This window comes from Capricornis sumatraensis, chromosome 8 (genome assembly GCF_032405125.1).
Source record: "Capricornis sumatraensis isolate serow.1 chromosome 8, serow.2, whole genome shotgun sequence".
Lineage (NCBI taxonomy): Eukaryota > Metazoa > Chordata > Mammalia > Artiodactyla > Bovidae > Capricornis > Capricornis sumatraensis.
Genome location: NC_091076.1, coordinates 92,511,770 through 92,654,380, shown reverse-complemented (window position 1 = coordinate 92,654,380; position 142,611 = coordinate 92,511,770). Strand labels below are relative to the sequence as shown.

The following is a 142,611-nucleotide window of genomic DNA, read 5'->3' as shown; positions in this document are numbered from 1 at the left end:
CGCCAGGCCTCCCTGTCCATCACCATCTCCCAGAGTTTACCCAAACTCATGTTCATTGAGTTGGTGATGCCATCCAACCATCTCATCCTCTGTCCTCCCCTTCTCCTCCTGGCCTCAATCTTTCCCAGCAGCAGGGTCTCTTCAAATGAGTCAGCTCTTCGCATCAGGTGGCCAAAGTATTGGAATTTCAGCTTCAACATCAGTTCTTCCAATGAATACCCAGGACTGATTTCCTTTAGGATGGAGTGGTTGGATCTCCTTGCAGTCCAAGGGACTCTCAAGAGTCTTCTCCAAAACTACAGTTCAAAAGCATTAATTCTTTGGCACTCAGCTTTCTTTATAGTCCAACTCTCACATCCATACATGACTACTGGAAAAACCATAGCCTTGACTAGACGGACCTTTGTTGGCAAAGTAATGTCTCTGCTTTTTAATAGGTTGGTCATAACTTTTCTTCCAAGGAGTAAGCTTCTTTTTACTTCATGGCTGCAGTCACCATCTGCAGTGATTTTGGAGCCCAAGAAAATAAAGTCTGACACTGTTTCTCCATCTATTTGCCATGAAGTGATGGGACCAGATGCCATGATCTTCATTTTCTGAATGTTGAGCTTTAAGCCAACTTTTTCACTCTCCTCTTTCACTTTCATCAAGAGGGTCTTTAGTTCTTCTTCACTTTCTGCCATAAGGGTGGTGTCATCTGCATATCTGAGGTTATTGATATTTCTCCTGGCAATCTTGATTCCAGCTTGTGCTTCTTCCAGCCCAGCGTTTCTCATGATGTACTCTGCATATTAGTTAAATAAGCAGGGTGACAATATACAGCCTTGTCATACTCCTTTTCTTATTTGGAACCAACCTGTTGTTTCATGTCCAGTTCTAACTGCTGCTTCTTGACCTGCATATAGGTTTCTCAAGAGGCAGGTCAGGTGGTCTGGTATTCCCATCTCTTTCAGACTTTTCCACAGTTTATTGTGATCCACACAGTCAAAGGCTTTGGTATAGTCAATAAAGCAGAAATAGATGCTTTTCTGGAACTCTCTTGCTTTTTCCATGATCCAGCAGATGTTGGCAATTTGATCTCTGGTTCCTCTGCCTTTTCTAAAACCAGCGTGAACATCTGGAAGTTCATGGTTCATGTATTGTTGAAGCCTGGCTTGGAGAATTTTGAGCATTACTTTACTAACATCTGAGATGAATGCAATTGTGTGGTAGTTTGAGCATTCTTTGGCATTGCCTTTTTAGGGATTGGAATGAAAACTGACCTTTTCCAGTCCTGTGGCCACTGCTGAGTTTTCCAAATTTGCTAGCATATTGAATGCAGCACTTTCACAGCATCATCTTTTAGGATTTGAAATAGCTCCACTGGAATTCCATCACCTCCACTAGCTTTGTTCATAGTGATGCTTCCTAAGGCCCACTTGACTTCACATTCCAGGATGTCTGGCTCTAGGTGAGTGATCACACCATCGTGATTATCTGGGTGGTGAAGATCTTTTTTGTACAGTTCTTCTGTGTATTCTTGCCACCTCTTCTTAATATCTTCTGCTTCTGTTAGGTCCATACCATTTCTGTCCTTTATTGAGCCCATCTTTGCATGACATGTTCCCTTGGTATCTCTAATTTTCTTGAAGAGTTATCTAGTCTTTCCCATTGTATTGTTTTCCTCGATTTCTTTGCACTGATCACTGAGGAAGGCTTTCTTATCTATCCTTGCTATTTTTTGGAACACTGCATTCAAATGGGTATATCTTTTCTTTTCTCCTTTGCATTTTGCTTCTCTTCTTTTCACAGCTATTTGTAAGGCCTCCTCAGATAGCCATTTGGCTTTTTTGCATTTCTTTTTCTTGGGGATGGTCTTGATCCCTGTCTCCTGTACAGTGTCATGAACCCCCGTCCATAGTTCATCAGGCACTCTATCTATCAGATCCAGTCCCTTAAATCTATTTCTCACTTCCACTGTATAATCATAAGGGATTTGATTTAGGTCATACCTGAATGGTCTAGTGGTTTTCCCCACTTTCTTCAATTTAAGTCTGAATTTTAGCAATAAGGAGTCCATGATCTGAGCCACAGTCAGCTCCTGGTCTTATTTTTGTTGACTGTATAGAGCTTCTCCATCTTTGGCTGCAAAGAATATAATCAATCTGATTTTGGTGTTGACCATCTGGTGATGTCCATGTGTAGAGTCTTCTCTTGTGTTGTTGGAAGAGAGTGTTTGCTATGACCAGTGCATTCTCTTGGCAGAACTCTATTAGCCTTTGCCCTGCTTCATTCTGTACTCCAGGGCCAAATTTGCCTGTTACTCCAGGTGTTTCTTGACTTCCTACTTTTGCATTCCAGTCCCCTATAATGAAAAGGACATCTTTTTGGGGTATTAATTCTAGAGGGTCTTGTAGGTCTTCATAGAACCATTCAACTTCAGCTTCTTCAGCATTACTGGTTGGGGCATAGACTTGGATTATTGAGATATTGAATGGTTTGCCTTGGAAATGAACAGAGATCAAACAAATCATTCTATCGTTTTTGAGGCTGCATCCAAGTACTTCATTGCAGACTCTTTTGTTGACTATGATGGCCACTCCATTTCTTCTAAGGGATTCTTGCCCACAGTAGTAGATATAATGGTCATCTGAGTTAAATTCACCCATTCCAGTCCATTTTAGTTCGCTGGTTCCTAAAACACCAACGTTCATTCTTGCCACCTCCTGTTTAATCACTTCCAATTTGCCTTGATTCATGGACCTAACACTCCAGGTTCCTAGGCGATATTGCTACTTATAGCATCAGACCTTGCTTCCACCAGTCGCATCCACAACTGAGTGTTGTTTTTTCTTTGGCTCCATCTCTTCATTCTTTCTGGAGGTATTTCTCCACTGATCTTCAGTAGCATATTGGGCACCTACCAACCTGGGGAGTTCATCTTTCAGTGTTCTATCTTTTTGCCTTTTCATACTGTTCAAAATGTGGCCCACTGGAGAAGGGAATGGCAAACCACTTCAGTATTCCTGCCTTGAGAACCCCGTGAACAGTATGAACAATATACAACTATATTTCAGTTTAAAAATAAATGGATTTCCAGGGAATAGAATAGGATTAGTATATACATAATCCAATCTTCTATAGTTTATACATCTGTACTCTAAATAATGAAAATTGTAATATTTTAGACTCCTCCCTTCCCCTCATTTTCTCCATGCAATCAGACACTAAGCCCTACTGACTTTCTCTCCTACAGAGTTCTCCCATCAGCTCTCCTCTACGTACTGGTACTGCTTGAGTTCAAATGATCATCTCTTGCTGGGACTCTTACAGTCGCCTCCTGATAGATCTCTCTGCTATTAGCTTTAGGCTCTTCCACACTCTCAATTGTTGCTGTTCAGTTGCTCAGTTGTGTTGACTCTTTGGGACCCCATGGACTGCAGCATACTAGGCTTCCCTATCCTTCACTATCTCCTGGAGTTTGCTCAAACTCAAGTCCACTGAGTTGACGATGCCATCGAACCACCCAATCCTCTGTCGGTCCCTTCTCCTCCTGCCCTCAATCCTTCACAACATCAGGGTCTTTTCCAGTGAGTCAGCTCTTCCCATCAGGTGGCCAAAGTTGGAGCTTCAGCTTCAGCATCAGTCTTTCCAATGAATATTCAGGACTGATTTCCTTTAGGAATGACTGGTTTGATCTCCTTGCAGTTTAGGTGACTCTCAAAAGTCTTCTCCAGCACCACAGTTTGAAAGCATCAATTCTTCAGTGCTCAGCCTTTTTTATGGCCCAGCTCTCATATCCGTACATGATTACCAGAAAACCAGATGGATCTTTGACTAGACAGACCTTTGTCAGCAAAGGTAATGTCTTTGCTTTTTAATATGCTGTCTAGGTTTGTCATAGCTTTTCTTCTAAGGAGTAAGCATCTTTTCATTTCATGGCTGCAGTCACTGTCTGCAGTGATTTTGAAGCCCAGGAAAATAAAATCTGTCACTATTTCCATTTTTTTCCCCATATATTTGCCATGAAGTGATGGGCCCAGAACCCACGATCTTAGTTTTTCAAATGTTGAGTTTTAAGCCAGCTTTTTCACTCTCCTCTTTTACCTTCATCAAGAAGCTCTTTAGTTACCCTTCACTTTCTGCCATTAGGGTGGTGTCATCTGTGTACCTGAGGTTATTAATATTTCTCCTGAAAATCTTGATTCCAATCAGCTTGGAATTCATCCAGTCCAGCATTTTTCATGATGTACTCTGCATAGAAGTTAAATAAGTGGTGTGCCAATATCCTGACAATAGCCTTGACAAAGTCCTTTCCCAATTTTGAACCAGTCCATTGTTACATGTCTGGTTCTAACTGTTGCTTCTTGACTTGCATACAGGTCTCTCAGGAGGCAGGTTAGGTGGTCTGGTACTCCCATCTCTTTAAGAATTTCCCACAGTTTGTTGTGATCCACACAGTCAAAGTCAAACCTAGACAGTCAATGAAGCAGATGTTTTTCTGGAATTCTCTTGCTCTTTCTATGATCCAACAGATGTTGGCAATTTGATCTCTGGATCCTTTGTCTTTTCTAAATCCAGCTTGTACAACTGGAAGTTCTTGGTTCACATACTGTTGAAGCCTAGCTTGAAGGATTTTGAGCATTATCTTGCTAACATGTGAAATGAGTGCAGTCATGCAGTAGCTTGAATATTCTTTGGCATTGCCCTTGTTTGGGATTGGAATGAAAACTGACCTTTTTCAGTCCTATCAATTACATTTCCTCAAATCAATTTTCTTTCTAAAATGCAAATCAGTTCCTCTCCCTCTTTAGGTTAAAGTCCTTAAATAGTGTCTTTTAGGATAAAGTCCAAACATCTTAGCATGATTTCAGGATGCTCTGCAATTGAATAATGTTTCCTGCCTAGCCCACGTTTAGCCTTTCTGCCTCCGAATACCTTAGCCTTCAGCCTTAATAAGCTATTTTTCCATGCCTTTACCAAGATCTTTCCTCTGACTTAGAATCCCAACCCCCACCTACCTTTTTCTGCTTGGCAAATTTCTTCTTCAAGTCACAGCTCACCTCCTCTGAAACGTCTCCTGTGTCCCTCACATAAATGTTAGCACTTTTCCCCTGTGCTCTCATTACTCTTGCAATGCTGCCTTTTACCGTAATTAGTCCACTAAATTGTAATTGTTGGGGTACATATCTAGCTCCCACGTTGCACTGTAAACGCTGGATAGCAGGGACCATGTCTTTCCATCTTTGGTTCCCCAACTCCTAGCACTAGAAATAGCAGTTTATAGGCACTTGGTATTGCTAAATATTTGCCTGAATTAATGATGTTCAGGGGCTTCCCTGGTAGTCCAGTAGTTAAGACTGCTTCCACTGCAGGGCATGCAGGTTTGATCCCTGGTTGGTGAACTAATATCCTGAAACCCACCAGGAGTACCAAAAAAAAAAAAAAAAAATTATGTTCAAAATAAACTTTTTGTAAAGTACTATAAGATCCCAAAAGGTTGCCTGAGTTATCAGAGATTAGAATTTACAGTCATAAAATGTCAGAAATGGAAGGAATCTTAGAAATCATCTAATCCTATTTTTTCATTTTCAGATGAAAAAACCAGAACTAAAAGAAAGGTGAAGAGCTAAGAGAAGGAAAGTCATTCACTTGAAATCACACACCAATTTGGAAACAGAGTTGTGAATAAATATTCTGTTCATCAGATGTTTAGTGCAACATGGATTTCTCTTAGTCTAATAGATTATATGTAACTATTCTAATCAGATTAGAATTAACCAAATATCAAATTAACAGGAGTCCTACTCTATATTTTTTGGATAAGTGGACTGTATTATAATTCAGCTTGAACTGGGATAAGGTTTTGCTGTTACCTTGGTCAGGGTGCTTTATTTTCTTTAACTTGGTGGGAGCTCAGATTAAACTCATGTGTGTGTATGTGTGTGCATGCGCGCACGCACGCGCATGCTCAGTCATGTCCGACTATTTTTAACCCCATGGACTGTAGTGCACCAGGCTCCTCTGTTCATGGAATGTTCCAGGCAAGAATACTGGAGCGGGTTGCCATTTCCTACTCCAGAAGCTCTTCCCAACCCAGGGATTAAGCCTACATCTCTTGTGTTTCCTGCATTGGCAGGTGGGTTCATTACAACTAATGCCACCTGGGAGGCATTATGCTTCCAGAAAAATCAGAAGGAAAAGTATTCCAAGCAACAGTAGTAGCTTTTGGACTCAGCTCTCAAGGAAAGGGGGGAGAGATTCAATCAGTTAGAGAGAAAGTTCTCTCCCAGAATATGGAAGCACCAAAGTAGTTCTAGATGACCAGGATTATTTCTTATTTAGAGATGGTGACATTCTTGGGAAATATGTTGACTGAAATAAGTCACTATTGAAATGGCATCATGTGAAGCTGCCCATTCCACTGAAGTTCTGAAATCTTTCATCATGTAAATAATTTTCTCTTTAATAATAAGAGATGTTTCTCTTTAATAATAAAGTAATGATATGTGAACTGAAAAAAATTAAAAATAGAGCTACCATATGATCCAGCAATCCCACTGATGAGTATATACCTGGAGAAAAACCTAGTTTGAAAGAATACATGCACCCCGATGTTCATCACAGTGCTGTTTACAATACCTGAGACATGCAAGCAACCTAAACGTCCATTGACAGGAATGGATAAAGATGTATTACATCTACACAGGGCTTCCCAGGTGGTTCATGGGTAAATAATCCACCTGCCAATGCAGGAAACACAAGAGACTCAGTTCTGTCTCTGGGTTGGGAAGATTCCCTGGAGAAGGAAATGGCAACCCACTCCAGTATTCTTGCTTGGACAATCCCTTGGACACAGGAGCCTGGCAAGCTACAGTCCATAGGGTCACAAAGAGTTGGGGATGATAGATAATGAGAAGGACCGGAAAAGAGTTAATGGGAAAGGGACAAGCAGGATTTGGGATTTCGGTTGGCTTGGGAGGTGAAGGAGAGAGAGAAGTTAAACATAATTCCAAGGTCTTAAACTCTGGTGATTGAGAGGATGATGGTAACATGGACAGAAGTCAGAACATTGTGAGGGATTCTGATTTTTGAGGAAAGATACTAAACTATATAAGTGTTGAGTTGGGATGATGGTGGCATACCCAAACAGGGCTGTAAGCAGTGTAAGATGAGAGCCTGGCATTTAGGAGAGAGGTCAGAACCCAAGGACAACTGTTAAAATATTGAAATAGTTTTAGACATACTGGAAAATAACCACTGGTCTGCCTGGCCTCAAGGGATTCAGCAACACATTTAGGACCCCTGGTGATGCCTGGCATATCAGGGCCCACAACTGTTCTAACACAATAGATGACAGCATCCATCCTGATGAGCTGAGGTCTCTGCCACTGGCTTTAAATATTATTACTATCTCCCCATTTCAGGACCACTGATTTTAGAGTCGTAGAGGAAGATGAAAGGGAAAAAAGGGAAAGTGACTGGGATAGCACAGAGGGCTGGAGGCAGACTCCACATTAAACATCTACATTAAGGGACTTCCCTGATGGTCCAGTGGCTCAGACTCTGCCCTGCAAATGCAGGAGGGCCTGGGTTTAATCCCTGGTCAGGGAACTAGGTCCCACATGCTGCCACTAAGAGTCTGCATGCCACAAAACTAAGACCCAGTGCAGCCAAATAAATAAATATTTTAAAAAAGGAAAAAAGATCTACATTAAGAAAATAGCATAACAATAATGGACATGAGTTTGAGCAAACAGTGAAGGACAGGAAAGCCTGGCGTACTGCAGTCCATGGGGGTCACAAAAAATTGGACACGGCCTAGCAACTTAACAACAACGATAGAAATAGAAAAGAAAATAACAATAAAACAGAATAGAAAACAATAGAAATAGAATAACAATAAAAATAGAAAAGAAAATCGCATGAATTTCCATAGAATTATTCATAACAGCAAAAAAGAAAAAAAAAGGAAACAGTCCAAACATCCATACAAACATGTAGCATATCTATACAATAGGATTTAATTCAGCCATTGAAAGGAATGCAGTATTGGTACATGCTACGACAAGGGTCAAGCTTTGAAATGTTATAAAAGAAAGAAGCTGGACACAAAGGGCTGTGTATTCTATGATTCCATCTATATGTGTCCAGAATAGGCAAATCTTTAAATAGAAAATAGACTGTCAGGGACTGGGGAGCGACAGCTCGTGGGTCTGGGGTGACTATGTTTAATTTTACCCGAGTCCTGTGAGCCTGGAAAACACTGAGGCTTAAAGGAATCTGCCTCCCTTTTTGTGGTCTGCAAAGAGCCACCCTTCTCCCTCTGATTCACTGATGCCCCTCTTGTTTATTTGTGTCAAGAACAAGACCTTCTACGTTCCCATCTTTGCCTTATAAATAATTAAAATGAACCATTGGTGGGACTTCCCTGGTGGTCCAGTGCCTAAGATTCCGAGCTTCCAATGCAGGGAGCCGGAGTCTGATCCCTAGTCAGGGAACTGGATGCCACATGCTGCAACAAAGATCTGGTACAGCCAAATAAATATATTAAATAAATAAATAAAACGAACTACTTGTCCCCTTGGATCAGTTGGAACAAAATGCTTATTAACAGAACTTTGCTTAAGTCTCTCCTCCCAGGCCCTTGACTTTTGGCCCACTCTCAGCCTGAAAGTGAAGTCGCTCAGTCGTGTCTTACTCTTTGCAACCCCATGGACTGTAGCTACCAGGCTTCTCTGTCCATGGGATTTTCCAGGTGAGAGTACTGGAGTGGGGTGCCATAGCCTGAACCAACATACAACCTGGCCTGCGGAGAGGCTGGCAGGCTGGCTTCAGGAAAAAAGCATTCTTTGCTCGTTCTCTCATTATGCCACCCTTTCAGCCCATTCCCTGATTCTGCTTCTTTCCAGCCTTGTTGACTTCCCTCTCTACTTCTCAAGACACTTGCTGATCTTATAGTCATGGCATTCTCTTTATTACAATAGACTCCCTACCCCTGACTGCTATAGTCCCTTTCCTCGCCTGTAAAAAATCCTTCCTAATAAAGTCTGTCTTTACTAACTCTAGATTTTTAAAAAATTTTACTGGAGCATAGTTGTTTTTAGGAGACACGCTGGACTGGAAGAAACACAAGCTGGAATCAAGATTGCCGGGAGAAATATCAATAACCTCAGATATGCAGATGACACCACCCTTATGGCAGAAAGTGAAGAGGAACTAAAAAGCCTCTTGATGAAAGTGAAAGAGGAGAGTGAAAAAGTTGGCTTAAAGCTCAACATTCAGAAAACAAAGATCATAGCATCCGGTCCCATCACTTCATGGGAAGTAGATGGGGAAACAGTGGAAACAGTGTCAGACTTTATTTTCTTGGGCTCCAAAATCACTGCAGATGGTGACTGCAGCCATGAAATTAAAAGACGCTTACTCCTTGGAAAGAAAGTTATGACCAACCTAGATAGTATATTCAAAAGCAGAGACATTACTTTGCCGACTAAGGTCCGTCTAGTCAAGGCTATGGTTTTTCCTGTGGTCATGTATGGATGTGAGAGTTGGACTGTGAAGAAGGCTGAGCGCCGAAGAATTGATGCTTTTGAACTGTGGTGTTGGAGAAGACTCTTGAGAGTCCCTTGGACTGCAAGGAGATCCAACCAGTCCATTCTGAAGGAGATCAACCCTGGGATTTCTTTGGAAGGAATGATGCTAAAGCTGAAACTCCAGTACTTTGGCCACCTCATGGGAAGAGTTGACTGATTGGAAAAGACTCTGATGCTGGGAGGGATTGGGGGCAGGAGGAGAAGGGGACGACAGAGGATGAGATGGCTGGATGGCATCACTGACTCGATGGACATGAATCTGAGTGAACTCCGGGAGATGGTGATGGACAGGGAGGCCTGGCGTGTTGTGACTCATGGGGTCGAAAAGAGTCGGACCCGACTGAGCGACTGAACTGAACTGAACTGAACTGATGGTTTCTACTGTACAGCAAAATGAACCAGCCACACATAGACAAATGTCCCTCTCTTTTGGACTTCTTTCACATTCAGGTCACCACCGTGCATTAAGTAGAGTTCCTTGTGTTCTACAGTATAGTCTCGTTAGTTATCTAGTTTCTACATAGTATGGATTTGTTTTTTAAGTGACATATTTTAGTGGTGATGAAAATATTCTAAAATCGATTATGGTTACCACCTTTGTGAATGTACTAAAAACCATTGAAACTGTACACTTTCAGTAAGTGAATTGTATGGTCTGTGAGCTCTATCTCAATAAAGCTACTGGTTGTTGTTTTTTAATTTTTTAACTAGTTTTAAAAGCTTTTTTTTTTTTTTAAGACTATGAGAGAAAGAAAAAAAAAAAGCAAACAGGACAAGAAATACTGTGAATAAAAACAATAAGGACTTCCCTGGCGGTGCAGTGGTTAAGAATCCATCTGCCGATGCAGGGGACATAGGTTCGATCCTGGGGTCAGGAAGATTCCACGGGCTGCAGAGCAACTAAGCCCATTTGCCACAATTGTTGAAGCTCACACGCCCTAGAGCCCATGCTCCACAGCAAGAGAAGCCACTGCAATGAGAAGCCTGCTCGCTACAACTACAGTAGCCTCTACTCACCACAACTAGGGAAAGCCTGGGCAGCAATGAAGACCCAGCAGGGCCAAAAGATAAATAAATAAACATTTAAAATAAATGAATAAAATAGTATAATTATAAATATAATAATAATACAGCTTCACAAAGGTCAAGAGGGAGAGTCTTAATGGCAAATGGATCACTAGTGCTAAATGTTGTGGAAAGTTCAAGTAAAATTAGAAAAGAGATAATTGGTAGAATACGGAGTTTATTCGTGATTTTTAAGTGCTCTTTTAGTAGAAAGGAAGCCACCTTTTTGGATTAACTGAAGAAATTTAAGGACTGAATTGGGAGTAAGGGATATGCAGTTTTAAAAAATAATGAACCTGAACAGGAGAAAATGAACCGACCCAACCTTGGAAGGTCAGGGAGGGAAAACCAGTTAAGACTGCAGTGTTGGTTTGTCTGTGTGTTTTTTTATTTTTAAGTTAAGAGACCAGCGCATGCTGAAGGTAGAGGGGACAAAATAAACAATAATTAATTAATAAATGGAGAAGGCAATGGCACCCCACTCCAGTACTCTTCCCTGGAAAATCCCATGGATGGAGGAGCCTGGTGGGCTGCAGTCCATAGGGTCGCTAAGAGTCGGACACGACTGAGCGACTTCACTTTCACTTTTCACTTTCATGCATTGGAGAAGGAAATGGCGACCCATTCCAGTGTTCTTGCCTGGAGAATCCTAGGGACAGGGGAGCCTGGTGGGCTGCCATCTGTGGGGTCACACAGAGTCAGACATGACTGAAGTGACTTAGCAGTAATTAATAAACAATTTCATTGCTTTCTGGCTCGGCTCAGGAAACTTATCCTATACATTAAAGTTTGAAGGAAAGGAAAGAATGGATTTTTTAAAAGATATTTTTTATGTGGACCATTTTTAAAGTCATTGCATCTGTTACAATATTGCTCCTGTTTTATGTTCTTATTTTGGCCTCGAGGCATGTGGGATTTTAGCTCCCTAACTAGGGATCAAATCCACACCCCTTGCCTTGGAAGGGGAAGTCTTAACCACTGGACCACCAAGGAAGTCTCAGGCATTTCTGAAGAAGAGAAATATGTAAATATTACAGGCACTTTTCATATACGTCAGAGGGGCAAGAATTGTGCCTATGAGTCTAGGGAGAAAAACATTACTGCTGTCTGTGGCAGCTGTGAGCCAGCTGCTGAGGACTGGTTTTCCATTCGAGATGGTTTCTCCGATGTGAAGACACATCATTCATCATTCATCCCAATCATTTATAATTAACGAAGCACACTGTCTCCCTAGGATTCTCCAGCATGTATCCAAAACGGAAGGGAACACACTGCATATTGTACCCCTCACACCTCGTTGGTGCTCCCTCAATGTAAGCTGGTAAGATTTAAGGCAGAACCTTGATAAGAGAATGCCTGGTTACTCCCCCAGCCCCCACCTCATGTCCCTGCAGAAAGGGCGGGGGTGGAAAGGGACGGAAGGCTGTACCCTGTAAACCCTTCCCTACTCTCCCAGGAAGTGGGGACAACCTTCCCTGAGCTGCTGGAGCACCTTCCACTTTGTATCAGAAACTATTTATGCATCTGTCACCCCTGCTATGAGCTTCTGAACAGGAGGGACTGGGCTTTTTTGAAGTCCCCAGCCTGGTAGCTGGCTCCTGGCAAGTAGTCACACTTTGCTGAACAGATGGATGGATAGAGCAACACAAGAGAGAGCTGTGAGATTCCAGCTGCTGACAGGGTTGCATCCTGGTGTTCTTTTTCTGGGCCAAAGGGTTGTTTGTTTCCACCTCTCTATCCCTTTTCCAGACTGCCTCACCAGATGAAAGCACACAATGGAACAGTGTGCCTTTCAGCAAATAGAGTGAGCAATGGAAAATGCAAAGCATCAACCCTGAATGCAAGCTGTGGCAGTCCGGACACGATTCCAAATGAAGAGAAACTGCTTATTTTCACTGAAACGGAGTGAAGTTCCTCTGGGAAGGATTGTTTGGCTTCCATTCTGAGTGCCGGTGTTAATAGAGCTGGGGCACCCAGGCTCAGCACGCCCCCTGTTGGATTTAGCTGGCATTTAGTAACAAGAGGAACCGGAGAGCATCCTGTCTGATGCAAATCCAGGCGAGCAGCACGAGGGCTCTTTCTGCGAAATTCTCAAAGAGCCATCAGATGAGTCAGAGACATATTCACTAGACTATCCCTGGGATATAATTTGACTCATAAAAAAAATATGGACATTCTTTTTTGAAGACCAGAAATCCCTTCCTGATGGGAGAGTCAGAATGGCATGGACTTGATTCTTTTTATGCATGCAACCACAAAAACAAATCATCCCCAAAAACTTCTCTTCAGGATCCCCCAATGTAATCTGTATATGTCCATTGATAGACAACTGGTTAAATAAGTATAGTACACCCTTCCCAGGTGACTCAGTGGTAAAGAATCCACCTGCCAATGAGTTCCATCCCTGGGTCAGGAAGATCCCCTGGAGAAGGAAATGGCAACCCACTCCAGTATTCTGGCCTGGAAAATCCCATGGACAGAGGAGCCTGGTGGGCTACAATCCATGGGGTCACAAGGAATTGGACACAACTTACCGACTAACCACACCCATGCACATTGGAAAACAAGGCCTCTCTCGTACTGATCTGAACAGTCTCCAAGATATATATTTGTAACTGACAAAAAGCAAAGTGCTGATATATATATATATATGTGTGTGTGTGCAAAGACTTCCTAGAGAAGATTCCACAAGAAAATAATAATTGTTGTCCCCTGAACCAGAAATTAAGTTTGCTTCGGATAGGGATAGGAAGAAAACTTCTTTTCACTATATTTCTTTGTGTGCTTTTTGCAATTTGTATCTTATGTGTCACCTATGAAAGCTAATCAATATTTTAAAAATAAGAACCTTATGAAGGTCCACTTAGTCTCCTTACTGTCACTCTTCTTTCTCTCCAGAAGTCTTGTCAATTCTCAGTGGAGGGAACTTAAAGTGTTATAACACATTTTTTGTCAAATTCTAAAATCAATAGGTAATCTGTGTTCTAGTATATAAATACATGTGATTTTATATACCAGTTCATTCTATTTGAATTTCAGACAAAAAAAGCCACTTGTTTCTGTGGAAACAGCAACTGAAGTGTCAGGGGAAATATTCTATTCAATAGCTGTTGGGACTATTCCAGATGATTCCAGGCTATCCCAGACAGTGGGTTCCTCAGCTTCTTTCTAGGTTGGTGGCTTCTCTGACTGGATTAATAGGGCATGGCAATTTTTCATGCTTCCTAATGATAATGCATGCCAGATGAGAAGTGACCTTTTGCCAAGATTATCATTGATCCAGCTGGGGAAACCCAAGGTTGGTTTCCTAACCAGGGAAAAGGTTTGCAGCTTTTCTGGGGGAAAGAGGCTGGTACTGCTCCAGTGCTGTGCTAGAGAGTAAAACTGGGGAGAATGGGCATTGTCTCCTGGACTTCTTGATCCTGCTCAGAACTGCCTGCTCCTTCGTACCCATCATAGTGGGAAATATATTTGTAGGTTGACAGGCAGGTGGCACAAATGGGTGGCAGCATCTGCCCCTCCCTGTGCTGGTGAAAGATACAGCCTGCTAAGATGGAAAGTGCCAGAGAGGGGTCCTGACACCTGGTTTGAGCTCCAAGCTAAGGTGAACTTGCTGGCAAACCTCCTGGCAAGTCATTTGCCCTCTCCAGACCCTCTGTTTCCCGTTTGTCAAATGAGGAGGTGGGGTCTGATATTTCTGCAAAGCGCCATAGTCTCTGGGCTCCAGAGAGATGGGTGAACTCCCTGTCCTGCTCTCTGAGCTCAGTGTCAGCCAGGCCTCTGGGGCATGCAGAAACACAGAGACAGGTGGATTTTAGAGAGAGATGAGTAAAAAGCTCTAGTTTCTATTTTATTGTCCATCTTTATCCTCCTCTGTTAGGATAATTCTAAGAGGGACCTAGAGGAGCTTGGAGGCCCCTCAGCACCACGGTGGCTCTAACGTGTAAGTTCTTCCCTTCCTTCGCCAAGGACCCCTCCAGCTTTCTCGAACAGTGCTGGGTAACTTGATGGGGTGGGTAGTCGGAGGTCCCTTAGAAGAGGCTGTGGAAGCCATAGATCCTTTCCCTCTCTAAAACGGGACACCGGCAAACACAATAGTTTGCTCGTACTTTCAGGATATCCTGTCCCACCTGACGACCTGCTCTGTAACTTAAAAGGCGGAGGTGGGTTTGCGGGTGAGAGAAAACAAGCGGGAGGGAAAGGCAGAGCGACACTCCAGGACCTGCTTCCCTTCCCAAGCGCACATTCCTCCGCCCCAGGCCCGCTCCCGCCGCCTCCACTGCCAGCGGAGGCCCTGGTCTCCCGTTCCAACTATTCCAACCATCCTAGGAAGGGTGGGGCGCTCGGCTCTTGGGTCCCCCTGGGCTGCCCCTCCTTCTCCAGCGTCGGTCTCCCCTTCTGCCCCGGTCCCTCCCTTTCTGGGGTCGGGCCAGCCAATGGGCGGCGAGACTGCGGGGTTTGGCCTGGGATTCGGGGAACTCACCGATCCCCCGCCCCACAGTTCTGGCCACCATCCCGCGGCGCACGGACGTGGCTCGAGTTTCCTCCGCGCTCTCTCTCGCTCTTCCTCTTCTCCGGGTCTCCCGCTCCCGCTTCGGCTCCACCCGGCCGGCCCCGCACGGCTCCGGGCAGCCATGGAGGACACCCAGCTCCACATCATCGAGCAGCCGCTTTCCGGGTACCCCGACACCGGGGACCAGGGGTCCTCCACCATGGGGGCTCCGGCGGCCGAGGAGCCGTCGGGGGCCGGCTCTGAGGAGCTGATCAAATCAGACCAGGTGAACGGCGTGCTGGTACTCAGCCTTCTGGACAAAATCATCGGCGCCGTCGACCAGATCCAACTGACCCAAGCTCAGCTGGAGGAGCGGCAGGCGGAGATGGAGGGCGCCGTGCAGAGCATCCAAGGCGAGCTGAGCAAGCTGGGCAAGGCGCACGCCACCACGAGCAACACCGTGAGCAAGTTGCTGGAGAAGGTGCGCAAGGTCAGCGTCAACGTGAAGACCGTGCGCGGCAGCCTGGAGCGCCAGGCCGGCCAGATCAAGAAGCTGGAGGTCAACGAGGCCGAGCTGCTGAGGCGCCGCAACTTTAAAGTCATGATCTACCAGGTGAGCTGGCGGGCGGACCGCGCCCAGAGGCCCGGCGTCCCCCGCCCGGGGATCCGGGTAGGGAGATCTGCCCGCGGCGCGGCTCTTGCGGCAGCCTGACCCGGCTCGGGGGATCCACCCTCTTTCTACGAGCGCTGCTGGGGTGGGGTGGGGTGGGGTGGGGTGGCGTGGGTGGGCGGGCGGCTGGCTCCTGGAGCGCTCAGAGGGGAGCGCAGTGCACACCGCGGCTCCTCACCCAGCCACTACCTCTGGTGTCCAACGCATAGCGGAACCGAGTTAGGGGGCTGGACTCAGGGACACTGCGCCCCGCAGATCGCTCCCGACCTGGCTTGTCAAAAGTCTTCCTACTTGGAGGGAGTTTTGGGGAGAGCCGGGGTGCCTGGCGACCACTGGGGCCCGCTGTAAGCGGACACGGGCGGCGCGGCCCGGGTTTGGGGCCTCCGGCGCTGCCCGCCCGATATAGCGGGTGATTCAGGGCTCAGGCACGCACCGCGGGGGCTGCGCCAGGCGAGGGACGCGGCTGCCAGCACGCCCCCACAGACCCCGCATCGGCCCCGGCCGCCCACGCCGCCCCTCGCCGCGATCCTCTCCCGCCTCCCGGCACTTTCGGCCTTTAGGGACACCCTAACTCGCGGCGCGCCCCTACTCCTCCGCCTGTTGGAAGCAGCCGCGCGAGGGTGGTGGCCCGCGGCGTGAGGAGTCCTGAAGGGGCTGGTGGAGGGGAGGCGACAGCACCCCCCACCTCGGCCCCGCGGTCGGGGCGCGGTGAATCACCCCGCATGCCTGCGGGGGCGGCCGAGGGGCCGGAGGACAAGCGGCCGGAGGCTGGCGCGCCCCAGGCTCCGCCCAGTAAGCTTGTTGCTTCCTTTGCACCTCTCCCCGTTCTTCCCGCCTGGAAAAAAATGGGAGTTTTTGTATCCTAACCCCAGCTAAACCAGGGCATCTCAGGATCGCTGCTCTTCTCCACTCTGTCGCCCAAATTCCATTAGGGGCGGGTCTGAGCCGAGGGCTCGGTGATCTTGGGTGGGGTGGGAACGTGCCCAGCCTCGTATTTCTGCTTCCCTCGGGCCTGGTTGATGTTCCCACCCCAAGGAGGTGCGATCGTGGGGGCCGAGGGGTTAGTCTATGTCCCCTCGCTCCCCTCCCCGCACCGAAGGGAATGGGAAAAAAAGAAGGCCCGATTTCCCACATCCCCCCAGGGAGAGGCTCTCTGTCCGGGAGATGTGGTTTCACTGACAGCTCAGAGGCCCTCCTTAGCTGTGTTCTGAGTGACCATCAGGGATGCCGCGAGGTCTTTGGTTTGGTCAATGTGGTGGAGCTAAGAGAAATGCAGATTGAAACAAGCAAGTTCAGGGACAGTAGATATAAGTGAGCTGGCACTTGTATGAGAATAAGGTGGTGGGACAGAGGCTGCAAGGTTGCTCTCCCCTTTCTCTTCCCCCCAGGAACTCCTCCCACGAGGTACTCAACCTTTAAACAGTTTACAACACCCCCCCCACCACCACCACCAATATAGTATTAACTGATAGAAAACATTTGCCCAGAATTGTTTCTACTTAATTTAACTGCTCTGAGGAAGCAGAATGGGGTGAGTCTTACTTGGAGAATCCCAGGGACGGCGAAGCCTGGTGGGCTGCCATCTATGGGGTAGCACAGAGTCAGACACGGACATGACTGAAGCAACTTAGCAGCAGCAGGGGGGTGAGATTTTTTTAAGAGAACTGCCTAGCATTGGGGTTCATCTCACGAAGGAGAAGAGGGCAGGGCTCTGGGACAGCGGGCCCCCTCTATCTTCTCTCCCGAACCTAGTGTGGGAGAGGGGAGCCACGAAGGGCTTGTATGGTTGACCCTTCTCATTCAAAATGTCGCAGACCGCAGGACCTGGGAAAGTTCTCAGCCTGGAGGTAAACCTCCTTATGTCAAAGATGGAGATTCTGAGAGACTTCTGTGCAGAGGCCAACGGTGTGTCTGTTACTGTCTCTAGCCAGGTGGCACAGATTGTGTATCTGTATATTGTGTATCCACAGCGGCGAGGGCGTCTTAATCGCAGGGTGGCTTTGATTGCATCAAGGCCAGTGGGGGACAGAGGGTTGAGGTAGAAGGAATGACTCAAGCTGGAGACCCTGAGCCCCCAAACCACAGGGGAAATAACTAATACCTAAAGTGGTCCCAACCCACAGTGAAGCTCTGGGAAAAAAAATTCCAGCAACATGGGTGGGGCCCAAGGCCGCAGAACTTCCCTGAGTTACAGAGCAGATGTTCCAGGTGGGGGTGAGGGGGTGGGGTACTCAGCTGTTGGAGGAAAGCAGAGGCTGCTCCTCCCTGAGGCCTGCAGGCCTGGGAAGAGAATGAGGTAAAAATAGCCTCATGCCTTGGCAGACCTAATAGGGAAGGTTGGGGGCAGCAACATTTATGATAATGTTGGGCTGAGGGGGTAGGATGTTTGCGTGGCCAGGCAGAGAGATCTGGGAAAAGGCTGCCCTAGGATGATGTGAGTTTTCCAGTTGGGGAGGGGATGTGGTGTTCCCCACTGCAGAGGCGGGGGGTGATGATGTGGCAAAAGGGAGATGTGAAGGGGTGGGAAGGGGTGGGAAGGCCCCAGCTGTGGGATCAGGCCATTTGGTTTACCACACCTTTTTCCTGGGGGATAACAGAGGGAATCCCTTGTGTGGTCCCACCCAAATTCAGGGAACTGCTAGGCATAATGATTTCACAGGTTAAGTTTGTATTTGACAACCCTCCCCTTCACACACACACACACGCACATACACACATGAAATTCATCCCCTCCCATCACAGGATATCAGAGCCCTCACCTTGAACTCACTTCTGAGTCATTATTGTCCTTCTTTGGCATTTCCCTCCTTGTCTCCCAAACAAAAACAGCACTTTGGCGTCCCATCCTATCAGGCAACACCTCACTAGGCAACAACAGCCAGTGAGGGAGAGAAGTGAATCCTACTAGTAACTGAGGGGTCAGTGGACCACGAACTGCTAGGAAGACCAGGCCAACTACAGCCCCTTGCAAACAGGAGCGGCTGTGCTCAGTAAGGAGGGCTTCCCAGATGGCTCAGCAGTAAACAATCCACCTGCCAAGCAGGAGACTCCAAGTTCGATCCCTGGGTCAGGAAAGAAATGTCAACCCACTCCAGTATTCTTGCTTGGGAAATCCCATGGACGGAGGAGCCTGGCAGGCTACAGTTCATGGGGTTGCAAACAGTCGGACGTGACTGAGTGACTTCACTAGATAGCTAGTACTCTTGCCTGGAAATTTGCATGGACAGGGGAACCTAGTGGGCAATAGACCATAGGGTTGAAAACAGTTGGACACAGCTCAGTGACCAAACAGCAGCAGCAACAGTGCTCATTAAGGAGCCAATTCTCCTAATCCTAATACCCAATCCTAGTTTGGATGTTATTGGAGTTCTTTTAGAATCCAGAAAGGGAGGCTAAAATGGAAATAAATGTGTTCTGAAGTAGTTTTGATGAAGCAGTTAGTGACCTACATTTGGACCCATCAGACCTGCTCTAAGGGCTTGAGGGCAGGATGCATTTAAGGGCTTAGGTGGTGCATGGGCATTAAAGGGGTGGACACCAGGGCTGGCGTGAGGGCCTGCTGGCTTCTCCTCCTCAAATCCTAACCCAGACTATAGCTCCTCCCTGGACTCAAAGCAAATCGGGGCTACCTGGTTCCAGAAGAAGCCCACACTTTTCTCAAAAAAAATCATCCCAACTTGGGGCTCTGGTCCCTCTCACCCCTTGGTGGCCTAGTGGAGAGTGTTTACCATACGCTTCCTCCAAAAAGCTAAGTTTGGGTTGTTTTTCTTGGTCACTGGATACAAATGTTAGTTGCTCAGTTGTGTCTGACTCTTTGCAACCCCATGGACTGTAGCCCGCCAGGCTCCTCTGTCCACTGAATTCTCCAGGCAAGAATATTGGAGTTGGTTGCCATTCCCTTCTCCATGGGATCTTCCCGACCCAGGGATCGAATCCGAGTCTCCCTCATCGTGGGCAGATTCTTTACTGTCTGAACCAGAGAATCCAAAAATCTACCGCTGGAATACAGGGAGCGTATTCTTAGAGGTATTCCTAAGACCAAAGGAAACCATACTCTTCCCTCTGATTTTTTGAAAGTGAAGTCTGACTATTGTAAAGGTCAAAATCAGAAAAGGAGGAGATGGGCAATTGATAGGGAGAGGGAATATTGTTGCTAGGCAACCAACCACAAAGATGAGTGGTGGTTTGTTCCATTATTTTGAACTACCATTGTGAATAGCTCATTCTGTCACTATAGACTTTTTGAGCTGGAGGATGCTTTGGAGATAGTCAACTTCAGCTGTTTCATTTTGTAGTGGAGGAAGCTGAGGTCCCAAGAGGGGAAGTCACTTGCCTATTGCCACTCAAGCACTTGGGGGTCAAAGCTGAGGCAAGGGCCCAGGTGTACCCCCTTCTTCTGCTATACTCTCTGCTCCTTGCTTCCTCCTTCTTTTCTTGGGCTATGCAGCAGAAATCCGGGTCCTGGCTTCTTCATTCTCTGAGGGAGATAGCTGCACAGTTCTGGCACTGGGAGAAATTTGTGTGTGTGTGTGTGTGTGTGTGTGTGTGTGTGTGTGTGTATGAGGGCACATGTGTTTGTGAGGATGTGTATGCGTGAAGGTGTGTGTGTGAGGGTGTGTGAGTGAGGGTATGTGTGGAGGTGTGTGTGTAAGGGTGTGTGTGTGAGAGTGCTTGTGTGTGAGGGTGTGTGTTGAGGGTGTGTGTGAGGGAATGTGTGTGTGTGTGAGGGTGTGTGTGAGGGAATGTGTGTGTGTGTGAGGGTGCATGTGTGGGGGGTATGTGTGGAGGTGTGTAAGGGTGTGTGTGTGAGAGTGCTTGTGTGTGAGGGTGTGTGTGTTGAGGGTGTGTGAGAGAATGTGTGTGTGTGTGAGGGTGTGTGTGCAGTGTTAGCTGAGTGGCTAAGGTGGGTGGCCATAGCTGCTCAGCCTCATAGTGCTGAAGCTGAAGCAATGTGTGGTCACCTGGCCCAGTGGCCGTAGAGGGCAAGGGTGCAGGGTGTTTGGAGTGGAGCTCTCTAGCCAGCAGGGACCACATTGGCTCCTTTCTCCTCAGCCTCCTGGCCACTCCCCTCTCCTCCCTGTATCCTACAGGGAAGGTGGGCACTTGCTGTGTTGGGTTTTGTGGCTGCACACCTTAACACTGTTGTCACTGGAGTCTGGCAGTGCCCACAAATGTCCTCTCCCCTGACTTCTCATGACTCCAGAGCAAGAGCGGCAGCTCAGCCCCTCAGGAAGGAGAGTCGGGAGCTGCTGCTGGGTGCCTCAGGACCTAGGCTCATTGGTCATTAAAACAGCTTTTTTTTTTTTTCCCTTTTGGCCCTGCCACATGGCATGCAGGATCTTCATTGCCCAATCAGGGATTGAACCTGTGCCCCCTTCAGTGGAAGCAAGAAGCCCTAACTACTGGACCACTAGGGAATGCCCAAAATTAGCTTGGTTTTTGATCCTGATTTCTCTGTGCTCCTGGGTGTCTGATAGCCCATGAGTCGGGGTAGGGGGGGCAGATAGTAGGAAGGGAGGCAGGAGGTGGAGATTAGGCCAAAGGGAAATAGCCAGGACGTCCCTCGTCTGTGCCTCGCCCTCCTTATCCGGGGCGGCACCCGTGCCCACCCTGCCTGGGGGAATAACTGGGATCAGCTGCCTCTGACTCAAGACAGTAAAGTTGTTTACCTTCTCTTTTCCTCCTTGGAGACTCCTCAGATGGAGTCTAACAAGTGGCCTCTTAGAAAACTCCTTCCCCGCCCCCAGCAGCCTCTTGCCTCCACCACTCCAACCCCTCATAGCATCATTCCAGGACCATAGCTGGGTCGGGGTAGAAGGCAGGAGACCAAGGATGGGACTGGGGAAGATTCTAGAGGGACGATGGGACGGGGTTCTGATTAAATTGTGCTTATTAATTCACAGGCCTGGGTTTGTCCCCCTATTTCCACCCCAGGGCCCTCTTGATGAAGCCTTGAAAGTGTGGTGTCTTTCCATCCTAATATTTGTGTGCTCCCCTCCCCTCTACTCACCAGCCCCAGTTCTGCATGCCAACCAAGGCCTCCTCCTCCCACACCCATCTGCACCCACCCCAAGCCCCACTTAAACCCCTTTTCCTCATCTTAGCCCAAGAAGAAGCTGAATGCACCCTCAGACCGGGCCACACCCAAGATCGTGCCTTTTGATCTTCTGCCTGAGACTGAGCCTTTTGACCTGAAGCCTGAGACAGTGCCTGACCTCCCACCCTTTGACCAGACGCCTAGGACCCTGCCCTATTACCCAGAGCCCACTGGGCCTCTGCCCACCCCCGAGGAGCCGACAGCCGGTGGGGGTGCTTAGGGTCTCCTGGCTCACGTGGGGCCGTGGGCATGGCATGTCATGAATCCAGTCCACCACCAGCTCACTGCTTAGCAGCGGCCAGTCTGGAGTAGCCAGTCTCTTCTAAGCCACTGCCCCTTGTGAGTGGGTGACGGGTACTGTGCAAACACTTGCATTATGGAATGTTCAGGCAATCGGGTGGGAGGTCATGGGAAAGGGCGCTCCTCTACTTCTTGGCTTCCATGTTAATAGTAGATGCTCCAGACACCGTACCTGATTCGCACCCACTGCTGCCTGCATGAGATTGCCTGCAACTTCCATGCTTCTGTTTTTTTCTTATTTAATTGGAGGACAATTACTTTACAATATTGTGATGTTTTTGCCATACCTCAGCACGAATCGGCCATAGGTGTACTTGTGTCCGCTCCCTCCTGAGCCCTGCCCAGGCTTCTGATTGACCTTCCCCTGCCCCTTCCACCTCCTCCTCAGGGACAGGCCAGTTTGGCTCGAGGGCCAGTTTTACAGAGGGCACTCATGAGGCCCAGACTAGGGGTCTGTTCTGTGTCCTTTCCATGCCCCTCCCTGCAGCTGAGGAAAACTACACTTATTTTTTCCAGTTTCTTTTTTTTTTTTTCAGAAAATGTTTTGCAAAGAGATCCCTTATGTTTGCCAGATCCTGCCTTTGGCAGGGCACCCAAAAGCTGCCAACTCAGAGAGGCCAGGAGGGGGTACACTTTTGCTGGATCTGGCCTACCTATGGCACAGTGTTTCTCCATTTTTTTTTTTTTTCACATGATCATTCTCCTAAGGAGAATTAGACATTTAGACATTTTCTTCCTAATTGTCCTCTTCCCCATGAAGTTTTAACACTATAGATATACTATATATACCCGGACTCCCCCAACACCCTACCCAAGAACCAATTTCCACCCACTTTGGGGAAACATCCTCCCACATGCTATAGTGTCATGCTAGAGCAGAAAAGAAGGTCCCTTCTGCCTTCAGTGTTTCTCACCCCCTTGTCCTGACCACCTAAAGTAGAGGTCCTGAGTTTTTAAGACTTCCCTATCTCTCACCTCCCCCCTAGTCTCCACCCTCCTCTGACACACTCTCTGAGCAGACCCCAGGTCTCTGAATGACCTCTCCAGTATCTTCTCTGGTCATTCCAGGCAGTGGTTGGGAACAGAACTGGCTAGCTCTAAGTCAAGAAAGGCCCTACCCAGAGCCATATCATACATGTCCCTTCTCCCTGACAAATGTGAAGTGCCTGGCCAAGGACCAGGCACGAAGTAGGTGCTTGAGTAAATCACATAAAAATCTTCCTAAGGCAGAGGAGCCTAAGTTTATATAGTGAGGTTGGGGAGAGGAGAGGAAGGAGCTGGGAGCTGTCTTATGGCTCCTCTAAATTCATCCCAGACTGGTGCTTTCCTGGGTTGGGGAGCTGTGTGTGCTTGGTTGGGGGTCGGGGTAGGGGAGACAATGGAAGCTGTGCATGCTTTTGTTCAGATCTGGTCATTAAAGCTAACTCTGGAAACCAAGCCTGTGGTTTTGTTTAATAAAAATATAGAAACAGAACAAGCAGAGCTCTCCCTTCTTGCCACTCTGCCAGGGAAATAGGGGTGGGACAGGGGTGCCCGGCCTCTGTGCCCAGGGTTGGGGGAGGTGCTTTGGGATTCTGTTGCTGGTTGTTGTAGCAACAGGCCAAAAGGGTGGGCCCAAGACAGCACTCCAAAGCTGTGAGTCATAGGGGAAACCTGGCTTGGAAACAGGGAGAAAAGACAAAATCCATTAATGGAGGGAAAAAGCTAAAGTCATAGTGGTATACCCTCTCCAGGGCCAATTCACTGGATATTATCTCAGACTTAGGTCAGATGGTTTCTTCCCCTATCCCCTGACCTTCCACCAAGAAATCAGTTCCTCTGGTATAAGCTATCACTCTAGAGGAAGCCTCACAATGAAGGGCAATATATATATATATATACACACCATTCTAGTCTGGCAGAGACAACTCCAAATCCTCCCCTCACTGGGATTGCTCCCTGATGTTGTATTTGAGACCTCTCATCAGGCACTAGGAAGATGGGATTGGATATAAGAAGTCTGGAACTCTCTCTCCAGCCTTGTTCACAATTCAAGCTTTATCTAAGAAGCCAGAGGCCAGGAAAACCAGCCAGCTCAGGCTTTAGGGGTTGGATAGAGCAGAGGGGAGAATCAGGGATGCCGGGGTGGGGCACAGAGACAATGTGGATCTGTTTTCCAGCAGCAGGGACTGTTTCCTGGCTCTTCCCCACCCATCACACTTAATCCTTCCCTTAATTCATCCACATTGCCTGAGCTTTAGTGAAAGGAGGCGTTCTCCTCCTAACTGTGGTGGTGTGGGTGGATTTTTAGACTAGGAGGCTGTGAAGGAGAAATCAGAGCTGACATTTTTTGATGCTAGGGCTGCCAGTAAATTCTGGGTGGAGATGAATGAAGAAGTAACAGGGAGTTTAGATGATGGTCCTAAAATGTTGTGTAAGAGAGAGGACTCTGGTAGCAGGTGGAGAAGTGATTGCAAAAGGAGACCGAAAGTGTACAACTGGGAATCAGAGGGACTGCTAAGACTGGCTGGGAGCTTCCCACACTCAGAGTGAGGAAAATACCCTTTCAATGCCTTTGCGAGTGATAAGAAGCAGAGGGATGGATAGAATGCCTATGACAGTACCCAGCCAGCTGTGCCAGGTAGAGACTACAAGTCCCAGCATGCCCTGAGCCCAGGTCACCTTGCCTGCTGGGAGGTGTAGTTGAGTAATGAGAGCCTGAGATGGCTTGGTGCCCAGGAGAGCTGGTGCCCAGTTTGGGAGAAGAGGTGAAGCCAGCATTCCTTCTTTGTCCCTGCTAATGATATTGACAGGGAGGGAAGGAAGTTGGGAGGAGGTGTTCCTAGTTTTCAATGTAAACCAGGAAACTCTGTGGGGATGTAGATGGGAGGGAAGAGGAAAGAGGCTGGGGGCTGGGGAAGGAATTTCTATAGCAGGTGGTGCAGAGATACGAAGCAGCCAACACAAATATGTACATGTTTGTGTGTGTTTATAGGAGGGGTCGGTTTATGTTGCCTCATTTTTCTCAGATGGGGTTTTCTTACAATTCTGTGAAACGATCTTCAGAAAACCTATTCCCTATCATTCCTTTGTACGATGTATCTAAAGAAGTGACTCTGGGTCAAAGAGACTTTTGGATTTTGTCTTTTGGGCCAAAACCAAACCCATTCTGGGTTATGTCCTCTTTTCCTTTCTGGGCTCAATCTCCCCTACCTTCTGGTGAGAGGTGATCCTGAGATTCTGAAATGTAGGTCCAGAGTCAGGATCTTGGAAAATCTTCCCCGAGTGGAAAACAGTGCTGGTGCTGGGTCTTCCCAGAACTGGCTCTGAGATCTAGGATCTCGCCATTCTATTCCTGGCTCTTGAGCTCCTGTCTGGGGTGGGGGTGGGGGTGGGGGTGGGGGTGGGGGTGGGGGGGGCGGGTTGTGTGGTGAAGCAAGAATAGAAAAACAATCCCTCCTTTCCACTCCAAGGCAGGGATGTCAGAACCAGAAGAAACCTCCAGGTTGGGAAGAAAACATGTTCTCAGCTCCCAGACAGCTTCTTCCTCTTTCCTCAATTTCTACATAGGGATGGAGAATGACCATTGGTGCAGCCAAACCGTATGGGGAGAGTGGGGAAGTCATTAACTCCCCTTCCCTAATACTGGTTCTTCTGAAACTATACGGACTCTGGGAAACACGCTCCCTTGAACGTAAACCTACTTTCAAGTTACCCTACTTCGGGGTCGCCTGAGATCAGCTGTGAGCTCACCCCTCAACCCAAACAAACGGCCCAAAGCCTTTTGGGCCTAGCTCAGGCAGTGTGGGGCTCTGGGCACCAGAGGGCGCTCTGCCCATTTCCAAAGTTCGATTGTGAGCTCTGGGACGCAAAGGGTAAGAAGTGGTTTAACAAGGGTGGCTGCAGGGCTTGAGGAGCGGGTTGGAGAGCCGCCGAGATGCTTGACCGAAGTGCGAAAACAGAGGCCAGACTCTGATCCGAAGCTCGGTTCCCTCTTTGCTCTGTATGTGTGCTTAGTCGCTCAGTCGTGTCCAACTCTTTGCGACCCCAGGGACTGTAGCCCGACGGGCTCCTCTGTTCATGGTGATTCTCCAGGCTAGAATACTAGAGTGGGTTGCCTTGTCCTTCACCAGGTATACTTACTATTCATTCAACACATATTTGAGTGCTCACGAAGTGTTCAGCTCGGTGCCAGGCGCTGGAGGTACCAGCGCAGGAGTCCAGGCCGATTTCACAGGTACCACGCACTTGCCAGGATCACGGGTGCCAATGCCCGGCCCCGGGTTCGCCCAGTGTCCCCCCAAGTCTCCGCCCAACTCTCCCGCTCTGCCCCCACCCTCATCTGTTCCCTCTGATCTCCCTTTAGGATGAAGTGAAACTGCCGGCCAAAGTGAGCATAGGGAAGTCGCTGAAAGAGTCGGAGACGCTGCCCGAGAAGGAGGGCGACGAGCTGGCCGAGGGCGAGCGGCCAGAGGAGGACGCGGCGGCGCTCGAGCTGTCGTCGGACGAGGCGGTGGAGGTGGAGGAAGTCATCGAGGAGTCGCGCGCGGAGCGCATCAAGCGCAGCGGCCTGCGGCGCGTGGACGACTTCAAGAAGGCCTTCTCCAAGGAGAAGATGGAGAAGACCAAAGTGCGCACGCGCGAAAACCTGGAGAGGACCCGCCTGAAGACAAAGGAGAACCTGGAGAAGACGCGGCACACCCTGGAGAAGCGCATGAACAAGCTGGGCACGCGCCTGGTCCCGGCCGAGCGCCGCGAGAAGCTCAAGACCTCGCGAGACAAGCTGCGTAAGTCCTTCACGCCCGACCACGTGGTCTACGCGCGCTCCAAGACCGCGGTCTACAAGGTGCCGCCCTTCACGTTCCACGTCAAGAAGATCCGCGAGGGCCAGGTGGAGGTGCTGAAGGCCACGGAGATGGTGGAGGTGGGCGCCGAGGAGGAGGGCGGCGCGGAGCGCGGCGAGGCGGCAGACCTGCTGCGTGGGAGCAGCCCCGACGTGCACACGCTGCTGGAGATCACGGAGGAGTCGGACGCCGTGCTGGTGGACAAGAGCGACAGCGACTGAGCCGGGCGCGGGGCTGTGCCCGGAAGGCCGTGCCGCCTCGCCTCTCCCCGCCCCCGCCCCGATTCCTTTCCCTCTACGAACTTTCTCTTTCGCATTCTCTCTCTCTCTCTCTCTCTGCCCCAAATGGGCCGAGACGTTTCTACATTGAGAACACCTCCCCAAAACGAGCACCCCCTCCAAGTCTTACAGTTATTAAGACGAGGGGGAGGCAGCCTGCACCGTGGACATCCCCAGTGTAGGCGTAGGCTGGGTGGAAGTGCAGAGGGCGATGATTCGTGTCCTGGGGATCCAAGTCGGGAATCCTAGAGGAAATTGCTGTCGTTTCCGTGATGACCCAGGCTTGAGGCAGGCTGCCTTCTCCCCGCCGCCCGCCCCCCCCCCCCCCCCCCCGCGCACACACACACACACACACACACACACACACACTCTCTCTCTCTCTCTCTCTCTCTCTCTCTCTCTCTCTCTCTCTCTCTCTCTCTCTTTTTCTCTCTCTCTCTCTCACCCGGCTGCTGTCATTCCTGTTCACTGAGCTCTTCTTTCTCATTCTGATCTCTGGCGGCTTCAAAGCCAAAATTACCATGAAAGGGAAGAGTGCATCCTGAAGAGGCCCCTTGCCTACACGGGAGACCCCATACTGGAAGGATTTGAAAGCAGCTTTTGCGAGTATCTAGGGCAGTGTCAGAGAGAGGGCAGAGTAAGCCATGACCCTCCGTGAGGGCCTAGCACAGGCTGTATCTGCAGAGGGTCCCAGTAAGGAAGGCAGAAAATAGTAGAAGGTGGAAATGGGCGAAAAGAGAATGCTCATTAGTAGCAGGAGAAACCCAGGACAAGGATCCCATCTTATTGGGGTTCTCAGTAGTAGGGAGGGCAGTGCGAGAAATCCATCATCCAAGAAGAGAGAGGTAAGCCTTACCCCTTACCTCTACTAGTTATGGTGCCCCCAGGGGCAGCCCATTTCTCATAGCCCAGAAAATTAGGGTCCCAGAAGAGGGCAGCACCAGGGTCCAGAAAGCTGGTATTATAGTTAGGAGGGAGGCTGATGGGAAAGAGACCAGATGCTAAAGGCCAGGCCACCAAGTTGAGAGCAGGAGGGGAGGAGAGGAGAGTAAGGAATTCCTGTGTGTAGGGCAGCCCGGCCTTGGCTCACTCCTGGCAGTTTCTTCTCAAGATCCTTCCCTAGAGCTAGTATCATAAAGCTGTAGAACATCCCAAGACCTCTGTAGCCTTGTGGGTTCCTCTCCTGAATCTTTGGGGTGAGAGGGGTGCTGCTTCCAGTTCAAAGGCCTGACTTCTGATCAGGGTCTCCTCAGGACACTTCAGTCTCCCTGTTCTTCCCCCATAAAGGAGACTTGTCAGAAGCAAGGACACCCCCCTCACCCCCAAGTCACAGCCCAAAGAGGAGAGCTGAAGGCTCCCTCCTTCTCCCCTCACCCCCTCTGCCTTATCTTCCCTGCTCTGCATTTTAGAAAATTGCAGCTAATTGTTTTAAGGGCTGGAGGGAGGGAGTCTGGGGACACGCCTTTTATATAACACAAAGCTTTGCTCCCCGCCCCCCACCCTTGGTTCCCTTCTCTCTTCCAAATGGTTGGAGACACATCAGCTGAGGGAGGATGGGGATTGTGGGAGGATGGGGATTGTGGGACGAGGTTCCTTGGTGCTGATGGGCTGAAGGGGCCTGAGTTGTGGGCAGATAGAGTTTCCAGTGGGCTCTGGGGAGCCTCTCATGTTGCTGTGTCCTGGTGAGCAGCCCGACCAATAAACCTGCTTTTCTAAAAGGATCTGTGTTGGATTGTATTCTTTGAAGGCAGTTACATAGGATGAGTTCCAGAGAACAGGAGGGAACCAGGGAACGAAAGAGAGATGCTGCTAGTTTAAACGTGCAGCATTTGCCTGGATGGGACGTGGGACTGGGGCGTTGTTATTATCCCACTTAGAAATGGAAAGACATGCACACACAGTAACTTGTCTAACGTCCCATAGATGGTAAGTGGTGGAGCTGGGATTCTAAGTCAAGCACGCTGGCTCCAGTTTCACCATGTCTGTAATCCTGTAGTGTCTAGACCGCTTCTCTGCCTTCAGACCCTTAGCCCTCTAGACCCACCCAGTTACTCTACTCAGCCTGAGCTCTGCCCCCAGCAAATTCAGGCTGCCAAATCCATCTTATGGGAGGCAGCCTAGGGGAGGGGAAAAGTCAGGCCTGAATGTCAGAGAAAAAGATTCTGGTGCATGCTAGAGATGCCAGTCATAGCCACACAGCATATTTCATTCTCCCTACAGCCCTAGGATGGGCACCTCTCATTCTGTATGCCCACGTGTCTGTATACCCTCTCTTCCCCCTTGAACAGCCAGCCCTACCTGCTCACAAGTTATGGATTTCCTAGAGCAAAGAAAACAAGTTGTCATGTGAGTTCTGCCAGCATCAGAATCACCTGGGGAGGGGTGTCATTGTCAAAAATGACAGTGTCATTTTTGGGGCTGTGTCCTGGCCTCGTAGTACCACCCCAAACAAGCTGAGTCCTTCCTCAGGAACCATCCATTTCCTTTGGACTCCCCTGCTGCTGACCCCGGCAGCAAGCACGGCAGTCTTGGGTTCTAATTCCCCCAGAAAGGGTTGGCATTCCTCCAAAAGAAATGAAACTGAGGATGAAAATCCAGAGCCTGGGAGCCAGGAAACTTCCCCTCGGCCAGGAGAAGCACGCTCAGAATCCTCCTTCCTGAGGGATGCAGAAGTGCAGCTGTGAGAAGCAGGGAATGATGTCAGGACCCCAGCTGTGGAGTAATGGGCTTGAGGGAAACCAGGAAGGGCCCTGGGATACCAGGCCATTGTTTACTTCTCTCACTCAAAGCAGTAAGTTTCCTGGTCCTTTCCCCTTTGCTTCTGTAAGCCATCCTGCTCACTGGTCCACCACACTTTCACTACCAACCAAATTACTTTGCGGTAACTTCCCTACCCAGCTCTATTCTGGACACCATTTTGTTAGAAGTGGCCCTAATTCTCTGAAGAGCCACTTTTCTGCTGGCCCCTGTTCCATGACATTCCTCCTTTACATCACAGTGTGGGGCCACAACTCCAGAAGCTCTAAGTCAGAAATTATTCCTTTTCTTCTTTGCTTGCAGCCAAAGGGAGGAGGAGGCTTTCATGAAATAGCTTCCTACCAATAGGATTTGATGGACGTTCCAAAGTCCCATTCCCACAAAGCATCTTTTCCACCAACTGGTCATCAACTTGCCCACCCCTCATTAGCACTATTTCCATGGGTTAGAATCAGACGATAAACTAGTATTGTCTCTCGAAGGATCCCATCAAACATTATCTGTGTTGACCAAAAAAACAGCACAGCCTAAAAGTTGAGAGTTATGTTTTCTTTGGCAGACATTATGAGGGCTTCAAGCCTGGGACACAGCATCTCAGACAACACTGAGAAACTGTTCTGAAGAAGCAAGAGGGAGGAGCCAGGATGTTAAGCAGTTTTGCAACAAAGGCCAGGTAGTCGGAACATTGAAGATTATTGTTAAAGAAAACCAAACATTTCAAGTTAATGAAATTAGTGCTTCTTTATGCGTTGATTGTTAGTCATTCAGTCACATCCTACTCTGCAACCCCATGGACTGTGTATGCAGCCTGCCAGGCTCCTCTGTTACGGAATTCTGCAGGCAAGAATACTGGAGTGGGTAGTCTTTCCCTTCTCCAGGGGATCTTCCTGACCCAGGAATCAGACCCAGCTCTCTGGAGTTGCACGCAGATTCTTTATGTCTGAACGACCAGGGAAGCCCTTTTTATGCACTGACTAAATTCATTCCACTGATATGCACCTCAGCTGGGCCTGGTGTCCTGTGTTTTCTCCTTGTGAGTCTCCTCAGGTATAGGGCAGTGGGTATAGGGGGTGGGAGGGGAGGATCCAGCAGTTTACTGCAGAAGGTGGGCAATCTTAACTTCTATCCTGAGTTCCCTCAGCACTCACTGTCAGGGTGGCTGTAATATGGCACTTGGATTCAACATCTTTTGTTTACTGATAATTGTTGTTTCATTTAGTCGCTAAGTTGTGTCTACCTCTTTTGCGACCCCATGGACTACAGCCCACCAGGCTTCTCTGTCCATGGGATTTTCCAGGAAAATTCTCTAGGAAACCTTCCCCAGTTCAGTTTAGTTCAGTCACTCAGTCGTGTCTGACTCTGCGACCCCATGGGCTACAGCATGCCAGGCTTCCCTGCTCAGCACCACCCAGGGATCGAACCAGAATCTCTGCACAGGCACTGCAGGTGGGCTCTTTACCACTGAGCCACCAGGGAAGCCCTTATTGATAATGGCAGGCGGCAATCTTTTGTCCACACCTGGGATCTAAGGGAGTTCCTCTACAGATTGAGTTATCAGGTCTCTAAATAGTACTTCCAAAGTCCTTATCCCAAGAGGTAACTCTCTTCAGGGGCAGGAGAAGACAGCTGCAGTGTCTTACACTCGTCCAGACCTCATTTGCTCTCACCTGCAGTATTTGAACTGCCTTTAGAGTCTTTCTAATCTATTCCCCAGGTTAATGCCAGGTAGAGATAGAGATATAAACTTATTTATATGGTTTATTTTTATGTAGATATAGGTACATAGATTTTCTTTTTTAAAGAAAACATACTTTCCAGTTTAAATGTCTTCCTTTGACCAAAGGGTTAAAGTCTTTGGCATGGCTCACAAGATACCATAAGAGTCTGGCCCCATGGGACTTCCCTGGTGGTCCTGTGGCTGAGTCCACCTTGCAATGCAGGGGACATGGGTTTGATCCCTGGTCTGGAAACTAAGATCCCACATGCCTCAGAGCAACTAAGCACTTATGTGTGGCAGCTGCTGGGCTTACATGCCACAACTAGAGTCTGTCTGCCACAACTAAGACCTAACACAGCCAAATAAATAACTATATATTTTTAAAGAGTCTGGTCCCTGCCTCAGTTCTTACTGCTATTCAATATGCTCTATAGGAGTCTGCTGGTCAAAAACGGCCCACATACTTTCAGGCCTGTGGGCCTTACCTCTCTCTGGAATAGCCTCCCTCTTTCCATCTCCCCTCATGAACCAACCTCTTCCCCAGTCATACTGATCATTTCCTTCTCAGGGTTCCCATAGGACTCTATGTCAATATACATTTGCTGAATGAATTTTAAAACTTTATTGCAATGGTCATAAACTCACCTCAGACTGGCTTCAGCAGATAAAGCCAAAATGAAACAAAACAAACATACAAAGAAACCCACCAAAGCTGAAAATAAAACTCAAGAGAGTTAAGGTAATCGAAAAAGTTTCCAATGGTAGGTCCAGGAGTGTCTGATTGCAAGTTCTGATGTAGGAATCACTAGGAATTTCTCTTCATATCTCCTCTTCTCTGCTGTGTTTTTCATTAGCAATTAGATTTTCACCGTGTGTTGGCAAAGATGACCATCAGTAGCTGCAGGCTTATGGCTTGACAGCTCAACAACCCCAGTTAAGAGGATTTCTTTCCAAATCTTTCTAGAATTTCATTTACCCTCCTAAGATGTCACATATTCAAATCACTGTGCCTCTGACCAAATCTAGGCCATGGACCATTTCTAGAACTCACCTGCAGCATGGAGTTGAGCATGGAGGAAGACACTTCCATGGTGATCCAGTGGTTAAATTTTATTTATTTATTTATTTTCGGCTGTGATGGGTCTCCTTTGCTGCTCGCTGGCTTTCTCCAGTTGCAGCAAACGAGGGCTGTTCTTTGCTGTGGTGCTCAGGCTTTTCATTACAGTGGCTTCTCTTGTTGTGAAGCATGGGCTCTAGGTGTGCAGCCTTCAATAGGAACAGCATGTGGGCTCAGTGGTTGTGGCTTATGGGCTCCGGAGCAAGGGTTCAGTAGTTGGGGCGCACGGGCTTAGTTGCTCTGTGGTATGAGGGGTCTTCCCAGACCAGGGATGGAAATTGTGTCCCCTGCAGGCAGGGGACAGGCAGATTGACAGGCAGATTCTTACCTGCTGGACCACCAGGGAAATCCTGTCCGGTGGTTAAGACCCCAAGCTCCCAATTCAGGAGGCATGGGTTTGATCCCTGGTCTGAGAACTAAGATCTTGCATGCTGCTCAGCAAGGAAAGCTGATTTCCCAAAGGAAAAATGGGTCGCTGTTAGGGGAAGGAGAAAAGATGATGGGTGGACAAAGAATCAGGTGTTCCTTCCCATGGATCTATTTGTGATATTGTGCTAACAGCCATGATATAATATATCTAGCTCTTGATCTGAAACACTTTGCAATTAGTGGGAGAGGCAGATGTTCAAAATAACTCAAAGAGATATTGAGTAAGAGAAGTAAAGCAAAATGCAATGGCAATACACTGAAAACAGATTCACCCTGCTTGGGGAATATGGGGAAACTTATAGAGGAAGAGGGCTTTTAAGTTATAATCCTTCACAAAGGGTAGGATTTGAAATACATATTGCTGGAGGGCAGAGACAATATTTTACTTGATTTTTGTGTCACCTAACACCAAACTGTTAACACCTAACCTAACTGTTAGAGCCTAACAGTGTCTCATACATGATTTCATTGGTAAATGTTATTAGGTTGAAAGCATAACAAAAGAACACCGGCCAAAAGCAGAAAAAGGAACTTATGTTGGAAGGTTGCCAAGGTGTCCCATGGACACCAAGGAACTGCTGAGCGGTCAGGCTGGGAAGAGTAGGAATCAGGGGATCTCCAGGGACTTTTGAGAGGGAGATGATGGATGGCCCTCTTGAAAGCACTGACATTAATGGAACTCAGCTTGAAGGGCTCCCAGGCTCTGTGCCTCTCAATTTCAAATTCCAAATTCCTGGCAGAGAGACTCTGTTTAAGCCAGTAAACATGTGCTCACCCAGGGTTTAATCATCTATGACCGGGAGAATAGGACCATGAAATACAGACATGCCTGAAGGGATCTATTCCAGCATATGAACGGGGAGTAGAGGAAGCAGTTCCTAGGAAAGGAGGACTCGTTGTGAGCCAGACAGGACCCAACAGGTATCTCTTGACATAGTAGATACTCAGTACGTGTTAAATAAATGAAAGTAGTGATGTGGGACAGGCACAGTCCTCCAGGCAAAGGGAGCAGTGTGTGGAAAGGCAAAGAGGCAGTAACACTGAGGACATGATTGCTGCTGCTGCTGCTGCTAAGTCACTTCAACCGTGTCTGACTCTGTGCAAACCCATAGACAGCAGCCCACCAGGCTCCACGGTCCCTGGGATTCTCCAGGCAAGAACACTGGAGTGGGTTGCCATTTCCTTCTCCAATGCATGAAAGTGAAAAGTGAAAGTGAAGTCGTTCAGTCATGTCCGACTCTTTGCAACCCCATGGACTGCAGCCTTCCAGGCTCCTCCACCCATGGGATTTTCAAGGCAAGAGTACTGAAGTGGGGTGCCATTGCCTTCTCCAGGACATGATTGAAGAACAGTTAATAGAATGATGAGGGGACTTCCATGGAGGTTCAGTGGTTAAGACTCTGTGCTTCCACTGCAGGGAGCGTAGGTTTGATCCCTGGTTAGGGAAATAAGATCTCATATGCTGCATAGCCGGAGAAGGCAATGGCACCCCACTCCAGTACTCTTGCCTGGAAAATCCCATGGACGGAGGAGCCTGGAAGGCTGCAGTCCTTGGAGTCGCTGAGGGTCGGACACTACTGAGCGACTTCACTTTCACTTTTCACTTTCCTGCATTGGAGAAGGAAATGGCGACCCACTCCAGTGTTCTTGCCTGGAGAATCCCAGGGACGGGGGAGCCTGGTGGGCTGCCGTCTGTGGGGTCACGCAGAGCTGGACACGACTGAAGCAACTTAGCAGCAGCAGCATGCTGCACAGCCAAAAAAAGAAAAAAGAAAAAAGAAAAATTATGGAGTGTTGAAACCTATAGGAGTCTTGCTTCATTTATTTAATATTTTGACCACGTCGCTTTCAGGATCTTAGTTCCCCAACCAGGGATTGAACCCAGTGGAAATGTGGAGCCCTAACCACTAGACCACCAGAGAATTCCCAAAGGGTCTTGTTTTATAGATGAGAAAAGCAGGAGTCATTTTAGAGAAGAAGTTGCTGTGGATCTGGAAGAGAAGGTTGTTTGTTTGTACCTTATAAGACTCAGCATAAAATAGTTATCAGAAGAGAAGTGATCTTTGAAGTGCTAGGAACAGATGAGCTAGCCAAGGGAGGGGGGAGTTAGGGAGAGAAGAGGATGGATTGTAAAATTAAAGCAGGCATGCCACCCTTTAAGAAGTTGATGGGATTGGAGGGAACAGCGAAGTAGACTGTGGGATGGTTGGAGAGGGAGAAGAACACCTTACTGGGTGCAGGGCACTTTCATAGGTATTATCTTAGGTAATTCTGATGCTTATCTGATGTCCTTCTGCTTGGAAAACCCCTGCTCCCTCCCTCTGCTTTGTCTCTACTGGATAATCAGAACTTTCTTTTTTGGAAACTGCTTTTACTAGATAACCATGTCCAACCTGCTTTTTCAAAGATGCCTGTCTGGACCAATGAAATCCTCTCTGCCAGCAATTTAGAATTTTGAGCCTACAGCTGCCAGGAAATTGGAAATTTAATTCCAATCAGATGAACAACAACAAAAAAGTGAAAAAGAATGCTTGAGGACTTCCACGGTGGTCCAGTGGCTGGGAGTCCTCCTGCCAATGCAGGGGACACAGGTTTGATCCCCAGTCTGGGAAGATTCCACATGCTGAGAGGCAACTAAGCCTGTGAGCCACAACTACCGAGCCCACCAGCTGCAATTACTGACCCAAAAACTAACAGCCCGTGCTCTGCAGCGAGAGAAGCCACTGCAATAAGAAGCCTGCGCACCACAACTAGAGTAGCTCTCGCATGCCTCAACTGGAGAAAGTCTGTGCACAGCAACAAAGACCTAGCACAGCCTACATATATATATATATGTATATGAATGCTTAAAATGGTAGCATTAAAAAACACCAGCGATCAAAACATTTGGAACCTTCACATACCCTTCTTATTGCCATGGTTAGAGACTGAACATTTCAGTAGCAGCCTCAAGTCAAGTCATGACAAGTGAATGGCAGAGCTTAGTGGGACGTCCACTTGTGGTGAGGTTCCTGGAATTATAAGGTGTGGTTGTTCAACTCTTTATTGGAATCTGGGAGAGATCTCAGATTCTTTCCAATAAGTTTTCCCCACCCTACTCTTGTTTTTTTAGTGGGTTTTTTTTTTTTTGAGTAAGATTATAGCTAACACTGTATCCTCTTCCATCTTCACAACCTATGAGGTAGGTGCACTCATGTTCTCTGTTCTGTAGATGAGAAAACAGGCTCAGAGAGGTTAAGCAACTGACCCAGGCTCACACTGCTGTGTAGCTGGGGTGCCTGAGCCAGGCTCTTATCTGTCATGCTATACACCTAATTTGTATCTTCCAATCAAGAACCCTTTAACGCAAACTTCCTGAGGTCAGAATTAGGTTCTCCATTGAAGATAAGGGTGCTGACACTTACAGAGGTTAAGGAACTGGCCCAGGGTTGCACCATGTATTCTGTGTCAGAGCCAGTATTCAAACTCTGTGTCTCACTTCAGCTCACATCAGCCTTCTAGTTAATGCAACTGCTTCTGTTGACCATTGTGATGGTCAGGGGAGGAAAGACTATCTAGGAGGGTGGAAGGGGAATGATTGGCAGATTCTACAGTCAAGTTAAATAAAATGACCCAGAAGAAGAGATAAGATTTGGTGAGAAAAGGGTCCCTAATGACCTTCAAGAGGACTGTCCTATGGAGAGGAGAGTGCAGAAGCCACCTTGGTGGGGCAAGTGGGAGTGAGGACTTGGGGACCAAGATGGGAAAGGGGGGAGTTACTTGAGGGTCAAGATGGGAAAGACAGAGAATCTGCAGAGACAGAAGGGAAGGAATAAGTGGAAAAGTTCAAGAGAGAGAGGAGAACTGATAAAACCCACAGTGGCAGGGGTGGAACCAAGAGCACTTCCATGCGTTTATTGAGCACCTACTGTGTGTCCTGGAGAAGGAAATGGCAACCCACTCCAGTATTCTTGCCTGGAGAATCCCATGGATGGAGGAGCTTGGTGGGCTACAGTCCATGGGTTGCAAAAAGTCGGACATGACTGAGCGACTTCACTTTCACTTTCACTGTGTGTCCTGCAGGGAGAGACAAGGAAGAAGCGAACAGGCAAAATCCATTTTTCCAGAACTGATAGTGTAAAGAAGAAGACAGATAGGAAACTGTAACTAGATAAATAAAATGAGGATTATAAGAGTTTCAGAGGAAATAGCACATAGAGATAAGACTAAAGTTGCTGGGAGCAACCTTAGGTGGAGGTAGTTAGACAAGGTCTTTCTGAGCAGATGAGACCAGAAGGGTGAGAAGGAACTAGCCATATCAGAGCTACAGAAGGAAAAAGAAGGGCATATGCAAAGGCCCTGAGGTGGCAATGGACTGGCTGGAATTGAGGGGACAGGAGAGAATTTGGTGGGATAGGTGGGGCCTTGGAGGGAATGAGAAAGGAGAACTCCTTTTTTTCTAAGCCCCATGGGAATGACAGGGCTTCCTGGTGGCTCAGAACCTGCCTGCAATGCAGGAGACCTGGGTTTGATCCCTGGGTCAGGAAGATCCCCTGGAGGGGGCCATGGCAACCCACTCCAGTATTCTTGCCTGAAGAATCCCATGGTCAGAGGAGCCTGATGGGCTGCAGTCAGCAGGGTCACAAAAAGTCAGACTGAAGCAACTTAGCATGTACACGGGAATGACATGGTATGGATGATGTTTTAAGCAGCATAGGAAAAACATTTAGCCTTGAAAATATTGAGTAAGGAGGACTATTTTTCAGATAGGAGTGAAGAGAGCTGCTTGCATGAGGATGCCTGAGAAGCGTTTTTGCAGAAAGTAGAAGTCCAAGGAATTCATGTTGCATGGACCTGCCCTTCTCTGTGATTTTGTTTATCTACTTATTTATATTTATTGGCCATACCACTCAGCATGTGGGATCTTAATTTACCTAATATGAAGAGTAACAAACCATCCCAAAATGTACTGGCTCAACAATCTGGAGGGGAAAAATAACAAAGCTGGAGGTATCATCCTTCCTGATTTCAAACTATAAATTACAAAACCATAGTAATCCAAACAGCACAATACTGGCAGTACCTAGATAAATGAAACAGAATTTAGAGCCCAGAAATAAACCCACACAAAAATGGACAACTAATATTCAACAGAGGAATAAGGACACACAATGGAGAAATGATAGTCTCTTCAATAGATGTTGTTGGGAAAATTGTACAGCCACATGCAAAAGAATGAAGCTAAACCACTGTCTCACACCATACACAAAAATCAAGTTGAAATGGATTAAAGACTTGAATGTAAGACCAGGAACCATAAAACACCTAGAAGAAAACATAGGCAATATGCTCTGTGATGTAAGTCTTAGCGATATCTTTCCAGCTATAGCTCCTTAGACAAGGGAAGCAAAAGCAAAAATAAACAAATGAGGGAATTTCCTGGCTGTCCTTTGGTTAGGGCTCTTTCACTGCTGGGTGGGTTCAACCCCTGGTTGGGGAACTAAGATCCCGAAAGCTGTTATGGCATGGCCGAAAAAATAAAAATTTGGACTTCCCTGATAAACCAATGGTTAGGGATCTGTGCTTCCAATACAGGGGGCCTGAGTTTGATCCCTGGTCAAGGAACTAGATTTCACATGCCACAACTAAAGATCTTTCATGCTGCAACTAAGACCTGGCACAGCCAAATAAATAAATATGTATAAATTTAAAAAATAAATAAAAATTTAAAAAAGAAAAACAAATGAAACTGCAACAAACTAAAAACTTCCACACAGCAAAGAAAACCATCAACAAAATGAAAAGACAGCTGACAACCTACAGAATGGCAGACTACGTTTCCAAGTGATATATCCAAGGGGTTAATATCCAGAATACAGAAAGAACTCATATAGCTCAACAATAACAAAAACAAAACAATCCAGTCTAATTCCCTGGTAGTCCAAAGATTAGGACTCCGAACTTCCACGGCAGGGGGCCTGGATTCAATCCCTGGTCAGGAAATTAAGATCTCTTAAACTGAGTGGCATGACCAATAAATAAATTAATTAAGAGTAGAGAAGATGAACGGAGAAGGCACTGGCACCCCACTTCAGTACTCTTGCTTGGAAAATCCCATGGATGGAGGAGCCTGGTAGGCTGCAGTCCATGGGGTCACTAAGAGTCGGACACGACTGAGCGACCTCACTTTCACTTTTCACTTTGATGCATTGGAGAAGGAAATGGCAACCCACTCCAGTGTTCTTGCCTGGAGAATCCTGGGGACGGTGGAGTCTGGTGGGCTGCCATCTCTGGGGTCGCACAGAGTTGGACATGACTGAAGTGATGCATCAGCAGCGGCAGAGAAGATGAACAGACTTTTTTTTCCAAAGAAGATATACCTACTGATGACCAAACTGGCCATGGAAAGATGTTCAACATCACTAACTTTTCAGGAAGTGCAAATTGGAATCACAATGAAATATCACCTCATGCCTGTTAGAGTGGTTATATCAAAAAGGCAAAAAATAACAAGTGTTGGCAAGGATGTGGAGAAAAGGGAACCTTCATACACTGTTCAGAGAGGGCAATGGCACCCCACTCCAGTACTCTTGCCTGGAAAATCCCATGGATGGAGGAGCCTGGTAGGCTGCAGTCCATGGGGTCATGAAGAGTCGGACACGACTGAGCGACTCCACTTTCACTTTTCACTTTCATGCATTGGAAAAGGAAATGGCAACCCACTCCAGTGTTCTTGCCTGGAGAATCCCAGGGATGGCAGAGCCTGGTGGGCTGCAGTCTATGGGGTCACACAGAGTCGGACATGACTGAAGCGACTTAGCAGCAGCAGCAGCACACGCTGTTGGCAGGAATGTAAACTGGTGTAGGCAGGAAGGTAACTTTTCCACTATAGGAAAAGTTATGGTGTTGCTCAAAAAATTAAGAGCAGAACTAAAATAATAGTCCAGCAATCCTACTTCTGGGTATTTATCCAAAGAATACAAAAAAACTAATGAAAAAGATATGTGCTCCACTATTTTAATTGTGGCATTATGTACCATAGCTAGTATGTAGAAACAATCTAAGTGTCCATTAATAGATGAACGAAGTAGATATGGTACACATACTCACACATACACTGGAATACCACTCAGCCATAAAAAGATGAAATCTTGCCATGTGTAACATGGATGGACCTTGAGAGTATTATGCTAAGTGAAATAAATCAGATAGAGAAAGACAAATACTAAATGATTTCCCTCCTACGTAAAATATAAAAAACAAAAAAAGAAACAGAATAAATGAACCAATCAAACAAGAACAAACATGTAGATACAGAGAACAGAGGAGCGATTATCAGAGGGAAGGGCAAAATGGGTAAAGGGCATCAGCTGTATGATGAAAGATGGAAACTACATTTTTGGTGGTGAGTATGCTATAGGCTGGGGCTTCCCAGGTGGTGCTAGTGGCTGCCTGCCAATACAAGAGACGTAAGAGATCCTGGTTCAGTCCTTGGGTTGGGAAGATCCCCTGCAGGAGGGTACAACAACCCACTCCAGTATTCTTCCTGGAGAATCCCATGGACAGAGGAGCCTGGCGGGACGCAGTTCACAGGGTCGCAAAGAGTCAAACATGACTGAAGCAACTTCGCACACATGCGTGCTATAGGCTATAAAGAAATAGAAATAAAATGCACACATGAAACAGTTATACACCAATGTTACCTCAATTAAAGGAAAAACCAAACAAATAATCCAGTAGCTTAAAACAATGACAATATTTATGTTGCTTGTGAATGTGTAATTTGGGTAAGGCTCAGCAAAAACAGCTCATTTCTGCTCCATCTGGCCTCCATCTGGCCTCCATCCGGGTGGCTTGAAAGCTGGGAATGGAATCATATGGAGTCTGACTGACTCACAGTTGGTGGTTGCTGTCACCTAGGCCTTAGCCAGACTGTTAGCCAGAACACTTTCAGGTGGTTGCTGCATGTTGCGTGGGCTTCCTTATAACGTGGTGGCTGAGTTCCAAGGGTGAGTGTTCCAAGAGAAAGAGTCAGGTGGACACCGTATTGCCATTTACTTTTTAAAAATATTTATTTACTCATTTGGCTGTGCCAGGGCTTAGTTTTCTGTCAGCATGTCGGATCATCTTAGTTGCAGTCTGCAGATCTTTAGCTGTTCACGAACTCTTAGCTGTGGTATGTGGGATCTAGTTCCCTGACCAGGGATCGAACCCAGACCTCTTGCATTGGGAGCACAGAGTCTTAGCCACTGGACCACCAGGGTAGTCCTGTATCACCTTTTATGACCTAACCTCAGAAGTCAGGCAGCATCATAACCATTGTATTCTATGTGGAATGAGACTCTACATTTATTGCAGATGCAAGAAGTGTCAAAGAATTTGCAGGTATGTTTATAAAGATATGTCCATCCACTATGGACTTGAATGGGCTGGGCTTCTGCACTTTGCCCTTATTTATTTGATGGGCAGAGGGTGCAGGCATCAGGTTTTCTCCTCCTTTAGGTCCTTCCTTCCTTGGAAATCCAAAAGGAAGTTTTAATCTTGATATGAAGTCAAGGAAGAACAGCTATTCAGGCTGTCCAATTGAACACACTTGGGTTTGAATCTGACTGTCATTTACCAGCTTTGTTCTTGGGTAAGTCACAACCTTATGGTAAGCCTCATTTTTCTAATTTGTAAAATCAGAGTATCATGGAGCTATTTTAAGGATGAAATGAATTAATAGATGAGTTGCATAATACAAGCTCAGAAGCAGTAAATAGCAATAGTAAACACTCCACGTGTTAGCTATTGCTAATATGATTATTCAACACTTGTTGATTAATATTTCATAAACTTAGGCTTAGGTGAGTTCTGGGCTAGATGCTAGAATTATGAAAGTGAGTATGAAGGGATTCAGGTCTCCAGAAACCAAAAGCTTAGAGGAGATGTTTTCAAGCTTATGGACAAAGGAGGCAGCCAGGCCTGATTCTCATTCTGAGTTTGCATGTAGTCTCTGTGGGACCTTGGACCAGTCTTTCAACTTTCTCTGCCATAGTTGCCTAGCTGAAAATGAGAAATGTAACAGTACCCACCTCACTGGGTTTTGGTGAGGGTCAAATGAGATAATCTATGTAAAAAGCTTAGCACAGTTCCTAGAAAACGGTGATTGTTTTATAAAAGTTAATTATTAATTTTATTTACCAGGAAGTAGGCTAACAAATGGATTCATTGGAGTCCAAGGTGGAGAATGCTAAACTAGATGGGGAAATAACCTGTTAAAGGAATCCAGGAGAAGAGATTAACTTTGCCAGGAAGAGTCTTGGAAAGCCCAGAGGAGGTGATGCTGGAACTGGACTTTGAAGAATGAGTAAGAGTTTTCCAGTAGGGAATGAGGAAAGAGAAGATATTCCAGTTGGAGGCAAGGGGATTTGCAGAGGCGTAAAGTTACAGAAGTTGTTTGGAGGAGGGTAATAAAGTCAGCGTAGGAGCTTCAGGTGTTTAAGATGGAGGGGATGAGATTGGAAAGGGGAGTTCAGGTCAAAGCATTGGCTCAGGTGAGAGAAACTTCTGTCTTCAAGCCATGGGGGGCTCTGTGGTATGGAGAAAGGCCAGTGGCTGCACTGGAGAGAGGTTTCATAGGTGAAACAGATAGATTCAGGGGTAGATTTTCTCTGTGAATTGAGAGGAGGGCAGTGAGGGAAACAAAGGTCAGCAGAGGAGTCTGGAAGGAGGGCAGGGTTCAGGTGGATGGAACAAAGTTGTGAGATGTAGATTCTAAAAACCTGGCTCTGGGGACTTCCCGAATGGTCCAGTGGCTAAAACGCTGCACTCTCAGTGTAGGGGGTCCAGGTTTGACCCCTGGTCTCCATCCCTGGTCAAGGAACTAGATGCCGCATGCCACAACTGAAGAGCTCACATGCCTCAACTGAGGGAAAAAAAGACCTTGCCACGAAGACCCAGGGCAGCCCAATAAAGAAATAATAAATACTTTAAAAGTAATAAATATAATACATAATAAAAACCTGGCTCTGAACCCACCTGGTATACCTCTGAGTATCTGTGATCTTGAGATGATCATACTATTTCTATCATAATTTCCTATCAGTGGATAATATAGCCTCTATCTGCCACATATAATTGTTGTGAGAACCAAGAGTGTATCAGTAAGAAATATATAAATATCAGCCCCTATGTTATTAAGGAGGTAGTCAACTGCATGGGAAAGCACAGCTGAAGCAGAGCTTAGGTGAGGTGGAAGGTGGAGGATCTGCCCTGAAGGGAAGATTAAGATAAATGCAGGCACACACACGTACACACACTACAGACAAATATAGCAATTTCCAAGCTGGGCTGGGTCTATGGGAGAGCAATAGGAAACTTGCAGCCCCACCAGGAAAGACCCTACCATTTACCCTATAGATGCTCTCACCTCTTTATTTGCATATATGGTGGTCCAAAGGTCTAAACTAGGGAACCAGAAGAATTTGTGAGTAAAATGTCATGCTGTGTATTTCTGGGACTAGAATCCATAGTCTCCAACAAACTCTCAGATTCCCCAAAGGTTAGGAGTCATTGATTTTCCCACCAGAAATTAATAAGAATAGCTATCCTTGGCGAGAAGGACTGGTGGGGGAAGGAGGCATATTTTCAGTTTTAATTTTCACGTTTTCTGAACTGTCTGAATTTTCTAACCACAAACATGTGTTAGTTTCATTGAAAAAGCTGTCATCAAGGTTTATTTGGGTGTTGAGATAACAGGCCCTTTTTAGATTTCATCTTTAATACCTCTTTGTACTAAACAAACACTAATAGCTGTTATTTTTAAAAACCCTAATAGTCTTACACACACACACACACACTATAATGCAAAGAACATCTATTATGTGAGGTGAAATGTCTACATTTCCTATAAACTACTGGTTAATGCAGTAAAACTTTCATTCGAAGTAGATGAAGCGAAAAAGATAAAGGCACGCAATTTCAAGTATTTCAACTCAGACGCATAAAAACAATGTGTATACGTGTCATTCTTCATTGGTACTGTCTCCTTATTCCCTTGAACCGGCCGTTGGCCTTTGATGCTTGAAGCGACGGAACGAAGGGCAGGGTTAAATCCACTACCTTCTCCCCACGCACTCTAGTAATTACTCTATTTCCACGTCATGTTTCCGGGTGTGTGTGTCCCGACTCACGGAGAAACTGAAGTTCAAAGCAGGCGGGAGTCACCCATGTTCTTTTTGCTGTCCCCAGAAACCCATTTCGGGCGTTGGGCCCCTAAAGGATCTGGCGACACCTGAGGACTGTCTAACTGGCTGATTCCCACGTGGTAAGTGCTCCCAACCTTGCCCCCACGTGGTGCCAAGGGCCGGGAAGAGGGAGAGCAGGCAGAAGGGAGCCGCATCAGGGGCATTTAAAGTGTCTTGACGTCACGCACTGCCAGGAACTCAGCTGAGTTTTCAGCAGGACATTCCAGTCATCTTCCCTCCCTCCCCCCGGGCTCCTCTGCCCAGGGCCTCGATTCTTCCCCAGTTGTTGCGGAGGGAGGAGCCCTAAGAGTCGGAACAGCCAGAACAGGGGCGTTCCCAGCCTTGTATTGGCTCCGCCCTTCCTCCCAGAGGCTCTCTTCATTGGCCAGTGGGTGGGGCTTCGGATGTAGAGTATGCTCAGCAGGGCTTCTGGGTGGCCGAGAAAACTGGTCATGTTATGAATTATACATGAGCGGCGTGCCTAGGCCAAGCGGGGGCTGGGCGGGGATTGGCTGGAGGGGCTGTAATTCAGCGGTTTCCGGAGCTGCGGCGGCGTAGACGGGGAGGGGGAGCCTGGGGTTCCGACGTCGCCGCGGAGGGAGAGAGCCCGAACCGGATCCCTGACGAGCACCCCAGCTCCGCGCTCTCCCCGCTTCTGCCAAGGGAGACTCCGCGGCCTGAGGGAGCCCCGCGGCCCGCACCCCGGCGCAAGCGCAGCCCCGGCCAGTCGGGCCTCAGCCCGAGCAGCAGGTGAAGGGGGTTTAAGGGTGGGGCTGCCCCCCGACGGCCTCCAGGCCTGGGCATCCCGGGGGAGGAGGGGCGCGCTGGGAACTTCTGGGGTGTTTGGGGGAGTAGTGAATGGAAACTTCAGTGGGGTCAGGGGGATACGAGGAGACACGGAGAGTCGCTGTGAAGGGACAGTTTCCCGGGATGACAGGAGCCGACCTCTGAAGGGACGGGGTGCGCTGGAAGGAAGTTTCGTTCTTTGGAAAAAGGGGAGACGCAGAGGAAGAGAGAGAATGGACTGGAGGGGGAGGACCGTGGGGCGAGGGTACTCTAGGGTGGGGGGGCAGGAGCGAGGGACAGCCCCCCGACTTCCTGCTCCCTGGGGCTCTGGGGACGTTCCGGCCACGGGAGCGACTGTCACGCCGGCGGAGATCACGGAGAGGGGGGGTGGTTGGCAAGCGCCTCCTCCCCGCCCCTCGGCGGGGCCCGGCGTCTCCCGGCTGAGCCACTTCCTCCGCCTTGCCCTGTTCCTGCTCCTTTAGGAGCCAGCTGTGCCCCCCTGGAGGAGGTAGGAATAGGTGTCTTCCCTTTACAGCCTTGCGGGCTGTTTGGTTATGGGTAGGATTATTGCATAAGATTCAAGTTTCCTGTAGGGAAATTGACAGCCTTGTACTCTTTCTAAACTCCCCCCAGCCTTTTTCTGGGGTAAAGTCGTGTTTCCCTTCTCCCTCTTCCAAAAAAAATCCAAATAAAACCCCCATCAACCCAGCTCTAAAGAGAAATAAACCTTTTTCCTCCTTGACATTGTTCTTTTATAACCACCTGGTAAACTTGGCCAGAAGATAAATAATTGAGCCCTTGCGTTTACTGGATTGTGGTGTTGCTTAATTGCATAGGACAGAATGAACCAATCGAGAGTGGGAGTTTTCTGTCTCAGAGCCAAGAGCTTGGGTAAATGCAGAGAGAGAAACAAAGACAGGCTGGCCTTGGCAAAGCCATGTGTGCAAACTTTACCTGTGTTTGGGGGTGTGGTTGCACTTCAGTTAGCTTAATTCAAACCGTCACCTGAGTGGTTTTTTCCATCTTTAGTCCACATCTTTCTGTTATATCAAGTGGATGCATGATATTGACACACTTATTCTTATTAAAAATGTATATAACGTGTCCTTGCTGGTTGGTTAAATAAATAAAGGGCATATTTATTCTGTGTGTGGGTTGTAATTTTTTGGTTGGCTGAGCTAATACAGCATTGGTTTGAAGAAATCAGAACTGTAAATTATCTGTCTTTTATATGTGGATTTAGACTGTTATGACTTGATTTAGCCAATTTTATGTTTTATATCAAATATGTCTGTACTCCCTGAGTCAGCACATTTATTTCCTTATTACATGTGCCAGGCTGAGCAATGACACCCCACTCCAGCACTCTTGCCTGGAAAATCCCATGGACGGAGGAGCCTGGTGGGCCGCAGTCCATGGGGTCGCTAAGAGTTGGACTCGACTGAGCGACTTCACTTTTACTTTTCATTTTCATGCATTGGAAAAGGAAGTGGCAAGCCACTCCAATGTTCTTGCCTGGTGAATCCCAGCGATGGGGGAGCCTCGTGGGCTGCCGTCTGTGGGGTCGCACAGAGTCGGACACGACTGAAGCGACTTAGCAGTAGCAGGCTGAGCTACTAGTAAAATTTTTGCAGTGACATTTGCACAGTGGGATGGAGGAAAGAAGTCTTTAATACCAAAAAAAAAAAGAAATTGTAGATGCTAGAGGCTTTTTTTTTGTGTATTTATTATTTATTTATGGCTGGATAGGGTCTTAGTTGTGGTGTGTGGGTTCAGTTGCCCTGAGGCATGTGGGATCTTAGTTCCCCCACCAGGGATTGAACCTGACTCCCCTGTATTGAATGTGCAGATTTCTTAACCACTGGACCACAAGGGGAGTCCCTGAGGCTTGACCTTAATCTCTGTTTTTGCTAGCATATCTACCACAAAGAGCCACTAGAAAATTCATAAATCTTCTATCTTTATATGTAGTTCTTTTGGGAAGAATAGCCATCTAGAAATATCCATAGTTATGACTTGACCCACAAAGGGTAGATAGTTCATGTAACCTTAACTCTGCTTTGAAGATAAGGAAATTGAGGTGTAAGGAATGAGACACTTGCCCAGGCAGCAACATACCATCGTGATGGAGCTTGTACCTTCTGTATATTTTGTTTGCTTTTGACTATCTATGCTTAAGTATTAGGTCTTAATTTAGAGTGACTGTAGGCCCTACTGGGAAAAGTGGCAGTGAAATTCTAACATATACCTAGACCGTCAATATCCTATAAGACTCCAAGGGAGATATTTAAAATAAACAGGTGAGTCCCGTTTAGGTTATTACAGAATATTGAGCAGCATTACCTGTGCTATACAAAAGGTCCTTTTTGATTATCTCTTGTAAAATAGCAGTGTGTACATGTCAGTCCCAAACTCTCACTCTCCTTCCCCTCAGGTAACTTTTTAGTCTGCATAATTTACTATCAGAATTTAGCTATTTGCTAATGGGAAGAGAGATTTACTGAGGCAGGTTTGTAGGTGAAGGACAGTCATGACCTAAATGTCATTTAAACCAAAGTGTCTTGTGGCTTAATCAGTGGTCATTTGTATCTCCAGAAGGTTGCTCTTTTCTCCTGCCTCTGCATGTCATGAGTTTCAGATGGTGAGACAGGGCAGAGGTGGTGGCCATCATTCCAGAGGCTGAGTCCAGCACCTTTAAACCTTATGGCTTTCTCAGGGGTGATGTACAGATCAACAAATATTTACTTTTTACAACTTTGTGAAAGTTGTTATGAGGAACAAGATACCTTGTTCACAGACCTTGCAGTCTACTGCGACAACTTCATAAATTTCTTATCCATGTAATGCAACTTGATTTCCTCAAAGAGATGGTGAGACTATAAGCCCATCCTGTCCAGCAAGGTAACTGTTACATGTTTTAAAACATAGAGCACAGATTTAGAACATTTCCATTATCACAGAGTGGAATGCTTTGCTGTTGGACAGTGCTTCACTAAGCGCTACAGGTCTTCAGAAGGAGGAGAGGTTAGGAGTTGTCTAGAAGTCTTCTTGCCAGAGGAGAGATTTGATCTGAGACCCACATAATGGTTGGCATTTGACTGATGTAAAGAATTCGGGGTGAGGAGGTATGGTGATACAGCACAGACCCAATTCTAGTAGATTAGCAAAGTAAATGGAGGAGGAGTAAGAGGTCTTGAATGCAAGGTCAAGGAGTTTAAAGATTTTTGAAGCCAAATATTGATGTTTAATTATGGAGTGCCTACTACATGCCTGACTTTGGTTAATTGGTATAAAGTAAATGGGTATGTGTGGCCTCCACCCCAGGGAAGTTGTCATTGAAGATGACCGTATAAACTGGACCAGCACCCAAAAAGAGGGGTCCTGATTTTGCAGATTTGTGTGATTAAGTGCAGAAGTGCGTTTTTTTTTTTTTATGAGGATTTTTAACTGGCTACACATGTCCACTCACATTTTCTGTCTTCCATATTAAAAAAAATTTTACTTTAACTTTTGGGTCGTGTGTGACAACCAGCCAAAGAACACTCGAAGGACATGTCCAGATCCTAGAGAACTCCTGGTGTCCTGGAGCAGCCTTGGTGAGGTCCAGCAGAATGACATCCCTGGGCTATCTCAATCTGTGTTGGTTATGGTGAAAAAACTAATATTGTGGTTGTTACACACTTGTTGCAAGGAACCTTGGGTTACAATGGGGCCGTTTTGTCAGGATGGTTTTATGGTACTTTGGTAGTGAGTTGTTTGAAATAACTCCAGGTTTTGAAAGCAATAGCATATGCAAGAAAGGATTTCTATTATGTTCAGTTTTCCTATATCATATTATTAATATCACAACTCTTAGTTCAGATCAACAAGCATTTATGTAATGAGAGTCAGTTATGCTAGGCAGGATCCAAGGATAATGCAGTATGGTCCCTGTTTCACGGAACCGGAAGTGGTATTATAGGGGCCAGGGTATGTGCTTCGTCAGTAGGGACTTAGGGGTGGGAAGATGACAGCACTGTGGTTCAAAGGTCAGACTCTGGAGTCCAACACAATCTGGGATTGGATCCTATATCTGCCACTTCTTAGTCAGAATCTGAACCTCAGTTTTCTTATCTATGAAAGGAGAGGCTAACAGTGTATATCTCCTAGTGCTATTGAAGACTCCAGGAGGTGATGCTGGTAAAATACTTAGCATAAACCTGGTGTACAGTAAGAACTCGCTAAATCTAAGTTTTTATTAAATGTCTAAGAAAAGAGATTAGTTCTTTTTAGGGATGAGAGAGAAAGGCTTTATTATAGAAGGGTATTCACATGGGAACACATGATTAGGGTTTTATAGGATGATTAGGAATTCTCCCAACAAAGCTGAGTTGGTGAATAGCTGTATTCAAGGCTGAGGGAACATGAGCGTGCAGAGGCTTAAAACAGCGTGGTGTGTTCAGGGAGCTATAAGTGGAAGTTCTTAATTTAGGAGAACTGAGGAGAAAGGAAGCTGACTCTCAGCCCTTCTGTTAATAATTGGGTTCAGATGTTGTTAAGTTGTTTTTTTTTTCTTGTTTATAAAAGTAATGCATGCTATTGTAAAGAAATTTAAATTTGTCAAAATAGAAACTATGTATTTTTTTAATACATGTCTTATTAGTTTGGTGTGTGTTTCTCCAGCTATTTTGCAACTGCTTCTACCTACCGATTTATCTTGGACAAATTTATTGCAAATTCCTTTCTAATAGCCTAATAAAAAAGTAATAAGAAAGGCAGACCTGGCCCCAAAGTAAAGTTTAGATTGTCTGGTTTCCTTTCTGCTAAAACTTCCCCCCTCCATCCTTAAGAATAAATGACTTTCCTAATCACTGAACTTTTCCCTGACCTTTGACTTTTTAACTACATCAAACACGAGCTTTCCTAAGGTAACTGTTACTGTAGTGTCGAAATGTTTGGGTGAGGTGAGTTTGAGGATTTCATGATCCACAGCTGTGATAGGAGTCAAAAGAATGGCAATGAGGTCAAACTTCCTGGGCTTTTATCCCAGATCCAACACCTCTTAGATCTTGGGTCAGTTGCTTTAACTTCTCCGGGTTTCACTTTCTCTGTCGAGAAAGTGCAGATACCAGATCCAATTGTAAGGGATTTGTGAGGATTGAGCAAGATAACGTATGTGAAGTACTTTGCACAGAACCTGGGAGATAGCTAAAAGTGGAGTGCTAATAATTGCTATTATTAAAAACCACAGTATCTAACTATAAAGTCACACCAGTTATGATTTGCGGTAGCCTTTCATGACCCAAAGGAAAGATGGAGTAATCAGGAGCTTCTAACCTAATAGGAAAAAAACTAAATGAATAGGGAGCAGGGGGATTTACACTGTGGTGGAGGAGATGGAGGCTATCACGCAAAAGGAACAGGGCACGTTTACACGGATGCCTTTGTCAGACGGATGTCTCTCTACATCTTCTGATGGTGGCCCATTTATTTGAGGTAATATTCAACACATGAGATTTTTATGGCCACTTAGGAATGTAAACAGTCCCTTGGAGTTCTTGATACAAAAAGTACAGATAATACAAAAGATTTGAGGGGTGGGCGACTCAGGCAAGGAAGGTGGGCCAGCACACAGCTTGGGGATGAGGCCACAGCTTGGGGGTGAGGCTGCACCCTAAGTGGAGTGAATAAGCCTATGAGGCCAGGAGGGGATTTGTTCTTTCACGTCTGTGCTATGTGAGTGCGTGTGTTTTCATTGGAGGAGTCGAGCTTTACTTTCCTGTCCTGTAACTTTCCTTTGCAAATGAAAACTCAAAACAGCCTTGTGGTTTAAGAAGAGCCACTCAGCACCTCCATGAAACAGATTCTCTTGCACCAGCTCTCCGGTTTGGGGTCAGAGAAGGCCTAAGAGAAAAGGCCTGCCGCTGTTTGTTGGCCAAATGTGGGGCGGGAGGAAGCCAGCAGAGTTTGAAAGAGAAAGTAAACCTTCTGGTAAATAAATGGCTTCCCTATTGTGGGGGAGGAGTGCAAATTATTAGGGGGATGTTTGGGTAGTTTTTGTAGAAGCCATTTCTGAAAACTGATTGAGATGATTGAGGGTGAGCCCGATTTAGGGAAATCCTGCCTGGCCTGCTGTGAACCCACTGTTATTCCCACTTTGTTGATTGATTTTATTAGTTTGTGGCAGCCTAACCTCCCCGTCTTGTTAGAATTGGAGGATCTGAGTGTGACTTTGAGCACCTGCTTAGTAAAAGCTTCCTGAAATGCTTGTTTTTTGCTTCTTTTCTAATGTTCATTTTGTTTTTACTTTTAAGCGAACACTTTTTATGACAGAAGCTAAAATCATGAGACTTTCCCTTTGTTCTTTCCTCCCCCTCCCACCTCTAGTCCACCCAAACGTCATCCTTAAAACCTCAAAACCCAGATGTTAGCTGTGTAATTACCTCTCCTCTAAACCAAGCAAAGTGCAATCTTGCGTTGAGTTGGCATTAAAATCGTCAGCCTTTGAATTTCTTTCTACTTGTGGTTTAGATACAATAAATATTTAATCTCAGACTGACTTTGCCTGACAAATCAGTCTTGTATTTGGGCCTCTTTTTATCAATAGGTTTAGAGAAAGAAAATTTATTGAAACAGTACCCAAAATAAAACGTAATTAGAGTGGTCACTGTCTTATGCATCAGGGCAGGTGGAATAATCAAAGCCAAATCTCAATATTTATTCTTTTTTATTACCTCATATTTAATTTGAACAAATGCATATATATCAAAATTTATTCTTAATTCCGTGTGTTATTACCCTTTCCACTCGAGTACATAAATAAGTAGATAGAAGTACCTGGGACGCCTTATGGTCCTGATTACTATGTTGAAGAATCCTAGGTTCATGGAGCCATCTAAGATTCCTGTTTCTCAAATGTACTGCTGTGGTGCTGAATGTTGATAGGGCGGGAGTGGCAAGGGGAGGCTGTCCCTATAGCGGGAAAGGGGTGGGGGATAGGTGAACTCTGTCCTTCCCACTTAATTTTAGTTTGAACCTAAAATTGCTCTTAAAAGTCATTTATTAATTTAAAAACAATCCTGCAGAAATGACTGTGTCCTGGGTCAGAAGTGCCCCTTATACAGCTGTGTGATTCCAATGACTTCCACCACTGGATTCCCTAAACTTGGCAAAGAGAGTGGCTTTCTTTTACCATTATCTCCCAAGTAATGGAGAATGCTACTAGAAGTGGGGCATCCAGAAAATCCGTACAGTCTCTGGATGAACCTGGTTCCCCTTTCCTTAGGAGAGATGAATGCTAGTCTGAACTACAGATTTTCAGCAAGAATGTATCAGTTTTGTTTTTCAGTTCCAGACTAGTTTTCTTATTTTAGGGGGGAGGGGGCGTTTAATCAGTACAGTAAATGGAAAGTCTCCCCTTTATCTTATCCTCTGAACTCTCTCTCCCAGGGACAGCTAGGTGCCTATTTCTTACTTTATCTTTCCAGAATGATCATGTGTGATATACAGGCAAACATGTTATTCTTTCTCTTTTTTTTTTCCTTCCACAGACAGTAGCAAATTATACCTGTAACTCAGTATCTTTTTGAAGACACTTTGTTTATCTTTGAAAATACTCCATGTGAATATATTTATATCTGCCTCATGTTTTTAAGATGCGTATAGTGTGCACTTAGGGTGGGGTGAAATATTCAGTTTTGTGATCTCACATAAAAGAACTTGGAGGAGGAAAAAAAATTACAATTTATTTATTTTTAAATCATTTTTGAATCATTGTAGTCTTCTAGGCTAAGGATGTCATAATTCATCTAATGATAGGCAGAGATTGCAGAATCTAAAGACAAAATGATGTTGTGGTAGGTATCATCATGTTTGTCTTTGGGGCTTCCCTGGTGGCTCAGACGGTAAAGCATCTGCCTGCAATGCAGGAGACCCGGGTTCGATCCCTGGGTCAGGAAGATCCCCTGGGGAAGGAAATGGCAATCCACTCCAGCACTCTTGCCTGGAAAATCCCATGGACGGAGAAGCCTGATAGGCTACAGTCCATGGGGCTGCAAAGAGTTGTCTTTAGACACAGATAAATAAATCTGTACCTGTATACTTTTAGTGGGCTTCCCTGGCTGCTCAGCTGGTAAAGAATCCATCTGCAATGCGAGAGACCTGGGTTCAATCCCTAGGTTGGGAAGATCCCTTGGAGAATAGAAAGGCTACCCACTCTATTATTCTGGTCAGGAGAATTCCATGGGCTGTATAGTCCATGGTGTTGCAAAGAGTTGGACACGACAGCGACTTTCACTTTTGCTTTCATAATTTTAATGTTTTAATCATAACATGCATACTGTTTATTTATTTATTTATTTTGATTGTGCCAAGTGGCTTGCAGCATCTTAGTTCTCCAAGCAGGAATCGAACTAGCACCCTTAGCAGTGAAAGCATGGAGTCATAACCGCTGGGCAGACAGGAAGCTCTCCTATACATACTGTTTAGAAATGTAGCTTTTCAGTTGACAAGAGTGAACATTTTCCCCTTTAAAGGTAAACTTTGTTTTGTTTCTGGCCGCACTCTGTGGCTTGCAGCATCTTAGTTCCCCTGACCAGGGGTTGAATCCGGGTCATGGAAATCCTCACCATTGGATTAGGAATCCTAATCACTGGAATCCTAACCACTAGGCTACCAGGGAACTCCCTAAACATAAACTTTAATTCTGGGGAGAAGTCTAGCTGCATCATTAAATATGAAACTCCAGTGTGTGCCTGTCACTTGCACAGGTAGGAATTGTTGCACACTTTCACTCCCCAAATTTTTAAAACTTACTGTTCATATACCTATGATACCAGGACCCAGCTTCCATTAATCTCAATCACTCCATCCCTGAATCACAACAGACTTTTGTCTAAGTTCCCCTTGTTCCTTTGGCAAGTGAAGACATAGTTTTTGTTTTTGTATTGTTCCTGGATGGGTCAGGAATATTCCCTGGAGGAGGGCATGGCAAACCATTCCCTTCTTGCCCACAGAATCCCATGAACAGAGGAGCCTGGCAGGCTATAATCCATAGGGTTGCAAAGAGTTGGACATAACTGAAGTGACTTAGCACACACACATGGATGGGTTGCTCCCTGATCCTTCTGTTTGAGTTGCCTAGCAGCAATTTGCAGAGTGTGGTCCACAGTGGGTCTCTGAAATCCTTTCAGGGTGGGTCTTTGAAATTAAAACTATTTTTATAACATTTTTATTTTTTAAATTAGTTGGCATTTGTACTTATACTATTAGTCCTTGTACTCAGTGCACTTTCAGGGGAATCCATGATAAAACAGTAAACAATATTAATTTCATTCTCTCTCGGCTCTTGATGACTTTTTTTTTTAATGGTTTTTTGATACTCTGTAGTGAAATGGCCCAGAGAAGGCAATGGCAACCCACTCTGGTACTCTTGCCTGGAAAATCCCATGGATGGAGGAGCCTGGTAGGCTGCAGTCCATGGGGTCGTGAAGAGTAGGACAGGACTTCACTTTCACGTTTCACTTTCATGCATTGGAGAAGGAAATGGCAACCCACTCCAGTGTTCTTGCCTGGAGGATCCCAGGGACAGGGGAGCCTGGTAGGCTGCCATCTATGGGGTCACACAGTCAGACACGACTGAAGCGACTCATAGACGGCAGCCCACAGCAGCAGTGAAATGGCAGGGCTGCAGAAAGCACTTCTGCTGCAAAGACGTCTGGTGGAATAGCACTTGTGGAATTGAGTTGTGATCTCAAACTAGCTGCTTTTTTTCACGAAGCACCATTCTTACTTGAAAGAATGATGGACAGACCAACAGGGATATTGCTATTTTCTCAAAAATGAAAGGAGGGAAGCTTTTTCTTCAAGGAAAACAACCGACATTATTTGTTGCCGATGCTTTAGAGTGGAAATTAGAGTTTGAGAAACTGATATCTACTACTGTGTGTTTGACAGCTTCTCAGTATTCATGTAATTTTTTGGTAACATGGTTTTGTGATAGTTTATAATAAATTATGTTGGTATTTGAAGGTCTGCATGTCTCTGAAATAGTGTTTCACAGATAGTTGATGCATGGCATTACAAAATCATGCATGAAAACATTCCATTCAAAATGCAAGATAGACTAATGGATTTTAGTGTAACTGTGTATGAAGAGTTCATTGCCATGGTTTCAGAATCTACATTGCCTCTAACCTTGAAGAAACTAGTACTTGTCAAGTTTTGATGTAGTATTAAATAATGTCCAAAGTTATCTGCAAAGATTCTTAATATACTGTCCTTTCTTTTCCAGTGAGTGTGAGGCCAAAATTTCTTCCTACATTTCAACCAGAACAACATACCGCAACAGGTTGAATGCAAAAACAGAGCTGTGAGAATCCAGCTGTCTTCTAAGCCAGAGATTAGAGAAATCGTTAGAGAAGCTTCCAAAACTTTAACACTGTCACTCTTTCCACTAAATTTTTTTTAAATAACTTGTTTTTCATAAAGATGTTATTTGTGTAATAGGTTTATTTTTTAAATAAATTAATAAATATATTCTAAATTTCTCAGTTTTAGTTTGTAATACAGTAAACATTGATATACCTCCATAAACGTTCCTTAGGATCCTCAATTTTTAAGGGGGTCCTGAGAATAAAAAGTTTGAGAACTGCTGATCGACAGGTTTTAGCATAAGAACTCCTTGAATAGCTGTTGAAGAAAGAAAAAAAAGATTCTATGGTTCTGTTCCAGAGAGTCTGGGTTAGTAGATCTACGGTTATTTTTAGCAAACAGCCAGTGTTCTGATACTGGTGGTCCTTGGTGTGAGAAAGCTGCTCTGAAGGTTCAGAAGCTATAAGTGTTCAGATTAATGAAGTCATATCCACAGGGTTTAGAAATCATTGTTTTGGGGATAAAAGTAAATGGTAGCCATGTGGTCTTCCAAGAAAAAATGCTTTGCAGATTTCTTTTTATCCTGTTTGTTCTTAGTATTTATGGATCTGAATATTAATAAAAGGGGGATTGTAGTCATAATAAATAGTCATAAAGAATCACTTGGCCAAATTAGAGTTCAATTTGGTTTTATTGATAGGCCACCCATGAACATATTAAGATAGTTTCTGCAGGCTTGGGTTAATTTCTAAAGACAGTTCTGGTTAAGAATTGTCTTTAAATTCTATAAGAAGTGTTCTGTTTCAGACATGTCTTTAACATTAGTATATATGTGTAACATAAGTAAAGCTCTCATTTTCCTTCTTATAATTGGTTGTATTACAAATTCAAAGAGAAGTTTACTTGTTAGAGATAATACAGCAGAGGTAAGACTTCAAAACATATGACTCCACTCAGTTCAGTTCAGTTGCTCAGTCGTATCCGACTCTGTGACCCCATGAATCGCAGCACGCCAGGCCTCCCTGTCCATCACCAACTCCCGGAGTTCACTCAAACTCATGTCCATTGAGTCGGTGATGCCGTCCAGCCATCTCACCCTCTGTCATCCCCTTCTCCTCTTGCCCCCAATCCCTCCCAGCATCAGAGTCTTTTCCAATGAGTCAACTCTTCGCATGAGGTGGCCAAAGTATTGGAGTTTCAGCTTTAGCATCAGTCCTCCCAATGAACACCCAGGACTGACCTCCTTTAGAATGGACTGGTTGGATCTCCTTGCAGTCCAAGGGACTCTCGAGTCTTCTCCAGCACTACAGTTCAAAAGCATCAATTCTTCGATGCTCAGCTTTCTTCACAGTCCAACTCTCACATCCATACATGACCACTGGAAAAACCAAAGCCTTGACTGGACAGATCTTTGTTGACAAAGTAATGTCTCTGCTTTTGAATATGCTATCTAGGTTGGTCATAACTTTCCTTCCAAGGAGTCAGCGTCTTTTAATTTCATGGCTGCAATCACCATCTGCAGTGATTTTGGAGCCCCCCAAAATAGTCTGACACTCTTTCCCCATCTATTTGCCATGAAGTGATGGAACCAGATGCCATGATCTTAGTTTTCTGAATGTTGAGCTTTAAACCAACTTTTTCACTCTCCATTCACTTTCATCAAGAGGCTGTTTAGTTTTTCTTCACTTTCTGCCATAAGGGTGGTGTCATCTGCATATCTGTGGTTATTGATATTTCTCCCAGCAATCTTGATTCCAGCTTGTGTTTCTTCCAGCCCAGCGTTTCTCATGATGTACTCTGCATACAAGTTAAATAAGCAGGCTGACAATATACAGCCTTGACATACTCCTTTTCCTATTTGGAACCAGTCTGTTGTTCCATGTCCAGTCCTAACTGTTGCTTCCTGACCTGCATATACCTGTTTCAAGAGGCAGGTTAGGTGGTGTGGTATTCCCATCTCTTTCAGAATTTTCCACAGTTTATGGTGATCCACACAGTCAAAGGCTTTGGCATAGTCAATAAAGCAGAAATAGATGTTTTTCTAGAACTCTCTTGCTTTTTCCAAGATCCAGCGGATGCTGGCAGTTTGATCTCTGGTTCCTCCACCTTTTCTAAAACCAGCTTGAACATCTGGAAGTTCACGGTTCACGTATTGCTGAAGCCTGGCTTGGAGAATTTTGAGCGTTACTTTACTAGTGTGTGAGATGAGTGCAATTGTGCGGTGGTTTGAGCATTCTTTGGCATGGCCTTTCTTTGGGATTGGAATGAAAACTGACCTTTTCCAGTCCTGTGGCCACTGCTGAGTTTTCCAAATTTGCTGACATATTGAGTGCAGCACTTTCAGAGCATCATCTTTCAGGATTTGAAATATCTCCACTGGAATTCCATCACCTCCACCAGCTTTGTTTGTAGTGATGCTTCCTAAGGCCCACTTGACCTCACATTCCAGGATGTCTGGCTCTAGGTGAGTGATCACACCATTGTGATGATCTGGGTCATGAAGATCTTCTTTGTACAGTTCTTCTGTGTATTCTTGCCACCTCGTTTTAATATCTTCTGCTTCCGTTAGGTCCATACCATTTCTGTCCTTTATCGAGCCCATCTTTGCATGAAATGTTCCCTTGGTATCTCTAATTTTCTTGAAGAGCTCTCTAGTCTTTCCCATTCTGTTGTTTTCCTCTATTTCTTTGGATTGATCTCTGAGGAAGGCTTTCTTATCTCTTCTTACTATTCTTTGGAACTCTGCATTCAGATGCTTATATCTTTCCTTTTCTCCTTTGCTTTTCACTTCTCTTCTTTTCACAGCTATTTGTAAGGCCTCCCCAGACAGCCATTTTGCTTTTTTGCATTTCTTTTCCATGGGGATGGTCTTTACCCTGTCTCCTGTACAATGTCACGAACCTCTGTCCATAGTTCATCAGGCACTGTGTCTGTCAGATTTAGTCTCTTAAAGCTATTTCTCACTTCCACTGTATAATCATAAGGGATTTGATTTAGGTCATACCTGTCCTTGGAAGAGAAGTTATGAGCAACCTAGATAGCATATTCAAAAGCAGAGACATTACTTTGCCGACTAAGGTCTGGCTAGTCAAGGATATGGTTTTTCCTGTGGTCATGTATGGATGTGAGAGTTGGACTGTGAAGAAAGCTGAGCGCCGAAGAATTGATGCTTTTGAATTGTGGTGTTGGAGAAGACTCTTGAGAGTCCCTTGGATTGCAAGGAGATCCAACCAGTCCATTCTGAAGGAGATCAGTATTGGGTGTTCTTTGGAAGGAATGATGCTAAAGCTGAAACTCCAGTACTTTGGCCACCTCATGCGAAAAGTTGACTGATTGGAAAAGACTCTGATGCTCGGAGGGATTAGGGGCAGGAGGAGAAGGGGACGACAGAGGATGAGGTGGCTGGATGGCATCACTGACTCGATGGACGTGATTCTGAGTGAACTCTGGGAGTTGGTGATGGACATGGAGGCCTGGCGTGCTGCGATTCGTGGGGTCACAAAGAGTCAGACACGACTAAGCAACTGAACTGAACTGAACTGAATGGTCTAGTTATTTTCCCTGCTTTCTTCAATTCACGTCTGAATTTGGCAATAAGGAGTTTATGATCTGAGCCACAGTCAGCTCCTGGTCTTGTTTTTGTTGACAGTATACAGCTTCTCCATCTTTGGCTGCAAAGAATATAATCAATCTGATTTCGGTGTTGACTATCTGATGATGTCCATGGGTAGAGTCTTCTCTTGTGTTGTTGGAAGAGGGTGTTTGCTATGACCAGTGCGTTCTCTTGGCAAAACTCTATTAGTCTTTGCCCTGCTTCATTCCGTACTCCAAGGCCAAATTTGCCTGTTACTCCAGGTGTTTCTTGACTTCCTACTTTTGCATTCCAGTCTCCTATAATGAAAAGGACATCTTTTTGGAGTGTTAGTTCTAAAAGGTCTTGTAGGTCTTCACAGAACCGTTCAACTTCAGCTTCTTCAACGTTACTGGTTGGGGCATAGGCTTAATTACCATGATATTGAATGGTTTGCCTTGGAAATGAACAGAGATCATTCTGTCGTTTGGGGGATTTCATCCAAGTACTGCATTTCAGACTCTTTTGTTGACCATGATGGCTATTCCATGAGTCCACTAGCCTGGGAGTTTCAAGACTCCCAAGTTTGTGTTCTGGTTTTATCTCTGTCTTTTGTGATCACTTAACATTTTGATAAAGTTTTTACATTATCTTGGAACCTCAGGGTTCTCTTTGGCTGAGTGGTTGACTGGAAAATCCAATGTGAATTTATGCTTCAGGCCAAGTTCTGTTTGGGTGTAATTTTTAGTATTTAGATCATAAGCTACTTCCAGTGCAAGCTTAAATAGGGTTTCTAAATTCTAAGTTACTATCTTTCTAAGTATTTATTCTTGTTCTTTCTAAGCCATGTCCACTCTCTCACTTACATTGTAAGATGTAAGCTATGTCTCTCAAATTTTCAGATTTTAATATCATGAGTAATTGAGACTTTTTCTTAACCTTCTCTTTTGTAGATGCTAATGGATAAGATCAGCTGCTCTCTGAAGTTTGCCCACATTATGCTAAACTATGGTGTACAATGAAGTCACCTATTTTTCCAAGTATGCTATGCATTTTGATAAGAATTTCATAGAAAAGCTTGTCTAATTTGGGGAGATAGCTCATCGTCCTTCTTAAATACAATTGAAACTCTGTTGGGTCAGCTTATCTTTTAAAATATTTTTCATAAAGCTCAATACATTTAAAACATTAGTAGATTATATATTTAAGAGCAGTCTTAGGATGCATAAAAATTGAGCAGAAAGTACAGGGAACTCCTCTCTACCATCTTGTCTCTGCTTCCTAGTTTGTCCAATTATTGACATCTTGTCTTAGTGTGACACATTTGTTACCATGGATGAGCCAATATTGACACATTATTATTAACATTAGAACTCGCTGTGTTACACATTCTACAGATTTTGACAAATGTATAATGACATGTATCTACTGTTAGAGCAACATATAAATTAGTTTCACTGCCCTGCAGATCCCCTGTACTCTGCCTATTCATCCCTCCCCCAAACCCTGGCAACCACTGATCTTTTTTATTATCTGCATAGTTTTGTCTGTTTCCAGAATATCTTTTGGTTGGAAGTAGTCATTTCAGTTTGCCTTTGTTCACTTGGCAACTCTGATTCAGATTCCCCCATGTCTTTTCAATGCTCGATGGTGCATTTCTTTTTATTGCTGAGTAATATTCCATTGTCTATGTGTACCACATTGTTTATGCATTCACCTATTGAAGGACATAATAATTGTTCCCAAGTTTGAGCCCTTATGAATAAAGTTGCTATAAATAATTTGTGTGCAGGGTTTTATGTAGATGTAAGTTTTCAACTCATTTGGGTAAATACCAAGAAGTGGGTTTGCTAGATACTGAAGGAAGGAGTGTCACCAGGGATCGCTAGATTACCAGGTTGAATGGATGTCACTGTGTCACCATCTCGCTCACAGTTTTAGTGGTGTTGACATAGCTGAAAATCTTTTTTTAAAAAAATTCTCTCCTCTTGGCTTTTGTGATATGTTCCCCTGGTTTTCCTTCAGTCTTGCTTGTCTTTCCCAGTTGCCTTTCCTGGTTCATCCTCTACCTGAACAATAGTGGTGAAGTGCTTCAGACCACTGTCTGGGACTCTCCTTTATCTTCTTCTATTTCCTCTCCCTAATTTATGTTATCCATTACTTTGGCTTTAACTATCATCTCCATCCTGATGACTGATGTGTCTCCAACCCAAATGTCTCCAGGCTCCCAGTTTCTGTGTCCTGATGCTTAACTGACATGCTTAATTGATGCTTAATTGTCAGTTAATAGAATGGGAAAGACTAGAGATCTCTTCAAGAAAATTAGAGATACCAAGGGAACATTTCATGCAAAGATGGGCTCAATAAAGGACAGAAATGGTATGGACCTAATGGAAGCAGAAGATATTAAGACAAGGTGGCAAGAATACACAGAAGAACTATACAAAGAAGATTTTCATGACCCAGATAATCACAATGGTGTGATCACTCACCTAGAGCCAGACATCCTGGAATGTGAGGTCAAGTGGGCCTTAGGAAGCATCACTACAAACAAAGCTGGTGGAGGTGATGGAATTCCAGTGGAGATATTTCAAATCCTGAAAGATGATGCTCTGAAAGTGCTGCACTCAATATGTCAGCAAATTTGGAAAACTCAGCAGTGGCCACAGGACTGGAAAAGGTCAGTTTTCATTCCAATCCCAAAGAAAGGCCATGCCAAAGAATGCTCAAACCACCGCACAATTGCACTCATCTCACACACTAGTAAAGTAACGCTCAAAATTCTCCAAGCCAGGCTTCAGCAATACGTGAACCGTGAACTTCCAGATGTTCAAGCTGGTTTTAGAAAAGGTGGAGGAACCAGAGATCAAACTGCCAGCATCCACTGGATCTTGGAAAAAGCAAGAGAGTTCTAGAAAAACATCTATTTCTGCTTTATTGACTATGCCAAAGCCTTTGACTGTGTGGATCACAATAAACTGTGGAAAATTCTGAAAGAGATGGGAATACCAGACCACCTGACCTGCCTCTTGAGAAACCTATATGCAGGTCAGGAAGCAACAGTTAGAACTGGACATGGAACAACAGACTGGTTCCAAATAGGAAAAGGAGTACATCAAGGCTGTATATCGTCACCCTGCTTGTTTAACTTGTATGCAGAGTACATCATGAGAAACGCTGGGCTGGAAGAAGCACAAGCTGGAATCAAGATTGCTGGGAGAAATATCAATAACCACAGATATGCAGATGACACCACCCTTATGGCAGAAAGTGAAGAAGAACTAAAGAGCCTCTTGATGAAAGTGAAAAATGAGAGTGAAAAAGTTGGCTTAAAATTCAGAAAACTAAGATCATGGCATCTGGTCCTATCGCTTCATGGGAAATAGATGGGGAAACAGTGGAAACAGTGTCAGACTTTGTTTTTGGGCTCCCAGATCACTGCAGATGGTGATTGCAGCCATGAAAGTAAAAGACGCTGACTCCTTGGAAGGAAAGTTATGACCAACCTAGATAGTATATTCAAAAGCAGAGACATTACATTGTCAACAAAGGTCTGTCTAGTCAAGGCTTTGGTTTTTCCAGTGGTCATGTATGGATGTGAGAGTTGGACTGTAAAGAAAGCTGAGTGCAGAAAAATTGATGCATTTGAACTGTGGTGCTGGAGAAGACTCGAGAGTCCCTTGGACTGCAAGGAGATCCAACCAGTCCATCCTAAAGGAAATCCGTCCTGGGTGTTCATTGGAAGGACTGATGTTGAAGGTGAAACTGCAGTACTTTGTCCACCTGATGCAAAGAGCTGACTCATTTGAAAAGACCCTGATGTTGGGAAAGATTAAAGGCAGGAGGAGAAGGGGAGGACAGAGGATGAGATGGTTAAATGGTATCACTGACTCAATGGACGTGAATTGGGTAAACTCAGGGAGTTGGTGATGGACAGGGAGGCCTGGTGTGCTGCAGTCCATGGGGTCGCAAAGAGTCAGACACAACTGAGCGACTGAACTGATGCTGATACTGATCTATTTATCTGTCAAAAAAAAAAAAACCCTCTTTTTAAAAAATATATTTATTTATTGGAGTATAGTTATTTTATGCTAGTATGTCAGTTTCTGCTCTACAGCAAAGTGAGTCAGCCATATGTATACATATAACCCCCCCTTTTTTGGATTTCCTTCCCAGTTAGGGTACCTCAGAGCACCAAGTAGAGTTCCTTGTGCTATACTGTAGGTTCTTTATCTTTTTTTTATATTGAAGTAGTTGATTTACAATATTGTGTTAGTTTCAGGAATACGGCAAAAATAATATATGTAGATAGATAGATAGATAGATGCTTTCCAGATGGCTCAGTGGTAGAGAATCTTCCTGTCTGTGCAGGAGAAGCAGGAGATGCAGGTTCCATCCCTGGGGTCGGGAGGATCCCCTGGAGGAGGAAATGGCAACTCACTCCAGGATTCTTGCCTGGAAAATCCCTTGGATAGGGGAGCCTGATGGGCTGCAGTCCATGGGGTCCCAAAGGGTCAAACACGACTGAGCTTGCAACAACAATATATATGTTATGTGTGTGTGTATTTTTTAGATTCTTTACCATTACTGGGTATTGAGTATGGTTTCCTATGCTATACAGTAAACCTTATTGTTTGTTTTATATTTAGTGGTGTGTATCTGTTAATCCCGTACTCGTAATTTATCCGTTCTTCCAAAAAACATAATTCTTAAGCTTTCTCACCACAAGCTTGTGCCCTTCTCCCTGCCTAGGTTTCCCCATCTAAAAAAATGGCATCCCCAACTAACCCATGGTAAAAGCCGAAAATTTAGGAATAACCTTAATTCCTCCTTTCTCTCAGGCTTTCCTGGTAGCTCAGATGGTAAAGAATCGCCTGCAGTGCGGGAGACCTGGGTTTGATCCCTGGGTTGGGAAGATCTCCTGGAGAAGGGAACGGCTACCCACTCCACTCCAGTATTCTGGCCTAGAGAATCCCATGGACTATACAGTACAGGGGGTTGCAAAGAGTTGGACACAACTGAGCAGCTTTCACTTTCTCTCATGCCTCTGTTTCTCTTCAGATCATCAAGTCCTGCTGTTCCACCTCGCAAGTTTTAAAAAAGTCTTTATTTGTGTTGTCCTGACTTCCATTCCTGCTCTATGGTAGGCTAGATACCCTGAAAATCTTCCCTCAAAACACCAAGAGGGGACTTCCCTGGTGGCCCAAAGGTTAAGACTTCATACTTCCAATGCCAGGAGGCACAGGTTTGCTCTCTCCCTGGTCAGTGAACTGGGGAACTAAGATCCTACCTGCAGTGAGGCTGAAAAATAAGCCAAAAAAAAAACCCTCCAAGAAATATTAGATATCCTGAGCTCTCCAGGAAATTAGGGAAATCTTCAGAAGCAAAAATCAAACAATCTCCCAAAATAAGGGAGAGTAAGTCAGCCTATAGTAGGGGTGGTGGTGGAAGGCATTTCCATTGTTTTACAGCCACTCTAGGCAGCAGACCAGGTCTTGCTCTAGGCGAGGAATCTGCCAAGTTGAAAAGAATTCCTCAGCATAGGGCTGTTGATTTTAGAGATTTGAATTTGCACTCCTTTTTGTCCCAGAAACTCCTATCTGAGATTTTTAACAGAGTCTGAACAAATAGCTTACTTCCTTCCAGATGTGGTATCTAAATTATAACTCCCAGTCACTCACTATCCTACATCTTTATTGCTCTTATCGCAAGAGGTAATTATCATCCCGTTGACTTGTCTGTCTTTATCTCCAGGGCAGAGACCTGTCTGTCTTGTTCCACACCCTATACTCTGCCTTTGCTTCCAGACCCGGGGTTGGGTTTTTTTTTTTTTTTTTTTTAATTTTTCTTTTTTTTTAAATGAATGAATGGGTGAGTGATTTGAGTAAGTAGCTTCCTTCGGAGAGAAGATAAAATGATGTTATGTCAGTTTTGTTTTACTAAGCATTTCACTTTAATACATTATTGACCAGAGACATATTAATACGTCTTTAGTCAGCAAACATTATCGACTGAAGAGGTATCAGTATGTTTTTAGAGAGTGATACAGTTAACATCATGACTTCTCAAGTGGCACTAGTGGTACAGAACCTGCCTGCTAATGCAGGAGACGCCAGTTCGATCCCTGGGTTGGAAAGATCCCTGGGAATAGGAAATGGCAACCCACTCTGGTATTCTTGCCTGGAAAATTCCATGGACAGAGGAACCTGGCGGGTTACAGTCCATTGGGTTGCAAAGAGTTGGACATGACTGAGCGCGGGTGTGTGCGCGCACACACACACAATTAACATCCCCGTGCAAAGTTGTTAGAGTTTAAAATTGATCAAAGCTTCATTATACTTCATTGTACAACTTTTGATTGTTGTTATCACCCACATTTTGCTCCGGTAGATTTTTGTCCCAAACTTCTGTATATTACAAAGGCAAGTTTATTACTGTAAAAAATTTTTAAATGACACATCGCAAAATTTTGAATGAAGAATTTTTCGGTGAATTTTATGCAGTTACTTTCTCTGATTATCCGAGTAACATATATACTGGACTCTCAGAATATGGTAGTTCTTCAGAATATAGTTCTGATTCAGACAATGTGATTATTAGACCCAGAAAAAGACAAAAAAATCTGAGTGATTCTGATACGGAAAGTGAAAATGAAACTCATGGTGCTGGTGAAGACTTTACAGGTGTGTCAGGTGTAACCATTGAATGTAATAACCTGCAAAGTGTTAGTGAATGGTAGAATTAAGTTTTGACTGGTCAGAAGAAAAATTACCAGCCACAGGTGTTAGTTTCTGCAAAAATCCCCTGGTCTGTAATGAGTTAGAACAGAATTTTGATTTTTATGTAGAGTAACGCACACAAATAAGTTAGAAATCAAAGACTAACGCAAGACATATTACAAATCATGGTTTTCTGTTCCACTCTTATTTCTAAGTATTGCTTCCCAGAAAATTCTGATTTATTTTAAAAATTTTTTATATGTATTTATTTATTAGACTGTTCTGGGTCTTAGTGCGGAACGTGGGACCTAGTTCCCACCAGGGACCAAACCCCGACTCCTTCCTTGGGAGCCTGGAGTCTTAGCTGCTTGGAAGGACCACAAGGGAAGTCCCATCATCATCATAATTTTTAACCCATTTTAGTTAAACCACTAAATCATGCATTTTAAGTAAATAAGTATTGTTTACTGGTAAGCTGCATAGTATACTGTTAACATGATTACATTTTCTTTCACATGCAGATTTTTTTCCCTGGAGTTAATATTTTTATCTTAAAAAAGAATTTTTATAAAATAAAAAAAATTCAAAATTATTTTCATAAAAAATCGATTTACTTTTCTTATACCTATTGCTAACTTCCCCCAGATATTCCAACAGGTCTATCAAATGCCTGGCACTCTTACTGCAAATACTTAAACACATTCATAATCTGTTCGTTATTTTCTGGGCAACTCTCACCTCTCATGAGAGTCATCCTGCAATCTGAGTCTCCTTTCACCTGTCTTTCATATTGGATTCCCCTTTCCCTAGATCTTATGTCTTCCTCTTTCTATCTTGATTGCTTTATTTGCTGAACCACAAATTCTAGTAAAATCCTATCAGGAAAAGGTGCCTGGGAGATACTTTTCTGAATTGTTGAGTATCTGAAATCTCTTTATTCTTTCTTCACCTCAAATGATGGTTTGGGTGGGCACTGAATCATTTGTTCATCAACTCGAAGGCATTGCTGGCTCAATTGGCTTTGAATCCTTCAGTGCCTGTGTTGAAAGGCTTCTGCTGTTCTGATTTTTTATGCTCTCCAAGAGGCCTGGTTCTTTTCTCTGGAAGTGTGTATGACTTCTTCATTCCCACTGTTCTGAAATTTCACAGAATATGCCTTAGTGCGAGCCTATTTTCATTCATTGGATTGAATTCTCTTTTCCATCTTTTTTGCTGTGGATTTATTCCAGGAAGTTTTCTTGGTTGTTTCAACCCATCTATTTGATTTTAAATTCTGGCTGTCATTTTCAAGAGTCCTTTCTCAGTTGCCATTTTTATCTTGATCTTCATTTTTTTAATTGAAAAATATTTTCTTATTTATTTGACTGCACCAGGTCTTAGTTGCAACACATGGGAATCTTCATTGTGGGATCTGAGATCTCGTTCCCTGACCAGGGATTGAACTCAGGCCCCCTGAACTGAGAGCTTGGAGTCTTAGCCACTGGTTCACCAGGAAGTTGTTCGTCTTAATTTTTATCTTATTCCTGATTAACATATATAACTTGTCTCTTTGAGGATGTTATTTATAGTTTTGTGAAGTTTTTGTATACTGCTAGTAATTCTCTGGAACCAGTGACAGACTTTATTTTCTTGGGCTCCAAAATCACTGCAGATGGTGACTGCAATCATGAAATTAAAAGATGCTTGCTCTTTGGAAGAAAAGCTATGATCAGCCTAGATAGCATATTAAAAAGCAGAGACATTACTTTGCCAACAGACATTACTCTGTCCAGTCAAAGCTATGGTTTTTCCAGTAGTCATGTATGGATGTGAGAGTTGGACCATAAAGAAAGCTGAGCACCAAAGAACTGATGCTTCTGAACTGTGGTGTTGGAGAAGACTGTTGCAAGTCCCTTCGACTGCAAGGAGATCCAACCAGTCCATCCTAAAAAAAATCAGTCCTGAGTATTCATTGGAAGGACAGATTCTGAAGCTGAAACTCCAATTCTTTGGCCACCTGATGCAAAGAACTGACTCATTTGAAAAGACCCTGATGCTGGGAAAGATTGAAGGTGGGAGGAGAAGGGGACGACAGAGGATGAGATGGTTGGATGGCATCACCGACTCAATGGACATGAGTTTGAGTGAACTCCGGGAGTTGGTGATGGACAGAGAGGCCTGATGTGCTGCAGTCCGTGGGGTTGCAAAGAGTTGGACACGACTGAGTGACTGGACTAAACTGAGTATTCTCAGATTCCCGAGTTCCTCTTTTCTTTTGTTCATCTCTCTCATATTGAAAGTTTTCTTCAAAAGTCTAATAGGTGAAGTTGAATGGTCTTAGTTGCTTGTTAGGCTTCCCTGTGGGGTGACTGGGGGAGGCCCTGACTGCCAGGCTTCTTGGAGCTGCTGTATGTGGCTTCTCATCTGATTGCCATTATCTCAGTTTAGTGCATCCTCAGCAGTGCCTGGTATCCCCAAGTCTGGAAGTTAGCTTTCTCCAGGCAATGAGTGTTCTTTCTGGGTTTGGAGAAAGGTAGTTATCTGGGGGTCTAGAGGCTGTTCATACAGGTTTTCAACCAGTTCTCCTATTTTTATCCAAACTTTTCACCCCTCCCTTCAAATATCTCCCACCTCCAACTTTGAGCTTTTGGGGTGTTACACAGCAGACACTTACTGTTCAGTTTTCTCGGCTGTACTAGGTCAGTTAACATCACTCTACTTTCTGAATTCTAGAATTTGATTGACATATTTTGTCCATGGTCATCTCATTTCCCATTCTTTGTCCTTGTGGGTTTGTACCCATTGCCCCTGCTTTACTGTCGCTTTACTGGGCTTGTGGGTCATGTTGAACCAGAAGATCTGTATTCTGTTCTCTAAGCACCCCTGTGTTTGCACATGCTGGTCCCTCAACGTGGACTGGTTATCCCTTCCTTTCTAGCATTGCCAGCTCTCCTGCAGACCCACTGTACCTTGTGAAGTACTCTCCAAGAAATGGAGAGAGGAGGAGATAGGAGAGAAGGAAGAAGAGGAAGTAAAGGAGGAAAGAGGAGAGAGATTGGAGTCAAGGCTTATATTCAAGGTTTTTAGCGTGAGCACGTGCAGGAGTGGAGGTGTCATTTGCTAAAATAGGGGAGATTGAAGGAGAAGTTGGCTGGGAGAGGTTTTTAGTGAAAGGGTTAGTTCAGGGTATATTAAATTTGGGATGTTTGTTAGACATCCAAGTGGAGATGTTGAGTAGACAGAGGGTTCTGGAGTTCATGGGAGAGGCTAGGGCTGGAGATGTAAATTTGCGGATTGCCAGATGTTATTTTGAAGAAATTGGGACTGGATGACTCATTTAGAAAGTGAGAGCATAGGGGAAAGAAGAGATTAACTAGCAAAGTAGTTTTAACAGCAAAGCCTTTCCTTTTAAAACTACAAATTCCTTTCTCATGGAAGTTGGGCTCTATCAAGATGACATTCCATCAGTGTGTTAGTAGAAGTGTTGTTCTGGTCGCCAAGGGCCATAACCCAACTGAAACTTTAGTAGCACAAAGCCCCCACCATCTTGTGCTCACTAATTCTGTGGGCAGGGAATCTGTAAGGCAGAGGTGGCTGGTCTTAGCTCCGCAGTGTCGGGGGCCTCAGCTGGGAAGACTGGAACATCTGGGGACTGTTATCACTGGGAGGCTGCTTCACTCACATATTGCCTGGGACGAATCAGCGGCTGACCTCAGCGGGGACTGTGCGCCAGCTGTCTCCATGCGTGGCCTCTCCCGCCTTGGGCTTGTCACGGGGTGTTGGTTGGGTTCTGGAGAATGAGCCTTCCGAGGGAATCAGCACTGCTGTTTTACTCTATTGGTTGGAGCAGTCATGGACTTAACCAGATTCAAGGGCAAGGGGCAAAGACGCCTTCTCTCAAAGGGAGGAGTATCAGAGAGTTTGGAGCCATTTTTTATACCCACCCCAATGCCCTTTTGGATTTGAGGTTCTGACCCCAAACCACAGTCACTTTGAGGGAAGAGGTTCTAAGACAGGATCCACAGATAAGGATTCCCAGCCCCAGATATCTGGCGCTCCAGGCTAAGTGTCCAGGATCAACTTAGTATCTCTTTAAGGGAAAGTATCCTGAATAAATTAAAGAAAAACTTCTTCCTTCTCTTCAGTAAGTGTTGAAATATATTGTGAGTCTGTGACATTGAGATTCAGAAATTTAGGTACTCTTTCTCTGCTTTATTTCAGTTGCCTGTCTTAAAAGAATACTACTAAATTACACAGCATTCTAAATCAGTGGATGCTTTTTGACTCTTTTCATTTGGGCTTTGGCCAAAGATAATAGTATCTGCAGGCTTCTCCCCACCCCACCCCTGCCCCACCCCAGCAACTGGCCTTTCTCCCTTTGCTGCTTCAAGCCTGGAAACTTTGACATGATGATTTACTTGCCCGATGTACAGTGTGTTTCTTGAAGGCTATACTCCTGTTTTTATTTATTTAAAAAATATTTATTTGGCTGTGGCGGATCTTTAGCTGCAGCATACAAACTCTTGGTTGTGGCACATGGGATCTTATTCCCCAATTAGGGATCGAACCCAGGCCCCCTGCATTGGGAGCTTAGAGTCTTGGCCACTGAACTACGAGGGAAGTCCCTATACACCTGTTTCTAAAAGTTGGCAGCTTGCCTCTGATTCCTGTGAGGGTGAGTCCCTCTGCATTCACTGGAAGGATGCTTTGCTTCCCTCTAGAAAAACCTCTAAATTCTAGGTAACCGGTCATTCGGGGTAGAACTAGTCGTCTTTTCTTAGATGCAGTTGCCGTACTGTTGGCGTGCTTTTCAGCACTGTAGCCATCAGTGACTGTTAAGTAGGAACTTCCGCAGTGGAGGTGGTGTTTATGTGTGTGTGTGCCAGTGTGAGTAAAGGAGGCTATAAAGGCACTACTCATTTGGTGTCTTAATCCGATATCAGAATGATATGTAAGGGTCAAATGGAGGAGATGGAATCAAAACAAGAAAAAGCCTCAGCCGCATTTGTAGGTGCTGTAAGCATTCAGAGTTGAAGCAGTGACTGGACCCTGGGTAGGGTTAGGGACCAGGGCTAAGTTCTCCGGAGGAGATGGGAAGGGGACGTACAATGCCGCCAAGGGGAAAACTACTTTAGGCAAGAACATCAGCGAAGAAGGAACAGTCTGTGGAGGGTGGAGGTGAGGTTGGAGAGGAGATAAGTTGACATCCTGAAAGTCATCTTGAGACCCAAGAGAGGAGCTGGAGGGGCCAAAGTTGGCTGAGGAGTTGGGGAACCTTAGTGGGTGTAAAGATTTTGGGTGGGACAATGTTTTTGAACTGGAGGAGTTGCTGTAATTTTACTCTTATTGAAAGGTCACTGAAGGGTCATCCTCAAATTTTTCAAACAGCAAATCTGAAAGAGTTTGGTCTGCTCCTCAGAATGCTGCTTACTGGATACAGGGTCCTTGCCTGGAAGAATATGTTTCAGTCCACTGACTGAGCTGTAATTCATACCAGTGGTTTACTTGTACTATATGTCTGAGTATCTGTTGTGAGCTGGGCACCCTGCTGGATGCTGCGGGGTGAAAGGAAGAACAGACTGGTGAGCAAAAGCCCAGGCTCTTCCTGTCCTCAGGCTGGCAGCCCGGCGTAGAGGTTACCAGTTCAAGTTATGGAGTCCACAGTGCTCACTCAGGCCCAAGTACAGAGAACACCGGGAATCCTTCTCAGTAGCAAAACTGGGGGAATTGTAAGCTAAGGGTACATGCATGTTCATGAAGGGGCTTGAGCAGAAGTGATATCAGCATACAACTGGGGCAAAGGTCAGCCTTCAGCTGAGGCCGGGCTTTAGTTGATTGAAGTCAGGAGTGTCCACTTCCTTCCATCCTTCGCCTGGGTGGGGGCCATGTAAATTGTTGTGCGTATCCCTGTGGAGTAACTAGGACTCTGCTTTACCACTTTGTTATTGTTTGCCTTTTCTCTGTTGGACTCCTGTGTTCCCTTAAGACCATTAATTACTGAGACCTGTTCAGGGGCAAACAGGATTAGGCCAAAATAGCTTCTCTTATGTGAAGAAAATCATTCCTGGTTCTCCTTCTTTAGAGGCATGACAGAAAACCATTCATGGTTCTCCTTTCAGTTCAGTTCCGTTCTGTTCAGTCGCTCAGTCGTGTCCGACTCTTTGCGACCCCATGAATCGCAGCACGCCAGGCCTCCCTGTCCATCACCAACTCCCGCAGTTCACTCAGACTCACGTCCATCGAGTCAGTGATGCCATCCAGCCATCTCATCCTCTGTCTTCCCCTTCTCCTCCTGCCCCCAATCCCTCCCAGCATCAGGATCTTTTCCAATGAGTCAACTCTTCGCATGAGGTGGCCAAAGTATTGGAGTTTCAGCTTTAGCATCATTCCTTCCAAAGAACACCCAGGACTGATCTCCTTTAGGATGGACTGGTTGGATCTCCTTGCAGTCCAAGGGACTCTCGAGTCTTCTCCAACACCACAGTTCAAAAGCGTCAATTCTTCAGCGCTCAGCTTTCTACACAGTCCAACTCTCACATCCATACATGACTACTGAAGAAACCATAGCCTTGACTAGACGGACCTTTGTTGACAAAGTAACGTCTCTGGTTTTTAATATGCTATCTAGGTTGGTCATAACTTTCCTTCCAAGGAGTAAGCGTCTTTTAATTTCATGGCTGCAATCACCATCTGCAGTGATTTTGGAGCCCCCCAAAATAAAGTCTGACACTGTTTCCACTGTTTCTCCATCTGTTTCCCATGTAGAGACCTCCTAACCTGTCTGCTTACAGAATTGTTTACTTGTCTTCCTAAAATCCTTCTGACCTCCCCATTCCCTTCGGACAAGAGTTCCTGTTTCTTTGTATGGCTTACCCGAGAGCCTCTCCACACTCATCTTATGCCATAGTTTCTTTATGTGGTCTCCTTGGGGTTCTGCTTCATTACAACTGCCTGGAGCCCATCCTTGGAGTTGATTATTCAGTACATTTAGAGTAAGGACCAGCTTCTAGTGTCTCAGAACCCTTCAGGTAACTGAGATGTGCTTGCTGGGTGAGCCTGATCTCTGCTTTTGTTCTGAGGTTCTCAATCTGGCCACACCTTAGCATCGTCTGAGGAGCTTTCGAATATTGAAACCTGGTTCCTTCCCATCCTCAACAATTCCCATTTGGCTTCTGGTTTGGTTGCCAGGCATCTCTGTTTTATTTTTTATTTTTACAAAAATATCTGCCCTCGTAATTCTGCTCTGTAGCTAGGGTGGGAGAGGGAAATGGCAACCCACTCCAGTATTCTTGCCTGGAGAATTCCGGGGACAGAGGAGCCTGGTGGGCTACAAGTCCATGGGGTTGCAAAGAGTCTGACACAACTAAGTGACTAAACGACCACCACCACACCACCAGCAGCGTTCTTGTCTGGAGAATCCCATAGACAGAGGAGCCTGATGGGCTACAGTCCATGGGGTCACAAAGAGTCAGATACGACTGAGCAGCTGAACACACAGCTAGAGTGGGGAACCTCTGCATACCAAGGGCAGAATCAAGGAGCAGATGTTACAGGAAAACAGATCCTGATTCTGGAGTGACTTATCCTTTTATGTACAGATCTCCAAGTATTTGAAAAGCCACTATTCCATAGGTTATCCTTTTCTCTCCTGATCTTATTTCCTGCTGCCCAAGTCTTCTTCCCGGGCGAAACGTTCATGTTCTTGGACTGCTCACGCCCTGATTGCCCCTCCTGGAATATGTTTGTTTTCTAGTGCACCATTTAAATTGTGATACAGTCAGAATATCACTATGGGCCAACTGGACTAGTCCTTTTATTCAGACAACTTATATGTCTGTTAAAATATCATTAGATCACATTGACTTCGTATGATGATTGACTCATGGTTTACTTAAAATCAATGAAACTCCCACTGTAGCATAGCGGTTAAGAGCTGGAATTCTGAAAATGGACTTATTAGGGTTGGGGTTCCAATTTCATACCTTTACTACCTGTCTGACCTTGGGTGAATCACTTAAAATTCTGTGCTTTATTTTCCTCCTCTGTAAAATGGGTATAAAAATAGTGTCTATCTCACAGGATTATGAGGATGAAATGAGTAAATAAATATATGTCAAAGAGTGTCTGGCACACAGTGAAAGTTAGTCACACAGTTGTGTCCAACTCTTTGCGATCCCACTAGGCTCCTCCTTCCATGGAATTCTCCAGGCTCCTCCGTCCATGGAATTCTCCAGGCAAGAGTACTGGAGTGGGGTGCCATTTCCTTTTCCAGGGGATCTTCCTGACACAGGCAAACCTGGGTCTCCTGCATTGCAGGCGTTGCTATATAAATATTAGCAATAATCATTAGTTCTTTGGACTGCTCTTAAACCAAGGTTCTTATTTTTCATCTTTCTCTTTCATTTGGATATCACTTAGTGTTTCCACCTTTAGTCTTTTTAGGACTTGGAGTTGTCCTTGGGTGAACTGTGTATGGAGATACTTGATCAGGGTGCCACCCAACCCTCTCTTCTCTATTCTTCCCTTTCATTTACACCAAATCACTGCATTACTAACTCCCTCCCTCAGGCTACATTACAAAGACCCATTAAAATGCATGTATTTTATGTAGAAGGGAAAGTTGAGCTTATCATTTAACAGGACTAATCTGATGACAGAGGCTGAAATCTGATCACATGGACTACAGCCTGTCTAACTCAATGAAACTAAGCCATGCCCTGTGGGGCCACCCAAGACCGAAGGGTCATGGTGGAGACATCTGACAGAATGAGGTCCACTGGAGAAGGGGATGGCAAACCACTTCAGTTTTCTTGCCTTGAGAACCCCATGAACAGTATGAAAAGGTAAAATGATAGGATACTGAAAGGGGAACTCCCCGGGTCAGTAGGTGCCCAATATGCTACTGGAGATCAGTGGAGAAATAACTCCAGAAAGAATGAAGGGATGGAGCCAAAGCAAAAACAATACCCAGTTGTGGATGTGACTGGTGATAGAAGTAAGGTCTGATGCTGTAAAGAGTAATATTGCATAGGAACCTGGAATGTCAGGTCCATGAATCAAGGCAAATTGGAAGTGGTCAAACAGGAGATGGCAAGAGTGAACGTTGCCATTCTAGGAATCAGCGAATTAAAATGGACTGGAATGGGTGAATTTAACTCACATGACCATTATATCTACTACTGCGGGCAGGAATCCCTCAGAAGAAATGGAGTGGCCATCGTGGTCAACAAGAGAGTCCAAAATGCAGTACTTGGATGCAATCTCAAAAATGACAGAATGATCTCTGTTCGTTTCCAAGGCAAACCATTCAGTATCACAGTAATCCAAGCCTATGCCCCAACCAGTAACGCTGAAGAACCTGAATGGTTCTATGAAGACCTACAAGACCTTTTAGAACTAACACCCCAAAAAGATGTCCTTTTCACTATAGGGGACTGGAATGCAAAAGTAGGAATTCAAGAAACACCCGGAGTAACAGGCAAATTTGGCCTTGGAGTACGGAATGAAGCAGGGCAAAGACTAATAGAGTTTTGCCAAGAGAACGCACTGGTCATAGCAAACACCCTCTTCCAACAACACAAGAGAAGACTCTACCCATGGACATCATCAGATAGTCAACACCGAAATCAGATTGATTATATTCTTTGCAGCCAAAGATGGAGAAGCTCTATACAGTCAGCAAAAACAAGACCGGGAGCTGACTGTGGCTCAGATCATGAACTCCTTATTGCCAAATTCAGACTTAAATTTGAAGAAAGTAGGGAAAATCACTAGACCATTCAGGTATGACCTAAATCAAATCCCTAATGATTATACAGTGGAAGTGAGAAATAGATTTAAGGGACTAGATCTGATAGACAGAGTGCCTGATGAGCTATGGATGGAGGCTTGTGACATTGTACAGGAGACAGGGATCAAGACCATCCCCATGGAAAAGAAATGCAAAAAGCAAAATGGCTGTCTGGGGAGGCCTTACAAATAGCTGTGAAAAGAAGAGAAGCAAAAAGCAAAGGAGAAAAGGAAAGATATAAGCATCTGAATGCAGAATTCCAAAGAATAGCAAGGAGAGAGAAGAAAGCCTTCCTCAGCGATCAGTGCACAGAGATAGAGGAAAACAACAGAATGGGAAAGACTAGAGATCTCTTCAAGAAAATTAGAGATACCAAGGGAACATTTCATGCAAAGATGGGCTCAATAAAGGACAGAAATGGTATGGATCTAACAGAAGCAGAAGATATTAAGACAAGGTGGCAAGAATACACAGAAGAACTGTACAAAAAAGAGCTCACAACCCAGATAATCACAATGGTGTGATCATTCACCTAGAGCCAGACATCCTGGAATGTGAGGTCAAGTGGGCCTTAGGAAGCATCACTAAGAACAAAGCTAGTGGAGGTGATGGAATTCCAGTGGAGCTAGATGATGCTGTGAAAGTGCTGCACTCAATATGTCAGCAAATTTGGAAAACTCAGCAGTGGCCACAGGACTGGAAAAGGTCAGTTTTCATTCCAATCCCAAAGAAAGGCAATGCCATAGAATGCTCAAACTACTGCACAATTGCACTCATTTCATACGCTAGTAAAGTAATGCTCAAAATTCTCCAAGCCAGGCTTCAGCAATACGTGAACCGTGAACTTCCAGATGTTCAAGCTGGTTTTAGAAAAGGCAGAGGAACCAGAGATCAAATTGCCAACATCCACTGGATCTTGGAAAAAGCAAGAGAGTTCCAGAAAAGCATCTATTTCTGCTTTATTGACTATGCCAAAGCCTTTGACTGTGTGGATCACCATAAACTGTGGAAAATTCTGAAAGAGATGGGAATACCACACCACCTGACCTGCCTCTTGAAACAGGTATATGCAGGTCAGGAAGCAACAGTTAGGACTGGACATGGAACAACAGACTGGTTCCAAATAGGAAAAGGAGTATGTCAAGGCTGTATACTGTCACCCTGCTTATTTAATATGCAGGGTACATCATGAGAAACGCTGGGCTGGAAGAAGCACAAGCTGGAATCAAGATTGCCAGGAGAAATAGCAATAACCTCAGATATGCAGATGACACCACCCTATGGCAGAAAGTGAAGAGGAACTAAAAAGCCTCTTGATAAAAGTGAAAGAGGAAAGTGAAAAGTTGCCTTAAAGCTCAACATTCAGAAAACTAAGATCATGGCATCTGGTCCCATCAGAAAATAGATGGGGAAACAGTGGAAACAGTGTCAGACTTTATTTTGGGGGGCTCCAAAATCACTGCAGATGGTGATTGCAGCCATGAAATTAAAAGACGCTTACTTCTTGGAAGGAAAGTTATGGCAAACCTAGATAGCATATTCAAAAGCAGAGACATTTCTTTGCCAACAAAGGTCCATCTAGTCAAGGCTATGGTTTTTCCTGTGGTCATGTACGGATGTGAGAGTTGGATTGTGAAGAAAGCTGAGCGCCGAAGAATTGATGCTTTTGAACTGTGGTGTTGGAGAAGACTCTTGAGAGTCCCTTGAACTGCAAGGAGATCCAACCAGTCCATTCTGAAGGAGATCAGTCTTGGGTGTTCATTGGAAGGACTGATGCTGAACTGAAGCTGAAACTCCAGTACTTTGGCCACCTCATGCGAAAAGCTGACTCATTGGAAAAGACCCTGATGCTGGGCGGGATTCCGGGCAGGAGGAGAAGGGGAGGACAGAGGATGAGATGGCTGGATGGCATCACCGACTCAATGGACATGAGTTTGAGTGAACTCTGGGAGTTGATGATGGACAGGGAGGCCTGGCGTGCTGTGATTCATGGAGTGGCAAAGAGCTGGACACGACTGAGTGACTGAACTGAACTGAATCTGATGACAGTGGATGAAATGGTTAGATAGCATCACCAACTGAAAGGATGGGAGTTTTAGCAAACTCAGAGATGGTGAAGGACAGGACGCCTGGTGTGTTGCAGTCCATGGGGTCCCAAAGAGTCGGACACGACTTAGCAACGAAACAAGAATCTGATAATTTAATCTCCTTTTCCCAGGGCATTGAGGAAATGTATTTAGCACATGAAATGCGGATGAAAGGGATGCCATGGGGAGAAGGAAAAATACAGCTGTGAGGTACACGCAACACAGACAGGGATGCTATACAAAATTTTTTTTGAAAGGCGAGAGTGGCCCCCCAGATATAAGGTGGTTAATTTTTTGTTGTTGTTTGTTTTGTCTTTTAATTAATTAATTTTTGGCTGTGCTGGATCTTCGTTGCTATGTGAGGACTTTCCTCTAGTTGCAGGGAGCAGGGGCTGTTTGCTAGCTGGGCTGCGTGGGCTCCTCATTGCGGTCGCTTTTTTAGTTGCGGCGCACAGGCTCTAGGGCACGGGGCTCCAGTAGTTGCGGCACACAGGCTTAGTTGCTCTGAGGCATGTGGAATCTTCCCCAACCAGGGATAAAACCTGTGTTCCCTGCATTGGCAAGCAGACTCTGAACCACTGGACCACCAGGGAAGTCCCCACTATTTTCTTATTACTTACAGAACAGTCCCTCAAAAGAGGGCTACTTCCCCATTTTGCTAAAGGCGAAGCCTGTTCAGTAGTCAAATAATGTTCTCCTCCTCCCATATAGCTGATAAATGACCTTCAGGGTTTTGCACCCAGGCCCATCCAAGGTCAAGTCTCTTGGTCCTTGGCTTCACACCACACAGCTTCAGGGGAGCGTGTCTGGTTGGGGGAGGGGTCATGTGACAAAGTGGGAAGGCCATGTGACATTCAGATTTGGTCTCTGTTGTGGTTTTTATCTGGAGCTCAGACCTGTTCTCAGGCAACTTTAACCATAAACTTCACATTGAGTAATTGACAAAGCACGTCTAGTTGTGTTACTTTCAGTTTAGAGAGAATATATTTGTTCTGCTCTTATTGTTTAATCTGAAATAGTTATGATCACATGTGCCTATCCCAAATGAGGTATGGGGAATACATCACATTAAAAAAAAATTACTTCCATAGCACTGTTAGATTTGAAATAATAAGAGGCCCTGGGAATTCGTAGTTTTCAGAATTTTTTTCTCAAAGGTAGCTGTTTGAGCACTAGATGATCATTAGTGCTTTGGGTTTTGCTTATAACATCCTAATTGCCCTTCATGGATCAGGGCACTAGGTTTTCCTTCCTTCTTGCCGTTCGCATTCCTGGTCGTCTCCACCTCTTACATTTAACTGTAAACCTGATACGTTTTTTTCTCTTATGTTTCTGGATTTAAATTAGATAACTACACCAAAGTAGCGCTAGTGATAAGACCTTACACATGTCAGGATTTGGAATGGAAAAAAAACCATGTGCTCAGCACAAGAGTCTTGAACTTTTCCAAGAATTAAAATGGGATAATGGACTTCCCTGGAGACTGCCTGCCAATGCAGGGGACACAGGTTTGATCCCTGGTCCAGGCAGATCCTACATGCTGAGCAGCAACTAAGCTTAGTTGCTGAGTGGCAATTGAGGCCATGCATTGCAACTACTGAAGCCCACTTTCTAGAGCCCAAGAACCCAACGAGAGAAGCCCCCGCAATGAGCAGCCCATACACCACAGCTGGAGAGTAGCCCCCACTTGCTTGAACTAGAGAAAGCCCTGTCGCAGCAAGGAAGGCCCAGCACAGCCCAAATAAATAAAGTTGGATAAGAAGAATGAGGGATAGTAGAATTTGGGGGGTTGCATGTACTTCAGAGTGTCATTAAAACTGTTCTTTCCCTCACTTCTCCAAGCTCTGCTGCTGCTGCTAAGTCGCTTCAGTCGTGTCCGACTCTGTGCGACCCCACAGATGGCAGCCCACCAGGCTCCCTGTCCCTGGGATTCTTTAGGCAAGAACACTGGAGTGGGTTGCCATTTCCTTCTCCAATGCATGAAAGTGAAAAGTGAAAGTGAGGTCATTCGGTCGTGTCCGTCTCCAAGCTCTACTCCCCAGTAATTTAGTAGTACTTCTTTCTTATAGTCAGTTTTGCCCACATTAGTAGGGAACTATAATTCAAATTCTCTTATATCTCAATGTCCTTTTTTTCTTTTTTGCAAGGAAGTGTTGGTTTCTAACTTTAAAACAAATATTTTATTGTTATCTATAATTGAATATATTTGATTATTACAGTGAGGTTAGTTCAGATTGGACACTCAAGTGTTTAATATTTTGTCTTTTTAGGAAACCAAAACTGGGTATACATATCTTATTGTGAAGGCAAATGTCTAGTCTTTTTTAAAAAAAATTAGTTTATTATTTTTGGTTGTGCTGGGTCGTTGCTGCTCAGAGGCTTTCTCCAGTTACAGCCAAGTAGGGGCTACTCTTCCTTGCGATGCTTGGGCTTCTCGTTGCAGAGCATGGGATCGAGGGCTCACAGACTTCAGTGCTGCAGCACACAGGCTCAGCAGTTTCAGCTCCCAGGCTGTAGACTGCAGGCTTGGTAATTATGACACACAGGCTTAGTTGTTCTGCAGCATGTGGGATCTTCCCGGGTCGGGGATTGAACCCATGTTCTCTGCATTGGCAGGCAGATTCTTATCCACTGTGCCACTGGGGAAGTCCCCAACATCTAGTCTTAAACTTTATAAAGGAACTGTTTGGATTTGTAAGTGACAAAATCACATATTTACTATCCAAATGTACTTATTTTGAATTATTTTATTTTTTTGGTCACACCATGCAGCACGTGGAATCTTAGTTCCCTAGTCAGAGGTCGAACCCATGCCGCCTGCATTGGAAGTAGTATAGAGTCTACTGGTCCGCCAGGAAGTCCCGACATGATTACTTTATAGTCTTCTAAAAATGTCTTCTCAAAAGGACTGGTTTCTATAGACCTTAGTACCATTTGCTGCTGCTGCTGCTGCTAAGTCCCTTCAGTCGTGTCCGACTCTTCGCAACCCCATGGACTGCAGCCCACCAGGCTCCTGTGTCCATGGGACTTTCCAGGAAAGAGTACTGGAGTGGGTTGCCATTGCCTTCTCCGTAGTACCATTTATATGTTACTTTTTACTTGGGTTGCCTTAGTCACTGGGCCTTTCCTAACAGCAAAGAGGAGCTTAGTGTAGACAACAGATAAAATACAAGTATGAATAAATATGCTGTTTTAAAGGTAGGTGTTTCTAATACAGAGTATGGCTAACATCCAAAGAAAAATCTTGTGACGCACTGCAAGGTGGAACAGAAACTATCTTTAGATCTCTGTATGTTCTGGGTGTTTGTAGACACCTGGTTTTCCTCTCTCTCCTCACTTTCACCCCGATTCATTCACCCCTTGTCGTAAATCCACTGGTGCATGGATGCAAAGAACAGGTGTTAATTTTAAAAATATATTTTATGAAATGATCTAATGAAGCCTTTTTTAAGTGGTCTTGACTTGTGGTTCTCAGTACATCCCTTGGTTTCTTTAGATCGAAGTACGTAAATGAAAACTGTGACATAGTGGATGAATCTTTTCAGCGATCTTTACAGTAATAAGTTCCCCATTAGACAGTGGTTGTTTGCCTTTTGACTTGTTGGTAAATTATCCCCAAGAGGCTGAGAAATTCCTGTTCTGAAAAGTCCAGAAAGCCTTTGGTGACTTGCTGTTTCATTTTTATTGTTCTTTTCTCTTCGGTTGTAGAAAACAGGATCAAACTTACCTTTCCTTTATCTGCTAACGTTTGATATATGTGGACCTTGAACAGAGTTAAGTCCTGGAGAGGGACTTTTCTGGTGGTCCCATGGCTAAGACTCCGACCTCTCAGTGCAGGGGGGCCTGGGTTTGATTCCTGGCCAGGGAACTAGACTCCACATGCCTCTGCAACTAAAGATCCCTTGTGCCACAACTGAGACCCAGCACAGCCAAATAAATGTTTTTTTTTTTAAAAAAAAACACCTAAAGAGAATTAGAGAATGTATTGCCCTAAGCCAGCCACTGTATAGAATGAATTGCTTTCTCTCCTCTGCCAGGAGTGGTACTGGGCACTCACATTGTTGTGCAAATTTCTCTGATTTGGGGTTCAGTGAAAGTGGTTTTTAAGTCATGTTTAGAATTAGAATCATTCCATAGATAAATACTTTAGCTAGAATTTAGTGAAGTCCTTCAGATTAACTTGCAATTCGAAAAAGCAGAATTGAAATTGTGGAATAAAGTGGACTTGAAAAAAATTTTGCAGTTAAGACAGTTACCACAAAGCTAATTGGCAGTGGTTTCCTAGACAATTTGGCTAATGCTCTTTCTCTTTATATAACATCTATTTGGTTGCATCAAGTCTTAGTCGTGCCACGGGCTGCATCAGGTCGTAGTTACGGCACGTGGGAGTCTTGTTGAGGTGTCTGGGCTTCTCTCTAGTTGCAACTCATGGGCTCAGTCGCCCCAGGGCTCAAACCCAAGTCCCCAGCATTAGAAGGCAGATTCTTAACCACTGGACCACCAGGAAAGTCCCGGCTAGTGATCCGTTGGGGATCCACAGTTCTTACGAAGAACACTTGGCCTGTGGCTCCTATTAGTTAAATATGGTTAGTAGCTAAGCAGCTGGTAAGGAAATCACTGTTTGACCCTTTGCTGAAAATACTACCTGTTCTTTGGCTTTCCTTTAGAAGGATTTTTTTTTTTTTTAACATAAGAGAGCTAATACACTATTACCTACACTGATTAGTCTGAGACATAGAACATAACATTAGTCATTTTTCGTCTTTTAATTTTATGGAAATAAAATATTGTTAGCTCATGTCTGGTTTAAGAAATAGCCCAGTTATTGTACTAACTAGCACTAAAATCACTGCAGATGGTGACTGCAGCCATGAAATTAAAAGATGCTTACTCCTTAGACAGAAAGTTATGACCAACCTAGACAGCATATTAAAAGCAGAGACATTACTTTGCCAACAAAGGTCTGTCTAGTCAAGGCTATGGTTTTTCTGCTAGTCATGTATGGATGTGAGAGTTGGACTATAAAGAGAGCTGAGCATCGAAGAATTGATGCTTTTGAACTGTGGTGTTGGAGAAGACTCTTGAGAGTCCCTTGGACTACAAGGAGATCCAATCAGTCCATCCTAAAGGAAATCAGTCCTGAATATTCATTGGAAGGACTGATGTTCAAGCTGAAACTCCAATACTTTGGCCACCTGATACGATGAGCTGACTCATTTGAAAAGACCCTGATGCTGGGAAAGATTGAAGGTGGGAGGAGAAGGGGACAACAGAGGATGAGATGGTTGGATGGCATCACTGACTCAATAGACGTTAAGTTGGAGTAAACTCCAGGAGTTGTGATGGACAGGGAGGCCTGGCGTGCTGCAGTCCATGGGGTTGCAAGAGTCCGACAGGACTGAGTTATTGAACTGAACTGAACTGAGCACTAACTAAAACCCAAACAACAACAGCAACAAAAACCTTCTGAGTAATGAATTAGAAATGAGTCGGCAAACTTTCAACAATTTGTAATTTTTTAATGATGTAAGAGTTTGAAAATGCAACTATTGAGGCATGAAAGTGAAAAAGTGAAACTGTTAGTCAATTCTGACTCTTTGCGACCCATGGACTGTAACCCGCCAGGCTCCTTCCTCTGTCCATGGAATTCTCCAGGCAAGAATATCGGAGTGGGTAGCCATTCCCTTCCTCAGGGGATCTTCCTGACTCAGGAGTCAAAGCCCAGTCTCCTGCGTTGCAGGCAGATTCTTTACTGTCAAGAGCCACCAGGGAAGCCCATGACTCCATGGTTAATCCAGCAGTGAGCAGGGATAGGGGATGCTGCTTCATAGTTTTAATTTGGACCTTCAAGGATCAGACTAATGGCTCTGTATTTGTATCCACGATCAGCAGTTAGTCTATTTTTTAATTGACTTATAACACAGGAGTTTATTATGAAAAGGTGTCTTTAAGTACTTTATTAGAACCACAGCTTTTGGATTACATGGTCTGTAGTAGTGTCCAGCAAAAATAGAATACAAGTCACATATGTAGTGTTAAAGTTTCTAGTAGCCACAGTAAAAGAAGTAAGAAGAAATAAATAAAATTCATCTTAATGGGGTATTTTATTTAGGGACTTCCCTGGTGGTCCCATGGTTAGGACTCAGCACTTTCACTGCAGGGAGCTTGGGTTTGATCTGGGAACTAAGATCCTGCAAGCCATGCAGAGCAACCAAAAGGAAAAAAAAAAAAAAGATAGTAAAACTTAATCCAGTATATCTAGAATATTAACATTTCTATATTAATGAGATATTTTACTTTTGCTTTTGTACTGAGTCTTCAAAATTCAGTGTGTATTTTACAGCCTGTCTGGTTTGAAATGAGCCACATTTTCAAGTGCTCAGTAACCACTTTCGGCTACTGACTGCTATATTGAATTATGTAGAGCTACAGTTTTGACATTCACGTGAGACAGAAATCTATATAAATTGGCCTGGTACACAGATTTCTATGCAAATCATGTCCTGAGAAACACAAGGCGGATCCTGATGCTTTTAGCCTAGGAGGCAGGCAGATTTTAAGTTGGTCCTAATGTGAATATTGTAAGAGTGTTCTAATGGTCTTTGATTTCTTTTTTCTTTTTTAAATTTTATTGGAATATAGTTGACTTACAACTTTGTGTTAGTTTCAGCTCAGTGATTCAGTTATATATATATATATTCATTCTTTTTTAGATCCTTTTCCCATTAGATTCTTACAGAATATTGAATAGAGTTCCCTGTGCTACACAGTAGGTCCTTGTTGGTTATCTATTTTATATATAGTAGTGTGTGTGTGTTAATCATAAACTCCTAATTTATCCCTCTCATCCACATTTGCTCTTTGGTAACCATATGTTTGTTTTTGAAATCTGTGAGTCTTTCTGTTTTGTAAATAAGCTCATTTGTGTCATTGTTTTAAAGGTAAATTCCACATGAGTGATATCGTATGATATTTGTCTTTTCTGACTTACTTCACTTGGTATGGTAATTTCTAGGTCCCTCCATGTTGCTGCAAATGACATTATTTCATCTTTTTTATGGCTGAGTTGTATTCCATTGTGTGTGTGTGTGCGTGTATCACAGACAAATGCCATGTTTTCTTGATCCATTCCTCTGTTGATGGACACTTAGGTTGCTCCCATGAGTGCAGCAGTGAGCATTAGGGTGTGTGTATCTTTTTGAAGTAAAGATTTTCTCCGGGTCTATGGCCAGGAGTGAGATTACTGGATCATATGATGGTTCTGTTTTTAGTTTTTTAGGGAACCTGCATACTGTTCATAGTGGTTGGAGGCCTTTGATTTCCTATTGAGAGTAAAATTCAGCACGGTCACAATGCTTCAGCAGTAGCATGCGTTTCCTCACTGTTTAGCACACATGTGTTACTGCCCAGGTAGCCTTGCACTGGTACTGTGGCAGGTTAGTCTTGGGGGTGAGCAATGCTTGGGCGGGGGGTGGCGGGTGGGGGAGACTGCAAAGGAATGGTAGCTGAAAATGTTCGAGACATGCCTCAGATATTGGTTTTTATAAAAATCCCAAGCAGTGAGAAAACTTAACTTATTCTAACGTTGTTGGAAGATTTAGCTTATTTATTAAAAAGAATTAGCCTGATTGGGGCGAGTGCCTCATTCTGACATTCTCATTTCTTTGCTTTACTGAAGTTTTCACCAGTGGAACTTAAGCCTTTGGTACTTAAGCGAGGAAATACCTTAGATCTGTGGTGTAAGTATAAAGCACACATTGGGTTTAGAAAACTTTGTATGAAAAGAAGAATGTAATGTATCTCATGAATAATTTTTGTATGATCACACGTTAAGGTGCTAACATTTTGGATGACTTAGGTTAAGGAAAATGTATTTTTAAAGTTAATTTTACTTGCTTTTTTTTTTTTTTTTTACTTTTTAAAATATGGCCCCTAGAATATTTAAGATCGCCTGTGTGGCTTGCATTACATTTCATTGGATAATGCTGCCTTAGATAGTTATTTGTTGAATGTAAAGACTGCTGGGTGGGGCCAGCCTCTGCTCTCCTGAGTATATGCTTGAAAGCTTGATCCATTGACAGTATCTTTGTAGTAGCAAGGGGGTCTGCTGCATCTGTCCCCTCAAGAGAGGGGAGGAGAACAGCAGCACAGCTCCCTGGAATTCTGTAATTTGGGTTTGCTCAGCTTGAGTTGCTCCTTGGCATGTGGAATCTTCCCAGACCAGAGATCGAACCCGTGTCTACTGCATGGGCAGGCAGACCCCTAACCACTCGCCCACTGGCGAAGTCCCGCCCAGTTCTTTTTATGAAAGGACCAGTAATTAGGTGCTTCTTCATGCCTTCTCTGAGAAATCAAACACTCTATATATGTATTTGCATATATTCTGTCTCTCAGTAAATGTTCTCACTGTCCCAGAGAACCATGTCAATATACTCTGATCTATACATACCTTAGTCTTTGGCTACTGCTTGTAGTTATCCTTTACAGCTTCTTAAGGTTGTTGTTATGTTAGTCGCTCAGTCGTGTCCAACTCTTTACAACCCCATGGACTGTAGCCCACCAGGCTCCTCTGTCCTTGGAATTCTCCAGGCAAGAATACTGGAGTAGCCATTCCCTTCTCCAGGGAATCTTCCCAACCCAAGGGTCAAACCCAGATCTCCTGCATTGCAGGCTGATTCTTTACCGTCTGAGCCACCAGGGAAGCCCAGTTCTTAAGATTACTTGGTCTCTATTGCTATTTCAATGACCCAAGATATTCAGAAAGAGGATTTAAGGTGGTTAGCTGGCTTGCATTCTCCTTCCTGAACATTTCTCTGGGGTATTCATGAACCTGGGGACAACTCGAATGCCTTTTCTTTAGCTTCTCTTCTTTCTCACCCCAGACTGAGAAATTTTAAAAACATAATTACTCTTTTTTGAATGGGAGAACCCCAGGCAGATCCTTGCTGTAGGTTTAAATCTGTAGTCCTTTTTAACTTTTTATTTTATATTGGAGTATAACCGATTAACAGTGTGGTGGTAGTTTCTAAATCCGTAGCCTTGGAATTAGCTCTTTGTCCTCCCTGAACACCCACATCCCACGTTTTGGTCTTAGCTCAGGTTTACGGTATTCATATCTCCCAGTCCACCTAAAAGGAATGCCAACTGGAAAGAAAGGAACTCATATCTTTTGAGCATCTATTGTGTGCTGAGCACTGAGCTGAATGCTCTAGAAATATTATTTCAGTAGCCCAGAGAGCTGGGAATTATAATGTCTGTGTAATAATAAGAAGAAATGAAATCTGGAAGTGAAGTACTTTCTCAATTTCACATACCTCTAGGAGATAATGGATTCTAGAACTTGGCACCATGCCCACATTGTCATCTTGGTTTAGAAGAAAGAAGCTGTGATGTGGCCCCAGGGGTAGAGATTTGAATCCATATGTATTGTTCTAAAGTGGGTGGAGCAAGTGAGAACCTTCCCACAGCACCTTTTATCCCTAATCACAGACCTGATCCCTATGTTGGATAGATCATTTCCTCTTACTGGGACTGGTAGTGACCATATGAACCTTTGGTTTGCAGTTGTGATCCCTGATTCCAGCAGAATGGCCCAATGGAATCAGCTCCAGCAGCTGGACACACGGTACTTGGAGCAGCTCCATCAGCTGTACAGTGACAGCTTCCCCATGGAGCTGCGGCAGTTTCTGGCCCCTTGGATCGAGAGTCAAGATTGGTAAGTCCTTCTCAAGAAACTCCCCAAATTGCTAGGCTTTAGTTTGAGTCAAGAGACATGATCTGCTCTAACTTAACTCTTTGCTAACTATTTCATCTTAAAGCTTATAGTTGCAGGTGACGGAGCAAAAGAGATTGGAAAGTAAAGAGGTCATTTTAGTCCTGAAAAGCATTTTTACGTTAGAAAGGCATCTGGAAAGCTGTCTTTTGGCACGCTGAAACATCCTGCTTGATGGTTCAGTTCAGTTGCTCAGTCATGTCCAACTCTTTGTGACCCCATGGACTATACCACCCCAGGCCTCCCTGTCCATCACCAACTCCCGGAGTTTACTCAAACTCATGTCTACTGAGTCGGTGATGCCATCCAACCCTCTCATCCTCTGTTGTCCCCTTCTCCTCCTGCCTTCAATCTTTCCCAGCATCAGGGTCTTTTCAAATGAGTCAGTTCTTCGCAAGATTTGAAATTGAAAGTAAAAACTGTTACTGGTTCAGTCGTGTCTGACTTTGTGACCACATGGGCTGTAGCCTGCCAGGCTCCTCTGTCCATGGAATTCTCCAGGCAAGAATACGGGAGTGGGTTGCCATTCCCTTCTCCAGGGGATCTTCCCGACCCAGGGGTTGAACTCAAGCCTCCCGCATTCCAGGCAGATTCTCTACCATCTGAGCCACCAGGGAAGCCCATTTTAATTTCATTTGCTTGATGAGATTCTCTGCATGTTCTGATGCTTCAGGGACATGCCACAGATAATTTCTTTTTAATCTGAATGAGAATTTTGTCATGGATAAAAAAAGGTTTGGGTTTGTACTTCTGATTCCTCTTTCATTAAAGAAAAGAGATACAGAGTTAGAGAAAGAGACTCAGTCATAGAGGAGATAGGGGTTCCCTGGTGGCTTAGATGGTAAAGAAATCGCCTGCAATGCAGGAGACCCGGGTTCGTATCCCTGGGTCAGGAAGATCACCTGGAGAGGGAAATGGCAACCCACTTTAGTATTCTCGCCTGGAGAATTCCATGGACAGAGGAGCCTGGCAGGCTACAGTCCATGGGATCGCAAGAGTTGGACACAACTGAAAGACTAACACTTGGTCATAGAGGAGATAATGGTACAGAATCCCAGCAACTCTTTCCTTCACTTTAATGTATTCAGATCCACCTTTTAATTTTGGTTTAATTCAGGCCCATGACCTAGTTTTTCCAGAATTTGATGAGGGGCTGGAGAGGTAATTCAGAGATGTTGGAAATAGGCCATCCTAACCTGGGATTGGTTATTTGCTACTGAAAATCTGACCATAGAGTTGACTGAGAATTTAAAGGAAAACAGCATATCTGATCATTCAAAATTTGATAAATATAGAACTATGACAGTCGTAGTAATAGTATCCAAAATAATTGCTGGTAATTTTAAAATCAGTGACTTTTATGATTGCTGAGTAAGATGTATCTAAAATGGTGAGTGGGTTAAAGCTTCAGGTTTGCCTTGTTTTTCCCTCCTTGATGGTGATTTCGAGTGCATGCCTGTGCGTGTGTGAGCGTGTGTATGTGTGTAGGTTTCAGAATCATTCTTTGTCTTTATCTTCCTTTTTCTAGGGCATATGCGGCCAGCAAAGAATCACATGCAACTTTGGTGTTTCATAATCTCTTGGGAGAAATTGACCAACAGTATAGCCGCTTCCTGCAAGAGTCCAATGTTCTCTATCAGCACAATTTGCGAAGAATCAAGCAGTTCCTTCAGGTGTGAGGAGAAACTGAACCTGCAGAGAAGGGTTTTAGCTTTCTTTCCTGAAAAATGTTTGTTTCTCACTTGGTTAATTAATAACCTATCTTGTACTTTAAATCCAAGGAGAAGTTACCAGCCCTTTGAGTATTATTGCTTGAAGTTTACTTGGTTGGTTCATTGAAATAATAATGTGATTTTTATGTTAATTATATTATGTTAGTATGCTAATAACATGATTGTAACAAGTTCAGATGACTAGGAAGATGGCTCTTACTTTTCAGTGTCAAAGGCTTGGACACCGTAGTTGGATACTCCTTGACAAAGTCATCCCCCTGTAAGACCAGGATAACTCACTGTCCAAAGACAGACAACCAAGCCTACTCTCACTGCAGTACTGCTCATCGTGATTGCCTTTCTTCTCCGTCACTTCTTCTCCTACTGACTGTAGCCAGGCTCTGATGCTCTGTGGTTCCATGTAGTACATGTAACACTTTCCCTAGTTTATGAGGAAGTTAGCTTTAAGTTAGCAAAGTTCGGTCCACATCTCCTGAGCTGCTGCTGATTTTCATTCTCTTTGTCTCCTCACTTACAGAGCAGATACCTTGAGAAGCCAATGGAGATTGCCCGAATTGTGGCCCGTTGCCTGTGGGAAGAGTCCCGCCTCCTCCAAACTGCAGCCACTGCAGCCCAGGTGAGGCCTGGGAAGAAGCAAGCGCTGTTAATATGTGCTTCCTTCACGTGTACGAAGATGTCCTTGCCTTTTGACCTCCACAATCGTGGGTGTTTGGGGGTTTTGTACAGTAAAAATAACTTTCTCAGCATATAAAATACATTCTCCTTTTTAAGGAAGACTTTATTTAATAAAACATTACAGAAAATTACAAGGAAGAAAGTTTTAAGAACTGAAAGGTCACTGGCTCCTCTGTCCATTTTGTCTTCCCAGGAAACCAACATTAATAGTCTGGAATATACCCTTTCATAACTGTCTCCAGGCTCCTATATAGGAAACACATGCACACACATTATATTTAAATTGGTTTACTTTTCCACATCTTGCATTCTTTTAATTACATCATGTAAATCCTTCTAAGTCGAGCAGTTTAAAGCTAACTCATTTTATTTGCTGCGTAATATTCTGTAGTACATAATTTATTATTGTCCCTTCAATAGACTTCATTTCATTCTGTTTTTTTTTTCTCCTCCATGAAAAAGACTAGTGCAGTACCTCCCTATATATCTTAATATATTTATGCTGTGTTTTCTCTATTACAGATTTCTAGGCGTGGGATTGTTAGATCAAGGGGTGGGGGTGTGTGTGTGTGTGTGTAAAATATATAAAATTTTATAGATAGTTCTGGGTTGCTTTCCCCAAACGCTGTAACTGTTCACACTTGCCCCAGGAAGAATGACAATGGACTCTTCTTGGGAGCCACCTTGGGGGTGGTTTGGGATTGAGTCATTCAAGTTCATATGTATTTCTCTTTATTATTAAGTTTGAGAATAACCTCCCTAGAGCTAAAGATACAGTTAACTTAGGGAATAGAGATTATATGACCCTACAGGCCCATTGAGGGACCACATATTGATATATGATAGTCATATCCATCTCTCTAGATCATCTAATCTCTTATATATCTATGTGTGTCCTACTGTGTGCTAGTTATTATGACCCCCTGCTCTAGAGGAGGTTGTGGTGTGAAACAGAAAATCAAACAACTTTATCATGCAGTGGGTTTTCCAGGCAAGAATACTAGAGTAGGTTGCTATGCTCCGCTCCAGGGGATCATCCTGATCCAGGGGTTGAATTCTCTCCTATGCCTCCTTCATTGGAGGCGGATTCTTTACCACTAGCACCACCTGGGAAGCTAGTAAAAAATATACAAATTATTAAAATATATTTAAAAAGATGAAAAAAGTTGATTTAACCATAAAAAATATATTGAAAAAGACTTTAAAAAATTACACTCTGTATCCCAGCAAAAAACCCAATAGGCCAGATAGTTTAGAAGCTTTAACAAACCTTTGTGGTACAAATTGTTCCATTATCATTAAACTCCTCCAAAGTGTAGGGGAAAAAGAGATGAGATTGAAATAATGCTAATATCAAGACCTAAACTACAGTGTAAATACAAATTATTTTATGAGGTTGAAATAATGCTAATATCAAGACCTAAAAGACAGAGTAAATTTAAAATGGTTAGGATTTTTTAGGGAGTCTGTTAATGTAATTCATTAAATTAGTAAATTAAAGAAGAAAAATTGTATTTTTGTTAGATGACAAAATTTAGTGTCCATTCTAGATTTTAAAAAGTAAAGAAATTAACAACAAAAAAAAGAAAATTTGTCAGAAATATGATACACAATGGTGAAACACTAATATTGTTAAAATAGTTACAAGATTGAGGGTGCCTCTTGCCACTGATATTTTTCTGGAAGATCAAGCCAATGTAATAAGACAGAAAAAGGGAGTGTAAATGTTGGAAAGTAACAGACAAACTTTAAATGAAACAAAACAACACAACTATTAGAACTAAGAAGAGTTCAGAAAGGTGATTGTGTTCAAGGTAAATATTTTAAGAATCAGTAGGTCTCATAAATAGTAACAATAACGTTTCATTACATGAAGATGTAATGGAAGATCAGCTTCATAACAGGAAAAATAAATTACATGATATGCATATGTTATTTTTTATTTTATTTATTTATTTTTTAATTTTCCCCCATCCCCTGCATATGTTATTGATACATGTGAAAAAATGTCTGGAAGGATATTTGTTATTATAACCCCATGGTCTATAGCCCCACCAGGTTCCTCTGTCCATGGGATTTCCTAGGCAAGAAAACTGGAGTGTGTTGGCCATTTCTTTCTCTAGAGCATCATCCTGACCTAGGGATCAAACCCGCCTCTCCTACATTGACAGACAGATTCTTTACCACTGAGCCACCTGGGAAGCCCCAGAAGGATATGTGCCAAAGCATTGATATTGTTGGTTACAGGAGACTTTCTTATTTTCCCTGAGGGTTTTTTTGTTTATTTGGCTGATTGGTTTTTTTGGCCATGCTGCCTGTGTGATTTTATTTCCCCAACCAGGGATTGAACCCACACCCTCTGCAGAGAAAGCGCAAAGTCCTAACCACTGGACTACCAGGAAATTCCCCTGAGGTGTTTTCTTTAATAACCTCTAATTGGGGAATATTTTTTTCTTTTTCCCTTCTTTAAAAAAAATTATGGTAGCATACACACAACATGAAATTTACCTTCTTAACCATTTTTAAATATATAGTTTCATTAGTGTTAAGTTCATCACATTGTCGTACTTGTCCAGAAATTTGTTTATCTTGCAAAATTAAAATTCTATACCTATTAAACAATAACTTCTCATTCCCCCTGGTATCACCATTCTACTTTCTGTCTCTGTGAATTTGACTGTTCTTTGTTGCTGTTGTTCAGTTGCTAAGTCATGTCCGACCCTTTACGACCCCATGGACTGCAGCATGCCAGGCTTCTGTGTCCTTCTCTGTCTCCCAGAATTTGCTCAATCTCATGTCCATTGAGTTGGTGATACCATTCAGCCATCTCATCCTCTGCCGCCCTCTTCTCCTCCTGCCTTCGATCTTTCCCAGCATCAGGGTCTTTTCCAACAAGTCGACTCTTCACATCAGGTAGCCAAAGTATTGGAGCGTCATCATCAGTCCTTCCAATTCAGGGTTGACTTCCTTTAGGATTGACTGGTTTGATCTCCTTGCTATCCAAGGGGCTCTCAAGAGTCTTCTCCAGCACCACAGTTCAAAAGCATCAATTATTTGGCACTCAACCTTCTTTATGGTCCAACTCTCACATCCCTGCATGACTACTGGAATAACCATAGCTTTGGCTATACAGACCTTTGTTGGCAAAGTGACATCTCTGTGAATTTGTCTGTCTTAGGTACCTCATTTAAGTGGTAACATACCGTGTGTGCCCTTTTTTACTGGCTTATTTCTCTTAGCATAACATCCTTAAGGTTTATCCATGTTGTAGCATGTTTATCCAGAATTCCTTTCCTTTCAAAGGATGAATACTATTCACTGTGTGGTTATATCACATTGTGTTTATCCAGTGGACACTTGGGCAGCTTCTACCTTTTGGCTGTTGTGAGTAATGCTACTGTGAACATGAGTGTGCAGTTTTTTTTTTTTTCTTTTCAAAGACAAAAACGGGGACTTCCCTGGTGATCCAGTGACTAAGACTCCAAGCTCCCAATGCAGGGGGCCCGAGTTCAACCCCTGATCAGGGCACTAGATCCCACATACTGCAACTGAGCGTTTGTGTACAACAACAAAAAGATCCAGCGTGCCGCAACTGAGACCGTGCTGTGTGCCAAGTCGCTTCAGTCGTGTCCGACTCTTTGTGACCCCATGGATGTGGCCCACCAGGCTCCTCTGTCCGTGAGATTCTCAGGCAAGAATACTGGAGTGGGTTGCTGTGCCTCCCCTCCAGGGAATCTTCCCGACCCAGGGATCAAACCTGCGTCTCTTACATTTCCTGCTTTGGCAGGCAGGTTCTTTACCATCAGTGCCACCTGGCAACTAAGACCAGGCACAGCCAAATGAATAATTAAAAAAAAAAAAAAAGACAAAAATATAGCAGGAACAAAGAAGAAAGAACATCTAAGTCTAATGAGAGAATTGGAGAAGGCATCGAGGAGAGAGGAGAGGTCAGACTGAGACTCGAGGCTTATCAGATGAGCATCAGGCAGATGGTAAAGAGAGGCAGAAAGATGATCATGTTCAAACAGGGAATCAGAAACATACGTATTCTTGGGAGAAGTGTAGAAAGTTCAGCATCTGACTGGGTAAAGGAAGATAAGGTGGTCAGAGAGCCATATCGTGAAAATCTATTAGTCATGCCTCAGTTTGGCCTCAGAAGAGCAGTTTTGCCACAGGGCACTTGGGGCCAGACTGCCTGTATGTGAACCCCGGAGCTCCACCACTTGCTGTGTAACCTTAGGCAAACTGCTCTCTTCTCCTCCATTGGGGAAGATAATTGTACTGACTTCATATAATTAAATTAATTCCTACATGTAAAATGCATAGAACAGGACCTGGCACATGAATGCAAGATAAATGTTAACTGTTTTCTGTTGCTGCTGCCATTATTACCATCAAGTCTGTACAAAATGGGACCCACTGAAGAATTTTTTTTTTTTTTTCGGCTGTACCACACAGCATGCAGGATCTTAGGTCCCTAACTCGGGAGCCAACCTGTGCCCTCTGCAGTGGAAGCATGGAGTTTTAACCCCTGTTCCACCAGGGAGGGCCCTCCACCAAAGAATTTTACGTAGAAAGCTGGTATACTCAGATGCAGGTGAGGGGGTAATACTCATCATTCAAGACTCTGAAGTAAGGGAGGTTAGAAGATGGCACTTGTCTGTGCATCACTAGGGTTTGCTGTTTGTGGAGAACTTTTATGTTTGCATTACTGTTCAATAGGATAAAAATAATCAACTTAAGCCAATTTGGATAGAGGCTCTACCTTACCATGGGAGTTAGAAAAGCAGGAAGTGTCCGAAGGATGTTCCCAATTGTGTTGATCAGGGCTGGCAACCAATACCCGGGGCCCAAATCCAGCCTGCTGTGTTATTTGTTTTTTTCTTTATTTATTTAAAATTTAAGGCTAATTATAATATTGTGTTGGTTTCTGCCATACATCAGCATGGAACAGCCATGAATGTACATATGTTCCCTCCCTCTTGAGCTTTCCTCCCACCTCCCATTCCATCCCAGCCCTCTAGGTTGTCACTGAGCCCTAGTTTGACTTCCCTGAGTCATACAGCAAATTCCCACTGGCTATCTATTTTACATATGATAGTGTATATGTGTCCCTGATACTCTCTCCATTCATCCCATCCTCTCCTTCCAATCCCCCTCCCACCCCATGCTGTGTATTTTTGCAAATGAAGTGTTTTTGGAACACAGCCACACGTTCACCTGTGCCCTGTTCATGCCGCAATGGCAGGGCTGCGTATTTACGACAGAGACTGCGTAACCGACAAAGCCAAAAAAAATTTACAGTGTGGCCCTTAGAGAAAAAGTTTGCAGCCCCATGCTGCAGAGCTAGCTCAAGCCAGGTCTCACTGTTGTTTTGTCTGTTGACATCGTCTGGCATATTCCCACCTGTCTTTTGTGGGTAAAGCCCTGGGAGACTAGTGGGATGTGGTCTCTTGTCTCCCAAGGCTCATCTATCTAATTGGGTAATAGGTGCACAAACACTTCAAGTGAGAAGAACGTAGAGGAACTTCAGGAAGTTGAATAAGATTTCACAATGGAGCAAAAACATTTGTACTGAGTTTGAAAGTGAATGAGTTCAGCTGTGCCAGTCTGAGTGAGGTGGCACTAGTGGTAAAGAACCTGCCTGCCAATGCAGGAGACATGAGAGACTCGGGTTCGATCCCTGGGACAATCCCCTGGCGGAGGGCATGGCAACCCACTCCAGTATTTTTGCCTGGAGAATTCCATGGACAGAGGAGCCTGGTGGGCTACAGTCCAGAGGGTCACAAAGAGTTGGGCACGACTGAAGCAACTTTGCATGCATGCACACAGTTAGGCTGAGTAGACAGGGTGCGGGGAGTCAGTGTGGAAACCTCCTGTGTGCAGAGAAGGCTGGGGAGTTTGCGGTGACTGAAGCACAGGGAGCTGTCTGTGCTGGGCTGAGATGCTTATACCTGGAAGCAGTGGGGCACCGTTTCTGTGGGTGATAACTGATCACATCTGTTTTGCTTCTTTTAGTGCAGTACCAATTTAGAAATAGACCTGGGAGGACTTCCTTGGTGATCTAGTAGTTAAGACTCCTCGCTGCTAGTGCAGGGGGCACCGGTTCAATTTCTAGTCAGGGAGTGAAGATCCCACATGCCATGTGACGCAGCCAAAATATACAGAAAAAATTTTCCAGAAAAAGGAACAGACCAGGAAGTTGACTCCAGATGGAACAATCAGCTGTATTGTTGGTAAACAGGGCTTGGAAAGCATGACTTGGATGGATGACTGTAGAGGCTTTATTTTTATTTATTTATTTGTGTGTTTAAAAATTTTTTTAAACTTCTTATTTTTATATTGGAGTATTGTTAACAAAGTACAGCAAAGTGATTCAGTTATATGTATGTATGTATGTATGTATGTATGTATATATATATGGGGCTTTTCAGGTGGCTCAGAAGGTAAAGAATCTGCCTGCAATGAGGGAGACCCGGGTTCAATCCCTGGGTTGGGAAGATTCCCCTAGAGAAGAGAATGGCTAACCACTCCAATATTCTTGCCTGGATAATTCCAGGGATAGAGGAACCTGGTGTGCTATAGTCCATGAGGTGGCAAAGAGTTGGACATGACTGAGCAATTAACACTTTCACTTTTCACTTCATACATGTATCCTTTTTCAAGTTCTTTTCCCATTTAAGCTATTATATCATATTCAACAGAGTTCCTTGCACTATACAGTATGTCCTTGTTGGTTATCCATTGTAAATGTAGCTGCCAATCCCAAACTATTTATTTATATTTAAGTATAGTTGATTTACTGGAGAAGGCAACGGCAAGCCACTCGAATACTCTTGCCTAGAAAATCTCATGGACGGAGGACCCTGGTGGGCTGCAGTTCATGGGGTCGCTGCTAGTCGGACACGACTGAGCAACTTCACTTTCACTTTTCACTTGCATGCATTGGAGAAGGAAATGTCAACCCACTCCAGTGTTCTTGCCTGGAGAATCCCAGGGACTGGGGAGCCTGGTAGGCTGCCGTCTATGGGGTCGCACAGAGTTGAACATGACTGAAGTGACTTAGCAGCAGCAGCAGCAGCAGCAGCATAGTTGATTTACAGTGTTTCAGATGTATAGCAGAGTAATTCAGTTTCGTCTTCAGGTTCTTTTCCATTATAGGTTGTTATAAGATGTTGATTATAGTTCCCTGTGCTGTACAGGAGGTGCTTGTTGTGTAGATGCCTGTTGTCTGAGTCAGGTGTTGGGGTGAGAGACTGGGTTTGCAGGACAGCACTGCCGCAGCCATCCTTTTGGAGCTTTAGAGACCACACGCTGATACCCCCTGAACTCAGACACATAGGCCCCTAGAACTACTTCTAAAAACCAGGCCCTGGCTCCTGCCCTAGGTGTGCCCTGGGAAGGCAAGAGTGGGAGAGAGCCACCAGCTTAAGGGCTGGGCCTTCAAAGATCTCTGTGTGGGCAGTCTTTCTCCTGACCTCACTAATTGGATGAGTCACTTGTCCTATAAAGAATTATGTAAGGGTGGAGGTCGCCTTCCTGGGACTTCTAAGGGAAGTTTATATTCTGTGGGCTTGGACAGGGTCCAGTGGAAAAGGAGAGAATAGTTCCCTCTAACGGTGGCGTGTTTCAATCTACTTTGGAGACTTGTGGTGGCAGTGTGAGAGAGCAGATTGGAAGTGAGAGAGACTAGAGGCAAAGGGATCAACTTTGGGGCTTGACTGGAGCCAGTGGCACCAGCGATCCATTGGAGAGATTACAGAATACAGAGCCAGGAATATCTGGCAGCTCAGTGTGAGTCAAAGACCATTGAAAAGTTCTCGTTTGGGAAACTGGACTCTCTTTTCTGCCACACTGACTTGGTCACTGCACCTTTTATGTGGTCTTTAATGTCCTATTCCTTTGACAAAACTTATTTGTAAGTTGCATGTGCTGTTCAACCTTTTCGAGGCACCAGCCAGCACCTTCCCTTCTCCCCCGAGATGCTATCTCTTGATTAGGAATTTTATTATTCTACCGAAATGTGTTAAAAACCTTCATGCTTTTTTTCTTTTGTGGCTGTACCGCATGACATTCGAGATCTTAGTTTCCCAACCAGGGATCACACCCTTGCCTCTGCAGTGGAAGTGTGTATACTTAACCACTGGACTGCCAGGGAAGTCCCCCTCCCCCTGTACATTTAAACAGGCATCCAGCATCTGCTTTCATAAATTGTCCTGATTTTATTTATATATATATATACACATATGTATATATCCTTACCTAGAATGAGTTTTTTGAAGGTAGGGACTGTGTCTTAGCTCAACATATGGTCTCTGAGTGAAGTACATAGAGTGAGTTTATAGTATGGCTTCCCTGGTGGCTTAATCAGTAAAGAATCCGCCTGCCAGTGCAGGAGATGTGGGTTCGATCCCTGGGTCAGGAAGATCCCCTGGAAAGGAAATGGCAACCCATTCCAGTCTTGTTGCCTGGGAAATGCCATGGACAGAAGAACTTGGCAGGCTACAGTCCATGGAGTCACTAGAGTCAGACACAACTTAGCAACTAAACCACCACGAGGTTAAAAAGCCAAGGACACAAGGAAAAGTGCGAGAGCTTTCTCGGCCTGCGCTGACAGCCCCTGGAGAGCAGTGGGTGCCGTGGACCACTCCTCTCCTCACAGTGGCGGCAGCAGCAGCTCAGGCCAAGCAGGAAGGGTCATGGAGGAGATGGAGACCAGACAAGGACATTCTTCTCCTGCTATTTCCGGCTTTCATGTGCACATGCTCCCTGTCTTGGCAGCAAGGGGGCCAGGCCAACCACCCCACAGCCGCCGTGGTGACCGAGAAGCAGCAGATGCTGGAGCAGCACCTGCAGGACGTCCGCAAGCGTGTCCAGGTAAAGCAAGTCTTGGGCGGGAAGCCTTTTCTTGGGGAAGTGGCCTGTGGGTCCCATGTGTAGCTTTTGTGAGGTTGTGGCTTTATTTTAATCCTACTCAGAAACTTTCTTTTCTCTCTCCCGAGGGCAGTCCTTGTTTTTACTTCTGTTTTGGTTGGTTTGTTTGAAACAGGATCTAGAACAGAAGATGAAAGTGGTAGAGAATCTCCAGGATGATTTCGATTTCAACTATAAAACTCTCAAGAGTCAAGGAGGCAAGTGCATATTAGAGACATTAAAATCCCCCATATAAAGTGAGTTTGTGTTGCTGGAGTCTCAGAGCTGGCTCGTCTTGACTCTGAGTTCAGACTCAGGGGAGGGGGCGCTCAGGGGCTGCTGGCAGTTAAGGGAAGCCCAGTTACTGAAGCTAGGCGTGTTCGCTCAGCTCACGGAGGTTCTCCTTCCTTCTCAGACATGCAAGATCTGAATGGAAACAACCAGTCGGTGACCAGGCAGAAGATGCAGCAGCTGGAACAGATGCTTACTGCCCTGGACCAGATGCGGCGCGTAAGAGCAGTGGACCCCCGCCCCATGCCTGGCTCACTCACCTTTGGGAATTGGGCATCTCCGGGAAGAACTTGCCTGTTTCCTAATCAGTTCCTTCTCGGAATTGACCAAAGAGAGACGGTCTGTGGTTAGAGACGGTCTGGGGGAATGTTTTCTGACTTTGTTTTTTGGTTTCCAACCAGAGCATCGTGAGTGAGCTGGCGGGGCTTTTGTCAGCAATGGAGTATGTGCAGAAAACTCTCACGGATGAAGAACTGGCAGACTGGAAGAGGCGACAACAGATTGCTTGCATTGGAGGCCCTCCCAACATCTGCCTAGATCGGCTAGAAAACTGGTATGACAGAGAAGAGAAGCTTCCCCTTTCTTTTCAGAGAGCTGTGCTAAATTATGGTCAGAGCTGCATGAAGAGTTGCTACTGTATTTCAGTAGAGAAGGGCATGGCAACCCACTCCAGTATTGTTGCCTGGAGAATCCCATAGACAGAGCAGCCTGGCAGGCTACAGTCCATGGGATCGTACAGAGTCTGACACAACTGAAGTGACTAAGCATGCACATACTGTATTTCAGGGGTGGGGATTTCAACATACTCAAATTTAGTCTAAGGGTTAAAGCTTTTTACTTTATTTGGACAATTTTTTAAATGAAAATGTATTTATGTTTGCTATATTTTAAATATATTTTGCTAATTTAAAGTTTTGGGGTTTTTTTTAAACATATAGACTAAATTTTAAAGTTTAGTTACTCTAGGACTCTCAAATGACATGTGCTCTTTATAAGAGAAAAACGTTCAAATACAGAAAGTTAATAAACAGCAGAAAAGACTTTAAAAATCAAATCATGCAGAAGTGCTTAGAGTTAAACATTTGGTGACCGTCACTCCAGACATCTGTTATTATATATATACATACAAAGATCGAAATCTACATGTTTATTATATATATACACATATAAAGATAGAAATCTATACATTTCACATTTGTAAGGTCATTCTTTATATGCTCTTCTTTTACTTTGATTCACTCAGAAAATCTTGATTGAGCCCCCTTGATGTCCAAGGCCCTGATACTCAATATGTTGTAGCAGCTTAAACTGGGAGAAACTTGACCTTGACCCAGGATACACAGAGCGTGAAATTGGAAATTTAAGATAGCTCTACATGAGATGCCTGTTTGTTCATCTAACTAACCCTGAGCTTTGCTCATTGATTGAAAGCAGTTTTAAATGCTTTCTAATCAGGGAACCAAATAACTTATAAGTTCTAGGAATGTATTGAGATGTTTCCATAACATCTTATGGGAAAACCAAGCAAACATTTTGGCCAACCCAGTAGGTGCCAGAAGGGAGTCTGTGAGCTCAGGAGTCCTGGTGCTGTCCTTCTCCACCCCTTGCCTTCCACTCTGTCTCTTTGGGGTCTTTACTAAACTAGTGGGGGACCATCAGAGAGAGCCACTGATATTCTCCCTCCTTGGGGGCAGACTTAATCAGCCTTTGTCTCCCTGTCTACTTTTTCTGTATGCATGTTATCAATATTTGGAAACATAATGTCACATCCAGTCATCCATGGAAGATGAGGGCTCCTGGGGATCGTGCAGTTCAACCCTGTCTCTCAGGCAAGGGGACATCAAGGCCCACGAGGGTGAAGGGACCTGGTCAAGCTTGCATAGACAGTGAGGGACAGAGCTGTTCAAACCTATCTTTTTGGGCTGTCAGATATCCTGCGTTTCCCCAGTACTCACATTTGGTACAAAAACAAGTTAGGCTGAAGAAAGTGAGCACCAAATCCCATATTTCGTGTTCTAATGTGTTAACTTTCCATTGGTTACCTCACTCCTAGTGGTGTAAGTTTTGGCACGTCTTCCTCTGTGTCTGCCTCCTTCTTAGAAAAGTAAACTTTTAGGAAGTGAAATGAAGGTTGCTCAGTTGTGTCCAACTCTTTGTGACCCCATGGACTGTAGCCTGCCAGGCTCCTTGTCCATGGAATTCTCTAGGCAGGAATACTGGAGTGGGTAGCTGTTCTCTTCTGGCAGGCCAAAGTTAGGACTTGCTGCTTTCACTGCCAGGACCGGGGTTCAATCCCTGGTGGGGATCCTGCAAACTATGCTGCATGGCCAAAAAAAAAAAAAAAGGGCAAAGTAATTTTCCCTTTTCTAATCTAGTGCCACTGAACTGTGTATTTAGAAATGGTCAATGTTACGCTACTCATATATTCCCATAATGAAAAAAATGCTCCTTTCTTATGTCGGATGACTGCATGAGAGAACCTGTGGTATTATTCCCTTCCCCTTCTCCAGCTCATTTATATACAACCACTTAGGTAACCGAGAACATCCTTATCTTATTGGCAGGATAACCTCGTTAGCAGAATCTCAGCTTCAGACCCGCCAACAAATTAAGAAACTGGAGGAGCTGCAGCAGAAGGTTAGCTACAAAGGGGACCCCATTGTACAGCACCGGCCAATGCTGGAGGAGAGAATCGTGGAGCTGTTTAGAAACTTAATGAAAAGGTAACATAGAGCCGTTGCCTGTTTCCCCCATCACCTCCCCCACCAATGTTCTTCAACGAGAGCTTGTTCGACTTCCGAGGAACGGGACAGGGACCAGCCCACTGCATCTTGTGTGACCCACTGCCTTTCTCTGTCCCCTCCAGTGCCTTCGTGGTGGAGCGGCAGCCCTGCATGCCTATGCATCCTGACCGGCCATTAGTCATCAAGACCGGTGTCCAGTTCACAACTAAAGTCAGGTGGGCTGCGGCACCGCCTCTTCTGGCGGATGTTGTATCAAGGGACACCCTCAGGGCCAGAACAAAGGTGGTGGGCAGTTGTTCTTTACAGCCATTGCAGGCAGTACTGTGATGGATAGGGAATTTTTTGGTGTAATATCAACTTGCTCTTTGATTGTCCTGTCAAACACTAAAGAACAGGAATCTCTCTGAGGTTACCTGGATATATTCCTATGATTCGGTTGCACTGTATTCCTGATTCCAGGCCTAATGTCTTAGGTCATAGCATCTCCATCTACCATGCGAAAGGAGCAGAATAATGCCAGTTATCTTCTGTTCTTTGAGCCTGCTTTTTCCTGAGCATTTGAAGGGGAAGAGTAAAGCTTAGTGATAATAGACAGAAAGAGGTCACAGGGCCGGTGGGTGGGGGACCTGCAGGTAGAGCATTACTTTCACATTCAAGTCAGAACAGGTAAGCTGGGGTTTGCCCTTCTGCAGTGAAATTTCCCTCCTCAGAAAGGTAGTACGCTGTTGGGTTTCCGGTCTCATAGAACGAATACCGATTTCAGAGCATGGATTCCTGTAATGTTTTTCATGATATGGCTTCCATTATCCTTTTGTGTGTCTCTCACAACTTTGTCCAAGTTCTTAGTTCTTAGGCTTTTTTTTTTTTTCAGTCCCTTTTGGCCTGAAGGGGGTGATGCTTGACTTAAAATGAAAGGAAGCACTGGCAGGAAGAAAAATTTGGGATTATGACTCATCTCTTTAGAATTGAAGAGTTATGAATTTTAGATTCAACTAGAAGTTGCTGGGGGAACCTAGTGGCTGTTTTTTAAAACTGGATTTTTTTTCCTTTGCTCTGAAACTTTTTTCCTCTTTTTTTTTTTTTTTTGACATAGATTGCTGGTTAAATTCCCTGAGCTAAATTATCAACTTAAAATTAAAGTGTGCATTGACAAGTAAGTACTCTTTATCTTAGCTCCTTTTTTTCCTTCCTTTTCTTCAAATGAGGGACAGAGAAACGAGAACTTTGATAGACATCATGTGAACTTAGAGGCTTTATCTATATTCAGAGATCTTCGTGTTTTTTTTTTTCAAGTTTTCAAAAGCCTTGCTGTGCATTGTCATTTACGTGCCTGAACAAAACCACGAAGCTGGCGGTAGCGATTTGAGTTGTGATTGCCACTGTGACCTCAAGTCCCTCTTTCTTTGTTTTTTTACTTATAAATGTAACTTGTGCATATTATGTAAAATTGAGAATATATGGGAAAATTGATTTTAGTTGTTGTTCCACACTTTACCACATAATGGAATCCTCTTCCAAACTTGACAGTACCTTTTAAAAAATTAAAATGCACTTACCCTCTGAAGACATTAGGAAAGAGAAAATGTAGGTGATATAATTATTCATCTGGAAATTCCATGAGAATGAACTAGAAAGTAGTTATGCAGCCAGGGACTTGAGGAAGGTGGTAGGTTTCATAAATGAATAAGCAAAAATTAATGACTTTAACCATGAATTAGCATAAAAAATCACCTTCTCACTAAAGAAAACTGACCATCAGAATAAATTCTAGATGTATCTTAAAAGCATAGGCAAGGACTTCCCTGGTGGTCCAGGGGTTAAGAATCTGCCTTCCAGTGCAGGGGACACAGGTTTGATCCCTGGTCTGGGAAGATTCCACATGCTGAGGGGCAACTAAGCCTGTGAGCTACAACTCGAGAGCAGCCCCTGCTCACCGCAACTACGGAAAGCCTGAGCACAGCAACAAAGACCCAGCACAGGCAATAAATAAGTAAATAAGTTAATTAATTAAGATTTTTTAAATGAATAAGCAAATGTGTCATGTAATGGCGGTAGAATGGCAACCACTTTTGGAGAACAGTTTGGCAGTTTCCTGAAAAGTTAAACTTGCCCCTATCCTACAGCCCAACCACTCCACTCCTAGGTGTTCATCCAAGAGAACTGAAAGTGTATGTCCACACAAAGGGTGGTACAGGAGTCTTCACTGATAGATGGGTGTCCATGAGTTTGTGGTATATCCATGCAAGGGAAATACTACTCACCAACAAAAAGAAATAGAATATCAAAATATGTAATACGCAGATAAATCTCAAAATAAATATACCCAGAGGGAGAAGCCAAACCGAGAAAAAAGAGTAATTAAATAAAATTCTAGAAATGTAAGTAAATCTGTCATGACCGGAAGCAGATCATTGGTTGTCTGGAGACAGGGATGGGTGGAGTGAGGGCCTGGGGAATGGGTTGCATAAGGGAGGTGGGAAACTTGGGGATGAGGGATTGCTGAATACATTCAGTCCCTTGATTGGGCTGGTGTCACATCTATCAGACCTCATCAGCTTGTGCATTTTACATGTACAGTTTATTATTCATCAATTATACATCAAAGCTGTAATACAAATAAAGAATATAAAATAAATAAAGATAGGCTACACATGAGGGAAAACTCTGATAACGGGGGCTTGATTTAAGTTCTAAAATGTGATATATGGGAGGTTCCCTCGTGGTCTAGTGGTTAAGACTCCAGGCTTTTACTGCTGAGGCCCCAGGTTCAATCCCTGGTTGGGCCACTAAAGTCCCACAAGCCAAGTGGCCCCAGAAAGACATAAAATGTAATGTATGGAAAGATATCTTCTAAATGGTTTAAAAGTTGATCCATTTTAATCTATAAACTCCCATGGAATGCACTATCTAACAAGTAGTAGATAGTATTAATTCTAAAAGCATATGTGGCTATATAGCAATGGAGAAGGACTTCTAAAACAGTACTAAAATAATATTAAAAAGAAAACACAGAAATGGTGGCTATGTAAAAAATGAAATACTCAAAAACATAGTTAAAAGACAAGGAACACGCTGGGAAGAATATTTCCGGCTATATTGATGGGATACTCTGAGTTGCAGGTAACAGTAGACCTTTACAGAAACCCCAGTGTGGCTTCAGTAATAAGGAAATTTGCAACCCAGTATAACTGGAAATGCAAAGTTAGAACAAGTTCCAGGTGGTGAGATCAGTGACTCAATTCCTGTCACCAAGGATCCAGAACTTTCCGTCTCTCTTCTCTGCCACCATACAGGCATTCTAGGGTTCCCTCTGGGTTGCAGCATGGTTGCTTGTAGTAAAGGCCACGTGTCTCCTTGCTGATGTGCAGCTGAAGCTACAGAATGTAAATCTAGCCTGAGGGACAATTCCTTCCCTGTCTGATTGAGACAGTGTGGGTCCTGGCCTCACTCCTGGACCAACACTGTGCACATGCTCAGTTCTGTGGGCTTAGTGAGCAGGATCCCCTGGAAGTGGGGATGGGAAAGATACTTGATGGAGTCAAGGTTCTGTTAGGAAGAGGGGAGTAGAGCTTGGGTGGGGAACCAGCTGTGTCTTCTATTTGAGCATGTACAGGGATGTTAGATTTCACATACACCATGTAATTGAGTCCTCGACAGAAATCCCCAGGAGAACAGCAGTTTTTCCATCTGAGTAAATGATAGGTGTTCAAAGTGGACTTTCAGAGAGACTCAGGGCCTGTTTTATTAATGCTGGTTTATGTTCTTAACAGAGACTCCGGGGATGTTGCAGCTCTCAGAGGGTAAGTTCAGCATACAGGCTTCCTGCTGTTCTGTATAATCTAACTTTGTCCCTGGCCATTCGGTCACATATGTGGTTGGTCTTTTCCTCCTGTGATTCAGGTCCCGGAAATTTAACATTCTGGGCACAAACACGAAAGTGATGAACATGGAAGAGTCTAACAATGGCAGCCTCTCAGCGGAGTTCAAGCACTTGGTACATGGGAGAAAAAGCCTGGGCTCCCTTTCTTCAGGGCCTCTGGCAGGGGGCGGGGCTTGGGGAGAGCCTTACCTGACGGAGGATGCTCTTTGCTTTTCTTATAGACCCTGAGAGAGCAGAGATGCGGTAATGGGGGCCGAGCCAATTGTGACGTAAGTTTTGTCAGAGATGGTAGCTGAGCGGGAGAGAAAAAGAGCCTCCATAGGAACTTCCCTGGTGGTTAAGACTCCACGCTTCCAATGCAGGGGGTGTGGGTTTGATCCCTGGTCAGGAAACTAAGATCTCACATGCCTTGCAGCCGAAAGATTGAAACTTTTTATAAAAAGAAAAGAAAAAGAGCCTCCTGACTGCCCAGAAGTAGAGACGCCTACCTGCTGTTTCAGCTGCAGTCACTGCCAGCCAGCGCATGAGTAGTCACACATGCCTTGGAGGAGTTCTGGCTCAGTGCATTTCCTTGATTGTCCAGAGAGTTAGCTCATCTTTAAGGAGAGTAAAGTCCCTTGCCCACACCCATTTGGTAGAAAAGGAGCCTTCCGCCTTGCCTGGGACTTTCCAAATTCCCCTTCCAACTTCTGTGCACTGACACGGCTTGTCTCAGCTTTTGATGATCTCTTTTGGTCACTGAGGTGGGATGGGTTTCAACACATCCAAGTTAAACATTTTACCAAAAGAGAAACAGCAAACTCTCTTGTTCTTTACCCGCCTTGTTTCTTCTCTGTCTCCCATTGACTCAGATTCTTGGATTCTTAGTGTTAAGAATAAACTTAAGGGAATTCCTTGGTGATTCAGTAGTTAAGACTCGGGGCCTTCACTGCCATGGGCCTGGGTTCAATTCTTGGTTGGGAAATTAAGATTCCATGAACTATATGGCCCCCCCCCAAAAGAATAAACTTAAAAAAAGAGAAAGTAAATGTGACCAAGCACTGGTTTTAAATCTTTTTTTATATAATTGTGACACCCTATTCTTTTTGTCTCCTGAGCCATTCTTACCCTCTTCTCTAGAATGTAGCGGTCCTTTTAAAAAAACAAACTGAATCTATAAGACTTGACAGCAGTTGAAGAGTGAGGTTGTGGCATATTTATTGAGAAAAAAAATGCAAAGTAATTTGAGTAGTATACTAGTATAATTGTTTAAAAATTCACTGTTTTTTGGCCATTCATGTCTGCATTACAAAATTCCAGAGGAATGTCTACCATGTGTATTTCTTTTGTAATGAGAGAAAGAACATTTTAAAATATAAATTGGAATTTCTAATAATTCACTGACAATTCTCATTCAAAATAGTCGCTATGTTGCTGGTGTATTGATTGTTACAATCACTTTGAAGAACAGTTGGGCATTATGAAAATGAACATACCCTATATACCAGCAGTGCCACTCTCAGGATTTAACAGTAGAGAAATCTTTGCTGGTGCCAGGAGACATGCATTTCATGTCCCAACAGCCTAACTGTAAGCCCTAAATGCAACCCATATGTCAACAGCACTAGAGTGGATCAGTGATCTGTGGTATAGGCAGGTGATGGAATACTATACAGCTATGAAAACGGATAAATTGCAGGTGTACACAATTACATAGGTGTGAAAAGCAAGTCACAAAAGAAGACACAGGGTATACTTCCATATGTATGAGATTCACAACCCTCCCCGCCCCCCCAAATTAAACAACACATACATTGTTTAGAGATATAAATGCAAGAAAACCATAAAGAAGGGCTAGGAAATGACAAACTCAAAAGACAAAATAGCAGGCACTTCTGAGGTAGGAGGCTCAGGGATGGGTGGAGTTGGGAAGGGCACTGAGAGAACCTCCGTGGTGATGGTCTCTGCCTTAAACTGGGGGTGTTCACTCTTGTGTCATTATGCTGTTCCCATTTTATCCATGAGCAGTCGGATCTCCATAGTATCATCATAAAGCCGGTAAGAGATCAGGTTGTAGATGAGAGCACTGGCGAGTCGGAGAGTTGGTAAGACCATGTGCTTCAGTTGTATCCATGGCCACCTGGCGGATTGCGCCTCAGGATGGTGTAGTGAAGGCTGCCAGGACTCAATGCCATCCTCTCTGAGGAAGGGCATCCTTCTCATTCTTGTAGGCCTCCCTGATTGTGACCGAGGAGCTGCACCTGATCACCTTTGAGACTGAGGTGTATCACCAAGGCCTCAAGATCGACCTGGAGGTGAGTTCTGCACAGAACTGGTAGAACTGCCTGCAGGATGGTTCAGGATGAGGCTTCTAGTCAGGGTTTTCACTCCAGAAGGTGGAATGATGACTCTTTACTCAGCACTGTGTTTACATTTGCTTCTTTTTCTCTAAGAATTCGTTAGTATCTTGCCTGAGTGCTTAGAAGATACGTGTCTACTCAGGTTCCAGCAAACTTGATGTAAAAACTTGTATTTAGGAATTGATTACAGCCAACTTTATACAGTTTGGGCAAAACAGTCTTTCAAACAATCGTGGCGTTTACCTGTTCTTTCCCCAACTTTCTTGATCTTTAAATTAAAGATACACCTGAAAAAGCAAGAACCCTAGTCTTCAATTCCTGAGACCTCTCTATTAAATGGGCAGATACAGCTTCAATACAGCAATGCGGGAGACTTGGGTTCGACTCCCCTGGGTTGGGAAGATCCCCTGGAGAAGGGAAAGGCTACCCAATCCAGTATCCTGGCCTGGAGAACTCCATGGACTGTATAGGCCATGGAGTCGCAGAGTTGGACACTACTGGGCAACTTGCACTCTTTTCACAGCTTCAATTCGTGAATTCCTTCCAAGTTTTATAAATGGGGAGTCTGTGGACTGTGAGTCCACTGTGAGGAGTCAGCTTTGTAAATTCCTGGTGATACTCAGACAGCCCCTGAGTTCAGCCTACTCTCCACGCTGGGTGTCGAGCTGACCGGGCCCCACAGCTTCCTGAGGGCTGGCAGCAAGTGTACTCCACGACCTCTCCTTTTATTCCGAACCCTGCGAGATGCGGGTGAAGAGGTTTCTGGAGCCTCAAGGGCCCTCTGCCTCCCCAAATCATTGCCCGCTCCCTCCACAGACGCACTCATTGCCAGTGGTGGTGATCTCCAACATCTGTCAGATGCCCAACGCCTGGGCATCCATCCTATGGTACAACATGCTGACCAACAACCCCAAGGTGAGTCGGGGGCCCGGGTTCTCCGGAGGCTCCTTGGTGCCTCGGGGCTGCCGCCCAGCAGGCGCCACCCTCTCATCTAAAAGAGCGAATGTGTCATTTCCAATAGAACGTGAACTTTTTCACCAAACCCCCGATCGGAACGTGGGATCAAGTGGCCGAGGTGCTGAGCTGGCAGTTCTCCTCTACCACCAAGCGCGGGCTGAGCATCGAGCAGTTGACGACGCTGGCGGAGAAGCTCTTAGGTCAGCCCTTGACCTCTCCTCCCTTTGCTCTCCTTGCAAAAGGAATCTGGCCCGTGGGGCTGTTCATTGAGGAGAGTTGACTGAGCAAGGCGCTGGGCAGAGTACGTGTGCTCCAGCAGGCCCTGGAGTCAGGACGCGGCGGAGGTTTGCGGCGGGTGATCACTTTTACGAGACGGGAGGCAGATTTCTTTTCTGTTGGTGGCTGTCTCCCTGGGTGCTTTGTCCAGCCTTAGGAAGGTATTTTAAATGTATGTTAGAGCTAAAGGCTTGGCATCCCTGTCTGTTTCTTCAAGAAAATGTAGCTTGTTTTTATTTTTTTTCCTGGAAGAAAAAAAGTCTTAGAATGTTTTACGTGCCATCTATGCTTTGTCCTGCGCTGCCACTAAACATGGGCTCCCCAGGTGCCTCAGTGGTAAAGAATCCACCTGCCAATGCAGGAGACTTGGATTTGACCCTTGGGTCGGGAAGATCCCTTGGAGGAGGAAATGATAACCCACTCCAGTATTCTTGCCTGGGAAATCCCATGGAAAGGAACCTGGTAGGGCTACAGACAGACATGACTGAGCGCCTGAACATGCATGACTAAACGTGACCCTGTAACTCAAGCTGTCAGCGTCTTAGTGTGTTCTGCTGATCCCCAGACTGCCACACGAGGCTAGAAAGGGCAGCAAGGACTTGATACATCACCCACCACCTCTGCTGAACAACAACTTAGGGGGCATCAAACGGTGGGATTGGGTGTGTGGGGAGGGGTGCATATGTATGCACGCAACAGTGGCAACATTCAAATACATGAAGAGCAAGTTTCAGGGCATGTTGTGGGACAGTTGTGTGTGTGTGCTGTTTGAAGAAAGATCTGGATTTAAAACTGCAAATCCTATGACTTTTTTTTTTTTTTTTTTTTTCATTTCAGGACCTGGTGTGAACTATTCAGGGTGTCAGATCACATGGGCTAAATTTTGCAAAGTAAGCCACCGTGTGAACTCCATCCATGAGGCTGCCTCATAGGAGGAGGAGGGGGCAGGGACACTTAGCTGTGGGGATGTTGTGGAGGGCAGTGGGCCTGAAGGCCCCAGACTCTTGGTCTGGCGGCCAAGAGGACCTGCCTCAGGGTAGATGGGCTTGAGGATTTTGTTTGCACCTCACCCCCTTAAAGGAAGAGCCCAGGGAGGTGGGGAACTGAGCTTTCCCATTACTCTTTTCTCCAGGAAAACATGGCTGGCAAGGGCTTCTCCTTCTGGGTCTGGCTGGACAACATCATTGACCTGGTGAAAAAGTACATCCTGGCCCTTTGGAACGAAGGGTAGGTTGGAACTCTTGTGTCTGACAGAACACACAGGGGTGGCAAGTCCCCTCCTCTCCCAGCAGGCTGGCTGCATACCAGAGGCCCCTCAGCCCCAGCCTTGCTGTTGCTCTTCTCTGTCTCCAGGTATATAATGGGCTTCATCAGCAAGGAGAGGGAACGGGCCATCTTGAGCACTAAGCCCCCAGGCACCTTCCTGCTGAGATTCAGTGAAAGCAGCAAAGAAGGAGGAGTCACCTTCACCTGGGTGGAGAAGGACATCAGCGGTAAGCTTAGCGATTCCCCACCCCAACTGGTGGCCAGCACGGCTGTGGCTGGCCTTGGCTGCTGCTAGTTTCAGGCACCTGCTGCCCCCTTGTGGGCGGGGATGGCCTCGCACTCCCCTGCCTCAGACTTGGAAGGTACCCGGTGATCATTTTTATGAGATGGGAAGACTTGGCTTCTCTAAATTCTTCCAGCTGGAGGATTGGTTTGCCAGTTTTATTTTGCTCCCCGCAAGGGGCTAATCAGTTCAGTTCAGTCGCTCAGTCGTGTCTGACTCTTTGCAACCCCATGAATTGCAGCACACCAGGCCTCCCTGTCCATCACCAACTCCCGGAGTTCACTCAAATTCATGTCCATCGAATCGGTGAGGCCATCCAGCCATCTCATCCTCTGTCATCCCCTCCTCCTCCTCCTGCCCCCAATCCCTCCCAGCATCAGAGTCTTTTCCAATGAGTCAACTCTTCGCATGAGGTGGCCAAAGTACTGGAGTTTCAGCTTTAGCATCATTCCTTCCAAAGAACACCCAGGACTGATCTCCTTCAGAATGGACTGGTTGAATCTCCTTGCAGTCCAAGGGACTCTCAAGAGTCTTCTCCAACACCACAGTTCAAAAGCATCAATTCTTCGGCGCTCAGCTTTCTTCACAGTCCAACTCTCACATCCATACATGACCACTGGAAAAACCATAGCTTTGACTAGACGGACCCTTGTTGGCAAAGTAATATCTCTGCTTTCGAATATGCTATCTAGGTTGGTCATAACTTTCCTTCCAAGGAGTAAGCGTCTTTTAATTTCATGGCTGCAATCGCCATCTGCAGTGATTTTGGAGCCCCCCAAAATAAAGTCTGACACTGTTTCCACTGTTGCCCCATCTATTTGCCATGAAGTGATGGGACCAGATGCCATGATCTTAGTTTTCTGAATGTTGAGCTTTAAGCCAACTTTTTCACTCTCCTCTTTCACTTTCTTCAAGAGGCTTCCATCAGGGGGCTAATATTTGTCTAGAAATTGGTAATTTTTTTTGAAATTTGCAATTTAAATTGTATTCTTCATCTCCTTTCTTAACCACTCTGTTCATATATCTTATGAAAGTAATTATTCAAGTATGTTACTTGTGACCCAGCTGAATAGCTTCTCCCGAAGCCAGCTGAACATTTCCACAGCGCAGACGACTGGGCAGAATATTCAGGGTCTCGAACACTAGGTTGGTATAAGCCTTTCCCCCTCAAGGGAAAATCAATCAGGCAGTCTTCTCTAAGATCACCTGAGTCTTCTCTTCCCATATCCCATGACAGGCAAGACCCAGATCCAGTCAGTGGAACCTTACACCAAGCAGCAGCTGAACAACATGTCATTTGCTGAAATCATCATGGGCTATAAGATCATGGATGCCACCAATATCCTGGTGTCTCCGCTGGTCTATCTCTACCCTGACATTCCAAAGGAGGAGGCATTCGGAAAGTACTGTCGGCCGGAGAGCCAGGAGCATCCCGAAGCTGACCCAGGTAGTTGTTGATTTTCCACAACAGCCACTTGGTTCTGGGGAGAAGTGGGAAAGAGTAGGATCCTTGGGGGACAGGTAGGTAAATGCCTGAAGAACCTGGTGATCTTTTTTTTTTCTTTCTTTTTAGGGAATTTTCTTTTTGTAGTTTTTCTTTCTTTATTTTTATTTTTGGCTGTGCTGGGTCTTCACTGCTGTATGGGCTTGTCTGTCGTTGGGGCAAGCGGGGGCTACTCTCTGCGTGCAGTGCGTGGGCTTCTCGTTGCGGTGGCTTCTCTTGTTGCAGAGCATGGGCTCTAGGCACACAGGATTCAGTGGCTGCGGCAGGTGGGCTCGGTAGTTGCAGTTCCCAGGCTCTAGAGCCACACGCTCAATGGTTGTGGCATACAGGCTTAGTTACTCTGAGGCATATGGAGTTTTCCTGGACCAGGGATCAAACCTGTGTCTCCTGCGTTGGCAGGCAGATTCTTTACCACTGAGCCACCAGGAAAGCCTAGTCTGGTGATCTTTATTCCTCTTTCTGGGAAAGAACTTTATAGTGAGTGCCTTTAGGGGCAGCTGATGGGGTTAGAGAGAGGAGAGGAATCAGTCACCAGGCTCTGCCCCACTGGAGGCACCGGTCTAAAGGGGAAAACAGCTCACACATACCCAGACATACCGAAGACACTACGAAGAGAAACCGAGGGCGGAATTCTCTAGAAACAGGATGCCCAGCCAGCACAGCACTTCTTGCAAAGCATATGCTGGAAGATTTGCGACTCAGACTTCAGTCTAGAGTGCTTCCTTTCCCCATCACTGAACAATGTAAGCAGCCCAAGTGGGATGAAGAAAGGCTTTCTGGAGGAAATGAGTGTTAGCCACGCTGGAACCTGGTTTAAGAGAGATTCTCAGGAGAGAGGAGGCTGAAGGGGAAGACGGTAACTGGTGGGAGGGGCCTAGGCTTGGTGCTTTGAATGTGCAGCTACTGAAACTCAGATGTTTTTTTAGTGTACTCGAGCCCATGTGCTTATGTAAGTTACACATACATTTTTTTCATACTAAACCCTCGCTTTCTGGTGCCATCACCAGCATGGAGGCTGGAGCCTTCTAGCCTGTTCCCATGGGTGTTTGGGCTCAGACTCATGGTTCTCTGGCCAGATCCTGAGAAGGAGACTGGAATTTGCCATCCTTTGTTTTTACTGAACTTTCCTTAATCATAGAGCCAGCAAGGGTTTAAACCGATTCTTTGAGTTAGCCTCCCTACCCTAACAGCTTTGGGAAAAAACCTGTGTTTTGAACAAATAGTTCCCCCACACAAACCCACCAGCTCCCTTCACAGTCTTTTCACAGTAATTCCCTGTGAGGGACTTCTGGGGGCGAGCAGATCGAGACTTGGAAGAGGGAGTTGGGGCTCACTGGCAACTGACTTTCCTTTCTCCTTTGTTCTGGGTTGAGTCTTGGTCACACTCTGAGCGAGCATAACTCTCATTTCCTGTCTGCTACTTATCTCTCTTTCCATGTTGTGCTTCGGTTGGGAGATCTGTTTATCAGCCCCCGTCACACTGCCCTGTTCCTTCTGCGGAAGGCAATTAGGTCCAAGTGCTGGGCCTTCGACTCATTTCGCCTTCAAGGTCCAAGTTCCTGGTGTGAGGCTGCACCCTCCCTCACGGCTCCTGTGTGAGCAGGAGGCCAGACCTTTTCCTGCCTGGGGACTCAGTGTTTCCTCAGGGGCAAGATGCCAGTCATGAGATAGAACTAATTACTCAAGAGCTTTGTCTGTCTCCTGGGGCAGCAGGAGCCTGGTGATGGCGTCAGGGGGTGTGGGGGAGGCCGGTGGGCGACCTGTGGGTTCCTCCAGAGTGGAGCAGCTGACCGTTTCCTCTCTGTTCCCATCCTGAAGGTTTTATTGTCTCGAGGAGATGGCTTATCTTCCCAGGACTCTTCCCTCCTCCTTTCTTAGAAGCTCACATTATTTCCTCATGGCTTGAGGGAAAGATTCCTCTGTAGAAATGACAGATCTCTTATCTTACAAATTAGATGAAGTACATTTACAACTTTGCACAGAGCTATAAATCAACTTTTAATCTTCATTCTCCTTTGCTTCTACTGTGGCATCTCAGAGCTGTTTTTCTCAGCAACACTGATCACTTGGGAGAATTAAAACCCTTTTGTGTCTGGGAGTCAGCTGGAGTCAGCTCCCCTCAAGCCTGGGCCCAGATGGATTTATAAGATAGCAGAACCCTGCCTTAGTAGGGTTCTTTGGATTCTGTACTGAGTTAATCTATTTCTTGGCCCCAAATAAACTCCGATGGCAGTGCCCTTTCTCAGATTGTCATCATTCTTTCTGATCCCTCAGTTTCTCTGCAAGCCCCAAGCTTTCCAGCCGTGTTTTTCCTGGCCCACCCCACCCTTCCTAAGCGATCTGTTCACCTGAATCCCCCAAATTCCATGCCAGTGTCTCTGGGGCCCCTTGACCTCTTGGTATAAGCATTTAGCAGTTAAAATTCTTAAATCTTCATGTTTCTAACTATAGAAGAAGAATCACAAATGACAAAGATGGCCCCTCCATCCTCCTCCTCCCTCTCATTATCTTGTAAATATAGTTGATTTAAAAAATTTTTTAAATTAACTTTTGGGGGCCACCCCACACTGTATTTGGGATTTTAGTTGCCCGATTAGGGATGGAACCCAAACTCACTGCACTGGAAGCGTGTTTTGAAGATGTAATGAGGCCCTAGCCTCCTCAGTCCAAAGGCAGTTCCACTACACCGGAGACATTCTCCCCACGGAGAGGCTCTTCTCTGTGATGTAGCTATCTAATGGGGGTTACTAATACCCTCACTGAAAGATGTAACAGGCAGATCAGTGCTAATGGGAACAGAAGGTGTCACCCTCAGCTTTGGAACTGCATTAGCCACTTCTGTGTTTTCATAAAGACCCCATGACTTTGGTGTTTGAGCAGGACGAGGTGCCCGACTGGGTGGGCTCAGTCCTGCCTGCGGGGAACTCATCCAGGAGATACAACCAGGCTAGGCTACAATCCTCAGTCCACATACAAGCAGTGAAACTCTTCACCCTCATCTAGGGGAAGAATGAACACCAGGCTGGCACTCATCTGAGCTCGAGTGAGTCTGCTGAAAAGCTTTAGGGAAAGAACTGAGCTTCCAGCTGCAAGCGCTGGAACATGAGTCTATAGTGAAGGGGAGGGCAGCCCAGTGGGAGATGGAGGTTCCTTCAGACTGTCTCTGCTCAGGGATTGAGTGAGTTTCACATCGGCCCTGGGGAGGCAGCCAGCTTCCCCCTGTCCGGGACCCAGAGTCACAGTCGCTAAGGCAGAGTTTTCTTCTCCCCAGGTGCTGCCCCATACCTGAAGACCAAGTTCATCTGTGTGACACCGTAAGTGGCTTCCCTCCCCGATTTTGCCTCCATCTCTAATGTCCTCAGTTATCCCTGGGGACGGACACTGGGTGAGAGGCCTCTCGTGAAGCAGGGTTGGAGCCCTCTGAGGATGTTCGGTACTCATTTAAACTCACAGTGACCTCGTGTGTTTAAAAAGCTTGAGCTTTTATTTTTTTTCTGTTGGAGACCAGAGTTTGATGGCTTGTGTGTGTGTGTTTTGTTCTTTTTTTTTCCTCCATTGTGTCTTGTCAACCCGACCCTTCCCCCTCCTGCTGCCCCCCCTTTCCTACAGAACGACCTGCAGCAATACCATTGACCTGCCGATGTCCCCCCGCACTTTAGATTCATTGATGCAGTTTGGAAATAATGGTGAAGCTGCTGAACCCTCAGCAGGAGGGCAGTTTGGTGAGTATCTGGTTGCTGGACCGTCCCCCTGAGCTGATGCTCCCGGGTACAGAAACAACCGAGGGGCACCCAGATGGGCAGAAGGAGTTCTCAAGCAGCACTTGCCTATAGAAATACACACCTCGTGCCAGTGTAAATTTTCTAGGAGCCAGGTTAAAAAGCAGTGAAAAGGAACAGGTGAGGTTAATTTTACAAATGTATTTTCTTTAGCCCAACAAATCCAAAATAGTAGGATTTCTGTGTATCAGTAAAATAGGAATGTACGACATCCCTGATGGTCCAGGGGTTAGGACTTTGAGCTTCCAGTGCAGGGAGCCTGGGTTCGACCCTTGGTCAGGGAACTAAGATCCTGTAAGCCAGTTGGCTCCCATAATATTAAAAAAAAAATAAACTATGTCTATTATGATTAAAACATTAAAAGTATGCAGATACAACTACTATATGACCCAGCAGTCCCCCTGCTGGACACATACCCTGCTGCTGCTGCTGTTGCTAAGTGGCTTTAGTCGTGTCTGACTCTGTGGGACCCCATAGACAGCAGCCCACCAGGCTCCACCGTCCCTGGGATTCTCCAGGCAAGAACACTGGAGTGGGTTGCCATTGCCTTCCCGCATATACCCTGAGAAAACCATAATTTAAAAAGACACTTGTACCCCAGTGTTTGTAGCAGCACTATTTACAATAGCCAGGACATGGAAGCAACCCTAGATGTCCATAAGCATTTGGATAGATAAAGAAGTTGTGGTTTGTACACAAGTACATACATATATGTGTGTATGCACTGGACTCACCCATAAAAAAGAATGCATCTGAGTCAATTCTAGTGAGGTAGATAAATCTAGAGCCTGTTATACAGAGTGAAGAAAGTCAGAGAAAAACAAGTTTTGTATATTAACATGAATATAATTTCATATACACGCAATCTAGAAAAACAGTACTGATGAACCTATTTGCAGGGCGGACATACAGAACAGACTTTGGACACAGCGGGGGAAGGGGAGAGTGGGACGAACTGAGAGAGTGGCATTGCCATACATCCTTTACCACGTGTAAAGTAGATAGCAAGGGGGCAACTGCTGTATGGGCACAGGGAACTGAGTCTGGAGCTCTGCGACAGCCGAGAGGGGTGGGTGCCCTTTCAGAAGGCAAGACCCCGTAGGAAGGAGAGAGAATGTGGATTCTCTACCCCTTCTTGATGACTGAGGGGCAGGGGCAGGAGACTGGACGGCAGTGGTGGTCTGAGCCCCATGCCCCAGAAAGCTAGGGCTGTGTGCCCTGCCTGCTGTGGGGCCCAGGCGATTGAACCGGCTCTCCCTGTGTGTGTCCCCCTCTGCCAGAGTCCCTCACGTTCGACATGGAGCTGACCTCGGAGTGCGCTACCTCCCCCATGTGAGGAGCCGAGGACAGAGGCTGCAGAGAGATGACGGATGCGCCAACCCATGTCCCACCAGCCCTTACACAGCCCAAGCCCAGATCAACTCAGCTCCCAGCTTTGCGGTTCCAGATTTTTTTTTTTTTTTTTTCATCTCTCACTTTAGCTATCTGTCAGCAATCTGGGCACTTTTTAAAAATAGAGAAATGAATGAATGTGGGTGATATCCTTTTATCTACATGCAAATAAGAATACGCACTCCTTGACTGTGATCAGGGGATGTGGAAGGGGCGGTGAGAGGGAGAAAGAGGAAACATCTTTTTTTGTCCTCCTCCCCCGCCCCCGGCCCCCTTTCTCAGCAGCTTGTTGTCGTTGTGAGTCAAGTGCCTCCTGGTGCCAGCTGCATCCTTCTGCCTATTCTATAAGCTGATGCCACGGGCTGCCTGTCGCTGTATCCTCCCGGCACCACACTTTCAACCTTGCTAACGTCCAGATAGATGCTAGGACTTTCAAAGCCCCTAGGTTTCTTTTTAATCTTAAGTAATTTTTTTTTAAGGGCAAAAGACACTGACTGTTTTGGCATAGCTTCCTCTGTATTTAAGAAAGTTAATTTCCTCCTTGGTGCTTCAGATATTCAGCTTTCTTCAGGCTGATAATTTATATAATCCCTGACATGAATTTTAGATCCAACCCTTAAAAGATATCTTCTGAAGATGCCTTTGGTTTGAAATAGGAAGGTTGAAGGAGACCCTAAATATTTTAGACTTTTTTTTTTAAATAAAGTTTTTATTTTCCCCTTTAGCATGTTGGCCTGTTTGTAGGTAAGGCTGGGCAGAGGGGCACTTACAACCTGATCTCTCTTTCTCCCTGGGCTTCTCCTGTTGCCAGGTGTGGGGGGTGTCTTAGAAGGGATGGGACAATTCTTCCTTTTCCCATTGACCTGAGCCCCTCTACTGGGTGGCTCCTTCCAGTGTCTAAAGATCCCTAATCCTGTTTGCTTTACGCACCTGGTCTTGGGACCTTTTCGGATAAGAGGGAGACACTTACAGGTTGAATGTGAGTCAGACTACAGACCCCCAGGCAAGGGTCTAGTTGAGCTCAGGGAATATGGTTCTTATCCCAGTTTCTTGGAGATTTCCTGCTGCACCTAATCACTTCTTCAGTCTGTCAAGCCAGGGGCAAAGGCTTAGTGATAAGCTCGGGGTCCGTCAGTTGTGTGAGGGAATGTACACTCCCCCCTCCCCCAGCACTGGTGACTGTCTCCTCCCCGTAGGGGCCCCGCAATTAGGCAGAGCAACTACATGTACTGTGCATCTCAGAACACAGGTAGCATGTGGGATGGTCTCTGATACAGGGCCTCTCAGACCAAGAAGCACGGCTAGATTGGGTCAGCTACAGCCACCTTGTCTCAGTTGACCAGAGTTTCTAGGGATGCTATGCGTTACAACCAAATTCGCCAATTTTTGAAGGGGATAAGACCTTCTCTCCAAGACAAACGGGTTGACAGGTAATGCAGAAAGATTCTCCTCCAACTCTCTAGATGGAAATAAGCTTAACATGAGGGACCTGGGGCAAGAACCCTGGCTTTGCTGGAGCAGAAATCGTAAAACCCGTGGCTCTTAGGTCGTGTATCTGGTTTTAACCTTGATATTAGCAAAAGGCCTGAGAGGAGCTGAGACCCTCCCTTAAAGAACCCCATCCTCCAGGACCTGCCTGCATTCTCTCTGCCAGCCCCCTGTCCAGCCAAGGGATTCCCAAGGATGCCTAACCTACCCACAGGGTGGTTTGTGAGATGCTCTCCTGGCCACTGCATTCAAATTCCAATGTATACTTACTTAATAGTGTAAAAATTTATATTATTATGTTGTGGGTTTTTTTTTTTTTTTTTTGTATATTGCTGTATCTACTTTAACTTTCAGAAATAAAAGTTATATAGCAACCCTCCCATAGCATGGCAGTTCTGTGTCTGGCTGGGGGCTGGGTGGGGAGGGGAGCCCCTCTTCCCCTGCTTCAGTTCTGAGGGGCCTCATAGGCTGAGCATGGGTCTTGCAAGATGGTGGCTACCCCATTCCTGAGCTGGTGGTCTTAACTTCTCATGCTGGAGCTGATGGGGCCCACCTCTGGAGCACGGAGCATCTCCCCCGCACCCCATCTTACATTAGCTACAGCCTCTAGCTCAGGGGTACCTGGAGGAGCCAGGGGTCCTACTCCTGGAGCACAAAGGCTGCAGAGTGAGGCCTCCTGTCTCCCCCTTCCTACCTCCCTCTTCTCCGCGCCCGCCCTCCCTCCCTTCCGGGGCCTTCACAAGCCACGGTGTCCTGTCTGGGGTCAGATAAGCCGCCTCAGGGGGTTGGGGGGCAGACACTCCCACCCCCTTGGCCTCTTCTTCCACAGTTGGTTCCATTATCATTTTCTCTTCAGTTCGCTCCATGGGGACGATCGTCAACACTCAACGGGCCTCGGCTATGGGCCCCGGGCCGTGGGCGGTGATAACTCACAGACCGAGGCGCCCACTGGCCTGGCTCCCCCGCCCCCAGCGCCGAGCACCATGGAGACGAGCGGGTGCGGGAGATACGCGCCGCCTCCCCGGGTAGAGATGCGGCTGCAGATTAGATGCGATCCGGGCTCCTCGGCTGCCTCCCCTCCCGCCCACCCCTGCCAGCCCCGCGCCGGGCTCCTGCGCCTCTCCGGGTGGGCTGCGAGCCCCTCTTCCCTTGCTTTAAGTCCCGTAGAAACCTTGTCGTAGGCCCTTGCTCCCCCGCCGCCAGGCCCTGGCGACAGTCCCTGGACTCTCGGTGCCAATGGAACCAAATGGGGAGACCGTCCCAGCCTCAAATCAACCGCTTGAAAAAGCAGTGGCAGGGGAATGGTGCCACCTGCTGGTCTCTGGGAAGGGACCCGGGGAGGAGGGACTGCGGGGAGGCTCCTGAAGCGCTCCCCGCTCTCCATCGTCCATCCAGCGGGGTTGCCGGCCGGTTGAGAATGGTGGGTCCCGGCCTTCAGCTGCCACCCTCCAGACTGCTTATAGCGGCGGCTGATAAGGGCAGCAGGCGGGGACCAGAGTTCTCCCCTGCTCCCGCTCCAAGTAATTGCTGTCCTGGCTTTCCCCAACACCTCAAGTTCTTTAGTCTTCTGAGAGACCCTGCAAGTATTGGGGCGGGGAAGGGGGGTGGAGTGTGGCGCCCTTAAAAACCACAGAAAAGGGAGCAGGCCTGTAGCTTTAGGCTACAAGTTACAGCGCCAGCTATGCAGAGGACTCCAGCTGTCCCCATGACCCAGGAGCCTTACCAGCAAATTTACGAAAAAAAATATTTTATTCAAAAACTGTTTACACAAATGTGTAGCCTATGTACAGAGTACAAAAGAATCCTGCTTCTTGTCTCCACCTTCCTTGAGAGATGTTTCAACTTGGGACCCCTTCCAGGACTCCAGCTGTCAGCTGCCCTGGGGCTGCCTGTGGGCGGCAGCTTCAGAGGGAGGGGCCTTCTCAGACCACAGTCAGTTATGCAACTGCGAAGAAGCCCTATTCCAAGTTCCCCCTCCCAGCAGAGTGGACCGCCATCAGCTTTTACCCCTCTCTCCTCCAGACTCCACAGGCGCACAGCAAGTCGCTGGTGCTGCCTCTTGCTGCAGGTTTTTTCCAGGAGAGGGGATCAACCCTGCAAGCCCTGGACCTCTCTCCCCCTCCCCCAACTTCTTCCATAGTGAGCAAGGTTGGAGACAGAGAGGCAAGGAAAGAAGGCTGGGGCCAGATGGAGGAAATGGGATTGGGGTCAGGGAAATGAAGAGCACGAATGTGGGCAGCAGCATTATAGACATGAAGCCGGAGCCCCCTGGCTGGGGACCAAGAGGCCAGGGAACTGCAGGCCCGAGGCAAAAGACCCCTTTCTGCGGTGTTTAGGGACATAACCACAGCCTAGATAAGCTCTCAGTTCACAAAAATTCTGGAGTCCCTATTCATAAGATAAGGTATAAAATATCACTCATCATCTCCCTCCTGAGGGGAAGAATCAAAAGACCAACACTGTACCAGAGCAGATCTACGCACACAATTGATAGGCGAAGCTGCTAACTCAGGAATAAAACTTGAGCTTAGAGAAATTACCTGTCTCCTTTCTCTTTGCGAATAATTCCATTCAAACAGCTGCTGAGCAGACTAAGGCTCTGGCAGGAATAGGGTCTGCCTGCCTGGCATACCTGGGACCACAGAGGCGGCTTGGTCTCTCCCACACAGACAGGCCCAGTGAGCTCTCGGAATGCCTTCATCTGCAGAAGAACAAGGCGGCCACACACCTAGGACTGCGGAGGTGAAGTGGGCACACCTCGTACACAAACGCGCGCACGTCTACACGTGTACATGGGCTGCCTGCAAAGGCATCAGTATGCACAGAGATACAAACACAAAATCACAATGAATAGGACCCTGCACACTGGGGATTGTTCCCACAGAGGAGTGCAGTGTTGGAACAAACATTCAGGAGAGCGAGCCTCTGGCAGGAGTAAAGAGACCAGTGGGCGGGGGGAGAGAGGGGTCCAGACTGTCCATTGGGCGGCGGAGGAGTTCTTCCACGTGCCGGGCCACATCCATGGTCTCTTCCAGGTCGAATTCTCCATCCTGGTCGAGCACCGGGTCAGGGCTGGGAGGGGGAGAGGGGTATCAGAAGGAGCTGGCCTGCTGCAGAGCCTCAGGCTCCTGGGGGACAGGGCCCAGCCTGATCCCCATTCAGTCTCATGGGAACAGGACCTGCTCTGGCTAGATGCCCGCACCGCCAAGCTGAATCAGTCAGTCACTGGTTTGTTGGAAGACACCCCGGTTCTAGTCTCATCGCTCACAAGCTCATCGAGTGATCTCAGGGAATTCATTTCCCCTGTCCCTGCCCTCCTCTGTAAGACGAGGTGGTTGGGTGAAGGAGCTCTGCCCGTGAGGTCTCAGGCACCAGACACTGAGCACCTATGAAGACCTGGGCCTTTCAACCACGTTATGCCAATCCCCACAGCCACTGGTAAGGTGGGTATTTACTCCACTTTATAGAGGAAGAAACTGAGCCTCGACCATGTTAGGAAGCTTGTTCAGAGCCACCTGGAAGGCAGGTGGAATAAGGACTGGAATTCCAGTTTTTGTGACTCCCAAGCCTGTGGTCGTCCCATGGCAGCAGGCTACCCCTGGCTCAAAAGAGAATGAATCCCCTTCTCTGGAAACTTCAGAGAGGAGCCACGTGTCTTGTTCCCACACGACTCCTAAGAACCACCAACCACCCAGAGATACTCTGTATCAAACCCTGACAACACCCTCACCTGTGCTAAATGTGTTACCTGCAGTCTCTTGCTTGAGCCTGACCTCAGGCCCATATGGTAGGTATTCTTGCCTCCATTTTACAGATAAGGAAACTGAGCATCAGAGAGGCTCAATCATTTTCCCAAGGTCACACAGCTAGTCAGCACCAGAGCAAGGGCCCTGCTACATGTAGTTTCACAATGCTCTATGCTCCTGGTTGGCTGATCTCATCCACCCTGCACCTGGGCATATGCCCAAGCCCACCTGGCCTGGGTGGTCTCAGACGGAGAGGAGCTCTGGTGTCCTTGCCCGTTAGCCCTCTGGGCACCCAGCCTGAGGCCGGGTGCCCAATTCCTCCCCCCGGAGCTGCATGAGAACACAACCTACTTCTGTGGGTACATGTTATAGTGAGGCTGGGGGCACACGGCTGGGGAGGGAGCCTGGTCCATGTAGGTGGCGCTGCTTCCAGCAGAGTCTGCAGAGGCGCTCACAAACCTGTGGGAGGAAGCGGAGCCTCAGCGGGAGGAGCTCGGGGGCACCTTCGTGTCTTTCTCAGGTGTGGAAGGACAACGGGCCCACTGAGCCTAGGGCACCGAGTGCAGGGGCGGGGCCCTGGGTACCCGCCCCTTGTGACCACGCCCAGTTCCCCTCCCCAGGGCTGGGCCAGGTGGGATGGGGGAGGGAACAGGAGGGGAGGCGGTGGCGGGTGAGGAGAGCCTGGTGGAGGCTCGGGGAGAAAAGAGGCCGCAGGAGACCAGAGCTGGACCCGGACACTTACTCAGGGACCACTTGCTTGATCTGCGGCTTCACGTATCCGTCCACTGCTTTAGCTGCCGGGGGTCGGGGTGGGCGGGGTGGGGGGCGGAGCCGGGGGGGATGGTGATGAGAACCAAAGTCACTGGGAGCTCCCAGGGGAGTAGACACCCCCCTATGCAGTCGGCCCCCCCCCACTCCCCACAATGCCATGGGGCTCATCAGGGATAAGATTTCCCACAGACTCCCGTTAAACACCTGCTGATAGTCACCAGGTGACCCCCCCAGACCCCTGATTTCAGTCTCATTCCATCTCCCGCTTCCTTTGCTGGCCCTTGGCTTCCTCTCTCCTCGTCCCCACCCCAGCCAAGGAAACAGAGTCCACACCGAGGAACAAACCCAACCAATGGAGTGGGGCCAGGTTGAAGAGAAAAAAACCTGTCCATTTTGCTCCCTACCCTCAACTGTGAGGGCAGATTTGAGGGTGGAGAGGGGTGAGGGCAGTTGATTAAGATGGGAGCCCTGCTTTATCTGTGGGTCTGCGTGATCCTGCTCCTCCCCCTACACTGCAGCCGCCTCCTCCTCCAAGGGCACAGAAGGGAGTCCACTCAGTGTTTTGCTTTGCAGGGAAGAAAGCTAGGTCGGGGTTTCTGCTTTCCAAACTCTCTTCGGTGGTGAGCCCTGAAATCCCCGCCGCGTGCCTTGTGCCATCCCTCGGACCAACACTCACAGGGGAAATGGCCCCTGGGCTCTTTCTGGGGTGCACTCGCTGCTTAGCCCCGGGAGTGTGTTGGGAGGTGTGTTGGGTAGACGCACCAAGCACAGGAGTGTAGTACTTGGAGAAGACCTCATCCTTGGGCCGGTCAGGAAACACGTAGATGAGATAGTTCAGGTCCCCCAACCGGTCGGCCAGGGATCGGATGGAGAAATCCCGTGTGGTGAATGGCTTCAGATTCCACAGGTTACGGTCAGCTGTGAAAAGGCCAAGCTTATTTTCACAACCCACCGCCCTCAGGAGGAGGATTGGAGCTGTAGGGCTGGGGGCCAGGCTTGTAGAGACATCCAGGTAAAAGCCTGCACTGCAACCCCACCCCTGTTCTCAGCAAAGGGCAAGGAAGTGACCACGGGCGAGCAGATACCAACAAGTCTGGGTCAGGACAAAGAAGGACTCGCTCAGCAGTTCTGGAGGCTGTTGGGGGTAGTGATGTTAGGTTCTCCCAAGAGGAAAACAATAGAAAGGGACTGGGTTTTTGAGCAACACTCCACCCACCCTCAAAGCTCAGTTCCCATCTTTCCCAGCGGACCCCTTCTAAGGATACAGGCCTGATGGAGAATGGGAATGAGGAAATGAGAAAGAAAGCCACTGGGGCGGGAGTGTGGGCAATGCAAGGAACTCACGAGAGTCAAACTTCCAGGCAATGGTGATGCCCCCAATTTCTGAGTCGCTAAAGCGCAACAAGAAGGTACCGTCGGGCTTGTTGATGAGCAGGTCATGGGCCTGTTGCTTGTTCACAAAACCTAGGATGGCCCTGGGTGCACGGAGCACACAGAGTCACTGCTGGGCCACCAGCCACTGTCCCCTGAGCCCCTGACCTCCCACTCCCCGTGCCTCACCCGTCATTCCAGTGGGGCTTGTGATGTTTCTTCAGCACCTCCATGACCCCGTCGAACCACTGCCAGAAGGTGTAGTTCCAGCCGGGCAAGTTCTCCTGAGAGTGCCCAGGAAAGTCCGGGTTAGGGCTTGTGTCCCGTCATCACAGGTGGTCCAGGGAACACTTGGTGCCCCCATGTCCTCACCCAGTGCCTGTGTGCCAAGTCGCTTCAATTGTGTCCTGCTCTTTGTGACCCTATGGACTGTAGCCCACCAGCCTCCTGTCCGTGGGATTTTCCGGGCAAGAATAGTGGAGTGGGTTGCCATGCCCTCCTCCAGGGGATCTTCCTGACCCAGGGATCGAACCCACGTCTCTTTTGTCTCCCACATTGGCAGGCGGGTTCTTTACCACTAGTGCTACCTGGGAAGCCCATCCTCTCAGACACAGGGATCTGGGACAATCCCATGGAGGGGGTCAAAGGTGCAAGAAATCGTCCAAGCTGGATGAGACCTCCAATGTCATTCCTGCCCAACCCCTTCATTCTACAGATGGGAACAGTGCGATGCAGCGAAGGGAAGGGGCCTGGCAAATGAGTTAACATGTTGAGGACCAGAGCCCGGGGACCCTGACTTCCAGCTCCGGGTTCTTTCCAAAGTCCTGCCTCGGGTCTCATGGCTGTCTGCACTCCTTGGGGTACCAGCCCCCATCTCTCCTGGTTGTAGGAGAAGGGTCTGTGGGTGGAGGGGGGCCACGGACCAGGTGCCTGTCTGTGAGGTTAGGGAGGGGTGGAGGTAGTCCCAGGCAGGCAGCAGGCAACGGGTCCCTCACCCGGTTGAACTGGGACCAGGACACAGACATGCCGTTGTAGTCCTCGAGGTGGCTGCTGCTGCTGTTGAACAGCTTCTGCGCCAGAAACAACAGGTTCTCCTTGGTCAGGCCCCGGTTGCTCTGCACCTCAGCCTTGAATTTCATGTTGAGCGCCTCGCACAGCTGCGGCCACAGGACTTTGTCAGGCACCGCAAACGGCACCCTGCCCTGAGAGGGAGAGAAGAAAAGGGAAAAGATCGAGGGAGTAGGAGGTATTTACACACACCCATACACACACAGATATCAAGAGGCAGAGGGGGGTGAGAAAGATCCAGGAAAGGAGACAAAAGCACAATGGAAAGAAAGGGGGGGCAGGGGCAGAGGGACGGGTATATAGGGGTAGAGACCCAGACCTGGGCCCTGGGAGCAGAGATCAGGGACCAGATTCCAAGCACCAAGCTCACAGACCTAGGAGACCTGAGTCCCGTGACCCGGAGCCCAGACAGAGCTCAGCTTGTGCTGAGGGCAGGGTGCTCGCACCAGCTGCCCCCTGACCACTGGTTTGGCCCAAGGGTGGAAGAAGACCACTCAGCAGGAGCCCTGGGGTTGGGGCTGACTCTGGGAACCTCTGAGGGGCTGGGGGCTGACGTGGGGGTCCTGCAGGGACTCACCGGCTCAGCAAAGGCATTGTCCCACAGCACGGTGGCGGTAGCATTGTGGTCCTGGCTGCCGTGAACGATGACAACCACGGGAAGGGACAGGGTCTACGGGAATCCAGGGAATGACGGATGAGGGCCTATGACCCTGGACTTGCCCTCCACTTGGGGGAGGCACCCGACCTCCATTCCTCAAGCCCCTTCCAGCAAAACCAAAGCAGAAATAAACAAAAAACACAGCCCATTTCTTTTTGGCCATTGCCTCAATCCTGTGGGTGGGTGCCAGATTGCTGTGCTGTGCCCAGTCACTCTGATGTGTCCTACTCTTTGGGACCCCATGAACTCTAGCCCACCAGGCTCCTCTGTCCATGGTGATTCTCCAGGTAAGAATACTGGAGTGGGTTAACCCACAGGGGATCTTCCCAACCTAGGGATCGAACCCAGGTATCCCACATTGCAGGCGGATTCTTTACCATCTGAGCCACCAGGGAAGCCCAGGTGCCAGATTACAATCTAGCAAATAAGCACCAGCAGAGTGAAATTAGGTTTTCTGAGAGCATCATGGGGTAACTGGACTGAGCGTATGCAAGGATTCCAGTCTCTGGCTTTCCCAAGTCAGCTGGGTGGCCTGCAGGGTACAGGGGAGCCAGGCCTCACCTTCACCTGGAACACAAGCTCATTGCTGCCAACACTGAATTGAGACTCAAACAGGACCGTGAATTTCTCTTCCGTCACAGACTCTGCGCCTCGCCGGTCAGCTCGCTTGATCCTCTTGAGGGACTGCAGGGCGGGAGATTAGAAGGGGACGAGGAGAACGCGGCAGGTTACAAAGACTCAGGACTCAGCTCCGGGCAGACCTCCCACCTCGGGCCGGGCCCTGTCCTCACCATGTTCCTGAAGTGGGCGCTGAGGGTGCCTGTGGCCTGGTGATACTCCATCACACAGCAGTTGTTCAGGATCTCCCCGCTGCACTCACTGCCAAGCAGAGGGGAGCCCATCTCCACTGGGCCCGGGCCCGGAGCACTGTCCTGTATGCACCCTGGGCCCCAGCTTCTCCTGAAGGCCCCACAGCAGCCCCTGACCCCTCCCCTAGGAACGTTCCTCTGGGCTGACTTTTCTCATCAACCTGAGAGCATCCGAGCAAAGCCCCAAGGGTGGGGCCAACGTTAAAATTCCTTGGGCGTCAAGATTGACATGGGGGCCTTTGGCAGCTTTTAGCCTACTTGACATAAAAATCATGACCTCACCCTAACAAGATCCCTGCCATCAACCCCTGCCCTGGCCTCAATGGGCTCCTCTCCCCTCATTCAGAACAAGCAAGCCCACAGCATCTTGTATGTTTGCTGAATACACAAGCTCACTGCCGCCTGGGGACTCCTGTACTTACCTTCCTGTTACTTTTTTTTTTAAGTAATGCATTTTACACTTTGTTATTTTTTAATTTTTTTAAAAAGTTCTGGCTGTACCCCGAGGCATATAGGACCTTAGTTCCCCAACCGGGGATCTAACCCATACCCCCTGCATTGGAAGGTGGAGTCTTAACCAGTGGACCACCAGGCAAGTCCCCCTGTTGCATTCTTGACTTTCTCATCCAGGTCTCCACTCAAATAGATCCTCAGAAAGGCCCTCCTTGGCCATCCATGTGCTGTTGCGACATCTATCCAGGCGCTTTGATATTGCTTGGCTTTAATTTTCTGTCTAGACTCTATTGACTTTTGACGCTGCCTGATTTTTAAGAGTATATGACTGTCTTGTTCCCAGCCCAAAGGCATAGGAGAGTGAGAACTCTTCGTCATCTTCGTCATCCCAGCCCCAGGGCACACAGTGGGCCTCAGTACTCAGGACCCAGTCTCTCCCCTCACTCATTCCTGCCCTCCTTCATTCATTCCCACGCCCTTCACGGGTGGCCTGGCCTAATCCCAGGACCTCACCCCTGGGTTCTCCATCCACCACGCCCTTTGTCTGCTCCTCCTTGAGACGGGCCCATGTTCTCTCTGCCCGAATGTCTGCCCTTTCCACGCCCGTTCATCATCTCCTCCTAGTCATCCCGCAGCCTTGAAACTAGCTGTCATTCTGTCCCGCCCCCTCCATGACCCACTTTCATGGTGCCCCAGTCATCTCTCTTGTCATGTACCAGCAAGTAATCAATTCTCGTGTCTGCTGCCTGCTAGCCTAAAGGTTGGGCCGTGATGGAGCCTGTCAGTGTGGATCACAGCAGTGTGCCAGCACTCAGCACAGGTCCTGGGACACCCTAATAGTGAAATCCTTGTTGATTTACTCTGTGGGCGAGGAGGACCCCCAGAGAGACAGAGTGAGCTGGAGAGACATGGGACCACCTCGCAATGCAAGACAAAGAGTGGGAGGCCCTGTGTGTCCTTGTCACCTGGGACGCCAGCTACAGAGCAGATGAAGGAGAGGGCAACGTACTTGCGGGTGTTCTCGTTCTTGAGCAGTGACTTGGCCTGCTGCTCGCTGATGATGGTGGCCTTCACCTGGGGCGGGTTCATGTGCACGTTCAGCTTCCCGCCCACCAGCAGGCGCACGGTGGCCGCGAACTTGGTCTGGGTCTTCAGGACCTGAGGGGGCTGCTTCTCGATGATGAATGTGCTGCGGGGACAGGAGAGACTTCAGGGGACAGGGCTCTGGCCCCACCTTCCACGTGGGGAGGCTGCCTTGCACCAGGCTGAGCAGGTGAAGGGAGGGCTTGGGGCACAGTCCACCCTCCCTGGGGGCCACAGTGAGTCAGGGGAGCTGGTGGGAAGGGAGGCAATGAAAGGAACTCAGCAGCTGAAATGAGTTGCAGGAGACAAACACCTGTATAGTGTCCACAAGAAATACTGGGCGAGGTCAACAGCAAGAGGCCATAGCAACAAGGGATGGAGAGGGATGGGATCAGGGTGTGAGGCAGAAACTAAAGGATTTAAGCCAGAGCTCCCCATCTGCAAAAACCCTGCTGCCCCACCGCCACCCAGAGCAACCAGATGGGAGTGGGGCGTGGCCAGGAGTCACCTGGTCACCAGGGCTGAGATGATGTCAGTGATGGTGGCGTTGACCTCAGCCAGCATCTCCTCCACGGGGCCGGGGATGGGCAGCTGCTGGCAGAGGTGCTCGGCTCTGCGGATCTGCTGCCGGTTCTGCCAGATGATCTCTGCCAACTTCTCACACCTGAACGCGAGCCCCGGGGCCCAAGGGAAGAACACTGGCTTCACCCCTGTCCTCCAGGCCAGAAGCTGGCAGGCGCCCAGGCGGGGACCAGGCCCACACCCAGCTCCATCCCCAGGAAGGCCTGGCACCCAAGCCACCTCGCCTGTTCCCTGGGCACAGCAGAGATGCCCTGCCTTCCAGAAACCCAGAGAAACACCCAGGAGGAGCGACGCTGACTGGGGTCCAACCAGCCTGAGTGTCACTTTGCCACCTGGCCCCATCCCAGCATCCAAGCCAGTGATGCCCCTCCAAGGGGAGTGGGCACAGGAAAGGACGCCAGCGTCAGCATCAAACCAGACCCCTGGTGGGATAAGACCTGTGCCCAGACAGAGGGAGCCAGCTGCTCGTGTAGACGTGGGCGCAAACAGCAGCTGGCAGCACCACCCTGAGCCCCTGCTGCCTGCCCCTCCCTGCCCCCCACCCCTGGTACCAGGACTGTAGCACATCCAGGCTGCCCTCGGGGGGGCCTCCGTTCCCCGCCAGCTGCTGCCGCCGCTTCCACTGGATCAGCTCGTCATCCAGGATGATGGTCTGCTGCTTCCGCAGCAGCTGCAGGGTCTTCTGGTGCTTCTCGGCCAGCTCCTGAGGGTCGGGCGGTGGCTCAGCGGGCCCTTCTGGGCTCTCAGAAAAGCCCTGCAGGGCCTCCTCCTCCTAGACGGACTCTGCCCCTCAGGTCCCATGAGGAAGAAGGCCCTGACCTCCTGCCCCACTGGGTCCTGTTCTCCTCCTGGCTCTCTGCCTCCCTCAGGGTCCCCAGGACAGCTCGGGGCGTCACCACCCCCAGGGAGGGGAGGGACGCTGAGCCCACTCACCACGCGGTACTGCTGCAGCGTCTGGGCCTCGCGCTGCAGCCAGGCCTCCAGGGACACCTGCTTCTGCTGGAGGGCCGTCTCCCGGCTCAGTCGCTCCTGGGGGTTCAGCTGGGCCAGCTGGGCAAACTGAGCTGGAGGAGGGGACAGGACACCATGACCATGACCTCCCCGGTCCAGCCGGGAGCCCATCTGTTCTGGAGGCAAGACTCTCGAGGGGATGTGTCTGACCAGCAGCCTGTCAGGTTCCACAGCAACGGGGCCCAGAGATGAGAAGGCTCTGGCCCCTGTGCCCCGACTCTGAGCTCCCCTCGGGGAGTGGGAAGATGGAAGCCTGGAGACAGCTGAGGAGGAGCCTGCCCTGGCCAAGCCCCTACTTAGCCCGCCTCACCCCATGCGCGGTCTGGCTTGGAGCCACCATGTCTGGTCTGAAGTGAACCCCACCCTTCACCAGGTGGGTGAACTTGGGCAAGTCACCCCACTCTCCTATGCCTCAGTCTTCCCATCTGTGAAAGGGGAGCATCATGAGACATCTGCCTCAGCGGCTGCTGGGAGATTAAATAAGTGATGAGACAGAAAATGCTCAGGAAGCTGCCCAACACCACTGGCCCCAGAGGGAAGTCAGTCATGGTTAATGGGTTACATGAGGGGATGAAAGGCAGATGGAGCAGCTCTCAGCCCCAACCTCACGGGCACAGCCTCGTCAGAAGGCTCTGCTCCACGGGCTCTGTCCTGTCTCCCAGGCTCAGCAGCCTCTCCTCAGGGAAGGGGGGTTTCTTCAGGGGGTGAAGGTCCCTAACATGCTTATCCAGGTTGGTCACTGTGAGCTCAGCTGACCAACCAGAAGAGAGACACAGAGAGAGTTGGGGCCACTGGGGACACGAAAGCAGTGAGAGTCTCTCAGGAGAGCGAGGCAGTTTCTCTCCACACCAGCTCTCAGGCAGCTCATCAATGGCAGAATATGTAACCAGGCCTCACTGACTCCTTCTGCAAACACACTGTGATGAAATACTTAAGACACAGGAAGTAGAGAGGATGATACAAGGAACACCTGTGTATCAAGAAGCCGCTTAGGAAATCAAGCACTTCCATGGTGAAGCACCTGTACCCCTCCCCTGCTGGTAACCCCATCCCTCCCTCCACAGGTAACCACTGTCCCCAGTGCTGGCATCCGACCCTCGCCAATGGCCTTTCTGAACATCTCAGGGGCCTCACTGGGGCTGAGTCTAGAAGACATGAGCATCAGTCACAAGTCTTGGTCAAACTCCTGGCAGGCTTCTGCGGGCCATGTCACACGGCCGAGACCCTGTCCTATGGACACACAAGGCTGGGACAGACTAAAGCAACTCTATTCAAGAGAACTTGGAAATATGGCTCCATTCTGACTGCAGGGGACTGAGCAGGCAAGGAACAGAGCAGAACAATCTGGACAGCCACTCGGAATCCTGCCACCCACAGGGAGACAGTGATAATCCCAACACTGGGACCTGGCTTCCTTATGCAAGTGACCCACTTAAGTCTCTCCCGGCAAATTGCAGAAGCTTCTGGGAAGGACGCCAGGAGACGTGAGGCAATTGTCTGCTCCACTGGAGGGAGCTGAGACTGCCCTCACACAAACAGATCAGTCATCTGTGTTTCTGATGTGTGCACTTGATAAATGAGACTGAACTGACATTGCAGGATGGGGACAAACACAAAGCAGAATTGAAACCCCACCTCACAAGTAGGAAACATAAAGCCCAAGAATAGGATCATCCATTCTGTCAGCCAGTCAGTGGCCTTGGGTAGAAATAAGAGCCTGAAATCTCCTGTTCCCTAATCTTGGAAAAGGGCTATCCTTTCTTTCACGTCAATCTGGGATGGTTTCAGATGTAATGAAGACCTTCTCGAATCATCCCCCCAACTTTTATTCAATGCCTGCTACGACTCAGGCAATGCGCTAATCTCAAGATACAGAAAACACCCATAGGGTAGGGTAGGAGGAAAGCTTAATGGTTAAATTAAAACAGCATCTTTAAAAGTTTAAACAATTAAAAGGAAGAACAGAGGAACAAAAACGAAAAAGTGACAAAACAAAATAAATATTAAAATGTGGACCTCAATCGATGGGTATTTAACATTACATTAAATATTAATAAACTGAACACCTCAATTAAAAGCAGAGATTTTCAGAATAAATACAAAAAGCCTCAACTATGTGCTGTCTACATGTCAAATTTTTTAAAGCATGAATAAAAAACTGGAAATAGAACTGCTATATGACCCAGCAATCCCACTGCTGGGCATACACACCGAGGAAACCAGAATTGAAAGAGACATGTGTACCCCAGTGTTCGTCGTAGCACTATTTACAATATCCAGGACATGGAAGCAACCTAGATGTCCATCGGCAAACAAATGGATAAGAAAGCTGTGGTACATATACACAATGGAATATTACTCAGCTATTAAAAAGAATGCATTTGAATCAGTTCTAATAAGGTGGATGAAACTGGAGCCTATTATGCAGAGTGAAGTAAGTCAGAAAGAAAACCACCAATACAATATACTAACAAATTTAGAAAGATGGTAATGATGACCTTATATGCGAGACAGCAAAAGAGACACAGATGTATAGAACAGTCTTTTGGACTCTGTGGGAGAAGGCAAGGGTGGGATGATTTGAGAGAATAGCATTGAAACATCTATATTATCATATGTGAAACAGATCACCAGTCCAGGTTCAATGCATGAGACGGTGCTCAGGGCTGGTGCACTGGGATGACCCTGAGGGATGGGATGGGGAAGGAAGTGGGAGGGGGGTTCAGGATGGGGAACACGTGTACACCCATGGCTGATTCATGTAAATGTATGGCAAAAACCACTACAATATTGTAAAGTAATTAGCCTCCAATTAAAATGAATAAATTAATTTAAAAATAAAAAATAAATAAAAAGCATGAATAAAAATACATTGTGTTAATACAGAATAAAAAGGCTGGAGGTGTTATAGTAATATCTGATAGATCCCAGACAAACAGTGATACCAGAGATCAGGAAAGGTATTCCATAATTATTAAGGGGTCAATCAATCAGAAGGCATGCTAATTATAAGTAATTATAAATAACTAGCAGAGAAGGCAATGGCACCCCACTCCAGTACTCTCGCCTGGAAAATCCCATGGACGGAGGAGCCTGGTAGGCTGCAGTCCATGGGGTCGCTAAGAGTCAGGCACTACTGAGCGACTTCACTTTCACTTTTCACTTTCATGCATTGGAGAAGGAAGTGGCAACCCACTCCAGTATTCTCGTCTGGAGAATCCCAGGGACAGAGGAGCCTAGCGGGCTGCCGTCTCTGGGGTCGCACAGAGTCGGACACGACTGAAGCGACTTAGCACAGCATAGCATAAATAACTATAAATATATATGCTTCCCTGGTGGCTCAGACAGTAAAGAATCCGCCTGCAATCTGGGAGATCTGGGTTTGATCTGATCTGGTCCAGGATCTGGGAAGATCCCCTGGAGGAGGGCATAGCAATCTACTCCAGTATTCTTGCCTGGAAAATCCCCATGGACAGAGAAGCCTGGTGGACTACAGTCCATGAGGTCACAAAGAATTGGATATGACCGGGAGGCTAAAAGTGAAAGTGAGCGAATTTGCTCAGTCGTGTCCGACTCTTTGCCACCCCATGGACTGTAGCCTACCAGGCTGCTCCATCCTTGGGATTCTCCAGGCAAGAATACTGGAGTGGGTTGCCATTTCCTTCTCCAGGATATCTTCCCGACCCAGGGAATCCACCGAGCGACTAAGCATGGCATAAATATATATGCATCTAATAATAAAGCTTCAAAAACATAAAATATTTACATAAGAAATATTTACATAAGTAATCGGAGAATTACACAACACAGTAGATCTTGATACCTCTCTATCTATAGGAGCAATTAGGCAAAAATAAATCAATAAAGATATATATCAGTGGTTCTCAAAGTATGAACCAGGGACCCCCGAGGGTTTCCTAGAACCATTACAGGAGGTCCACAAGGCCAGAACTATTTTCATAAAATCATAAGACTTTATTCGCCTTTTTTTCTTTTATTCACTTATAAGTATACAGCAGAGTTTTCGAGAGGCTATAAGATATGTGATATTACAACAGCTTGAAAGCCAGATCCAGCTATCTCTGACTAAGCCTAACATTAAAGAGATTTGTAAAAATGTAAAAAACAATGCCACTCTACTCACTAAAGTATGTTTGGAAAACATAGATGTTATTGGTTTCTCGGTTTGTTTGTTTTTTTACTTCATTATGTTAACATTATATACTATGTTAAATACGTTAACATTACTGAATTTATTATTGCTACCTTTAAATGAAACAACTTCAGAACATACATTCTTTTCAAGACCACAAAATACATTCATCAAGATAGAGCACATGCTGGGGCACAGAGCAAGTCTTCATAAACTTAAGAGAGGAGATCATACGCATAAGCTCTCTGACAACAATAGAACTCAGCCATGAAATGAAATCAATAATGACATGACACCTAGAAAAAACTCAAATATTTGGAAATTAAACAATATACGTCTGAGTAGTGTATGGTGAAATAAATAGAAGAGAAATTAGAAAATATTTCAAATTGAATGATAATGGTATACAGCATAGCCAAGATGAGATGCAGCTAAAGCATTAATGAGAGGGAAATCAATAGCTCTGAATATATACATTAGAAAAAAGAAGGGTCTAAAATCAATGACCTAAGGTTCTACCTTAAGAAGTCAGAAAAATAAGAACAAGGAGAAGGTGGCTTCCTGTTCTCACTTAGATGGGGGTGATACAGCTCTGGGGTCAATTTGAAGTGGAGGAAGATGAGTCATGTTTCAAGGCTCCTCAAAGGGTACCATAAGGACACTTAGTGGGGTTAATTCCTTCTGGATTAATTTTTTTTCCCCACACCCTAATCATGGCAGCTACTAGCAAATTATAGACCTCAGAGACAGCAGAGTTTTCCACTGTCGCGTCCTCCTCCCATCTTTACCTCCTATTAGTGAAGCTCAAGAAGGGGCATTCCGGAGTTCCACCTCTCCCCAGCCTGGTTCAACCAGGGGACTCCCAACCTAGGTTTTCCCTCTGATTGGGGAACACTCTGTCCACATTCATCCATTCGTTCACCAAGATACAGAATACTGGTTAATAAAATATAGGGATTTTATGAACATCTCTAGTTAATATCCAGTTCTGCAACTTACAAGAAGCCCAGACCAAACTGCATGTTCTCTTTGAACATCAGTTTTATTATTTGCAAAACAGGAATAAAGAATACTGGAGTGGGAAGCCATTCCCTTCTCCAGGGAATTTTCCCGACCCAGGAACCGAACCTGGGTCTCCTGCATTGCAGGCAGATTCTTTACCATCTGAGCCGCCAGGGAAACCCCACTTAATTCTTAGGGCTATGGTAAAAGTTGTATTGAATAACACAGTCGTATAGAGTAAAGGTTGTATTGAATAAGGGTTTAGCCTGGAGCCTGGCCCACAGCAGGGGCTCCATCACTGGAGCTGTTACTTGGACCAAGCTCTGGGTAAGGCTCTGGGGAGACAGACATGGACCTAGCCCCAACCCTGCAGGAGTTCACAAAGTGGTGTCACTCTGGTCCTCCAGACATGCACTGCCCTCCCACACCAGGCTCACCCTGGATCCTCAGGCTCTCCTGATACTGGATGATGAAATACTCTTGAGTCTGCTGCAGCTTCTTCAGCTCATTCTCTGTGTCCTGCGTGACCAGTCGCAGCTCCTCAAATGTCTGGTTGATCTGAAGGTGTTTCTGGGACATGGCATCAACCAGGATCCCAGCAGAAGAATTACCCTGGAGACATATCAGGGGAGGGTGCAGGCAGCAGTGAGCTGGGCAGTGAGGATGGGAGAGAAACCTCAGGCCTTGGGGAACACCACCAATACTACAGACCCCAGACACCAAATCTAGAATAAGAAGGAAGGGTACTTTGAGTCAGAAGAAGAGTCATTTGCCAAAACAGGGGTGGAGGGGGTAAAGGAGGCGAAACAGGTGACCTGGCAGACTCTGGTAGAAACTTCTGTTGCAGTTCTGACTTCCATCTGAGTACCCCACACAAGGTCCATCTGAGTTCTCTCTGGAGAGACTAGAACCCAACCCATCCCAGGAGTTACCTGAGTTTTCCTACTAAGGATGATGGCCCCTCATTTCAGAATCATTCACTGATCCCATGCCATGATGTTAGATGCTTGGGACATGATGGGGAACAAAGCCATGTGAACACACGTCATCTGTGTCCTCACTAAGACCTGAGGACTGAGGGAAGAGTGTGAACCGCTCATGGGTGGAGTCCTGAAGACCCTCAAGTGAAGGTACAAGGAGGCATCAACAAAGGCTTTGTGGATCCAGCCATTCAGCTAACCTGGTTGGATCTATTCCTTCAACCAAGTGTTCTTTTTTTAAATTTTACTCATTTATTTTTGGCTGTGCTGGGTCTGTTACTGCTCATGGGCTACTCTCTATTGTGGTGCAAGGGCTTCTCATTGCAGTGGCTTCTCCTGTTGCAGAGCACAAGCTCTAGAGCTCAGTAGTTGTGTCCCACGGGCTTAGGTGCACCATGGCATGTGGAATCTTCCTGCACCAGGAATCGAACCCATGTCCCCACCATGGGCAGGTAGATTCTTAAGCACTGGACTCCCAGGGCAGTCCTCAACCAAATCTTTAGGGCCTCTCCAGTAAACTGCTCTCAGAATAAAACCCAAACTCCCTTCACAGCCTCCACAGCCCTAGCCAGGAGCCTCTGCCTACCCCACCCCCAGCTCCATTGTTGCCCAACCACACTGGCCACTTTCTGTTCCTTGGATACGCAGGGAGTTCCTGCCTCAGGCCCTTTGCATGTTTTGTTCCATTACCCTGGAACATTCTGGCACTAAATCTTCCTGAGGTTGGCACTTCCATTGGCACCTTTTCAGAGTGACCTCTTCTGAAGAGTTACATTAAAATAGGACTGCCCTACTGAACGTGTCATGTTCCTGCATGTTCTTTCTTGTCTGCCTCTCTGCACTAGAAAGTGAGCTCCCTAAGGACCAAGACTTTGTCCTGTTTGGTGCACAACAAAATCCTCAAGGCCCAGAACATCAGAGGTGTCCAAGAACAGCTTGATGACTGGAGGACTATTTTTCCCCCAACCATAACAGCACCTGCCTTTGTAGGCAGGTATTTCTTAACTGGAACTGGACTCATTCCTATGTTTACAGATAGCTCTGTAATTGCACCAAGTCAAGAATTGTACCAGTTGACCCTTTGTGACCTGGCTTCTGCCCAGTTGGCTCCCTTCTCCCCAGTAGCACTAAACACTTAAAATTCTTCAAATGTCATAAGATGGCTTGTGCCTTCCTGCCCTCATATATACTGTTGCTATTTATTTATTTTGCATTTTCTTTATTTATATTTTTGGCTGCACCTTGTGGTATGTGGTATCTTAATTCCCCGACCAGGGATCAAACCCATGCCTCCTGCAGTGGAGGGTAAAGCCTTAACCACTGGACCACCAGGGAAATCCTACTGCTGCTATTTTTCACTAGAAAACTCATTCCACCTTCTTCCTCCGTCTTTCCTCATTATAGTCAGGCATCTTTTTCCTCTGGACACCCTTCCCACTACTGTCCAGCCTGCCCCAATCTGAGTTGGGTCCTTTTTCCATATAGGCTGACTTAGCAGCAGAGTCCTAAAGAATCTATCACAGCCTGAATTCCTTTTAGGTGGAGGCCAGGACTTTATCTGTTTCTCCCACCCTAGTCCAGTGTCAGACGCACAGCAGGACCTCGATAAATGTTTACTGAATGACCTCTCAAATTCTTGATATCAGTGTCCACTGCAAGTAAATAATAACTATGACTTCACTTCAGGCCACTACTCTGTGGCCATTACCTAAGGGATATCATTTAATGAAATTCATTTTGCTTTACTGCGGATAATGTACCATTTGCATCACTGTCCAAGCATACGTCCGAGAACTTTATGATTTCAGAACCTGGGGAACAGGTCCCTGCTCTGCCTCCCTGGGCCTTGCTTCTCTGAGCTTGCCCAGGTTAATTCTTTGGACACAGACCTCCATTTTTCCTCATAGACCCCACCAGACGATATTTCTTCTTTTGCCCCTGGCCTCATTTATTCAATGGCAAATCTTTCCCCTAGTGATTTGTAATGCCACCTCTGACATAGATTGAGTTTCCAGATGTGTGTGTGTTTAGGGCTTCCTCCTCTTCATTTGTATATGTCTGTTCTTTGCTCTGGGCTTCCCAGGTGGTGCAGTGGTAAAGAATCCACCTGCCAAGGCAGGGGACACAAGAGATGTGGGTTTGATCTCTGGGTTGGGAAGATCCCCTGGAGTAGAAAATGGCAACCCCCTCCAGTATTCTTGCCTGGAAAATTCCATAGACAGAGGAGCTTGGCAGGCTACAGTCCACAGGGCTGCAAGAGTCAGACACGACTGAGCGATTAAACACACAGCACACATCCTTTGCCCACATGGTATCTCATTTAATCCTCAAAATAGCCCTATAGGGTAGATACTATGACTACCCTCATTTATAATAGGAAAAAACCGGAGGCTCAGAGAGGTGAGGTAACTTGCTCAGGTCACACAGCTAGTAAATAGTAGAGCGAGGGAGTGGGAGCTTTGTGTGTGGGAGGGGGTGTCAATCTACACCTGCATGTAATACGGCCTCTCACACTTGCCTGTGTAGGTTATTTCTTTGGTGCTCTCTCTTGCCAGTATTTATAAAACAGAGCTGTGTCTGGAGAGGAGAGCAGGTGGGAGGACTTCTCAGAATCTTTCCCGAAACCCACAGGGCACTCACATTGGTGGCTTCTCGGACCAGCCTCTGCTCATTGTACAGAATGTGGCGAATGCAGCGCACCAGCTCCATGGGGCAGCGGTCGTACGTGTTCTGAAAGAATCCAACAGCGGCTGCCAATGGCCACCCTCTGCTCCCACCATGCCCACTGCAGTGCCACCCACTCCTTCCTCTCCTCCAGCCTATGTCTCAGCTTCCACTCGGAAGCCTCAGGAACTGCCACCAGAACCTCTATCTCTCCTTGACTTGATTTCCCCTCCCAGATCTTCACATTCGGTTCGCAGTGCGTTAGAAAGCCACAGGTTACAAAGTATTTCCAATCTGCCATCACCTTTGACTTGTGCATCATAGAAACCCTATGACATAAGCAGAAACCATTATCCTCATTTCACAGATGAGAATACTGATGCTCAGAGAGATTGAGTACTTGTCCAAGGGCAAACAAGTGAGTGAGCAGATGACTCAAGACTCGGGGCATCTAATGCCAAGGTCAAGGTACTTTCCATTATAGTCCTGGCCCTGGGTTCCTATTTTACTTCCCTTCCCACACCCCCCACACCCCAGGTTTCTCCTGTTTCCTGCCCCCTTTGGGATGGATTTTTTATTTCCTTGGCACCCTACGGCTTGTATTCAAGAAGGCTCTCTAAAAATTCAAGTGAGTTCCAATAAACGCTCATCTATGATTACCATCCACATCCCTTTCCTATTTCCACAAAAATTTCCTCTTTCCCCTATACTCCTTCCTCCCACACCCTCACCTTACATTAAACCCTTAATTCAAGGCTCCAGGACAACGCTGCTCCTCTCGCACGCACTTGCCCTAAGAGGGATGTCTGGTTGCCCTACCCCCTCCTTTCTAGAATCTGTCGGTGTTCCTTTCTCTCACAACAGAATTTTGACTCAGGCTACTTCCATCCCTTCTGCCTGATCTACCCAGAAAGTGCTTTCACCCATCCCCCTTCTCTTGGGGACAAACATGCCCCATCTCTTACTTTGTCATAGGGCTAAGGGAATCTGACAGGTCTGATTTAGAAAGAGGGGGTGGGGGAAATTGAAGCACAGATAAGCTCAGGGTCATACAGTGAGTCAGTGGCCAAACCAGGAAAAAACCCAGGGGTTCTGGTGCTGGAAAGAGAAGGCGGACACTGTTTCCCTGCAGATGGCTTGCAGCTCACGCCCACCTGGAGCTGCGTGGCGTAGTGCCCCAGCTTGATCTTCAGTAGGAACCCGTCTTCCCCGACTTGGTGCTCTGCCTTCTTTTGCAACTCCTGCACCAGGCCCTCCAGGAGCTGGGTGGCCTGGGCCCGGTCCTGGGGATTGTCCAGGTCGATGGCATCCCTTAGCGCAAGTCAGGAAAGAGAAACCTGCTATGGTGCCTCCTCGTATGAGGAGGTCAGGTACCAGGAAGGACGGGAAAATCCCAGGCTCCTGCCCACAAGACTTGCTCCCTGCAGCTCCACAGGCATCAGAGTCTAGAAACATCCCCTTTCCCCTCCCGGACTCCCATTTCCCTGTTCCCCTTTCCCTGGGACACCACCCCTTCCACACAGGGAGGGACAGCCAGGATCAGAATCTCCCCAAACCACCAAGAGGAGACGTAAAGGCCAAGGGGCCTGAATGGTTAGGGACCCGCAGAGCAAGGCGCCTGGCAGGGGCACCTACCACGGCTGGCTCTCAATCCACTGTGCCAAGTAATGCCGGACCTCGATGGGGAAGTGCTGCCCGTATAGCACCTGCATCTGGCGCAGGGCATCTCCCTGCAGCTGCTGGGCCTGGATCCAGCCCGCCATGTCCGTTCACCTAGGGCGAGCAGAGCGCTGAGGAGGTGCCTTCTCGGCACAGGCGTGGACTGGGCCTGCCCCCAGCCCTGCCATGCCCACCCATCCCTGGACCGCGGTCAGGCCAGGCCCCTCCCTTCCCACAGACACGCTTTCCTGTGCGGGAAGAAAGACGGTGAGGAGGGGAAGGCCGTCCTTCCCTCCAGCGAGGAACCCGCTGAGGCTTGGGGAGGGGCTCCCGAAAGTCAGGTGCCCTCCCCCTCTTCCTCTCCCCTCGCCCCACCGGGGCTTCCCGGGGTGGGGGTGGGGGGAACAGCTAGAAACTGAAAGAGAAGCTTGATGGCGGAGGCCCTCGGGCCCTCTGGGGGAGGACTGCAAACACCCCCTACCCTGCTTCGAATTCCGAGTCTCCGTTTCTGGGAACGCGGGGATATTCCAGCCCAAAGCTAGGGCACCGAAGGTTTCCCCTGGACGGCTCGGCAACCGCTGGCACGTGGCTGGGGTGTTCAGGAGGGAGGGCTGGGGAGACAAGACACTCCCTCTCTCGGGCTGCGCCCCCCGCACCTCGCTGTGCCCCGACGTCTCCCACTGTCCAGTCCGACAGCGCCCCCTGCCCACCGAGGGTGAGGACGGCGCCCACCCTCGGCCTCCTCCCTCCATCTGCGTCCCGCGTCCCTCGTCCACGCGTCGCCGAAACTCCCTCTGGGTCCCGGGGACCGTCCCCGGCGCCCCTCCGGCTGTCGGGCTCCGGGGCCTGCGGGGCGAGGACCCGGGCAGCAGCAGCAGCAGCAGCAGCAGCGGGGTGCCCCCTCTGGGCGCGCGTCGCCGGGGACGCGCTGCCGGGGCCACCCACCTGGTCGTGCCGGGCGGTCCGGCGACGGGGCCGGCGCTCGCTCCCGGCCGGGGCTCCTGGCGGCGGTGGCGGCGGCGGCTGTTACTACAGGAAGGAGCCGAGAGCAGCGATTTCCTCCTCAAAGGTCAGCTGCCTCTGACAGACCATACACAGCGCGCGAGCTCTTGCCAGCACCCCTCCCAGGCTCGGTCGCTCTCTCCCCGCCTCCGCCCTCGGTGGCTGGCTCCCCGGCGAGTGCACGGCGGCGAGGCGGGGCGGCGCCGAGCGCGGGGGGCTGCTCCGACGGCGGGGTCCCCCGGGAGTCCCAGCGGGCCCTCGCCGGCGACCCCGCGGAACTGCCGCAGACCGTGCTGGGCAAGAGGGGCGGGAGTGGCTGGAGGCTGGGAGTGGGAGGGCTGGGAAATCCCGGGCTCTGGAAATCCCAGCGCGGGGCCTCAGTTTTCTCATCTGTCAAAAGGGAGGAGGAAAGAGTTGGAGCAGCTGGAGATGCGGGCG

General features: G+C 46.4%; 3 protein-coding genes across 7 annotated transcripts; 2 read left to right on the top strand and 1 right to left on the bottom strand.

The window, feature by feature from the left end:
- Positions 1 to 15,162: 15,162 nt before the first annotated feature.
- CAVIN1 (caveolae associated protein 1) lies at positions 15,163 to 27,608 on the top strand. Of its 2 annotated transcripts, none has more exons than XM_068977704.1 (2): positions 15,163 to 15,745; positions 26,545 to 27,608. In XM_068977704.1, exons 1-2 carry the CDS (start codon positions 15,275 to 15,277, stop codon positions 27,241 to 27,243), a joined length of 1,170 nt encoding a protein of 389 aa, XP_068833805.1. In that variant the 5' UTR covers positions 15,163 to 15,274; the 3' UTR covers positions 27,244 to 27,608. The 2 variants fall into 2 exon arrangements, with proteins under 2 accessions (XP_068833805.1, XP_068833806.1); XM_068977705.1 differs by lacking the exon at positions 26,545 to 27,608 and adding an exon at positions 21,907 to 22,119.
- Positions 27,609 to 45,065: 17,457 nt separating this feature from the next.
- STAT3 (signal transducer and activator of transcription 3) lies at positions 45,066 to 119,448 on the top strand. 4 transcript variants are annotated; one of them, XM_068976312.1, is made up of 24 exons: positions 45,066 to 45,277; positions 87,374 to 87,524; positions 89,110 to 89,254; positions 89,832 to 89,930; positions 98,771 to 98,866; positions 99,039 to 99,120; positions 99,318 to 99,412; positions 99,595 to 99,746; positions 101,758 to 101,916; positions 102,060 to 102,152; positions 103,031 to 103,090; positions 105,708 to 105,737; positions 105,838 to 105,931; positions 106,039 to 106,086; positions 108,028 to 108,111; positions 108,973 to 109,071; positions 109,178 to 109,313; positions 110,227 to 110,279; positions 110,522 to 110,616; positions 110,743 to 110,882; positions 112,176 to 112,385; positions 115,714 to 115,756; positions 116,102 to 116,164; positions 117,502 to 119,448. In XM_068976312.1, exons 2-23 carry the CDS (start codon positions 87,397 to 87,399, stop codon positions 116,124 to 116,126), a joined length of 2,166 nt encoding a protein of 721 aa, XP_068832413.1. In that variant the 5' UTR covers positions 45,066 to 45,277; positions 87,374 to 87,396; the 3' UTR covers positions 116,127 to 116,164; positions 117,502 to 119,448. The 4 variants fall into 4 exon arrangements, with proteins under 4 accessions (XP_068832413.1, XP_068832411.1, XP_068832412.1 ...); XM_068976310.1 differs by having other exon boundaries at positions 116,052 to 116,164; XM_068976311.1 differs by having other exon boundaries at positions 112,176 to 112,388.
- Positions 119,449 to 121,924: 2,476 nt separating this feature from the next.
- On the bottom strand, positions 121,925 to 142,164 carry LOC138084286 (signal transducer and activator of transcription 5A). Its single transcript, XM_068978478.1, has 19 exons — positions 142,117 to 142,164; positions 141,148 to 141,285; positions 140,667 to 140,823; positions 139,489 to 139,578; positions 136,306 to 136,480; positions 130,636 to 130,766; positions 130,254 to 130,405; positions 129,629 to 129,784; positions 129,047 to 129,226; positions 127,507 to 127,594; positions 127,277 to 127,399; positions 126,635 to 126,727; positions 125,985 to 126,191; positions 125,179 to 125,273; positions 124,963 to 125,093; positions 124,381 to 124,536; positions 123,590 to 123,641; positions 123,199 to 123,306; positions 121,925 to 122,173 (listed from the first exon to the last, which is right to left on the bottom strand). The coding sequence occupies exons 2-19, from the start codon at positions 141,273 to 141,275 to the stop codon at positions 122,011 to 122,013; spliced, it is 2,385 nt and encodes a 794-aa protein (XP_068834579.1). The 5' UTR covers positions 141,276 to 141,285; positions 142,117 to 142,164; the 3' UTR covers positions 121,925 to 122,010.
- Between the last annotated feature and the right edge of the window lie 447 nt (positions 142,165 to 142,611).

Excerpts from the sequence above, each read along its gene's own strand:
- CAVIN1 (XM_068977704.1), top strand. The coding sequence starts at position 15,275 with ATGGAGGACACCCAGCTCCACATCATCGAGCAGCCGCTTTCCGGGTAC. Across the intron at positions 15,746-26,544 it reads TTAAAGTCATGATCTACCAG|GATGAAGTGAAACTGCCGGC; the intron begins GTGAGCTGGCGG and ends ATCTCCCTTTAG.
- STAT3 (XM_068976309.1), top strand. The coding sequence starts at position 87,397 with ATGGCCCAATGGAATCAGCTCCAGCAGCTGGACACACGGTACTTGGAG. Across the intron at positions 89,931-98,770 it reads CTGCAGCCACTGCAGCCCAG|CAAGGGGGCCAGGCCAACCA; the intron begins GTGAGGCCTGGG and ends CTGTCTTGGCAG. Across the intron at positions 106,087-108,027 it reads GGGGCCGAGCCAATTGTGAC|GCCTCCCTGATTGTGACCGA; the intron begins GTAAGTTTTGTC and ends TCATTCTTGTAG.
- LOC138084286 (XM_068978478.1), bottom strand. The coding sequence starts at position 141,275 with ATGGCGGGCTGGATCCAGGCCCAGCAGCTGCAGGGAGATGCCCTGCGC. Across the intron at positions 130,406-130,635 it reads CGCTGCAGCAGTACCGCGTG|GAGCTGGCCGAGAAGCACCA; the intron begins GTGAGTGGGCTC and ends CCCGACCCTCAG. Across the intron at positions 122,174-123,198 it reads TATAACATGTACCCACAGAA|CCCTGACCCGGTGCTCGACC; the intron begins GTAGGTTGTGTT and ends TCCCCCTCCCAG.